The sequence below is a fragment of the Primulina tabacum genome, chromosome 13 (genome assembly GCF_025594145.1).
Source record: "Primulina tabacum isolate GXHZ01 chromosome 13, ASM2559414v2, whole genome shotgun sequence".
NCBI lineage: Eukaryota > Viridiplantae > Streptophyta > Magnoliopsida > Lamiales > Gesneriaceae > Primulina > Primulina tabacum.
Genome location: NC_134562.1, coordinates 34655593 through 34756732, shown reverse-complemented (window position 1 = coordinate 34756732; position 101140 = coordinate 34655593). Strand labels below are relative to the sequence as shown.

Here is a 101140-nt window from a genome sequence, read left to right as displayed (position 1 = left end):
CACAAACATTATTATTACAAGTGACCCTATCAATTCAATGCATTCACGTTCTTGTGCATTTTCTCATAAATGCATGTCTCCTTTTATTTATTATTATTATTTTTAATTAAAAAATATATATAATATATTTACACATATATATATATTAACATGTATGTGTCGACATATGTGTCTATATATATATAATATTATTTTGAATATTTGAATATAAATTTGATATCATATATCACATCAAATATTCAACAAATGCAATATTTAAAAATAATGATAATTTTTTATTCGATTTTTCGTGCTATCTTATAATCACTATTATAAGACTTGAAATTTAATCATATTAAATTTCTGATTATTAAACTCAACTCTTTGAATTTAATTATTAAACTCAACTCCTTGAATTTAATAATTATATTCGGGTAAATAACAATCAGTATTTGTGTGACCCTCAATGGTTCAGGGATACAGCTAGTTGTGGGTTTACAACTTCTTTGTGATTCAGAACAACATTTGTTCTTATTCGAGCTTACCCTAATTAGCTCCATTCTTTTCATCAACCCTTTGATCAAGAATGTCAGAACTCAATTCTGATTGCACCAATCGGATCATGGTAAGAGCGTCTAGTAGCATCGCCCCATGATCCCCTAGGTATCACTGATAGTGCCTGCAAGAACCTTATGCTATGGTTAATGTACAGTACGGTCCCTTCAACCAAGTATATCCCGATCGAATCTGCAACCATTGGTATATCGAGAGTTGCTAATTAATTCGATAACAATGTGATGTATCTTTGAGTAATAATAATGGCATCTGATGTGCAACTAGAGAACCACCTTCCCTAAAGCACATTTCATGCTCTGGCCAGAGACTTCTTGCACTATTAATTCATCAGATCACATATGATATCTTCACCTGTAGGTGAGCGGTGAATTCCCGACTACAATATATTGGCTCCTACGTATTTCGAAACTACACCCAACCTCGCCACCTTATGACCCTCAGTGGAATCGGTAAACGAGTCAAAGTGCAGGCTAGTACGCAGAGCCTCCATGTTGTCCCGGGTCAAAGGACTAATGGTGTACAACCATAACCACGGACTATTCCACTCGATAAATGAAAACCACTTGGAAAGTACGAGGGAGGGTTGTTCAGTCCATCATCATATGATCAACCATCTGTATGAATGGACCTCTCCATGCTCTTGTCAATGAAACATGACGTTTTCATCACAGATGCTAGTCTCAAGCTCGAGCGACCTTTATCCTTATTTTAGGCGGCTGAATCGACTAGGAACCAATTTAGAATATACAGTACACTTCCTAATGAGTTTCATGATCTTACGTTGAAAGGCAGACCTCATGGTACTTATTGTATATTCAAGGACTTTATCTATGCAGCTTGCATGAGTATACAGATAAAGTAAATGCCATAATATGATCATAAAATATTATTCAAATAAAGATTGTTTTACATTAGAGTCAATAAAACCCTAGCCACAAGTTGGCTTGCCGGGCACCTACTCTAACAAGGCAGCCATGGTTTTTCATAATTTAGCTGAAATTCGGTTATGTGCAACATAGTGTTCTAAAAAGCAATAAATGAACAGTTAGTTACTTACAACGTAACGCCTAGACACCTAGGCGTTTTTCTTTTTAAAGTATGGTCAGCAGCCTAATTCCATGTGATGGAGATATATATGGATCGTTTTGTGAATGGCTGATATATTATTACCCGTACTTTATCCACGTGGAGCATTGGTAGACATGTGTGAGACATCATATATATATATATATATATATATATATATGTATGTATTGATAATTTGAAATGGTTTTCAAATTAAAGTAAATGGAATCTTACAAAATTGTAGCTTTTATCCTCTTGGATCAGTTCTCCGGTTGGCTAAACGAAAAAAAAATCTTTATTCAAAAACACTATATTAGCTCTTCATTCGAGGAGGATAGGAGACAGGGGCGGTCCTAAGAAAAAAGAAGTCCTGGGCGAAACTTATAATATGGTCCTCTTGTATTGATTCGAAATTCAAATGTATATTAAAAAAATTGAATAGCAAAATCAAAGTATACTCGTTTCTTTCAAAACAAACTTATCCATAGAGCCTTTCATTGATTGGGTCATCTTCTTTTCTGTTTGCTTTTTTTTCTTTTTTGAACTTCCAGATGGGTATTTTCTAGGCATCCTATTTCTTCAAGTGATACTACACCAAGAACAACCACAAAAAAATAATTGAACTATAAAGAATTATCCTTCACATTCATAATTATAAAATTATCCAAAAAAATTCACAAAAATGCATGTGCTAATTTAATTTAACACCAGTTAATTTAGCAATTCAAAATCAAATTCAACAAAAGTCCCAAATTTCAAAATTAGGTTTTGAAAATTCATACCTCTAATCTTCGACGATAAAAAATTTACTAAGGGATGACGAGGAGCAACGATGAGTACTGAAACAAAATTGAGATGATAGAAGACAATTGGAATGGAGGTTAGAGATTGGTCAGATCGTATAGCTTCATCCGCCGAAATCGAAAATTGAGTCTTACGATTTGAGTATTGAAAATGCTGCTGTTATAATTTTTTTATCATATTTAGGTCTTATTATATATATAATATAATTAAAGTAATTATTTGGGTCCCAATACTATTATATATATATATATATATATATTAAAAAAATTTGGGGCCCCCATCAAAATGGGGCCCTGAGCATGGGCCCAGTTTGCCCTTGGAAAGGGCCGGCCCTGATAGGAGAGAAATGTCAATTTCATCAAACATCAACTATTCCTAGTTCGGGGTCTCATTGCTCTTCCTTGTTGTGCTTTCAGGCATACATCTGGTTCTGGCTGGAGGACGTGAATGGCAGGAGCGTGAGCGGCCGACGGCGACATTCAAGAGGCGGTGGCGAGAGAAGCCCAAGTCAATTTTTCTTGTTGCTACTCTTTTCTTCTTTGGTGCTGCAATTCTTTTCTGAATTTAAGAACTAGAAATTAAAACCTAGGTTTTTATTTTTTTCAATAAAAAATTCGTCTAGGCGGCCAATTAATGTGCTGATGCTAGAGGCGCCATCTACCCAAATGTTGAAGCGGTGCGCTGTCAGCTTTTGTGATCATTCCAAGTATGATTTCCCGTCGAGTTCCTGAGCGAAAAGTACCTTGAAATGATCTTAAAAGCTGATTCGTTTGAATTTCGCGAGCGTTTCTGCGGCAACAAGGCTAGGAGCTGGACCTAATTAAGCCACCTTACATTTTTTGTCTTAGAAATGTAACCACGAACAACCTCTCTTGCTTCGTTTTCACTACTGCTCGGTGCTCAATGCTTCGGTATGTGCCATTCGTTACAATCTGCAAAGAAATTAATTCAAAAGTTGATTCAAGCAAGAACTCCTCAACTCGAACTTTAAACATACATCCCCGATGGAAGGCATGATATGCACATGCTGTATACCTCCAAAATATCTCCAATGTTGACGACAAACGTGTCCAGAAGTGGGACAACGGGGATCCAAACCCCATCTTTTTTGATCTGTAGGCCTTCGCATTTTAATAGAAATTGATATCATGTGTTAATGATCCAATAACTAAAATTTCACAAAATTATATGAAAAAAAACATTCCAACTATAATCTAGAAAAATCTATTTCAGCGCATGAGATGCCCGAAAGTTTGGTTCTACCACTTAGATGTTACTGGATTCCAAGATAGAATACAGAAATTCAACGGAAGGGACAAGGGAAGATCGAAATAATTTGTTTTCATGTATTTATGTTGCATTTGGTTGACGTGATAGAATTACATTATTTGGTTTGAAGGACCAAAATTATGAAATATATTATGCATGGTTTTAGAAAAATCGGTATCTTTTTACCATTTAGCAACTCTTTGTTTATGATGATATTTATCGAACACCTCACGTTCTTCGTTAAGTTTTTTTCATAAATTAGATATATCTCACATCGTTAATGAGAATTTTTGTAATTTTTTTTTAAAATCATTTTTTAACGATTTTCTATAATAGTGAGAAATAGAAAGGTCTTTGTCTTTGTTACCATCCTTTAAGATGGTCTTTGTTACCAAGTCGTTAATTTAGAAAGGGCCGGGTTAAAATCGTACTTTCACCAAACCAAATCAATCAAATGCCGTAGTGCCTCAGCGTGACAAGACACAAGAGAGCAAAAAAAATTTGGAAAAAAAATGGTACAGGAAACACAGAAAATGGTCACCAAGGAGGAACCAGAGAATTCATCGACAAACAACGTAGGAGGGGAGGAATATGAGGCTGAAGAAGGGGAAATCGTTGCCGGAAATTCGGACGACGCGGAGGCCTTGAAGGCCATGGCGCCGCCGCCTCCGATGCATCCATTAGAACACGCATGGACCTTTTGGTTCGATAACCCTTCTGCTAAGCAGAAACAGGCTGCTTGGGGAAGCTCGATGCGACCCATTTACACCTTCTCCACTGTTGAAGACTTCTGGAGGTTCTTTCATTTTTGGATCTAATTGTATTGAAACAGTACCTTGTTTTTCAGCTATTCGTTGATTTACTTTTGATTTGTATATGTGGCTGTTATCTTTTGTGCGTTTATATGTTTATTAGATTTGTGTACTTTTGACCTTCGAATTTACCTAATTTTCTACGAGGCATATCAAGTGAGTTAGGGTTCAGAAGATGCGAAGCTTGTTGTGTCTCTGTGGGTATCTATAGATTTATTTTTATGCTCTATTAGGTGCGAAAGGAAAAAATGGATCTCTCTTTACCATGCACCAAAAATAAAAGAAAAAAATTTAGGGTGTAAAAGATGCTGTAGTTTGTTTTCGAATTCATCAACTGACGCATCAAAAATATAATTTTGTAATTCCTGATTCATATGCACAGGAAGAGTCTAACAGTGGAATAGCTATTAAGTGTTACCCATGGTTGATAGTGAACCCTATAACTTGTAAAGAAGATGTGTGGGAAAATGAGTTTCCTGCCCCATAGCTTGGGATGTAGCCATCTTGGATTTTAACGCTCAGATACTAAATCTTCTGGAAACGGTACCTGTGTGTGTGTGTCCTTGTGTGTTTTCTCCCTTTTGGGTTGTAGGGATCGTTAAGGGGAAATCTGTACTCTATTTCCTGGAGTTTTAGGGTCAGCTTTGCTACAAAAATTAGGAACTGCTGCAGTGACCACCTTTGTTGTGGCATCGCCTCTGTGTCTGTGTTCTTTTTTTATTTATTTATTTTTAATACGGCACTGACTGTTTTTTCTATTATTGCCAGAAAAATGGTATTGTTTTCCATGCTTCTGATGTGGCAAAATTTTATTTATTTTATTTCTTCTCTAATTTTATGCTAATGAGTTGTGGCTTTCTTACCATAGACTGATGCGGATTTTGAATTCCAAGTTGTCGAACTTCTGTTTTCATTGCATGTTCTGTCACGTGTATACGGCATTAATTTACTTTGTTTGGCTTTCAGCGTCTACAACAATATACATCATCCTAGTAAGTTGGTGGTTGGAGCGGACTTTTATTGTTTCAAAAATAAAATTGAGCCAAAATGGGAGGATCCAGTTTGTGCCAACGGGGGAAAGTGGACTGCGAGCTTTTCCAGGGGTAAATCTGACACGCCTTGGCTCTATACAGTACGTTCTAGTCTCTTTTGATTTATGGTATTTGTTTCTTTAACTCATATGCAATATTTTGTTTTCTCTCTTTTTCAAATTGTTTTGAATATGTCTGTCTAGTTGCTAGCAATGATTGGTGAGCAATTTGATTATGGAGATGAGATATGTGGAGCAGTTGTCAATGTCCGAATTAGGCAGGAGAAAATTTCTGTGTGGACAAAGAATGCTGCAAATGAAGCTGCTCAGGTTTGTTCGAGCACATAGAGTTTTCCATTATATCTTATCCGAGATATTATCGCCTTTCTTGTTCCTAAACTAATTTAGTGGAACCATCGCACAGAAGCCACATAAAAAAGTATTTGACTGTAATATTCTAATTTTTCAAAAATGCAATCTTCCTAGTGAGTAAGGTATTTTGTTGAATCTTTTGACTTTTTATGATCATTAACTTCAATATGATTCCTCGTGATATTATTATTTGGGGGCTACAAATGAAATCCTTGTTAGAATGTATAAAAGCTGCCAGATTTTGAGTTACAAAGTATATACAGAAAACTGAAAGTTGAAACGAAATAGATCTCTCTCTGCATGTTTTCCCATACTTTAGTGTGATGGATATAGGTGGAGCATTATACTTTTCATTGTCTATGCATTTCTTGTACGCTGTAATCCACTGCGTGTTTCTGAAATTTTTCCAGCTGAGCATCGGAAAACAATGGAAGGAGTTTCTGGATTATAACGATTCAATCGGTTTCATATTCCATGTAAGTTTTCCTTCTTTTTCGTGGGCCAGGACTTGTTCGGTAATTTTTTTATCTTATTATGTTTTCCTCTGGATCGATAAGCAAATAGTTTTTTTAATGCAGGAGGAGGCGAAGAGGCTTGACCGAGCTGCCAAGAATCGTTATACTGTGTAGCTGTTACCTGCCGTACAAGCATCAAGAAGATGAAAAAGGTTGGTTAGATTTAGCGCTTAACGTGACCAGGGTCAGACCTTTTGTCCCTTCTGTCTTTAAATAGATAATATTTTGCATAAGGATTTGGTATTATTGCTTATTTGTTGACCTAAGAGGATGTTCTTATTGAACAAGTCTTAGCTTCCTTCTTTCTCAAGCATTGTATCATGTCAAACAAAAAGTGTTCACGAGAAGTCACAAATGCCCCAACAACCTGTAGTTTAAAGTCAAACTAAACATCAAAGTACCCGCTCACATAATTTCGAGAAACTTGAGGGGTGGAGTGTGGAAAAGTTTTGTATTCTTACACAAGTTTAAAAACTGCCGTGAAGATCAGTTCTTGATGATATACGGGAAGCTATATCTCAAATATCTTAAGAGGAAACATTAGTCTGATCGCCCAAATTGCTGGAGCAAATGAGACAGTGTGAATGAGATTTGAACTTACCAATTGAAGCTGCTTGAGCAGAAGCACTTGTAGTGCTGCAACTCCATTTCTGCTACCACGTGAAAATTCGGTTGCTGTGGTAACAGTTGATTGATTGTGAGTTGCTTCATATATAATTTCTACTCCTAAAAGGCAATGCATTTATATCCTGGAGAAGGCCAAATCGCGTAATAATTGGTCTGCCACACAAATCCGGAGCCAAAGGTGTAAGGAAAGGGTGTGCGAAACTAAAATTTGAACATTTTTAATACCAGAGGTGGTGAATTACTTTTTTCCTTTTTTAAAAGGAAGAATATACAAATTCAATAAAAAAAACAACTTTAAAAGGGAGGGGGCGGTACCCACTCTTCCACTACCATTTTCCTGGTGAGGAACATATTCTCTCACGCAATGCATTTTGATACCTTGATCCATATTGCCCCCTTTTTCCAATCGATATGTTCCTTGATATGGGTGGCTTATCCTTGATACACCCAGCAGGCGTCAGAAAGTTTGACTTGCCTTAGATGAGAGCCAGAGGTAAAAAAAAAAAAATCAGAGGAAAAATTCCGATGTTGATGCATTGAGTGCCACCAATAATATGTTAAATTCTTTTGAAAAAGAAAGCATTATATACATCTGAACTAGGACCTTGTCGTCCATCAATGCAAAACAACACATCTCATGAATCTCGATTCAGACACTTGGTCTTAGGTGCATAAAAAGATGTTTCTAAATTCTACTTCACTCGTTAAATTCTTCTTCGCCGAGAAAGTTATAACTATTATTAGAGATATATGACTTTATTTTCTTATATCTATGACATCATAAAATCTCATACTAAACGACATAGAGACATGAGGGATTTTCTTAGTAGCAAATAACTTTTTTATCTAGAATTTTTTAAGAAATATCACATTATTATAGCAGCCTAATGTATGTGTATCCACTATTATATGCGGAAATTGGAATATATCGACTCAAATTCTATGTAGCATCCCATTACAAACATGAGACTATTGCTTCCAATCATTATTAGATTTTGATATATGATATTAAAAAAAAAAATGCATGTAAGGCCTTTTCAAAAATGGAAAAGAAGACAACAGAATTGTTATTATATAATTAACATAAATTATTTTAAAAACTCCCATTTGTCATTTTACTATTTTTGTCAAAATTTTAAACTTTTAAAAAATTCTATTGAAGTTAATGTTTCCTATTACCAAAAATTAAATGTGAAATTACAAAAAAATATAATTGTAGAACAATAAATTATCTAGTACTCGTTGTGTGCAAGGGCAATGGTGCTGCCCGAGTGTGAGGGTTGGGATGCGAAGGGGCTGTATGTGAGGTGAAGATGCTCGGGCTCGGGCTTTCCGTGAGCTTGAGTGCAGGTGCTGAACTCGTTAGTGTGTGTGATGGCTCAAGCATGACCCTATCTTGGTTGCGACTACGACTCCTGAATCAAACCCACGTCGAGGTGCTAAAGTTGTACAAGTTTTTTTGAAAATTAGATGCATCGGATAGCACGTGCGTGGAATAGTGGAAGGAATACATATTAAAGTTTTTTTTAAGTGCCCTTGCGCGAGTCCTTGAAGACAATTTGTTTTGTTTGCGAAAATCTATGATTGATTGTTGTTTTCGTTCCATCAGTTTGGTCTTGAAATCTCCAATTTGCTTAGATAACATTCGATTTAGTCTAACTGAAATAAAATAAAATGTCCTAAATTGAATTTTCTATTAAGCGATTTTGACGGTTTGTCTTATACATTATCGAGCTGTGATATATCATCAAAAAACTGAAGCTAGCCATATTTTTGGTTTGACTAAATTCGAGTTTCAGTTTTCAACTTGAGCTATCAGCTATACATTTGAGTAAATATGGTAGAACTACAATAACAAGTTTTGTAACTTGTCAACATTTCTCGGTTTCATGTTAAAATTTTTCGGTATTATGTCAACATTCCGGCGAAATAGGATTTAAAGTGAAAAAATTAGTGTATCAAAAGATTCAAAACCAACTTTGAAAAATTAATGTATCAAAATCTAAAATAAGACAAGTTAGTAAATAAAAAAGTTGTTTTCCTTCTTTATTATTATAAAAAAACACCTTCTGCCAATATTTTGTTTCAATTTTTTCTGAAACAAAAAAAAAAAAAAAAAAAAAGAATGGCCCTTCCGCTGCCTTGCTTGGATTGGAGGATTAACAAAGCAAAATCTTTTATTTTCTTTTTTTAAATACTTAAAAAAATTCTTATAAATGAAAATAAAGACCAAGTTACTTGTCTAAAACAGAACTTGGAAAACAAATTAGGACTAAAAATAGAAAATGGACAAATTACAGGATTAAATTGTAATCTCTCAATTAAATAATTGTATTGAACTCCTAATAAATTTATCAAGACCAGGCAATTAAATTCATTCATTCATTCATTCATTGTACTAGGATGAATCGATATTCTGGGTCCATTTAACTTCACAGGTGTGCCGGAATTATTTACTCAGCTGGTGTCCACTCTTTTACATAGACGACGTACTCATTCATCATTCCGCCGTTGTAAAGGGGGTAATTTTTTCCCCAAAGGCGTAAATTATGCATCAAGAGCAGCTGGAATCCTTGGCATGGTCGTAATAAAGTCGTGTTTGCAAATGCTTTAGTCTGTATAATTGTTTCTTTGTGATTTTGATCTTTTATATTATTGAATTTCAATCTTAGTTCTGTTTTTTCAATTTTTGATAATTTTGGTCTTGACGTGTTACTTACTATACACGTCAACAACACATCAATGTCGCATATGTGTCACATTAGCGTCACGTCGAAAAAATGATTAAAACTGTTTAATAAATAAATAAAGTAGGTTAAAACTGAAATTTGACAATATAGAGTACCAAAATCGCAAACAAACATTGAAGAACAATTAAGATTACAATTTACCAATTCTTTTATTTGGTAGCTATCCCTTTCTCTAGCTCAACCAACTTTTCCAAGACTATATTTATTAACATACGTACGTACAATAGGCTCTCTTTCTCTAGCTTCCTGCTTTAACGATGAAATAAGGAGATGTACAAGTGTTATTCACTATATATAGAATCCGCTGCTTTCGAGTTATCCATGCATGCTTCAAATGATTTCAGCTGGTGTTACAAAATATTGGAGTCTCACAATGTTTTTATTGTTCATATTTTTTATCAAGTCATTGTTCCTAATCGAGGGGAAACCTCAAGTTCCTTGCTTGTTTTTCTTTGGAGACTCGCTGTTTGATAATGGCAACAACAATAACCTAGTCACACTAGCGAAGGTGGATTATCCTCCTTATGGCATTGATTATCCGGAGGGCCCAACCGGTAGATTCTGTAATGGACGAAATATACCGGATTTTATTGGTAAATTTGTCGCCTTTTGGTTTTCGAATTGATTCGCATATGCCTGAGTTTCATTAGAAACCGTGGCGTTTTCTTGTAGTGTAAATATTAGTTATTTAAACCAGCTTGTTGTTTATATCAAAATATTGTATATGTCTGGATCAAATCGACCGACGTCCATTTCTTGGTTAATAATGCAGCTGAATACTTAGATTTTGAAGAATCTGTTCCACCTTTTGCAAATGCGACAGAGGCAGACTATCTCACTGGTGTAAATTATGCGTCGGGAGGAGGAGGGATCCTGGACTACACCAACTATTTTTTGGTAACTAAAAGATAACACAAAAACAATGTACACAATAGTTGCATGCATTAATTGTCGGCCAAGAATTTCCAAAGATATACATACCATACAGTAAAACATGGATATTTTGAGTTAATTTGGCTAGATGATTAATGCTTAAATCCCATTTCAAATTCAATGATCCATATGCATCCAACTTAACATTGATTAATTACATGAGCGATTACTTAATTGGAGCATGCACCACATTTTTTAGAAATTTACTTTGTCCATATAATTAATTTCTTGCAGGGTCAGCGATATGACTTGAAGATGCAGATTGAGCATCATGCGTACACAGTCTCACAAGTCGAGCGTATACTTGGGAATGCACATAAGTCGAAAGAGCTTCTAAATAAATGCATGTACATAAGTAACATCGGCAACAACGATTTCCTCGACTACTTCTTAGAGCCGATACTTAGCCCAGCTACAAAATTATATACCCTAGATCAGTATGCAGGAGTTTTGGTTCAAGCATACTCCAAACAACTTAAGGTAATTGGTACAGGTTCACGATATAGTGAGAATATTTACACTGCTTATTTCTCCTGCAAATTCATACTTCTTATTAATTATCAACATCAATCACATTGGATTTATAACCCTACAATGATTATATGTTTTAAAAAAACACTCCCACAAATTGTCACAAGTACAAATTAGTACTATTTGACGTGCCGTCGGACACATCATGTATATAAAAATATTTTCTTGGATCCAGATACTGTACAGCTATGGAGCACGGAAAATAGCTGTTTTCGGAACCGCCCCACTAGGCTGCATTCCTCAAGTATTACACAAATATCAGACGGACGGAAAACCATGTGTGGAATGGATCAACAAAGATACGCAGCTATTCAATACAAGACTGCTGTCTCTCGTTGACCAGCTCAACACCAATATGCCTGACGCACAGTTTATCTTCATAAACTATACAGCCATTTCATATACAGATATTATAAAATTTGGTATGTTGATAAAATTAACAATGCTGCATTTATTTTTAATTAGTTAGAAATTAAGCACAGTTGTTTACAGTTAAATAGTTTTACATCAAAAATGGAATTTAAAATTTCTGTACATTTCTGACATGAGTTCCACTTACAGCTCTTTCAGGTTTTAAAGTTATTAATATTGCATGTTGTGATTCAAAGAGTACAACCGGCCTATGTTATCGTGATTCGACTCCCTGTCCTGACAGAGCAAAATTTTCCTTCTGGGATAATTATCATCCTACGGAGATTTTAAACATGGCCGCGGCTAAGAGAATGTACAATGCATCATCGCCACTTGATACCTATCCAATGGATCTGCAACAACTCGCTCTGAAGTAACACTTGATTTAGTACTCATTTGAATAAGATGATCCAATCCCTTAATTTCCATCAATCGTGTTTGGTTTCACATGTTTTTTACTTCGAACTTCTGCTTTGTATCTGTAATCAAGACCGATAAGTCACTTTCGATTCAATTTTAAGCTCATTAAAATAACACATCTTCTCCCACAGGCAAACTACATACAACACCTATGCTTATTTTGAAAGAAAGCGAAAATCTCCTTCGATAAATATAATGTGCAAATGTTCCTTGTATTTTCAAAGTCATGGATAAATAATAGGACAAATCTTTGACTAGCCTTTAGATCATCATCATTTATTGACATATCTTTGATTATGTATCTCATATGATAGGAGAAAGAAATAGCAAGAACGTCTCTTTCTGTTTTCATGAATTCGAAGGAGAGATTTATTTGTAATAGGACAAATCTTTGACTAGCCTTTAGATCATCATCACTCATTGACATATATTTGATTATGTATCTCATATGATATCAAGTGCCAATAAATCCAACAAGGAGATTTAACAATAGCATAATTATTTCCGTCTCTTTGTCATTCTTTTCAAATTCATCTCGTGAATGTTTTCATTCACTTTGTATATCCTTTTCAACGATATCTATCTATCTATCCTAAAAGTTAATTCACAATAAAAACATTGATAACAAAATAACAAAACAATTATCCACATTGGACGAAATATGCAACATTATTATTTGAATCTGAAAATTTCTATGATAATTTGATTATGCATTAGAGACTGAACAAAGATGATAAATGTCAGTGGCATGGAGCGACTTGGTCACATGCAGATGGGGATCCTTTTGTTTCTTGCGTATTACACTGCATCTTGCACATAGATTATAGCATCAAGTTGCATGCACAAAGGCAATCCTAACCTCATACGCTTGCCCACTAAATCCAATTTGTGCAATTCGAAATCAAACACTATTTTTCAATACGGAATCACTGAGTCCAACCGTTGACTGTGGAAGTAGAACATGCATGACAGATTAGAAAAGATCAAGTCAGAGTGTCGAGCCAAGTTCAACACACAAGTTTTGTTTTTGCCATGTCATTGCTATGAGCCTATGAGTGTTTATGAGTTGGTTACTCTGTTATTATACCATATTTTGGTTTTTCTACATTTTGAGGTAGCATCAATAAAACAAAGAACCTAGATACCAAGTCACAAATAACAAAATAACTTGTGGAGGATACCATACAAATATTCTCTGACAATGGGAGGAAACGACACATATTGGGGGATCGAAAACATATTTACACATGATAATGTTAGATATATTCATCGAATTTCACGAAATATGAGACAAAATCAATCTTTGTACTATATATATAACAATCCACCTACTAGCTACTACAAACAAAAACCTTCCCGAAGAAACAAGAAAAGAAACTAGTAATGGTCATAGATTTCCTGTCATTTTCGAAATACTCTAAGCATTAAGTAAAAAAATTGTATCACAATTTCTAATAACCAAAAACACAATCTAAAACATGAAATTATTGCCAAATGAAGTCTCATAATCATTATCCATATCAGATAATTATTCTTATTTTAAACTGTTACAATTGACTTGGCCTAGGAATCAAAGATGCCGAAGCAATGATCTCGTATGGCTGGCATTCGACATGGAAGAGATCTTTAGCACATATGTAATATCCCTAAGAAGAACTGTTGAACAAAAATACAACTTCGATACACCGAGATTACTCCATGTGTTTACCAACACTCGTTCCCAAAACCCCACAAATAGTTGTCTCATTATGTATAGAGTAATAACATCACAAACCTGAGCAACGTGGTGGTTCTATTTACAGCCTACGTGAGTTTGAGTCCTTGGTAGTTGGTAGAGCATCCTCCTTTCCACATTGGGCTGGGAAGGAGATGGAATGACCAAGCAGCAAGTTTTGTCTGCTTGAAAACTTTAAATAGACTGCCCTTGTTCTACAACCTGCTTATTTGCTTCCAAATTCTCGTTCAGAAATTCTTTCATGGTCATGACCATCATTTTTCCCATCTCCTCAAACTACTCTTTAATTATTTCATCTAAATGATGTATCACGTTCTAGACTCATCCTTCAACATTTTCTCCATCATCCTATTGCCTTGACTGTAATCCTCCAACATGTGGAGCACCAGTATCATTCCTTTCTGTCGGCAAGAGTTTTTCAAAATGGGGCCAGTCAAAACGTGTATTAAATATGGGTAAAAGGAAATTTCCACTGGCGGAAATTTCGTGGGAAGATGGAAGACGTGTTTTATATGCGTCTTCACACTGACAAGGGGCTCTATAAATAAAGCTCCCCCTTCATTCTGAAATCATCCCTTCTTCGAGTTTTCTCTCATCTTATAAGCATTTGAGTACTTAGTTCTATAATATTTGTGAGGTGTTTTGTTCTCCTGTATTAAGAGAGTGTGTGTTCTCTTTGGAAACACAATGAGTGGTTGTACACCGTAAAATATTATAGTGGAATTCTTTTCATCTTGCCCGTGGTTTTTACCCTAATAATTTTTAGGGGTTTTCCACGTAAATCTCGGTGACCATTTTATTCTTTATTTTCGGGTTTTATTATCTCAAATTTCGCACGTGGGACCAACAAGTGGTATCAGAGCCTTGGTTTAAAATTTATTAAAATTCTAAGTATGCTCTGTGGTTGCAGCCTAGACTAATCTTCCACATCAGAAAAGATTTTTTTATTAAGGCGGAAAAAGTTGCTGCAAATCTGTATGTACTTTTGGGAGAAACACACAAAGAGACAGAACTAGATGTTGCATCAATTGGTTCAGGAGAAGAATTAACAGTGTTATGGCATAGAAAGCTCGGGCAAATGTCAGAACGAGGGTTGAAAATTCTCTTAGAACGGAAGCTGCTGCCGGGACTTACAAAAGTGTCACTACCCTTTTGTAAGCACTGTGTTACCAGTAAACAACACAGATTAAAGTTTGGCACTTCTACTGCCAAGAGCAAAAGCATATTAGAGTTGATTCATTCGGATGTTTGGCAAGCACCGGTTGTATCCCTAGGAGGAGCGAGATACTTTGTCTCGTTCATTGACGATTTCTCTAGGAGATGTTGGGCGTATCTAATCAAGAAGAAATCAGATGTTTTTCAGATCTTCAAAGATTTCAAAGCGCGGGTTGAACTTGATTCAGAAAAGAAAATCAAGTGTCTGAGGACTGACAATGGAGTAGAATATACCAGTGACGAATTTGATGCATATTGTCAACATGATGACATCAAAAGACAGTTTACGACGGCTTACACACCTAAACAGAATGGAGTGGCGGAGCGGATGAAAAGAACCTTGTTGGACAGAACAAGAGCTATGTTGAGGACTGTAGGTCTAGAAAATCATTTTGGGCAGAAGCAGTCAAAACCGCTTGTTATATTATCAATCGTTCTTCTTCAGTGGCGATTGATCTGAAGACTCCGATGGAGATGTGGACCGGGAAGCCGACATATTATTCTCATTTGCATACATTTGGATGTCTTGTGTACGTTCTGTACAATGAGCAAGAAAGATCGAAGTTGGATTCGAAATCCAAAAAATGTATCTTCTTGGGTTATGCTGATGGAGTAAAGGGGTTTCGCTTGTGGGATCCTACTGTTCACAAGCTTGTCATCAGCAGAGATGTTATCTTCGAGGAAGATAAAGTAAAGGGAGACAAAAGCACACCAAATTCAGAAACTACTATTTTTCAGGTGGAAAATAAGATAGATGAAGGTCAAGTTTCTTGTGAAGCAGTACCAGAGCACGAAGAACAAGAACATGTCGAGTCTGAAGTTTCCAATGTAAGGCAGTCAACTCGAAACAGAAGACCACCAGTTTGGCTTTCAGATTATGTCACTGAAAGCAACATTGCATATTGTCTATTATCAGAGGATGGTGAGCCGTCGAGTTTCCACGAGGCTACTCAAAGCTCGGATATATCCTTGTGGATGATAGCAATGCAAGAAGAATTGGAGGCATTAGACAAGAATAAAACTTGGGATCTTGTTACACTACCACAAGGAAGGAAAGTCATTGGAAATAGATGGGTCTATAAGATCAAGCGTGATGGTAATAACCAAGTGGAGCGGTATCGTGCTAGGTTGGTGGTAAAAGGGTATGCTCAGAAAGAAGGTTTTGACTTCAATGAGATATTTTCTCCTGTGGTTCGGCTTACAACAGTCAGAGTAGTGTTGGCATTGTGTGCGGTGTTTGACCTATATCTAGAACAGCTAGATGTGAAAACGGAATTTTTTCATGGAGATCTTGAAGAAGAAATCTATATGCTCCAGCCAGAAGGTTTTGCGGAAATAGGCAAAGAGAACTTGGTTTGCAGGTTGAAGAAATCTCTGTACGATCTCAAACAGGCGCCGAGGTGTTGGTACAAGAGATTTGATTCCTATATCATGAGCCTTAGATACAACAGATTGAATGCAGACCCTTGTACGTATTTCAAGAGGTCTGGTGATGATTATATCATTTTGTTGTTGTATGTGAACGACATGTTGGTAGCAGGCCCCAACAAAGATCATGTCCAAGGATTGAAGGCACAGTTGGCTAGGGAATTTGATATGAAGGACTTGGGTCCAGCAAACAAGATTCTAGGGATGCAAGTTCACCGAGACAGAAGTAACAGAAAGATTTGGTTTTCCCAGAAAAATTATTTGAAGAAAGTCTTGCAACGCTTCAACATGCAAGATAGTAAGCCAATCTCGACCCCTCTTCCTGTTAACTTCAAGTTATCCTCCGAGATGTGTCCTAGCAGTGAAGCAGAGAGGATAGAGATGTCTTGATTACCATATGCATCAGCAGTGGGAAGTTTGATGTTCGCCATGATCTGTACAAGACCGGACATTGCTCAAGCAGTGGGAGCAGTTAGTCGGTATATGGTGAATCCTGGACGAGAGTATTGGAGCACTATTAAGAGGATCCTTAGATACATTAAGGGTACCTCGAATGCTGCATTATGTTATGGAGGATCAGATTTTACACTCAGGGGCTATATCGATTCAGATTATGCAGGTGATCCTGATAAAAGGAAATCTACTACTGGTTATGTGTTTACACTTGCAGGGGGAGCAGTAAGCTGGGTTTCAAAACTGCAGACAGTTATGACGTTATCTACAACAGAGGCAGAATACATGGCAGCTACTCAAGCTTGCAAGGAGGCAATATGGATTAAAAGGTTATTGAAGGAGATCGGACACAAACAAGAGAATGTTCCTTTGTTTTGTGACAGTCAGAGTGCCGTGCACATCGTAAGGAATCCAGCCTTTCATTCCAGGACGAAACACATTGGAGTACAATTTCACTTTGTGCGGGAAGTAGTAGAAGAAGGAAGCGTGGATATGCAGAAGATCCATACGAAGGACAACATAGCTGATTTTCTGACCAAACCAGTAAACACTGATAAGTTTGAGTGGTGTAGATCCTCAAGTGGTCTAGCAGAAACGTAAGCAGCAGGGAATGATAAGATTGAAAGGATGTGTGGAGATGTGTTTGATTCGCAATCAAATCTCCAAATGGGAGAAATGTCGGCAAGAGTTTTTCAAAATGGGATCAGTCAAAACGTGTATTAAATGTGGACAGAAGGAAATTTCCACTGGCGGAAATTTTGTGGGAAGATGGAAGACGCGTTTTATACGCGTCTTCACACTGACAAGGGGCTCTATTAATAAAGCTCCCCCTTCATTCTGAAATCATATCTTCTTCGAGTTTTCTATCATCTTATAAGCATTTGAGTGCTTAGTTCTATAATATTTGTGAGGTGTTTTGTTCTCATGTATTAAGAGAGTGTGTGTTCTCTTTGGAAACACAGTGAGTGGTTGTACACCGTAAAATATTATAGTGGAATTCTTTTCATCTTGCCCGTGGTTTTTCCCTAATAATTTTTAGGGGTTTTCCACGTAGATCTCGGTGTCCATTTTATTCTTTATTTTCGGGTTTTATTATCTCAAATTCCGTACGTGGGACCAACACTTTCCACATTAAAGCTGACAATGCCGAATCGGCACCTATTGAAAAGGAGAAAAAATCTGACTTCTATCTAAACTATGTGAATCCTGACTTGGTTGTTGGTTCTAACCTCCCCAGATTCTAACAGCTAATGAAATGAAATATTTAAGCAAAGGAAACGACGTGAAACTTGATTATTCTTTTTCGAACTATAATAAACATATTTACAAACTGAAAATGAGCAAAACAAAGTTTAAGGATCGCTAAAACTTAGAAATGTTGGATCAATTTATTTATATGGGCTTATATGTGAATAATTATGTATTGTGGGTTGTCTATTAAGTTAAGCCCAAAATAAAGTGATCAATTAATGTTTCGGGTTATTGGGCTTTAATGTATCTAATGGGCTGTGGGCCTTTAATGTGTAGAGACATAAGTGTAATTTCTGTTTTTATGATGGGCTAAAACAGAAATATCAGAAGATATTGATGAACATTATCTATAAATATGGGTCATGGTCCCCAGATCTCGCGTTATCACTTTCACTATTTCTGCCCCATTAAGAAAATAGTTCTGAAGAGAAATTAAAGGACTCTCTCAAGGAAAGAGCGCGTAGATTTGGAAGATCAAGACACGTTCTAAACAATTCATGATTATGGCTTCATGTACGCTTCCACTTAAATTTTCAGTCAAATTCTTGATGATTTATCATGACGGATTCTGCGGTTTATGGGTTTTCCCCAACAAGAAAAACTAATAGAACAAGCTATTGTACAAGAAAACATGAAATTAAAGCGTATATCTTGATGAAATTTGAGTAAAATTAAGGACATTTCTCTCTCCCCTCCTTGTATTTATTCAAATTCCTTGGTCATGGGTCGGTTATCAACAAATGGGTTAAAATTGTGTGTTTCAATTTTTTATGGGTTGAGCTTGTATTCATTTAAATTTCATCTCCAACGTATATTTTTGTAGCGGAAAACAATATTTTTCATGGGTTTGAGTCGTGTGGGGAGATCTATTTCACAAAACTGACCTATAAGATGTCTTACCGGAGATTTGTGTATTTATTAATCGATCATCCTTGCAGTTAATTACTTCTTATTACTATTAACAATAACACCAATTAAATAATTTATTTTTATTGTTTATTATTATTCTTACAATTCAAATTATCAATAAAACAAACTAAAAATATGAATTAGGCAATCGAGGAGCTGATTTAAAATATTTATAGAAAAATCCCCGTTTAGGAAGACGAAGCAACAAAATTATATACACTGTACTCATTATGAACATTAGGTTGATCCCATTATTTGGGTCCATTGGTGTCCGTTTAGCCCATGGGTGTGCCGCAATTATTAATTTATTCAGCCGATATACTAGTATTATTGGTGAGTTCATTGTTATATTAGGTTAATTAAATCCATAAATATTAATTATATCATGATAAACCAATTCCTCCTTTAATTAGCTACTGCCAGGGGCTACTAAATTTATAAAGCTGTAAAAGGATCCCGCAGCTGGAATCCTTAATTGGCAGCAGAAAATTATTGATTAGGAGTTTGGAATTTGTAGCTGTCCCTTTTCTAGCTTTAACTATTAAAACTTTTATTTGACAAGTTTTTATTTAATTAAAGAAAGAATGAATGCATGATAGCCTTTTGTACGTAGCTTCATTTAACCATCAAGTTGATCAAAATGGCCAGTGAGGAGTGTTTTTGTTTTGCTGTATATATATGTGTATCATAATAGTTCGACTTCGAACCGATCGATTTCAAAATGTTTTTGTTGTTTATATTTTTTATCAAGTCATCGTTCTTGATCGAGGGGAAACCTCAAGTTCCTTGCTTGTTTATCTTTGGAGACTCACTGTTTGATAATGGCAACAATAATGATATTGCCACAGTAGCAAAGGTGGATTTTTCTCCTTACGGCATTGATTATCCGGGGAGCCCCACTGGTAGATTCTGTAATGGACGAATTATCCCGGATTTTATCGGTAAATTCTTATATTAAAATAGTCGGATTTTGGTTCTCAAATTGATTGATTTGTATGTATGTCCGAGTAGTTTGATCTTATTATTCCAACCAGCTTCGTTTATATCCAAATTAGTAACCCACCTCTTGATCAGTTTCTTGGTTCATGGTGCAGCTGAATACTTGGGTTTTGAAGAATATACTCCACCTTTTGCAAGTGCGACAGATTCGGACTATCTCACAGGAGTAAACTACGCATCGGGAGGCGGGGGGATCCTGAACTACACCAACTATTTTGTGGTAACAATTTGCACAGTTGTTGCATGCATATATCATCTGCCCACAATTTGCAAGTTTGGCTTAATGTTAGATTCATATACACATGCATAGATGAAATTTAACTATTTTTAATACGGGTTTGTTGAGAAGATTGCTCAGATTCCATTTCGAATTCAATGATCAATATACATCAACTTCACATTTTTAGAACCTGCATGTATTCATTATTTCTTGTAGGGTCATCAATACGACCTGGAAATGCAGATTGAGCATCATGCGTACACGGTCTCACAAGTTGAGCGTATACTTGGGAGTGCAACTCAGGCGGAAGAGCTTCTAAATAAGTGCATATACGCGAGTAACATTGGCAACAACGATATTCTCAACTACGTCTTAAACCCGATACTTAGCCCAGCTAGGAGATTATATACTCCAGATCAGCTTGCAGAAGTTCTGGTTCAAGCATACTCCCAACAACTTGAGGTTTCGCAACTAATGTCTCGAAATTCCAACTTGAGTTAAAATTTAATCCTCGATTTAATTCACAATCTTAATTCAAGTTTTTATTGGAAAGAGAGTACATATACATATATTCTAGCATATACCTTTAAGACATGTTAATACATTTTCTTGGATCCAGAAACTGTACAGCTATGGTGCAAGGAAAATAGCCGTTTTCGGAACCGCTCCGCTAGGCTGCATTCCTCAAGTATTACACCGTTATCCGACAGACGGAAAAATATGTGTGGAATGGATCAACAATGACGCGGAGCTATTCAATATAAGGCTGATATCTCTCATTGACCAGCTAAACACCAATCTACCTGATGCACAATTTATCTTCATAAACTACAATGCCATTTCATATGCAGATATTATAGAGTCCGGTATGTAATTAATAAAATTAAATTAAGTGTTTATAATTTTAAGAGAACTCAACAAAATCAAATGTCAAAAATTAAACATCCCAACTTTCGAAATGGTTCTTGTTTTTCTGTTTGAGAAAATGGTCCCCCACCCCCATCCCCACCAGGAAAACATGTTTGGCTGGATTGTTTTAATTTTGAAATAGTTTTGTAATCTGAAATGAAAAAGGTTAACAAAAATCTGATTTTAAAACTTAAATACAAACCTATTCCTGTATTCTTTTATCCAAAAAGGAATGTAGAATGTTCATACGTTCTGACATGAGTTTCACTTACAGTTGTTTCAGGTTTTGTAGTTGGTAATATTCCATGCTGTGTTACAGCGAGCACAAACGGGCTATGTTTTCGTGATTCGATTCCGTGTCCTGACAGAACAAAATTTTTCTTCTGGGATAATTATCACCCTACGGAGATATTAAACATGGCCGCGGCTAAGAGATTGTACAATGCATCATCACCACTTTACACCTATCCAATGGATCTGCAACAACTCGCTCTGAAATAACACTTGATAAACTAACTCGAATAAGATGATGCAATCCCTTGATCTCCATAAAAAAATTTTGTGTTTCAAATGTTATTTACTTGAATATTCTGCTTTGCAATTGTAATCGAGATCAACAAGTCGTTTTTGAAATATGAAGAAAATCTCATCAAAGTCATGGATAAATAATAGAACAAATTGTTTTATATATGCCTCCCGTTGTCCAGCAAATAGCCATATTACTCAATGAAAACATGATTGAAAGCAGTGAATACGATAATTTATCAATGCTCCTGGCATTGAAGTCAAAACCAGCTCCAAGAAACAATGTGTCTCTGGCAATGGGGTCGAGTGTCTTTCTTTTTATTTATCTCCTAAGGGATATTTGTGACACACTCACAACTAAGACAACCATGGTGAATGAAAACAACACAAAACATGCATACTCAAAACCGCACAAACAGGTGAAATAATTCAAAGCTGAGAGGTTTTAGCATTGATTTTCAACATATTTTGAATTATATTTGGGTACTGGATGCAACACATCTAGTCATTCACCAACTCTATAGAAAAGATTGTGTACTAACTTCTATAAAATTGGATGTATTAATCTTAAAATGAAGTAACAAAGAAGACACAGGATTATTACTAGTCGGCGGCTTCTTCATAGTTTGCTCCATCCTCAAAAAGGCCAACTGCGATAAACTTAACAAGTCCTGAGCTCACATTCAGCCACCTTCTCCCATGATTTGCAACTTTTATCCTCCGTGTCAGTTTTGTATAATGCTAAATGTGTTATCTTGAAGCTTAGACTGCCAATGTTTTCATCGAGAACGTAAGCTTTCTCACAAGCTGTTTTCTTTTCCTCTCCGGTTATATTACCGTAGAGGAGGCTCAAGTGTGGCATATAAGCTGCAAACATCATGATGTGTCGGTTGGAAGCTAACACAGTCTGCACTCAAACAGCACATACATCACATTAAGTTTCTTAAAATAAATCAAGTTTTGCTACTTCAATTTTAAAAAAAACTGAATTAAAATACTTTTGTTCTGCCCTGTTCTGGAATCACGTAGAGTTGTAAGTCGAGAACAATGCACTTCCTCCCATCATTTCATTCAATGATGAATAATATTCGAGGTCTCATTCGAGGGTTCTACATCATATCGTTTCTCCATTTTTCTGCCTTCATCTTCTTTTGTTTATGCAATTCATGACCTTAATCTTAGTGTCTGGCGTTATGTTAGTGATTTACATTCATAGGGAAGGAATCAAAGGTTTAAATCCGAATTTCGAGAATCAGAAGTAGTGGCATGACTTACGCGTCGAGTTCTTGTAATCAAAACAACCACAGCAATGTGCACTAGCACCCACCACCTGTTTCAGAGGAGTTTCATAAAAGCAACATTAGACCAATAAAATACTACAGTGTCATGTACACTCCCAGAAAGAGAGTGAGCTTTTAAATTCCATTCTTAACTTTTTGTCGTAGTCGTCAGATAAAATCAGAGAAATACTCATTGTTTTCCCTTGATTCTCCTCTCTCTTTCAATCAAACTTCAAAAGCACAGTTCTTTTCAATACGAAAGGCAGCAAAACATTCTAAAGAATCTGCTGACATTCTAACATTGTATACCATCACAAGCTAAAAAGAATTTAATAATTTCTAAGCGTTCAAAAACAAAAACTCAAAAATATTTAAGAATGTTCAAAGTACCAAACAACCCAAAATTTTCAAAACAAATAACATAATGAATACGATATCTTCTATCTCCCAATCAACAGAGTTTTCTCCCCCATCTTGTTTGATCAGACCCTCAGCCCACTAGCTCCAACTCTCAATTCCATGAACCAAAGCATAGTCTATACTCAAAGATTTAATTTTGATTCAAATAAACGAGATTCCAATCTCAGCACGTATAAACAAATCATTTCAAAAGATCACCTGAGGTGTTGGATGAAGCAGAAGAAAAACACACTGGTAAAACAAAGTTCCCGTGGAAACTCTATCCACGCGGGCATCGTATGACTCGAGTCTCTCCACAAGCCTTGGTGAAACGGTCAGGTGCCTCGCTCTCCGTCAAACTAACGGCCCCATTCCCAACAACTGTCACGTGCGGCTCGAACTGGGGCCCACCGAACTCCGATCTGAGACCCTCCATGAGCTTCTTCAGTCTCGGCCTTGAGCTGCCGAAATATGAGTAGTACATATTAAATCTTTTAAGCCATCTTCAACTGTGCAGTCCATTACATTGAACAGTCTCGGAATCCCTCTCGTTCCGGTGTTGGATCGGTTCATTCATGTTCCCTCCACCTAGAAGCCTGTCAGGAGCCGCTCATTGTCCGTGCAACCTCATGGCACCGGCGATCACCCCCCGCCCTTTTCGGCCCCGGGCCTCACATGCTCACCAGCTTCCGCTTGGTTCGTCCCCGAACCACACCATACTAAGAGAGGTCGGCTCTGATACCACTTAAATGTTACGCCCCGAAACTCGGGATTGACACCGGCTATGTTTAACAATCACACAATCGAAACAACAAGCATTTATAGTATAGTGTAAACCGAAACCAATTTATAACTCATAATTTCAATGAAATAAACATTGTCTTTACAAAACCGAAATCTCAAAAAGACGACAGAATTAAATGCGGACACGTAAAACTGAATTAAAAATCAACTTAATCTAAAATCTTGAAGTCTCGCATTCACCAGCCCCAAAACTGGTCTGATTCCTCCTCCTCGATTTCCTCCTCGGATTTCTCTGGGACAGGTTGTAAGGGGGGTGAGTATTTTGGGAAATACTCAGCAAGTGGGGGAATATCGAGCACAATAAAACAAAATGCATAAATTTCGAAACACATGACTTGCATACATACTTCATAAACATGCATAACATTTACCAGCCACTATGATTTATCTAACTTTCTATGGTTTACTGACGTCAGTCCCTAATTTTTACTCCTCTAAGGGGGCGAGGCCGTATAGCGGTTATATCCCCCACCGCATAAGGGTACGTCATGGTTGGGATTCCCACCCATATACAATCGACTTCTCACAGTGTTTAAAACCGAATGACAACAACACAAGAAGGAGTAGGAAAAGAATTGTACTCGACCGAAGTTTTTATCCAAAAACCGAAAAATCACATACGCATTAACTGAATTTTAAGATTTTAAAACATCCCACTTACAGTATCTTTAGCTGCGAAAAACGTAGGTGCTCGGCTTCGGGAAGTGGATCGTTCCTTGTTCTTCACTCGGCGGCACTACGGCTCGCTTTTCTTGGAAGATTTTCGGCATAGTGTGGCTAGGGAGTTGCTGAAATTTTCGGACCTTTTAGTTCTGAATTTTCGAGAATTTGGGTGAGTTGAGGAGTGGGGGTGATGTCATATTTATAGGTGAAGGGAGAGGAGCCAAATTTGGTACTCAAATCATACCAAAATCATGCCAAATCTCATAGATTGACTCCAATATTCCTTGCTATTTTTCGAAAATTCAGCTACTAAAGTTGTGAGATTCATTCTTGATCTCATTACCCTCCAAAATTTCGAAAATATGATGGCTAGGGTAAGGATTTTTTTCTTTGTGCACAAGTTTGATGATTATTTCCAATTTATCTTGTATGCTTCCTTGTATCCATGCCTCACAATATCTAGGCATATATTCTAGGAGGATTTTCGAAAATCCTATTCAATATTATGTCTAAATTCTTAAGTCTTGCACAAATCTTCCATAATCTTGTATTATTTCCCACAAATTTCGAAATTTGCATGCACAAGTCTAGATTTTATTGTCTTGATAATAAAATTTGCCAATCAACCAAATTTCCAATATTTATATCTTATTCTAGTACAAGGTTCCAAAGTCGTAATTTCCTTGCAAATAATTAATTATACCGGGAAAATCCGGTTTTTACATCTCTTGACTTCCATGGAGATTGGGAACTCGAACAGAGACCCGATAATTTCAAGAAAGGAGAGGGATCGACTGAAGTGAATTTACTGGGAGATTCAAGAGCGCTCCATGTTTCCAAAATTGGATTTTGATCATCCGCAGTTTTCTTAAATAATTATTTTTCTTCATTGTACGCGAATGGATAACACTAATATTCCAAATAGGCTGCAAGGCGATGTACTAAATTGGGCTACGGGTCCAAATTCTCATAAATTATAATATTTGTAGTTTGAGTTTAGAGTTTCAAATTAAACAATTGGCTCGATGTATATCAGAAATAAAAATTTGTACTTTATCCTGCGTTTTCATTTGTGCAAGGCTGTTGTCTTTTCTACCTGTATTTCCTTTCCAATCCACCTTCCCTTCAACAAATTCAACTTTATCCTGCGTTTTCATGTGAGCGATTAACATAAGACGTGAATATGGCAAAAGTGCTCAGTTGAAAGATTACAAATTGATGGATTATTTGTTTGAACAGACCGAATGTACCATTAGCAATAGGTGTTTCTTGAACCCTTTTGTAGAGTAATACAGGTAGCAAGAATGGAAAAGGCTGGCACTTCTGATCAAGCTATAAATATGTTGTGTTATCATGGAGCAGTGATCACCGAATTTTTATGAACATTTGCATTTTGTCTCAATATCCTTGTACAGGATGTTGGAATTTTGCCGGTTTTGGAAGGTAGATTCCGCTAACAGTGTCGACCAGTGGCGACGATGATGGGAAAAAGGCGGCAACGGACTCATTCTCTTTCGGCTGTGAAATTCCTGAAATATACAAAAGCCCTTTGGATTTGACATTTTGGCCATTTTCTGGTAACCAGAAATTTTACATCAACATCAGCGCTGTTCAGCACAATCTCCTCGTGAAAATAATTTGATAATTTTAAAATTCCATAACAGTGAAAGTTATATTTTTTTCTCAAATAATTTGCATTTTTTTAAATTTGTGTTCCTTATGTCAATCAATTTATCTTCTCAGTCCATTAATTTACGATTTTTACCTTAATTTTAGTCATTTTTTCATAGGATTATTGACGTAACGCCAAAAAATGATCGTATCCAAAAAAAATGTTGATTTAACACCACATATTGTTGATATGTCCGATATCACTTCAATAATTAGAAGAAAAAGGAGTAAAACTGAAAAAAAAAATACAAGTTCCACAATAAATATAAAGGCTATACAAAATAAAATATTGTCTTTATTCATTCAGTAATACCATTTGTCACTTTATTTATCAATGAGGTTTGCGATAATGCAATTTTCTAAATGTACATGTCTTGAGTCTTCTGGCAAGAAGGAACAATCATCGAAGTGTTGCATTTCTAAGTCTAAAGCAATCAAAAAACCTGCTGCACAAAAGATCTAGTGAAACCATATTCGCCAACCTTCCCTTGCGAATGAAGATCAGGGACATTTTCTGGCACTAGCATTTTCTTCGGTCACATTTGAATGAACAAGGGCCACAGATGCACTCGAATCGTTGTACTCGAATTTTTCTCTAAGTTCGTTAAGCTTCAATTCACTACTATAAATGGATGGATCCATGTTAAACTCCTGAATGCTGACGTTACCTTGTAACATGCTAACTACCTCAGACATTGTAGGCCTGAGTGCTGGAGATGGACTAGTGCATAAGAGTGCAATCCTGATCAACTTCTCTGCTTCTTCCACATCAAGGTCTGGAAGCAATCTTGGATCCACTAACTCCATAAGCTTTCCTCTTTTCTGTAGAACAAGAGCCTGACAATACAAGTAACAGCAGAAGCATTCAAGAAATATGTTCGAACTTTACATTCTTAGAACATATGATTTATTCTTACCCGGTCGAGAAGACAAAAGTAACCATCACTGGGACGAAATCTGGTATTGTTCATTCCAGCAACAAGTTCCAGTGTGACAATACCAAAACTGTGTACATCTGCTTTGTAGGTTAGATGACCCCATAGTGCATATTCAGGAGCCATGTATCCCATGCAAATATAAAAAACAAAAAGTTTTCAGCATCATGAAAAATTGCAGAATCGAGTATTTACTATTGTACCAAAAGCTGTAGTAAAATGATATTTGCAACTCAAATCTTCAAAATTATGAAGCATCCCACATTTTGATTACATGCATGCAAATACACATTATAGAGGTAATTATTGCTTCCTAAGAAAGCATTTCTGTTAGTAACCAAATACAAATGCATTAGTTCAATGATCCTGAATAGAATAAAATCATAGGCATTGAATTATATTTAGACGTGCAGTTTTCACAGGAAAAGTACTTGATATTCATGCCAAGTTTCTGTTCCAAGGGAAGAAATAGATACTTCTCATGATAGCAGGTTAGTAAGAGATGCTATTTGCCAAATAATGGACAAAATAACATTGGCACAAATAAAATGAAGGAAGCTCACATAGTTCCAGCGACTTTAGTGATGATGTGAGTGTTATCATCTTCTTCAAGTTTGGCTAATCCGAAATCTGAAATTTTAGGATTGAGATCTTTGTCCAGAAGAACATTGTTTGCTTTAATATCTCTATGGACAACTTTCAAAGTTGATTCTTCATGCAAAAAGGCCAAGCCTTTTGCTAGGCCAATGCATATTTTTCGCCTCGTCAACAAATTCATATCCAACTGCCATTCTTCTGGTCCTGTACCGGACAACATAGATGCCATTATTACATGCTTCCATCAAATGATACATGGTAATTCTGGAACGATTCCAGCAGTTGGCAAGGGAGGCAATCGTTCTGGCTGAAACAAAAAAAATGAATTTAATGCGTCTTTTTCCTACAAGTGGAAATTTCACCGCCTAAACTTTATTTTATCTGCTTCACCTTGCCCTCCAACTCCTAAATTCCTGGATCCACCATGGTATCAAGTATCAACACTTGAAGATTTCCTTTTACCAAATAGAGCACGAGCAAGGCTGTTGTTCTCCATGTATTCATACACCAGTAGTAATTGGTTTCCATCAACGCAGCATCCATACAGTTTCACAAGATTTGGATGATGTAAACCAGATATTATCCCCACTTCATTTACAAATTCGTGGTTCCCTTGCTTTGACTTGGAAGAAAGCTGCTTTACAGCAATTACTGTACCATCCAATAATGTGCCCTGAAGAAGAGAGTTAGGTTATATAACCTATTTGTTCCACCTTAAATCCAACTTTGGCATCCCATACCTTGTAGACAGATCCAAAACCACCTTCCCCAATTTTGTTTTCAGAATTGAAGTTGTTGGTGGCTGCTTTGATTTGCCTAAAAGTAAAAAATCCAGTACACAAATCTAATCCTCTTAGCTCTGCAAAAGAGAAGGTTTTATATGGAGCGTCAAAAACCTTTTATGTTTGACATCTCCGTCCAAACAATACTGTAAGAAAGATTTAACAGAGGCAGTCACATGACCTTGTTCCCTTGATATCTTGTTGCTACGGTGTTTCCACCAAAAGAAACAGGTAACTGCGAGAATTAGAAATAAGGCCAGAAGAGCTGCTCCGGTTCCGATTAATATATTTTTTCTTTTATTAGATGGGGGTTTGAAATCTACATCACAGGAATACAGAATGACACATACTGAAATCTTGTAGTTTCTTATTTGTACTAGAAAATTCACATGATAGAAATTACCGGATTTCACAGAAATAGCAGATATCAGAGGGCCATAAGTTCCTCGATTTGGTACTGCTGTTGATCCCTTCCCAGCATAATGAAACCTAATCTCCTGAGTTTTATTTATTACCGTCGTCTTAAATGTTTGTATCACAGTTTTGTCAACTCCATTTGCCTCTCTCTATATCAAAATCCTTCAGTTTTTGTTCACCCTGCACCAAATTACAGAGTTGAGACAATCACCTAAAAAGCCCAACCGAAATTGCAAATTATTCATGCAGCACCTGAATACACATCAAACATCCGTCTACCCAAACTTTGAAATGAACGGTTATCCCTGAAAACTATCTCTGCAAAGTGAAGTTTAACAGTGTAGTTTCCATTTGCTAAGCAACGTCCATAATAAGGGAGAGATATAGGAGAAAGGCGAGCAGTCATGTACAATCCTGAGTCATTTACTCTGAGAGTGGATATATTATTTGCTACATATTCACTCATGCTTGAATTACGGCCCCAAAAGTCTCCTGTATTACTCGCTCCCCAGTTTTCTCTAGAGTGAACGAATTTCGCAGGACCTGATGATTCTTCATCTCCTTCAAAAAAGGTGTCTCCAATCTTAATCCCTCCACCACCACAGTTAACATGAAATGAGTACCAATCTGTGAAAAAGAATTTGACTACCAGTTACAATATGGGATAAGATTAATCACTTTAAATAAAAACATTAGTAAAAGAGTTTATTACCCTTTGAACAAGGAGAACTTCTCAGGCATTTGTCAAGCTCTCTGAAGTGGGGTTACAGAGAGTCAAAATAAAGTTACAAGTGATTATTATGACAAACATCAAAACTCACAAAGTTTTTCCTTCGTTATAGCCTTTGAACAAATTCCTGATTATTTAGAGCACGAGAAAATAAAATAAGCATAAGGAAACCTTAATGATATCTTAAAGCAATGAAAAGTATGAGAGCAAATGGCTCACAAAGTTTCCCGACAAGTTGAGGGCACAGAGGTCTCCGTGAAATTATTGTAAGAAAGATCAAACTGGCTGCATACAATGATATAAATGAATGCTACTGATCATCTCAATCAAATTTATACAGTTGTTTGACCTTGCATAATGCAGATAAATGTCAATCACACAGATCAAAAAGCACAAATTCAACGTACTATACGAGTCTCTGTTCTTCATCCACTCAGGAACCGACACCGTAAGAAAGTTTTGCGTCAGATACCTAGCCAATAACACCAAATCAAACTTTATTTAATCTGTACATTTATTTCATAAATGTTAAAGCAGAACTATCAATAATGATAATACAAATATGCCAGATGAATTTCTTTAATAAAATGTTGCTGATCCAGTGAAAGCAACACATATTCCATAGCAAACTGGACATCCATCAATTTAGTTCGGAGTGCCCCGGCTTTGTTATTTCAAAATTACAAGAACTAATTGACATGCTTTCCCACCGCTTGGTTTTTTGACAACAAAGTTTTGAAACAAAGTGTCTTAAAATTTTAAAGAAGAGATGGCATAGCGTCCAGTTACGTGTTCTGTAGGTTGTTGAGGCCTTCAAGATCTGGAATCTGTCCTGTCAAGCTGTTAAAACTTAGATCCCTGCCATCAAAGTTACAGGAGTTTCATAATTAATGTTGATGTGAAATTTGTAATGAACGAAAAAGATTAGCTCAATGTTAATGTAACAGGAACAGAAAGGGGAGTTCAAGAATTTAAGAAGAATGCATCAGAAACAATAATATTGAAAAACTTTAATTTTAATTTTTCCCCTCAACATGTTTAGATGAACAATGTGTCAATCGTCTTTAAGTACAAGGAAAATTAAGCGAGTGAGTCATGGAAAAATGTGTAACAATTCAGTCAGAATAAAAACATATAGACAGATATCAGACAGGAACTAGGATGAAAGGTTACAATATTTTCAATGCTGGCATATTTTTCAAGTATCCCGGAATTTCCCCAGATAAATTGCAGCTCCTTAACATCCTGTAGCCAAAATACTTGTCTTTGAATTGATATTTATTAGGAATGAAAGCTATCAAAATGTCCAGATGGTTTTGGCATAATTATTGGTGCTCACAATTTGTTCATTTTTGTCATGTCTCTCAGCAATGGAAACTTCGAAGCTCCTCCACTCAAGTCACTGATTCTTCTGCATAGGTAATCGTAGTAATAATAATCACAATCATGTTCAATAGTAAACATGAACAGATAAATATGTAAAGAACGTGTGTTTGATAAGATTTTGCATTATTGTGTTTTGATTATTTTTGTTATTGATATTTTAGGATACAATTTACTTCATTGACTTGTTAAATAACATAGTTTTTCATTTCTTCACTGATATTGATTTTGTAAACTCGATTTTTTTTCTAATGATTATTTTGTCATGAGACATCTCACAACTTGAATAATTATCTCTGTGTTATTTTTAATTAAGTTTATTTGTGTATTATATTATTCTGCTTCATGTTGTCACAAGACAACATTTATATATGAGACACAATCTTTAATGTTATGTTAAACAAAGTTCTTGAAACAATATTTAGACAGAACTGGAAAAGATATGCACAAGATTTTTACTCACAGTTCAGTTAAATTCTTCAAAACCGAAATACTAGAATGAATCGGTCCTTCAAAACCACTGGCCTGCATCTCTCTTTTAGAGACATAAATCTATTAAGGAAATCACTTTAAATATGGCATCACATATTATTTCTGTTTGGACAGAACTTACAACATCTGGAGTTGTGTCCAACTTAGAAAACTCGGTATGTTTCCAGAGAAGCGATTGCTGCTTAGCCTACTGCATTAAAAAAAAATGATATAACATAATGATTTTCTCTCATTGCGCAGAAATTTAACTACGATACTCACAGTTCTGTCAAGTTCGTTAGATTATTTAGCTCCTTTGGCAACTCACCAGTTAAATTATTGTCACTTCGGATTCTGCGTTAGCCAAAAATAAGAAAGGTGTTATAGCACCATCTATTTGAAAATAAATTCAACTTTTAATCCCACATAAAATGCCTCACAGGTTCTCCAAGTTGATCAGTTTCCCTAGCTCTGCCGGAACGGTCCCATTAAATTGGTTGCTCTCCAGACTCCTGAAAACTCAATAGGCTTCATAACTAAACAGGGACGTGATCTTAAACAAAACATATATGCAGTGATACACAAAATATCCTTGTGTATATCGCGAGATAGAGTTTCTCACATATATACAAGTGTAGTAATGTTTCCCAAGTATTTCGGTATGGGGCCGGATAAGCGGTTTACAATGACAGACCTGCAGAAACACCACTCATGATGAAATACGAAGATTAATTATCATCAGAGGGTGTGATAAAATTAAGCTTTCGTTGAATCTCACAGGTATTCTAAGTTAGTAGATGCCCATTCTGGAGGGATCGTTCCACTAAGGAAATTGCGAGTAAGATCACTGCAACCATCGGATGAAGTCCTCATCAGCGATACAATTACTTAATTGTTTTGTGGAATAAAACACATTGAAGTTCTAGATACATTGTATTTAGATAGGGTAGCTTTGCCAGGGAAGGCGGGAGGACACCAGCTAAATCCTGTCCTTTAAGAAATCTGTTGGCAAAGAACCAAAGACTTAACTCAGTGAACGGCATGCCAAATTGAAATCTATAACTATGTTTAGGTGGATGATTTTAAGTATTCCACAAACATATGGTACACAATTTGCATGGCTTGAGGATATTATTTAAGCCTAAGTTCATAAATATTCCAACAGATGCGAGATATGATTATCTAATAGTTGTCAAGCAAACAACATATCAGAAAGTACATTCTATGAGATTTGCACAGAGTTCAACAGCCGAAAACGACTAATTCAAGGTCATAAGTCAGAACAGCACTGATAAAAAAAAAATGAAAGAAACTTTCCTTCAGCCGGAAAAAACCTACATTTTTTGCACATGGCATGCTCCATCGGTGTAAGAACAATCACAGATGACAGAATTGTTGTACCACGGCATATCAGCTCTTTTAGACGTATTCCAGTTTGAGTTTCCGTCACATGGGATTAAGCTTGAAGTCCCAGTCCTTTTTTCCCAATTGATCAGCTATTTCAAGAAGAGCATTCTCTGCTAAGATCATGCTATTAAATATAAATCTACACAACCTTTAAATAAGGAGGCTATGAAAAAAGTGCTTCAAATGTAAGAAAGGGGATCTTACTTTCTTCCTCAGGGAGATTATTACTCTGACCCGAAACGAATCTTGCTTCCAAGCACAGAAAAATGATCAGCGTGTACCTGAACGAAAGTAGGAATTCAAGAACAGCCGACATCTCCTGTGACTTTAAAACTCATAAATTATATGCATGCAAGCGACATTATATACTGAAGATGAATCAGAAAGTTTAATATTATCTTATAAAGTTAAAATCAGGTAGTGGTGAATTTTCAGGGCCATAAATGTAATTATATATGTTTATATGTCATCAATAAAATAAGTTATAAATTTATGTGATCTAATTTAGAATAAGAATTGACTTAAGGACTTAAATGTCATGATATTATTGTGTGGATATCATATATAATATTTTTGGTTTATCGAGAAACCAAATTAAAAATAATAAAACTTGTTTAATTATAAAACAATGATTATGGTTCCAATCTGCATATAATTTTTCAAGTTTGTATCTCATCAACAAAATTCTCTGGCTTAAAAGGAAATCTGCAGATTGAAGATATCACCAAACATTGACTACAAATCATGGATTCTGGTATGTTTCCACAATTCTGATTATTTTGTTTGATGATTTCTTAAAAATTGGATAGAAATCATGGATTAAATTTTTTTTTTTTGTGTGTGTGTTGAGATATAGAAGCCATGACTCTATTTTCTAATATATCAGATGTTAAATATACTGCACTATCAAACAACAGTAAGATCAGACTCACCTGTATTGAATAGCATCGATACCAACCCTGAAATTCAAAGCCACGCCAGGTTGAGGGCCCCTCTCTCACTTTTCTCATGCATTGAAAAATCAACAAAAAGAAGACAATAAATGCAATTTTCACTAGTACGAACGAACAGAGTTTTGGAACGCGTATTACCTATCCCTGGGACTCACACGTGTGAAAGAATTATCTCAAAATTATGGAAAAAAAAAATCATTTTGTGTGTTTGTACCGACGATATTTTTATATATAAAAATATATATTTCTAGTTTCATCATTGTTTGTAATTAGTTTGTGAGACACGAGTAAATTCATAATAAAAATTGGTAATATAGCGTTTGTGTTTGTTATCAAAAAGAGGTAATAATTTCACAATCATGAAAAGAGGGGTGATCAATTTCGGATTATCAGGAATTGTCATATAAAACCTACCAAAATTTTGTTAGAAATTCAATATAGTAATTGATATAAATATATTGTCTACAACCAAAAAAATTTAAGTATAAGATAAGGCCAATTTAAGTGAAATATCTTGGTTGTTGGCTACAAGTCATTTAATGCAAAAACTCTCAAAAGTCGCCATTAACAGTGTTTTGATAGGAAGACCAAGCGAATGGAGGAGAATGAAAGAATGATCGAATTCTTTTCAATATTTTCTCCACTTCTACTGGTGTAATAATGGAACACCTCATGACTTCTTTTATCTTAATATTTGGAATGGAAAGTAATTATTCTAATCTATTTTGTTTATCTTTTCCTTTAAAAAAAAAAAAAAAACACATCTTACCGAATATTAAATGAAATTTTGATGTCCAAAAATATCAATATATTCTAGATAAAATTAATAAAACGTGTTCTTATTATGATTTCTTGATTCACCTATGGTTGAAGTTAAGGATGTAAACGAACCAAATCGTTCGTGAGCTATTCGGAGCTCGGCTCGATAAAAAGTTCGTTTGATTTCGTTTCTTAATCGTATCAAGCCAAGCTCGAGCTGGATTTCGAGCTCGACAATTTAATCAAACCAAGCTCGAACCTAAGGATATTCGACTCGTGACCTCGCAAAAATGTTCGTTAATAGGCTCGCGAGCTCGAGCTCGACTCATTTATATATTTTTAGTTGTTATGTTTGTCGTTTTGATTATCTATGAATGAATTTAAACTTTTATATCAAATTTAAAATTAGTCAAAGATATATTTAATTTTTAATAAGCTCAAACAAGAGCTCAATAGTATGCTTTACGAGCTCGAAAACGAGCCGAGCTGAAGTCGGACTTGTTAAAGAGATAAACGAGTTATTAATGAACCAAGCTCGAACCCGATTTGATTAACATGATAAACGAGTTTTTAACGAGCCAAGTTCGAGCTTTTCGCGAGCTTAGTAATTTCAAGACAAATCGAGCTCGAGCCGATCTCAAGCCTTTATCAATCTTAAATGAATCAAGCTCAAACCTAGTATTATTTGAGTTGATTTGAATAGTTTACATCCCTAGTTGATATGGTTTCTTGACTGTATCTTCAATATATTTTAAAGTCAAATAGGAAATTCCTAATTTGACTTCATTTTTCTAATTGATGATGAATCGCTATTTGTCTTCTAAAAATTGTAAATCAAGGGCAAACTTAGTGAAATCTCAAACCCCATCTTCATTGTAGGCGTGTCAATATCAACTTCACATCAATGTAAAAATAACACATCATCCTTAATTCCCTTTCTAAAAAGAAATTCAACTTGAGAAATAATGTGTCATCATTTGGCTCCTGAAATATAACACAGATAAATTTGGTGAGCTCTCAAAATGGGAAATAAATAATGCTGCCCAACATGTTACTATGCCCTTCAAAATGTAATGTTATTTACAACAATGCTCTAATGTGTAAACTGTACATCAATCCTCTTCTGAACTAGAGTGAGAAGCAGTAGGGAGGAGAGTTCCCATAAAACCAATTCTTCACGACCTCTAAAATATATAAGTTACAAAATACACAACGCGAAATAATAACATAGCTCATTGATGTAATCGGGTATCTCTAGTGGTTTCATAGACACTAGAGCTAGAAGAAGTGAAACTTGCATCTGTTCGTATAATAGTTGAATTCTGCTTTTGGATTGCACCAGAACTTTGGCTTCGCCTCTCATGGTTGAAGTCTTTAATGGCTTTAAACCGGACATCATTGGTATATGTGCTTCCTTCTGGTAGCAAATCTGGAATGGCCATTTTACCTTCAAGCATTTGGACAACCTCAGACATTGTAGGCCTGATAGATGGTGTGGAATTTGTGCACAGGAGTGCTATTTTCACCACCCTTTCCATTTCCTCTTTGTTCGCTTGAGAATCCAGGCTCGAGTCCACTAGTTCTTCAATGTTTTTGTTCTCTTGTAAGTGATTAGCCTGCAAAATTATGACAGTCGTACAGATATTTTGAGTGGAAAGCAACGGTTTTGAAGAATTTTTCACATGTAAATGGAAGATGGGAGCTACAATTGCTCCTACTGGTTTTGTGTGGCTGCCTAAGTGATATAGCAATCAAAACTTGAATTTAGGTTGATGTATGGTATAAAAGATATGTGTTCTACTATTCAATCAACCTGAATCTGATTTCAATTATTTTTAGCGTACCCAGTCTAGAAGGCAAATGAAGTTATGACTGGGCATGTAATTGTTGTTGCTTTTGCCACTGACTATTTCCAAGATGACAACTCCAAAGCTGTAAACATCGGCTTTGTCTGTCAGATAACCCCATAATGCATATTCAGGTGCCATGTATCCTCTGCACAAGATGAAAGAATATATCAAGTTAATGGGAAGAAAAATTCAAACTGATACGCCGTCAATGGGATGAACTCACATTGTTCCAGCAACTTTGGTGCTTATATGTGTATTCTCGTCTTCGTTAAGCCTAGCCAACCCGAAATCTGAGATTTTCGGATTTAGATCTTTATCTAGAAGCACATTTGTAGCTTTGATGTCTCGGTGAACAATTTTCAGTCTTGATTCATCGTGAAGAAAAGCTAATCCTCTAGCAATTCCAATACAGATCGAAAACCGAGTTGGCCAGTTCAGCATCAACTTGCTTTCCTTTGACCCTGGAAAGTATCATCCAACTATAGTTAATGGCTAATGAAGGCAAAAGATGCATAAGACGTATGGAATTTTATTGAATCATTAAATTACTACCAAACAGAACTTGGGCGAGGCTGTTGTTTTCCATGTACTCGTATACCACCAGCAATTGATCTCCTTCAATACAGCATCCATACAACTTAACAAGATTCGGATGTTGTAAACAAGAAATCATGCCAATCTCATTCAAAAATTCACGGTTTCCTTGTCTTGATCTAGAGGAGAGCTGCTTCACGGCAATTACTGTCCCATCGGATAGTAGACCCTGCAACAGTTTCTCCATCAGATGATAGGAATTACAGAAGTAGGAATAAAGAACAAGAAATTTGTTGTAAAAAACCACTACCTTGTACACAGGACCAAAACCCCCTTCTCCAATCTTGTTTGCAGCATCAAAGTTGTTGGTAGCAGTTCTAATTTGTTTCAGCGTAAAAGCAATAGTTTGCAATTCTAGACCTTTCAAATCTGTCAGTGAGAAGTATAAATGAGCCTTTATATTTGACTCTTGAAAATAATAATATATACAATAGGCCTCTTTAAATTCCACGTGTTCGAACATGTGTATATATATACCCTCAGTTGCAAGAAATGTATATGGTATATGTCCATGAATAAATTAAAAAGTTCTGATTGTTTATAAATCAAGAAATGTTCTATCAAATTTAAAGGATTCGGCACATTACCTATCCCTGATTGTCTCCTGCTTGTTAGATAACCTTTCCACCAAAGGATGCCTAAAATTGCCAATATAACACACACTGAAAGTACTGCAGCAACAACGTAAGCAGTAACATTCTTATGTTTACCATATGAACAAACTTTGAAATCTGCAAAGAAAAGTAGACAGATATAAGAATACTTACGAAACTAAATTTTTCATAAAACATCACTCAACTGGATTCAAATTTATTTGATACTAGCATGTTAGCCATTCCTATTGGTATTATAAGGTAATAAAACTGTTTTTGGTGTTTCTAGGGTATTAACAAATCTACCAAAAGACATCTTCCAATTTCACCCACTTTCAACAATTAAAGAACCAAATAAACAAAACGAGCATGTAAACGAAGGTATCACAACCTTTGCACAGAGAAACAAAGGATAAGTAAGACGAGATTTGACTCCGACTACAACTTTTAGTACATTGCAACTCCTGAAGTAAAGGCTCTTAAGTACTTACCCAAACTTTGGCTAGCGTAAGATAACGGGGTAAAGCAACTATAAAAAACCCATTCACTGCTTTATGGAAAATATTGTCATGTTCTCGCTCTTCTTCCTATGGGTGAGAGGCATTTAACAAGTAATGCAAATAACAAATTCTCACACTTAAATCTTGAAATAAATTTAAATTTATTAATAAAATAAGGTTTTTGGTCTGGTACCTCAGGACTGGACGTAAAGAGTAATATTAGATTCTCAGGTTGGTCAAGTTATAAAGTCATTACATTAGATTTGTGTGAACCTACTCCAACCAAGGAAGAAAACATTTCTCAGTTCTCTGGAACAGATGCAGTTTAATGACTTAAGAAGACTATGAGAGCCAGAACATGACAACATTCAATATCAGAGCTTGCAACTACCACTAAATTATTGCGTATCTAGTCTCATGCCGTAGAAGCCATCGACATCGGCATTATTGTCAGTAAGTAAAGTAACATTAAGGAAAGGACAACAAAGAAAATGATAGGAAGAACTAACTAGGATTGACCGAAATAGCTGATACAAGTGGACCATAATCTCCTCTGTTAGGAATACGTATAGTCCCTTTGCTTGCCCAGTAAAATCTAATCTCCAAGGTACCATCTTCCACCGTGGCATTAAAATCTCTAATCACAGGCCTTCGAGCTCCATGAGCCTCATCTTCGATATTAAAATCTTCCCTAACTAGTTTTCCCTGTCGCAGTAATGGTATATCAGTAAAATAGTACAAGTCATGGTGCAGATAGTGTGTCATTTTTTCAAACAAACAACCTGGATGTATATATTGAACATCCGCCGGCCAAGACTGTTATATGTATCATCATTTGTGAAAAGAATTTCAGCAAAGTACAGGGTCACATTGTAACTCCCATTTTCCAGGCAGTAGTGAAAATATGTCATCGAAAGAGGACTAAGGCGTGCTGTGACATACAAGTCAGACAGATTTGAAACGGATGTGTCTTTGATAAAACGTGAATTTTGATAAGTAGGTTCATCCATGAAATCTCCAGTGCTAGTAAAGCCCCAATAGTTAGCACTTAAATATTTTGTGGAATCACCTCCTACGTCTCCTTCATAAGTAACTTTTCTATTGCCTTCGTTGATGGTTAAATCTTCCCCACCACAATTAACATATAAAGAGCACCTATCTGTCATAAACAAACAAAGAGCTCTAGATTACAACTTTTAATAATTCTCAGGTTTGCACAAACGAAAGAAAGTTATTGAGAAGCTCTATACACTGAAACCAAACAAAAATAATAAAGGATAATCAAAATCCAAAGTACGAAAATGATAGAATCAAATTTTGGTCACTTCAAAAACATACTACTTTTTCGAAGGGAGAAATGGATAGCATACTTACAACTAGGACAGAATAAATCCTTGGTACATGGAAGGATTCGTCCTCTGTTGAAGAGCAAGTATGGGAAGAGTTAGCATCAGAGGAGAACTCAAGTTACCAACTTGCTATCTTTCAGACTAGTCCATATTACTGATCATTAATGAGGCAAAAAACAATACGAGGCCAAAATGCATCTTACGGTGTATTCACTGTCGATGAGCCTTTGAACAAGTTAACCACTCGATTCCTAATACAGAAAAAAAAAACAGCAAGAAACAACTAAATATATTGGAAAAGTGAAAGTCAGATCAACTTAATAAGGTAAAATACTGATGAATTTACGTGTTTTGCTGACAAGCGGGATCATCGGGGCCTTGCAAAGTAAAGTTGTTGTAAGACAGGTCACTACATCAAAACAGAAAGCTAGTTGTTGTTTTCGGGATAGTAATGTGATAAGGATGCAATAATGCAATAATAATCATCTAACAATCAATTTTATGATGTAAACATTTGTCAATTTTTCAGGGTCAAGTAAGCCCCTTTAACTTTATAATTTCCATTTTGAAAATCCAACAGAAAACTTTTAGGATTAAAAAAAAGAAAAAGAAACCCACGGTTCTGTCAAGTGTCCATAAATGATGACCTTAGGTGGAGAATTTGAATTAAAACTGTTCATGTGAAATATCGAGCATAAAAAGCAAGAACTGTTAATTTTATGCCAAGAATTTGAAAGGGAGTATATTGTTTAGTGTAAGAAATAAAATGAACCAGAACATTGTCTCGTGATTATTAAAATACAAAACATACATGTTGCCTCCATCCTTCAAGATTGTTCCAGGTATATTTCCACTCAGCATGTTGCCAGTCAAAAAACTACATAAGTGAGATCATGTGGTTAGAAAACCTAGCCAAGGATAACATTTCTGGCTGAGAAAATGCACCAGAAAAGAAGTGAACCAGGGTAAGTAAGAAGAGAAAAGCATGATTTGTAACATATTATCATATTTCCATCAGGCTACATTCTTTCTCTAAAATGATAGTTCATCAAAGAAAACAAAGCAGAACATTATATTAACACTCACACAAATTTCAGATTTCTGGCAATGTTATTTTGAATCCCTCCCATTAGCTTATTGAAACTGACATCCCTGTCGATGAGCATGAATGAAAAATACAGTCAATACCGATTTAGAATGTCATTTTTCATTAATGCTCGGATAAATAGTTTTTTATTTTTCCAAAAAAGAGGAAGTGCACTCTGGTACGAGAAAATGTGATTGAAAGAGTAACATGATCACGCCAGTCAGTTTAATATCTGAACGATACAATAGCATGAGGATAACTAATGAGATGAAATTTTAAATCATTCAAAGGAGAGCTCAAGGATCAAAATGGATTGAATTGCGAACACAATGTAGGTTATCATACTACCAATCTCCATAAAATAGGTATTCAATATCAACACCAGTAAATTCCAGTACTGTCATTTTTCCCCCAGAGGATATGGGTCCTCATGTCTTCCAACTCAGCATACACTAAGTTCACAGAATTAAAAACATTTACAAATCAAATTGTTAAGACAGAAGCATTTACTTTCATTAAGGAACATTTGTTTTACTTAGTTTACCGTATTGACTTAAGGAACACCATTGGTTCTACTTTTCTTTTCACATCATCTTAAGGAAATTCAGGTTCCCTTGAGTGGTAACATTTCTCTGTTCTACAGAAGTCAGAAAAGAACTTGAAAAATCCATCAAACTCAATTCGTTGATGTTTGATGGTCACCAGTGGACAGATTTTGTATGTATCTGAACCAAATAGCTGGCTAAGAGAGTAAAAATACAGGAGAAAAGATTACAAGTCCCAAGAAAAAATATTATAGATTCAAACCTTCTGCAAAAGGGAAAAAAGAAAAAAAAAATATGGTCAAATGTGGCCTCCAAAACCAAGTGACAATCTAGAGATTCCATGAATGAGAGAAAAAGGCATGGAAAGAGGGCTGCTTTTGACTAGAGTGAAGGAAAAGGAGGTCGAAAAGCCAACATAAAACATATAGCTATCAGCATATCCATTCTAATATATAGTAATGTCACTCACAACATTTGCAGAAGTCTGAATTTCCAGACATATGCAGGAATCTCGGCGGTAATGTTACAATTTCTCAACACCCTACAACAAAAGGAGCCATTAGATAGATAATAATAATAATGAAGAACCCTCTTGATGAGATATTTTGATTTTGTTATACAATGTTTCCAAGCGTGTCGAGCTCCGTAACAATGGAAATTCCTGAGGTGGCCCTTTTAAATCACTAATTCTCCTGTAAAAGATAATTTATCAGAAGTTTTTTTGACAGGTATGCAAGAGCCAGACGAGGCGAGTAAAAGGCTGGCGTCAAACTTAGTATTGTAAAATACTTACAGGTCGGTTAATGCATTCAGATAAGATATGTTAAAGGGGATAGGCCCTTCCAGTCCACTAGCTTGCATTTCTCTTTATTAAACATTTAAACATTCAATAACCATAACAGGTACACAAAAAGAAATTTCCATAAATATTCAAAACAGGAAACATGATGATATCTTACAATTTGGTGAGAAGTCTCCAGTTGTGAATGAAGTCCGGAATTCTCCCACTTAAGTTGAGATCATTTATCCTACTGCAATGCAATAGAAATACTATTCAACAAAACAGGGAATTCCAAAAAAAATAAAAACTAAATTAGATTATGGATGATAATAGAATGTACTTACAAATCGTTTAAGTTAATTAATCTTGAAAAAGACATTGGTAACTGCCCTGTTAGTTGGTTGGAGGACAACATCCTGCGATTCAATCAACGCCTTAGATAATGAAACTGCTGGTCATAGGCCTATATTATAACTATGATTTAAAGATTAAAATTACACATAAGCAGTTCTTACAGAGTATTCAAATTAATCAGCCTTCCAAGCTCAGAAGGGATAGTCCCAGAAAATTGGTTAGCTTCAAGGTTCCTGGTCAAATGTCAACAATTACATTTTTAATATAAGGCACGGTCATTTTTCCTTTCTTTAAGCCAAACATGGACAGTACTCTGCAACAGCATTCTTCAAATATAAATCACACATTTGACCTAGTGACTTCATCCTTTGGAATTTGTAACTAGCCTTCCGAGAAAAATGAAAACATGATTAAAAAACAACATTTTAATTGCCTTTGAAAAGTATATATGGCCTAACTTCCATTTTTCAGTCATGAATTATGTCAGAAAACAACCAAGGGGGGATTAGGTTAAGGCATACAGGTAAGTGAGGCTTGTAATGTTTCCCAACAACTTAGGAATTTCCCCTGATAAGCGGTTCACAAGAACAGATCTGCATAAACATTTGAAATCATTAAAGTTTATCAAAGAAACAATAAACAAACAATATGCATTAAAAACCAACATGTATAAGATAAAGCCTACATAAAGTTCAATCGTGTTAAAGCCCATTCTTTTGGAATTGTTCCAGTAAGGAGATTGTAGGCAAAATCACTGAAATAAACCAAAAGTCAGATTACGTTGAGCCAAACTAAGCATGAAAGTCGGATAGAATGTATAATCTAGAAATCATTTTGGTCTTCAGAACTTACACATCTTGGAGGTAGGGAAGCTTCAAAATAGAAGGCGGAAGAGTCCCCGGAAGATTGAAGCTCTTAATGACACTGCAGTAAAGCAGAAAACATAAATCTTTAAGGTCGTAGCCAGTGCGAGGGAAAATCATGAGGTATTTGTCTTATACTACAAATAAAAGGGGACAAAAAAAGAAAAAAGAAACCCCATCGTGTCAAAAATGAATCCGTTAGAATTTATGTAGATAAATGTCATTCATTTCTCATTGAATGCTGGCACGCACTTTTAAGAGCTAATGCTATTAAAATTAACATAATCTCCATTCAGAAAATGAAGAACGTCCCACTTATGTTGATACTGTTCTTGGATTCGCAGGAAAGCTTAGACATGATCAGACTGCACATATCTAAACATGCCCAGTTACACCAATTTGAGAATTGCAAAAAAATGCACCTAAGATTTCATGCACAGGTATATTTACTCCTGGGAACCACATAACAAAATCTTATCCGAAATGGAGTGCCCCGGCTTTGTTATTTCAAAATTACAAGAACTAATTGACATGCTTTCCCACCGCTTGGTTTTTTGACAACAAAGTTTTGAAACAAAGTGTCTTAAAATTTTAAAGAAGAGATGGCATAGCGTCCAGTTACGTGTTCTGTAGGTTGTTGAGGCCTTCAAGATCTGGAATCTGTCCTGTCAAGCTGTTAAAACTTAGATCCCTGCCATCAAAGTTACAGGAGTTTCATAATTAATGTTGATGTGAAATTTGTAATGAACGAAAAAGATTAGCTCAATGTTAATGTAACAGGAACAGAAAGGGGAGTTCAAGAATTTAAGAAGAATGCATCAGAAACAATAATATTGAAAAACTTTAATTTTAATTTTTCCCCTCAACATGTTTAGATGAACAATGTGTCAATCGTCTTTAAGTACAAGGAAAATTAAGCGAGTGAGTCATGGAAAAATGTGTAACAATTCAGTCAGAATAAAAACATATAGACAGATATCAGACAGGAACTAGGATGAAAGGTTACAATATTTTCAATGCTGGCATATTTTTCAAGTATCCCGGAATTTCCCCAGATAAATTGCAGCTCCTTAACATCCTGTAGCCAAAATACTTGTCTTTGAATTGATATTTATTAGGAATGAAAGCTATCAAAATGTCCAGATGGTTTTGGCATAATTATTGGTGCTCACAATTTGTTCATTTTTGTCATGTCTCTCAGCAATGGAAACTTCGAAGCTCCTCCACTCAAGTCACTGATTCTTCTGCATAGGTAATCGTAGTAATAATAATCACAATCATGTTCAATAGTAAACATGAACAGATAAATATGTAAAGAACGTGTGTTTGATAAGATTTTGCATTATTGTGTTTTGATTATTTTTGTTATTGATATTTTAGGATACAATTTACTTCATTGACTTGTTAAATAACATAGTTTTTCATTTCTTCACTGATATTGATTTTGTAAACTCGATTTTTTTTCTAATGATTATTTTGTCATGAGACATCTCACAACTTGAATAATTATCTCTGTGTTATTTTTAATTAAGTTTATTTGTGTATTATATTATTCTGCTTCATGTTGTCACAAGACAACATTTATATATGAGACACAATCTTTAATGTTATGTTAAACAAAGTTCTTGAAACAATATTTAGACAGAACTGGAAAAGATATGCACAAGATTTTTACTCACAGTTCAGTTAAATTCTTCAAAACCGAAATACTAGAATGAATCGGTCCTTCAAAACCACTGGCCTGCATCTCTCTTTTAGAGACATAAATCTATTAAGGAAATCACTTTAAATATGGCATCACATATTATTTCTGTTTGGACAGAACTTACAACATCTGGAGTTGTGTCCAACTTAGAAAACTCGGTATGTTTCCAGAGAAGCGATTGCTGCTTAGCCTACTGCATTAAAAAAAAATGATATAACATAATGATTTTCTCTCATTGCGCAGAAATTTAACTACGATACTCACAGTTCTGTCAAGTTCGTTAGATTATTTAGCTCCTTTGGCAACTCACCAGTTAAATTATTGTCACTTCGGATTCTGCGTTAGCCAAAAATAAGAAAGGTGTTATAGCACCATCTATTTGAAAATAAATTCAACTTTTAATCCCACATAAAATGCCTCACAGGTTCTCCAAGTTGATCAGTTTCCCTAGCTCTGCCGGAACGGTCCCATTAAATTGGTTGCTCTCCAGACTCCTGAAAACTCAATAGGCTTCATAACTAAACAGGGACGTGATCTTAAACAAAACATATATGCAGTGATACACAAAATATCCTTGTGTATATCGCGAGATAGAGTTTCTCACATATATACAAGTGTAGTAATGTTTCCCAAGTATTTCGGTATGGGGCCGGATAAGCGGTTTACAATGACAGACCTGCAGAAACACCACTCATGATGAAATACGAAGATTAATTATCATCAGAGGGTGTGATAAAATTAAGCTTTCGTTGAATCTCACAGGTATTCTAAGTTAGTAGATGCCCATTCTGGAGGGATCGTTCCACTAAGGAAATTGCGAGTAAGATCACTGCAACCATCGGATGAAGTCCTCATCAGCGATACAATTACTTAATTGTTTTGTGGAATAAAACACATTGAAGTTCTAGATACATTGTATTTAGATAGGGTAGCTTTGCCAGGGAAGGCGGGAGGACACCAGCTAAATCCTGTCCTTTAAGAAATCTGTTGGCAAAGAACCAAAGACTTAACTCAGTGAACGGCATGCCAAATTGAAATCTATAACTATGTTTAGGTGGATGATTTTAAGTATTCCACAAACATATGGTACACAATTTGCATGGCTTGAGGATATTATTTAAGCCTAAGTTCATAAATATTCCAATAGATGCGAGATATGATTATCTAATAGTTGTCAAGCAAACAACATATCAGAAAGTACATTCTATGAGATTTGCACAGAGTTCAACAGCCGAAAACGACTAATTCAAGGTCATTAGTCAGAACAGCACTGATAAAAAAAAAATGAAAGAAACTTTCCTTCAGCCGGAAAAAACCTACATTTTTTGCACATGGCATGCTCCATCGGTGTAAGAACAATCACAGATGACAGAATTGTTGTACCACGGCATATCAGCTCTTTTAGACGTATTCCAGTTTGAGTTTCCGTCACATGGGATTAAGCTTGAAGTCCCAGTCCTTTTTTCCCAATTGATCAGCTATTTCAAGAAGAGCATTCTCTGCTAAGATCATGCTATTAAATATAAATCTACACAACCTTTAAATAAGGAGGCTATGAAAAAAGTGCTTCAAATGTAAGAAAGGGGATCTTACTTTCTTCCTCAGGGAGATTATTACTCTGACCCGAAACGAATCTTGCTTCCAAGCACAGAAAAATGATCAGCGTGTACCTGAACGAAAGTAGGAATTCAAGAACAGCCGACATCTCCTGTGACTTTAAAACTCATAAATTATATGCATGCAAGCGACATTATATACTGAAGATGAATCAGAAAGTTTAATATTATCTTATAAAGTTAAAATCAGGTAGTGGTGAATTTTCAGGGCCATAAATGTAATTATATATGTTTATATGTCATCAATAAAATAAGTTATAAATTTATGTGATCTAATTTAGAATAAGAATTGACTTAAGACTTAAATGTCATGATATTATTGTGTGGATATCATATATAATATTTTTGGTTTATCGAGAAACCAAATTAAAAATAATAAAACTTGTTTAATTATAAAACAATGGTTATGGTTCCAATCTGCATATAATTTTTCAAGTTTGTATCTCATCAACAAAATTCTCTGGCTTAAAAGGAAATCTGCAGATTGAAGATATCACCAAACATTGACTACAAATCATGGATTCTGGTATGTTTCCACAATTCTGATTATTTTGTTTGATGATTTCTTAAAAATTGGATAGAAATCATGGATTAAATTTTTTTTTTTGTGTGTGTTGAGATATAGAAGCCATGACTCTATTTTCTAATATATCAGATGTTAAATATACTGCACCTGTATTGAATAGCATCGATACCAACCCTGAAATTCAAAGCCACGCCAGGTTGAGGGCCCCTCTCTCACTTTTCTCATGCATTGAAAAATCAACAAAAAGAAGACAATAAATGCAATTTTCACTAGTACGAACGAACAGAGTTTTGGAACGCGTATTACCTATCCCTGGGACTCACACGTGTGAAAGAATTATCTCAAAATTATGGAAAAAAAAAATCATTTTGTGTGTTTGTACCGACGATATTTTTATATATAAAAATATATATTTCTAGTTTCATCATTGTTTGTAATTAGTTTGTGAGACACGAGTAAATTCATAATAAAAATTGGTAATATAGCGTTTGTTATCAAAAAGAGGTAATAATTTCACAATCATGAAAAGAGGGGTGATCAATTTCGGATTATCAGGAATTGTCATATAAAACCTACCAAAATTTTGTTAGAAATTCAATATAGTAATTGATATAAATATATTGTCTACAACCAAAAAAATTTAAGTATAAGATAAGGCCAATTTAAGTGAAATATCTTGGTTGTTGGCTACAAGTCATTTAATGCAAAAACTCTCAAAAGTCGCCATTAACAGTGTTTTGATAGGAAGACCAAGCGAATGGAGGAGAATGAAAGAATGATCGAATTCTTTTCAAGATTTTCTCCACTTCTACTGGTGTAATAATGGAACACCTCATGTCTTCTTTTATCTTAATATTTGGAATGGAAAGTAATTATTCTAATCTATTTTGTTTATCTTTTCCTTTAAAAAAAAAAAAAAAACACATCTTACCGAATATTAAATGAAATTTTGATGTCCAAAAATATCAATATATTCTAGATAAAATTAATAAAACGTGTTCTTATTATGATTTCTTGATTCACCTATGGTTGAAGTTAAGGATGTAAACGAACCAAATCGTTCGCGAGCTATTCGGAGCTCGGCTCGATAAAAAGTTCGTTTGATTTCGTTTCTTAATCGTATCAAGCCAAGCTCGAGCTGGATTTCGAGCTCGACAATTTAATCAAACCAAGCTCGAACCTAAGGATATTCGACTCGTGAGCTCGCAAAAATGTTCGTTAATAGGCTCGCGAGCTCGAGCTCGACTCATTTATATATTTTTAGTTGTTATGTTTGTCGTTTTGATTATCTATGAATGAATTTAAACTTTTATATCAAATTTAAAATTAGTCAAAGATATATTTAATTTTTAATAAGCTCAAACAAGAGCTCAATAGTATGCTTTACGAGCTCGAAAACGAGCCGAGCTGAAGTCGGACTTGTTAAAGAGATAAACGAGTTATTAATGAACCAAGCTCGAACCCGATTTGATTAACATGATAAACGAGTTTTTAACGAGCCAAGTTCGAGCTTTTCGCGAGCTTAGTAATTTCAAGACAAATCGAGCTCGAGCCGATCTCAAGCCTTTATCAATCTTAAATGAATCAAGCTCAAACCTAGTATTATTTGAGTTGATTTGAATAGTTTACATCCCTAGTTGATATGGTTTCTTGACTGTATCTTCAATATATTTTAAAGTCAAATAGGAAATTCCTAATTTGACCTCATTGTTGTAATTGATGATGAATCGCTATTTGTCTTCTAAAAATTGTAAATCAAGGGCAAACTTAGTGAAATCTCAAACCCCATCTTCATTGTAGGCGTGTCAATATCAACTTCACATCAATGTAAAAATAACACATCATCCTTAATTCCCTTTCTAAAAAGAAATTCAACTTGAGAAATAATGTGTCATCATTTGGCTCCTGAAATATAACACAGATAAATTTGGTGAGCTCTCAAAATGGGAAATAAATAATGCTGCCCAACATGTTACTATGCCCTTCAAAATGTAATGTTATTTACAACAATGCTCTAATGTGTAAACTGTACATCAATCCTCTTCTGAACTAGAGTGAGAAGCAGTAGGGAGGAGAGTTCCCATAAAACCAATTCTTCACGACCTCTAAAATATATAAGTTACAAAATACACAACGCGAAATAATAACATAGCTCATTGATGTAATCGGGTATCTCTAGTGGTTTCATAGACACTAGAGCTAGAAGAAGTGAAACTTGCATCTGTTCGTATAATAGTTGAATTCTGCTTTTGGATTGCACCAGAACTTTGGCTTCGCCTCTCATGGTTGAAGTCTTTAATGGCTTTAAACCGGACATCATTGGTATATGTGCTTCCTTCTGGTAGCAAATCTGGAATGGCCATTTTACCTTCAAGCATTTGGACAACCTCAGACATTGTAGGCCTGATAGATGGTGTGGAATTTGTGCACAGGAGTGCTATTTTCACCACCCTTTCCATTTCCTCTTTGTTCGCTTGAGAATCCAGGCTCGAGTCCACTAGTTCTTCAATGTTTTTGTTCTCTTGTAAGTGATTAGCCTGCAAAATTATGACAGTCGTACAGATATTTTGAGTGGAAAGCAACGGTTTTGAAGAATTTTTCACATGTAAATGGAAGATGGGAGCTACAATTGCTCCTACTGGTTTTGTGTGGCTGCCTAAGTGATATAGCAATCAAAACTTGAATTTAGGTTGATGTATGGTATAAAAGATATGTGTTCTACTATTCAATCAACCTGAATCTGATTTCAATTATTTTTAGCGTACCCAGTCTAGAAGGCAAATGAAGTTATGACTGGGCATGTAATTGTTGTTGCTTTTGCCACTGACTATTTCCAAGATGACAACTCCAAAGCTGTAAACATCGGCTTTGTCTGTCAGATAACCCCATAATGCATATTCAGGTGCCATGTATCCTCTGCACAAGATGAAAGAATATATCAAGTTAATGGGAAGAAAAATTCAAACTGATACGCCGTCAATGGGATGAACTCACATTGTTCCAGCAACTTTGGTGCTTATATGTGTATTCTCGTCTTCGTTAAGCCTAGCCAACCCGAAATCTGAGATTTTCGGATTTAGATCTTTATCTAGAAGCACATTTGTAGCTTTGATGTCTCGGTGAACAATTTTCAGTCTTGATTCATCGTGAAGAAAAGCTAATCCTCTAGCAATTCCAATACAGATCGAAAACCGAGTTGGCCAGTTCAGCATCAACTTGCTTTCCTTTGACCCTGGAAAGTATCATCCAACTATAGTTAATGGCTAATGAAGGCAAAAGATGCATAAGACGTATGGAATTTTATTGAATCATTAAATTACTACCAAACAGAACTTGGGCGAGGCTGTTGTTTTCCATGTACTCGTATACCACCAGCAATTGATCTCCTTCAATACAGCATCCATACAACTTAACAAGATTCGGATGTTGTAAACAAGAAATCATGCCAATCTCATTCAAAAATTCACGGTTTCCTTGTCTTGATCTAGAGGAGAGCTGCTTCACGGCAATTACTGTCCCATCGGATAGTAGACCCTGCAACAGTTTCTCCATCAGATGATAGGAATTACAGAAGTAGGAATAAAGAACAAGAAATTTGTTGTAAAAAACCACTACCTTGTACACAGGACCAAAACCCCCTTCTCCAATCTTGTTTGCAGCATCAAAGTTGTTGGTAGCAGTTCTAATTTGTTTCAGCGTAAAAGCAATAGTTTGCAATTCTAGACCTTTCAAATCTGTCAGTGAGAAGTATAAATGAGCCTTTATATTTGACTCTTGAAAATAATAATATATACAATAGGCCTCTTTAAATTCCACGTGTTCGAACATGTGTATATATATACCCTCAGTTGCAAGAAATGTATATGGTATATGTCCATGAATAAATTAAAAAGTTCTGATTGTTTATAAATCAAGAAATGTTCTATCAAATTTAAAGGATTCGGCACATTACCTATCCCTGATTGTCTCCTGCTTGTTAGATAACCTTTCCACCAAAGGATGCCTAAAATTGCCAATATAACACACACTGAAAGTACTGCAGCAACAACGTAAGCAGTAACATTCTTATGTTTACCATATGAACAAACTTTGAAATCTGCAAAGAAAAGTAGACAGATATAAGAATACTTACGAAACTAAATTTTTCATAAAACATCACTCAACTGGATTCAAATTTATTTGATACTAGCATGTTAGCCATTCCTATTGGTATTATAAGGTAATAAAACTGTTTTTGGTGTTTCTAGGGTATTAACAAATCTACCAAAAGACATCTTCCAATTTCACCCACTTTCAACAATTAAAGAACCAAATAAACAAAACGAGCATGTAAACGAAGGTATCACAACCTTTGCACAGAGAAACAAAGGATAAGTAAGACGAGATTTGACTCCGACTACAACTTTTAGTACATTGCAACTCCTGAAGTAAAGGCTCTTAAGTACTTACCCAAACTTTGGCTAGCGTAAGATAACGGGGTAAAGCAACTATAAAAAACCCATTCACTGCTTTATGGAAAATATTGTCATGTTCTCGCTCTTCTTCCTATGGGTGAGAGGCATTTAACAAGTAATGCAAATAACAAATTCTCACACTTAAATCTTGAAATAAATTTAAATTTATTAATAAAATAAGGTTTTTGGTCTGGTACCTCAGGACTGGACGTAAAGAGTAATATTAGATTCTCAGGTTGGTCAAGTTATAAAGTCATTACATTAGATTTGTGTGAACCTACTCCAACCAAGGAAGAAAACATTTCTCAGTTCTCTGGAACAGATGCAGTTTAATGACTTAAGAAGACTATGAGAGCCAGAACATGACAACATTCAATATCAGAGCTTGCAACTACCACTAAATTATTGCGTATCTAGTCTCATGCCGTAGAAGCCATCGACATCGGCATTATTGTCAGTAAGTAAAGTAACATTAAGGAAAGGACAACAAAGAAAATGATAGGAAGAACTAACTAGGATTGACCGAAATAGCTGATACAAGTGGACCATAATCTCCTCTGTTAGGAATACGTATAGTCCCTTTGCTTGCCCAGTAAAATCTAATCTCCAAGGTACCATCTTCCACCGTGGCATTAAAATCTCTAATCACAGGCCTTCGAGCTCCATGAGCCTCATCTTCGATATTAAAATCTTCCCTAACTAGTTTTCCCTGTCGCAGTAATGGTATATCAGTAAAATAGTACAAGTCATGGTGCAGATAGTGTGTCATTTTTTCAAACAAACAACCTGGATGTATATATTGAACATCCGCCGGCCAAGACTGTTATATGTATCATCATTTGTGAAAAGAATTTCAGCAAAGTACAGGGTCACATTGTAACTCCCATTTTCCAGGCAGTAGTGAAAATATGTCATCGAAAGAGGACTAAGGCGTGCTGTGACATACAAGTCAGACAGATTTGAAACGGATGTGTCTTTGATAAAACGTGAATTTTGATAAGTAGGTTCATCCATGAAATCTCCAGTGCTAGTAAAGCCCCAATAGTTAGCACTTAAATATTTTGTGGAATCACCTCCTACGTCTCCTTCATAAGTAACTTTTCTATTGCCTTCGTTGATGGTTAAATCTTCCCCACCACAATTAACATATAAAGAGCACCTATCTGTCATAAACAAACAAAGAGCTCTAGATTACAACTTTTAATAATTCTCAGGTTTGCACAAACGAAAGAAAGTTATTGAGAAGCTCTATACACTGAAACCAAACAAAAATAATAAAGGATAATCAAAATCCAAAGTACGAAAATGATAGAATCAAATTTTGGTCACTTCAAAAACATACTACTTTTTCGAAGGGAGAAATGGATAGCATACTTACAACTAGGACAGAATAAATCCTTGGTACATGGAAGGATTCGTCCTCTGTTGAAGAGCAAGTATGGGAAGAGTTAGCATCAGAGGAGAACTCAAGTTACCAACTTGCTATCTTTCAGACTAGTCCATATTACTGATCATTAATGAGGCAAAAAACAATACGAGGCCAAAATGCATCTTACGGTGTATTCACTGTCGATGAGCCTTTGAACAAGTTAACCACTCGATTCCTAATACAGAAAAAAAAAACAGCAAGAAACAACTAAATATATTGGAAAAGTGAAAGTCAGATCAACTTAATAAGGTAAAATACTGATGAATTTACGTGTTTTGCTGACAAGCGGGATCATCGGGGCCTTGCAAAGTAAAGTTGTTGTAAGACAGGTCACTACATCAAAACAGAAAGCTAGTTGTTGTTTTCGGTATAGTAATGTGATAAGGATGCAATAATGCAATAATAATCATCTAACAATCAATTTTATGATGTAAACATTTGTCAATTTTTCAGGGTCAAGTAAGCCCCTTTAACTTTATAATTTCCATTTTGAAAATCCAACAGAAAACTTTTAGGATTAAAAAAAAGAAAAAGAAACCCACGGTTCTGTCAAGTGTCCATAAATGATGACCTTAGGTGGAGAATTTGAATTAAAACTGTTCATGTGAAATATCGAGCATAAAAAGCAAGAACTGTTAATTTTATGCCAAGAATTTGAAAGGGAGTATATTGTTTAGTGTAAGAAATAAAATGAACCAGAACATTGTCTCGTGATTATTAAAATACAAAACATACATGTTGCCTCCATCCTTCAAGATTGTTCCAGGTATATTTCCACTCAGCATGTTGCCAGTCAAAAAACTACATAAGTGAGATCATGTGGTTAGAAAACCTAGCCAAGGATAACATTTCTGGCTGAGAAAATGCACCAGAAAAGAAGTGAACCAGGGTAAGTAAGAAGAGAAAAGCATGATTTGTAACATATTATCATATTTCCATCAGGCTACATTCTTTCTCTAAAATGATAGTTCATCAAAGAAAACAAAGCAGAACATTATATTAACACTCACACAAATTTCAGATTTCTGGCAATGTTATTTTGAATCCCTCCCATTAGCTTATTGAAACTGACATCCCTGTCGATGAGCATGAATGAAAAATACAGTCAATACCGATTTAGAATGTCATTTTTCATTAATGCTCGGATAAATAGTTTTTTATTTTTCCAAAAAAGAGGAAGTGCACTCTGGTACGAGAAAATGTGATTGAAAGAGTAACATGATCACGCCAGTCAGTTTAATATCTGAACGATACAATAGCATGAGGATAACTAATGAGATGAAATTTTAAATCATTCAAAGGAGAGCTCAAGGATCAAAATGGATTGAATTGCGAACACAATGTAGGTTATCATACTACCAATCTCCATAAAATAGGTATTCAATATCAACACCAGTAAATTCCAGTACTGTCATTTTTCCCCCAGAGGATATGGGTCCTCATGTCTTCCAACTCAGCATACACTAAGTTCACAGAATTAAAAACATTTACAAATCAAATTGTTAAGACAGAAGCATTTACTTTCATTAAGGAACATTTGTTTTACTTAGTTTACCGTATTGACTTAAGGAACACCATTGGTTCTACTTTTCTTTTCACATCATCTTAAGGAAATTCAGGTTCCCTTGAGTGGTAACATTTCTCTGTTCTACAGAAGTCAGAAAAGAACTTGAAAAATCCATCAAACTCAATTCGTTGATGTTTGATGGTCACCAGTGGACAGATTTTGTATGTATCTGAACCAAATAGCTGGCTAAGAGAGTAAAAATACAGGAGAAAAGATTACAAGTCCCAAGAAAAAATATTATAGATTCAAACCTTCTGCAAAAGGGAAAAAAGAAAAAAAAAATATGGTCAAATGTGGCCTCCAAAACCAAGTGACAATCTAGAGATTCCATGAATGAGAGAAAAAGGCATGGAAAGAGGGCTGCTTTTGACTAGAGTGAAGGAAAAGGAGGTCGAAAAGCCAACATAAAACATATAGCTATCAGCATATCCATTCTAATATATAGTAATGTCACTCACAACATTTGCAGAAGTCTGAATTTCCAGACATATGCAGGAATCTCGGCGGTAATGTTACAATTTCTCAACACCCTACAACAAAAGGAGCCATTAGATAGATAATAATAATAATGAAGAACCCTCTTGATGAGATATTTTGATTTTGTTATACAATGTTTCCAAGCGTGTCGAGCTCCGTAACAATGGAAATTCCTGAGGTGGCCCTTTTAAATCACTAATTCTCCTGTAAAAGATAATTTATCAGAAGTTTTTTTGACAGGTATGCAAGAGCCAGACGAGGCGAGTAAAAGGCTGGCGTCAAACTTAGTATTGTAAAATACTTACAGGTCGGTTAATGCATTCAGATAAGATATGTTAAAGGGGATAGGCCCTTCCAGTCCACTAGCTTGCATTTCTCTTTATTAAACATTTAAACATTCAATAACCATAACAGGTACACAAAAAGAAATTTCCATAAATATTCAAAACAGGAAACATGATGATATCTTACAATTTGGTGAGAAGTCTCCAGTTGTGAATGAAGTCCGGAATTCTCCCACTTAAGTTGAGATCATTTATCCTACTGCAATGCAATAGAAATACTATTCAACAAAACAGAGAATTCCAAAAAAAATAAAAACTAAATTAGATTATGGATGATAATAGAATGTACTTACAAATCGTTTAAGTTAATTAATCTTGAAAAAGACATTGGTAACTGCCCTGTTAGTTGGTTGGAGGACAACATCCTGCGATTCAATCAACGCCTTAGATAATGAAACTGCTGGTCATAGGCCTATATCATAACTATGATTTAAAGATTAAAATTACACATAAGCAGTTCTTACAGAGTATTCAAATTAATCAGCCTTCCAAGCTCAGAAGGGATAGTCCCAGAAAATTGGTTAGCTTCAAGGTTCCTGGTCAAATGTCAACAATTACATTTTTAATATAAGGCACGGTCATTTTTCCTTTCTTTAAGCCAAACATGGACAGTACTCTGCAACAGCATTCTTCAAATATAAATCACACATTTGACCTAGTGACTTCATCCTTTGGAATTTGTAACTAGCCTTCCGAGAAAAATGAAAACATGATTAAAAAACAACATTTTAATTGCCTTTGAAAAGTATATATGGCCTAACTTCCATTTTTCAGTCATGAATTATGTCAGAAAACAACCAAGGGGGGATTAGGTTAAGGCATACAGGTAAGTGAGGCTTGTAATGTTTCCCAACAACTTAGGAATTTCCCCTGATAAGCGGTTCACAAGAACAGATCTGCATAAACATTTGAAATCATTAAAGTTTATCAAAGAAACAATAAACAAACAATATGCATTAAAAACCAACATGTATAAGATAAAGCCTACATAAAGTTCAATCGTGTTAAAGCCCATTCTTTTGGAATTGTTCCAGTAAGGAGATTGTAGGCAAAATCACTGAAATAAACCAAAAGTCAGATTACGTTGAGCCAAACTAAGCATGAAAGTCGGATAGAATGTATAATCTAGAAATCATTTTGGTCTTCAGAACTTACACATCTTGGAGGTAGGGAAGCTTCAAAATAGAAGGCGGAAGAGTCCCCGGAAGATTGAAGCTCTTAATGACACTGCAGTAAAGCAGAAAACATAAATCTTTAAGGTCGTAGCCAGTGCGAGGGAAAATCATGAGGTATTTGTCTTATACTACAAATAAAAGGGGACAAAAAAAGAAAAAAGAAACCCCATCGTGTCAAAAATGAATCCGTTAGAATTTATGTAGATAAATGTCATTCATTTCTCATTGAATGCTGGCACGCACTTTTAAGAGCTAATGCTATTAAAATTAACATAATCTCCATTCAGAAAATGAAGAACGTCCCACTTATGTTGATACTGTTCTTGGATTCGCAGGAAAGCTTAGACATGATCAGACTGCACATATCTAAACATGCCCAGTTACACCAATTTGAGAATTGCAAAAAAATGCACCTAAGATTTCATGCACAGGTATATTTACTCCTGGGAACCACATAACAAAATCTTATCCGAAATGGAAAAATCCAAAGACTACAAATATAATTCAGAATGGTATGATGCCAACCTGCTGCAAATAACACATCATAACTTGTACTGAGTGCTTTTTTAAAAAAATGTAAGGCTATATGAAAATCACATTCACAGACGTACATCAAATTAAGATAATAATTGCAAACATTTAAATCAACATAGCTGCTGAGAAAATTGAATATTTGAGCATCATACATTCTTGTGACATGGCAGACAGTGTTGTTGGCAAAACTGCAATCACAATCAACATAACCATCGGAGCCACTGGGAGCAGTTTGTGAAATTCCAACCATCTCAACTTCACATAAATCAGCATTGAATCTCCAAAATTTTGCGCCAAGTTCATTGGCTATTTGTTGTAGGGCATCCACTAATCACAAAATAAATTTTTAAAAGCATGAGATAAGTTGAAAGACTAGTAGCCAAAACTTGAGAGATTGCAAAACAACATTGTACTTGATGTGAAAGTACCAAAATATGTGCTTACTAAAAAATTTCTCCTTTCCTTATACATTAAATACAATTAAGTCCAAGATTTAATCCCATCAATTTTAACCTTAAAAATTCCCGATCAAGTTACCATAGGGATATCCTAGAATATGGCAATTTATCTTCAGCCGCTTTGCTGAAAATCATCCAACTGGCATGAGAAACATGCTTTCCTCAGTCACGATTTCTCAAAATCTCATTCTCACAATCAACATAAAGGAACACGTGAACTAAAAAAGATGATGAATTCCATTTTAACTTGTCGTCAAGTTTCTTTCTCAATTCCACACCCAACTCCTCAGTATTTACTAAATATTTAATCTCTTTCTTCACCAAAAGATTTATCAGCTTTCACTACAATCTCATATGTTCCTTAATCTTCTTTCATTCAATATTGGTATCAAGAAAACCAATCTTTTATACAATCCAGTTTCAGGGCATCCGCCAGAAAAGTGTCGTACTTTTTCGAAAGGAGAAATAATTCAGCCGCTTACCTTCGTCTTTTGGCACCTGTGACTCAGATAATTTCAGTAGCCCGAAACAACAAACTGCAAAAACACAAGAAACAGCGACAGAGTTCCCAAACACCATCGTCAAGCATCAAGATTCAAGATTTATTTACATAAGAGACAATTTGACTACTGCCGTGCTAATTTAGATACCCACGTGAATCATTTATAAACAGTGGGTAGATTTTAGTGGGTTTAAATAAATAATTTGTTACTTGAAAGGAAAAGGACAACAAATATATGAGCGAGACCCAAAACTATTATTTCAAGTTGAAGAATTCTTTAGTTTTTGCACTCTTTCTCACAAATTTTTTTAAACTATAGATTTTCAAAGTATATAATCATTAATGCAAAGTTGGCAGCTTTGAATTTTCGAGTCCAATGGAAGATTAACTTTGAATATTTTTGAGTCGACGGCCCTCAAAATAATGGGATGGGGAAAGACCAGTGATAGTCAAGAGATGGACTCGGTCCACTCTTGAAAGCCCGAGAGAAGTCATGCTCAATCTAGTTAGTTCCGAGAGATATCTTAATGATTCGAATTCACGAAAAGGTCATTTCATTTACCCAAATCCATCAGGATAGCTAGGAACTCACCTTGTGTCACATTTACTTAGATTTGTTAGAAGGTCGTCTCAGTGCTCATCGCAACCGATCTCTCATATATATGTATCTATCGATTCTTCAAGGACTTCACGGACCTCCCAATGAAGGTCATAGCTACCTCCCAATACATATTATCACAGCGATTGACCAAGGGGTTTGCCGACCTCCTTAGCTGGGCCTCCATAAAAACTTGAACGAGCTCAATACAACACGTGGGAAATTACATACAATGCCCACCACGATGAGAATATAGTATCCAAAAATTATGGAATAAAATAATCAACAAGAACACAAAGATTTACGTATAGGCTACGTACACGGAACACAGCAACTTTTATAACTGGAAGAAATATTACAACAAGTTATACACTAATACACTCAATATTTATCACTCCCAACCCGATTTCTCTAACTCACACAAGAGAATTCTGCACTCAAAAAAAATACACTCTTTTTTCTATCCACTCTTTTTTTTATTAAAGTTGAAAAGTTTTTAATTTTGGGATACAATAACTGAACTAATTCTCTCGTTCAGTTTTTATAAAATTTTCGACGTGGGATATATGATTTTTATTATTTTATTTAATGTGGACCTCACACCATTAAATGTCAACTAACACAACAGACAAGTCCATGCCTCAAATGAGCTCCAAGTTAGATATATCAATATGTCATCCACAAAGATAAGGCTCATAGAGATATAATCTAACATTATCTAATATTATGAGAATCTAGAGTCAACAGGGGGAAGGATTCCAACGGTTTTAGTCATCAAAAAATTCTATTCACGTAGGGATTCTCCTTCTATAAATATCATGTTCCATTTATTGTTTTTTAATTAATCTACTTACTCACTCTGAACACATACAGTATTCTCTCTATTTTCCTATTATCTGATTTGAGTGTTGGAAGAGCTACTTCTGAACAACCTTCCGGCTCCTTTTTTACGTTCATGTTTGTGCTTTCAGATTCGAAAATACAACACGGACTTCCAAAATAAAATCCGACCTCTCTACCGGCCTCACGATTTTCATCAACATCAAGTACGTCTCTTCATTAATTAATTTAATGAATAAGAAATTTATCTGCAACAAAAGGTTGAGTTTATGGAATTATAATTGGTAAAAATTAAGTATCAGAAAAAGAATAACTCATTGACCAAGGAAAAAAAATCTTGTGTGGTCCAATAGTCCAAACATATATACGCAAATGAGACTATGACGTACTTGATTATAATTGAAGGCTCTCCATAATTAGGGGGAAAATTATATACAAACAATTAAGAATTTAATTTAATTCATTGACTTTTTTATGTCAAGAAAATAAATTACGTTATCCGATCGAATTTGTCCATGTTTAATTACGTTATCCGATCGAATTTGTGCATGTAAACATGGCAATAAAAAAAAAAAAAAAAACTTTAAGAGAGTGCAGTTTTAAAAATACGATCGAGATTCAACAAATCAAATAATATTTGTAAAAATTAAAAGTTCAAATTAATTATATTCAAGCTCGATTTAAAGATTATAAATATTAAGAGTAGGTCTTTTGTGAGACGATCTCACGAATCTTTATCTGTGAGACGGATCAACCCTACCGATATTCACAATAAAAAGTAATATTATTAGCATAAAAAGTAATACTTTTTCATGAATAACCCAAATAAAATATCTGTTTCACAAAATACGACTCGTGAGACCATCTCACATAAGTTTTTGCCAAATATTAATTATGAATTCATACTTTTAAAACACCAGCACATGACTAAAGATCTATTTGGCAAAAACAGAATGGAAAATATTATTACCAAATTAGTGTTAAATTTAATTACGTCAAGCAATGTTTCTTTTAATTCACGCATTGTTTGTGCTGCTCAATTTTGATTAGCTAGCTTTTAAAAATATATGGAAAAAAACTTCGATCGACCAATTTCATCACCAAATTAATTGTTATCTAGTTATATATCAAAGCCCTGCCTGCTGCTGCTTTGGACGACCCCTTTTCTTCTTCGTTCTCTCTAATTATTTATTGTTGGAAACGTAATTTATTTTTTCCCATGTCAAATAATGCATGCACGTGGAAATTAAATAAAAATGGTCTAAAATGTTGTACTGGTTTATCCGTAACCTCAATCTTCGAGTCCAAATTAAGAACCATAGAGTATTTCAATAATTTAAAATCCAATTATTTATTGGATGGTTCTGAACCCAAGCATTTTGTACTCTGTGAAGAAAAAAGAACTATTTTAAATAATTTAAATAAAAAACTCGATACGATGTTAAAATTACGGCTGACCACCTCAATCTAGGAGCTTTTACAGTCTATTGTTTTAAATTGGCTCAATCTTATTTAGCAGGATTAGGTCTTTCATGTCGACTGCAGACCCAGTGTTTATAGTTGATAGATTATTTGGAATGTCAACAATATCAAATACAATATAATGTTAGAGTGAGATGCTGGGTGTGTGTGTGAATAATTATATTTTTATATATGGATTAAAAAAATGAACATATTATTTATAAACTTTAAAATACACACCAAGAGTCACGTAAGATTAATTGAGCTCAAATATAGAAAGAGACAAAGGTCTCCAAATGTAGGAAAGTTAAAAAATAATTTCACAATCATGAGCCACAACTGACTCAAAAATATAAAAAATTAAAAGACATTGTCACATTCGTTAACTATAATTTGAATTAAAATTTTAAATTTTAATTCAAATTCTAACATATTAAATAATCATACCTTATTTTTTCACCGTGAGTTTTCTAGCATGTCGTTGGTGAAACGTATCTTCATTAATCCCAGTCTAAAAGTTGTCAGAAACTAGATGAGTGCCAACAAATAATATTAATATTAATAATAATCTAAAGATTTTTTTTGGAAATATAATCTAAATATTTACTACCCCAACAAAAGCATATAATATTTCATGTCATTATTCTTGGTGTCAAGAACATAAGTATCCTAATTGGTGGCTCGTTAAGATCATAACAAAAACAAGAAGCTAAGAAACTAAGACGAGAAAAAAATACAAAAGACACCCACAATTTTGATGCTAACGGAGTGTCCATGAAAAATTATTAGAAAAAAAACCCCATGATATCCGAATGAGAATCATGAATGGGCATCTGGTTATGCTTTCGGAGAAATTTGTGATAATTGATTAGATATCACGTACTAAACACGCATACAAACATACATATATATAAAGATGTAAACGAATCAAGTCGTTCGCGAGCTATTCGGAGCTCAATTATGTAAAAGCTTGCTCGATATCATTTGTTAAGTTTATAGAGCCGAGCTCGATCTCGATAATTTTATTGAGCAGAGCTCGAGTTTAAGGATATTCGACTTATAAGCTTACGAGCTTGTTCACGAGCTCGAACTCAACTAGTTTGTTGGACTATCAGCTCGATATCGCTCATATGCTGGACTGGAGGAAATCGACTAGTGCAGGTGGTTCATTGGGAGTTTATGAAGCATCTGTGTAGAGGGTTGGACATACTTTTAAACAGTTCCCAAATGTTGAGCCTGATAACTGAAATAGGAAGTGTGCGATCCTAATCACAGATTATGAAATTCCTTGCTCATCTTCTGTACAACTCTTCTTCAATGGCTCCAAATTTTGGCCTGAAATTGGAATCTACGTGAATAAATTTTTTGAGCAAGACAGTATAAACAGACTAATAACCAGTTTTGGCCTTGTAGAAAACCAGCCTCTGCTGAATACTAATCGAGTCAAGACCAGCAATATATTGAATGGATCAAGAAATGCGAAATCCTTTGTTGGAATGAGATATTGAGATTGAGAAGGTCAAAAATTTGCACTTCAGCCTGGGATAAACAGGTAGAATTTGCAACGAACACCAACAACAAAATTCACACGGTTCTGGGGTAGCATGAACATCGGACAAACTGAGAAAATCACTGCATATCATTCCCTCAACATGGCTGTTCCTCCTTAATGTCAAGGTAAAATATATGTATTCGGCAAATGTAACACAACAACAACATATACTAGCGACTAATAGGAAGTTTGTCTCCCATTATTGCCTTGCACGAACAATTTCTAACGAAAATGACCTCCTCAGATAATGAGTGATGAATCCATAGAAAGCTAATAAAGCACACACCACTGTACTAGAAAACATGAGGATGAATTATCAATTACACTGCAATATATCGTTAAGCATTAAAAGATCAGGGGTGTAACAGATGCAATAAAATCTATTTCATCATCAATCCTATCCCGTGTTCACAATTTTTTTTGCTTATCATTGAATAGATATCTTTAATTGTATGACTTAAATGTCTTGTAGTTCTTGAAGTAGTGTTTTGATCAGTGGGGGATTTGGTATGAGATAGATGACATCGATAAGATTGATATTTCTCACTTAGTCTCTTTCTGTAATATTTGTATGTTCCAAATAAAGCAATGACGAGCTAAGCTTAATGAATAACTCACACCCTGTTAACGGTTTGGGGGGCTGAAGCAACACGCAGTAACACCAGGTATCAAAATCGTTGAGAGTTGCTATCAAAGAAAGCCCCCTTTTCACCATTGAAGGGAATCCATGGCACATTGTTAAAGTAATAAGCTGAAGGGTGGTAGGACAGAAAGCTCAATGAACATGTGGCAAGAAAATGTAGTTAACTAAAGTGCGTATGAATTGAGTTATGAAATCACATCCATAATTTTAACCCACTTAACTTAATGGGATGATTTCGATTTTGGTAATTTCAAATTCAAATATTTGCAATTTATACTCATGACTATTAATCTTTTAAATAATATATCGCCTAAAACTAAAGGTATCAATCCTCTTAGAAGTCAGTTCCTCAAAAAAATATGATCAAATTTTGATATATGACATAAAACCAGTGATATGTACTTTCGAAAAACTTGCAATTTCAAAAGTAAAAAAATCATCTGCAAATCCACAAAGCACAGTAATCCACACCCAAATTTTGATATTAATTCCTCTGATGGCTAAAAATTTCCAATCTTGTCAAATAAAAGAGAAAATGAAAAACGAAAAAAAAAAACAAATAAATGTTACAGTTCACAGAACACACTTGGAGACAGCACAACCTTGAACAATACATCCTCAGAATACAATAAAGTGCCGAAACACAAAACATAGTTTAGCCGATCAAGAATCACAATAGAAGACCTGGGAGGGCAAACGCCAAGCTTCGGGTTTAGAAAAGCACGTGTCATCAACGGCGTCGCTTCGACACCACCGGCACTTCGGACTCTGAACGCATTCGGATCTTGTGTTCATTTCGCTGCAGTCACGAACTGGATCGACCCGATTGTAGTTTTTCAAATTCTTGTCGGTCGCTAATGTGGATAGTTTTGGCCCGCGAATCTGATTCCGACCAGCACCGTTTGCAAAAACAGAGGCGTCGGATAAGTCAGGTAAGGAAGTTAACAACAGGATTAACAGTGAAGAAAAAGTGAAGATTGCCATAGCTTATGAAAACTACGCACAGATCATACAAAAGTAGGAGTTTGGACGGAGAAAAATGTGAGAGCGAGGAAGATTAACGAAGTTTACACAGAAAACGAGCACTTTTTTATTTAAATAAAAAAGAACGTACCATCGGAAAAGATAAATGGCCCATGCAGGTCTCGAACCTGCGACCTTCGCGTTATTAGCACGACGCTCTAACCAACTGAGCTAATGGGCCTTCATTTACTAATTGTCTTATTTAGAATTAATAATCTATTTATTTTAAAGAGAAAAAATCATTACATTTGAATTTTAAATATTTAAAAAGTATAGGTACGCACATCATCCGATAATTGCATATAAATGAAAACACTAGCATTCCATATTTTATGATTCTATTTGAAATTTCGATTTCATAACAAATTTTATAAAGACAATAATTTTGTCACTTATCAATAACTGGGGTTGTGAAATATGATGAACTTTTTGGTGTTGATCAAAATATGTCCACCCGGTTTCATTCTGCCGACTTTCTTTCTTTCCTTCATGTTCAAAATAAATTTGTTGTCGATACTCTATAGTATGATTTTCATATTTCAATTTATGCTCCTCCATCTTATCATAAAAATGTAGATACAACTTAAACGAAAACATCCCATTAAAACTAAAGTAGTTGGCATAAAGAAATTCACATTTTTATATATAAACATAGAGCCCGTTTGGTATAAGAAGCTACAATTAAAAACATATTTTTTTAAAAAAAAATGCTTTTTTTAATTTTTAACTTGTTTTGGTGGGCTTCTAGTGCTTAAAAAAAGCACTTATTTAAGTTGAAATTAGAGCTTTTTTAAAAGCCATATTTTATAGTTTTTTTCACTAGCTTTTTAATAACCTTAAAAATAACATCCACCAGTAGCCTCCTCTCAATCTTTTCTCTATTCTTCTACAAGGTACAATTTTTTTTTTTCCGTCGAGGTTTTTGTTCGTTCATTTTTTTCTGCTTTCTTTTTGCTGCAGAATCTACACTCTCTATTCATTTACGTCTGTATTACGTATTGTGAATTAGATAATTATGTTACAATTCGGTCAATGATCCGATAAATCCAAGAAGTCAGGAAGGAGAAAATATTTGCTTATTCCATTTTTTTGCAACTACGTACATAATATTCATCAATTCTTGTGTATTACGTATATAATATTATATTAATTAAAATATGTTATATACCATAATATTATTGTAATATTATTTCAACATTTTATTGTTTTGGTATGAATTTAATTATTTATATTTATACATCACACTTATTTAAAAATCCGTTATAAAATATATATATATAAATTAATGAGTTAAAAAAGCACTTTAATGATATGTATCCAAACACATTTATTAATTTAAAAAATGCTTTTTATCTATTCATCCAAACACAATATTAACATAACTTTTACTTAAAAAAGCACTTTTAAAAGCCAACTTAAAAAGCATTTTTTTAATCAAAGAACTTTTGATACCAAACGGGCTCATAATTCAGATGCACTTTTTTAGCCTAGGCAGCAAAAAGAATATAAAAGAATGTTTCTAATTAATTAAGTAAAAACTCGGAGATTATTTTATCTAAGAGCGGAAAACACATTGTATTTTTTTTAAAAAAAAATGTTCGTTAAAAAAGAAGTCAAGTAACTAAACATGGATACGAACTCTCACTTACTGACCCTTTTTGCATATAAGGTACATTAAATTACAACAATCATTGAGCATAGAAACAGAATTTATGAAAGCATCACAAAGAACAACGAATCAAAAATTGGCTATGAAAAATTTTTCGGGTTGGAAAATTTTGATAAATAAAGGTGAGAACCTCAACTACATAAGCTATTCATACCCTTAACTTTTGGTTCTACGAAGACCAACGACAGCTTGTGCGATGATCCTGTGATGCATGGTAGTAAGAATCCAGTGCCTTGGTTCTTTGATAATGAATATGCGTAATCCGAACGTAACTTCTTTCATACACAGACGAGCAAAGACAAGGAACATATCTAGAAGGTTCGTTATCTTCGACATTGCAAGTACATTACAAGGATCAAAACAAGTAAGCTTATACTGGTTTCATAAATGGTTGCAGACAGCATAATCTTAAGGAACACGCGAATCTTTTTGGCAATTCCTCCACCACTTCAATTGAGATTTCATCAAATCATAATTTACCTAGCATTTAACTATGTTTCCTCTCTTTCCCCCCTTCAACAGGTAAGTCGGAAATCGAATTAAAAGATTACAGTTTATGTATCACCTCACCTGGTACCAGCATTACCAAGAGTAAGTTCAAGATCATCAGGAACACATTCATCGTGAATTCTTTCTCCTTCCCATGCTTTCACCACTCCTATGGTATTATTGCTTCCAAATGCAAACTCAGCAGAAACATCAGACATTGGAACATCAGCTGTCCGGTCAATCCCTTGTGCAACAATAGGAGAACAAGTTCCACTTTGTCCAGGAGTCCACATACAAGACCCCCCATTCGACAACGGTTCCTTGAACGTGAAAGGATTAGGTGAGACAAGGCTGAATGTTAGAGATGAGGGCCCGTTTTGAGGAGTTTGGACACCAGAAAGCCATCCTGAATCAGGTGGAGTGTGAGTACCAGAAGTTTGTGTTGTAGAATATGGTAGGAAGGGGTGGTGCAGCCCAGGCCAGAAAGAACCAGATGTTGGATCATCCTTCAATCTAGGAGTACGAACAGTTGGTGAGCTTAATGGAGGAGAGACTGGTGCACTTATCGAACCACCGGATATGTAAAGATGATGGGGAAACTTAGATGGAACAGCACGAGAGCCAGATGATAAATTTTTTAGCCATGGGATAAGGGAATTAGGATCAACGGTGTTACTGCCATTGTAGTTACAATGGTTCGAGACTGGGCTAGCAAAGGCAGACAATACAGGGCTTGGATTAACAGAGGTTCTGGGGCTTGGTTGATTTGACGTGCAAGCGCTCACCACTGCTGAGCCAATGGGCTTGCAACCCTGCAAGAGATAGAAACAGTTCAGTGGAAGTAGAAGAATACGGACATCACACCCATGTTATAATCATGATTATCTGGGAGTTTATTCCCAACATCTTATGGCAGCACTCGCCAATAAAATTTCATTCAAAATCATCTTCCTTCGCATGTCCTTATGCTGGCCCTACAGCATTGAGTTTAAAAGACAGCATTGTTATGTCAAGCTCGCAGTTGGAATGATGTTACCTTGAGAAACTAGCTGGTTCTCGATTCTTATCATGCCAAGGGAAAAAAATTTAGTATCGCGGCTCATCACTTTAAATTTGTTATTGTAATTTGTAGCTATAATGAGGACTTCAAGTATGATTCCAACTTTTCCCCTTCTCCCTGGCTAGTACGCGTAGATATTCAATCCAAATGAAAGAGATATACAGATCAACACCTAATCGCAATTCTTTATCTAACAAGGATGATCAAACACAGTCATAATTAGCTACAGAGCAACTTCCTGTTTCAATACTTGCACTTTAGATCGAACTCCTTACGAGTAGGAAAGCCATCGCAAATCGAAACTTTCGAATATATACAACAAACCCAGCTGAAAGAACGCGCCGTGCAAAAGAAAATCAGATATATAGAGATTGTTTGCATATTTGTTTGTTTGTATTTGGGAGAACATAATTTTTTTCGTAGATACTAAATAATATCATAAATTGATTTAAAATATATTTTAAGTCATTAAAATTAATAAATAGATTTTTTATATATGCAATTTAGAAAAAAAGAGATTGAAAATTGCTATAATATTATATCTATTTTTTCCCCAAAAAATGAGAAAAGATAACGATAAAAGTATCGAATTTTATTTACAAAACTAAAAAATTCCAAAAATAAAAAAAACAACCAAGGGCCAAAGGGGGGAAATTTAGGGAAAAGGGAGTGGATCATGAAGTATTTAAAAAAAAGAATCCATAAGTCAATTTACTTAAATGTCCTTGTGTTTTAAGTGTAAATATATTTTTAAATTTGATTACATAGTCTACCCACGCTTGATCTATCTAAAGTCCAAAATCGACCAAAGCTTGGATCGACCAAACAATGGTCGACCATTATTTGGTCGACCATTGATTTGGTCAAAGACCAAAGCTTTGTTGGTCGACCAAAACAATGGTCGACTATTGTTGATGGTCGACCAATGGCTGACAAAAATCTGATATATTAACGTTTATTACTTCTGTTTCTTCGACTCACTTGAAGAAGAAAAGTCGACCTACAAACCGTAGACCAAAATTTTGATCTACCCAACATTTTACTTGAGTCGACCAAAATTTGATCTTGGTCGATCAAAATGTTGGGTTGACCAAAGCTTGGTCGACCAACTCTTGGTCTTGGTCGATCAAGAGCTTGGGCTCTTGGTCGACCAACTCTTGGCCTTGCTTGACCAAGCTTTGGACTTGGTCGACGCAAACAAGGCTTGGTCGATCCAAGCAAGCTTTGGACTTGGTCGACCAAATTTTGGTCTACTCATTTAATTTATGGTCTACCCAAAATGGGTAGACCAAAGCAAGCTTTTGGTCGACCAAGCTTTGGTCTACCCAAAATAAGTAGATCAAAGTTTGGTCGACCAAAATTTTTGCTTGGCAGCTTAGATTAATCCAGTGCTTGTTTTTGTATGGTGATTTTGGGTCGACCAGGTTATTTCTGGGTCGACCTTGTTGATATTTGAGTCGATCATGTTGATCTCTGGGTCGACCCACGTTGATTTTGGGTCGATCAAGGTTGCTTTTGGGTCGACCATTTTTCTAACATATGAATCCATATATTTGAAAAATAGGACCGATGATTACTTAATTTTGACGGATAATTACATAATTTTGACCAATGTTGCATGTTTTTAACATATGAATCACATAATTTCACAAGTATGTTCTATAATGTTACATGTTATGACATATGAGTCACAATTTCACAACTATGTACATGTGTTTTGACATATGAGCCACAATTTCACAATTATGTTATATGTTTTAACGTATGAATCACAATTTCATAACTATGTTACATATTTTAACATATGAATCACAATTTCACGATTATGTTATATGTTTTAACATACAAATCATAATTTCACAATTATGTTATATGTTTTAATATATGAATCACAATTTCACAACTATGCTACATGTTTTAACATATGAATCACAATTTCACAACCAACTATATTACATGTTGTTTTAACATATTAATCACAATTTCACAATTATGTTACATGTTTGAATATATAAATCACAATTACATAATCACAAGTATGTTCTATAATATTATATGTTTTAACTTATTATGTTACATGTTTTGATATATAAATCACATAATTTCACATGTATGTTTTATAATGTTACATGTTTTAACATACCATGTTACATGTTTTGGCATATGAATCACAATTTCACAAGTATGTTACATGTTTTAACATATGAATCACAATTTCACAATTATGTTACATCTTTGAATATATAAATCACAATTACATAATCATAAGTATGTTCTATAATGTTATATGTTTTAACTTATTATGTTATAGTTTTGACATATAAATCACATAATTTCACATGTATGTTTTATAATGTTACATGTTTTAACATATGAATCACAATTTCACAAGTATGCTACATGTTTTAACATATGAATTACATGTTTTAACATATGAATCACAATTTCACAATTATGTCACATGTTTGAATATATAAATCACAATTACATAATCACAAGTATGTTCTATAATGTTATATGTTTTAACTTATTATGTTACATGTTTTGACATATAAATCACAATTTCACAACTATGTTACATGTTTTAACATATGAATCACAATTTCAATTGAATTACATGTTTTAACATAAAAATCACAATTATATTTTTTTAACATATGGATCATAATTTCACAACTATATTACATGTTTTAACATATGAATCACAATTTCATTACATAATATTACATGATTTAACATATGAAATGCATATTTAACTTGGGTCGACAAAGTAACATTTATGTATCAACTTGGGTCGACCCAAAGTTTCAGTCTTTTGAGTAGACCCAAAATTCCAGTCTTTTGGTCGACCCAAAATTTTATTGGTCGACCAAGAAGAATTCTTCTTGGTCGACCCAAAATTTTGTTGGTCGACCAAGAAGAAATTTCTTCTTGGTGGACCAACATTTTGGTGGACCAATATTTTGTTGGTCCACCAAGAAGAAATCACCAAGATGAAATTTCTTCTTGGTCGACCAAGAAATGTCTTCTTGGTCGACTAACTTAATTTTGATCGATCAATTTTTTTGTGAATTTTAATTGGAGAATACGTATGTCGACCGGAAAAGAAAAAGAAGATGACAATTAATTGATTAAGTTAAAAGTTTAATTACGGTTAATATAATAATCAGGAGTCAACTCCTTGTTTCTTAAAAAAAAAGTTAGAGTCCTTGTTGTTTAAATACTTTCTATCTCACTCCTATTTTTAAATTAGCCAGGCCAAAGGGCGTAGAGATCCATTGTTTTTCACCGCAGGCAGAATTAAAAGTGAGAAGGGAGATTATTCAGATCAAAATGGCCTTAAAAAAGATAAATAAAAATAAAAATTATTTGGCAGAAGTAATGGAATGAACTGCGACGATTAGCGAGGGGCCGGATGAAATAGATATAATATTATACGGCTCATTTTAGCAATGCGCACTGGAATGAGCGGTCCCGCAAGTCCTGTAGAGGCACCGTGACACCGTATAACTCTAACCTATCAACGTGATAAAATGGCTCAAATGCAATATGCGCATCTTAGCAGCCAGCAGCGTGAACCAAGGAAACTCAACTGCAACCTTGAGAAGTTTATTACAGCTCAAAGAGATGAATAAATTACCGCAAATCAATTAGCTCAAGCCCTAAGATCCACAGCACCGACTGTTGCAACTTAATCGTACCTTTCTGTAAGTGGTACCATCTTCTCCAACGATCCAGCCAGCTTCGTGGCAGAGTGCTTTCAAGACCTCGTTGTTGTCGCAGTGCTTGGGTAGCTTGTAATTCCCGTACATCCTCAATCCGGCAAAGATCTTGGCGGCGATGGCACGGCGGCGCCTCTCCCTGCGCTTGTTATTATCTCTCTCCTTCCACGACGACATCCGGCTTCCCGACGTCATCGATCCACTGAGCTTCGGCTGTTTAGACGGAACGGTCGTGAATCAGGACCGGGTTGCGTGGAGAGGAAAGATTATGAATTATATTATATGATTTCAAATGAAGTGGTTGGTTCTTTGGTTCCGCTCGCCGATGAAGTTCGGCAATAATACTAATAATAATAATAATATTTAATTATTATATTTAATAAACAGAAAAAGTGGAAGGGTCGATAATAGTTTCGGACATGGGAGGTAACATGTGGGATGTGGACGTATAACCCATCCCTCTCTCCCTTATTGGGCTATGAACTTGGGCTCAATACTATTAAATTCCTTACGGCCCTTAAATTATTGGTGCATTGATGGGGGTACATATATATACACGCACTAATGCTTGTCTTATATGCTATGTTGTGTAATTATAAATTACTCTGTTATGCCAAGATGATATATCTGACAGCCAGTTAGTTCCCTTGCTTTGTAAGGGGTGCATGAATCAACCATTGATATATCATAACTACACAGCTGTAGAAGGGCGGCCTAATAAAGCTTTTCTCAAGGGAAGATTTTACGGCTCGTGGGAATTGGATGCCGATCAGAGCTAAGAAATGGAAGGAAATATTTCTTATCATTTTGTTACTTGGATGAAGAAACTTGGAGAAGGGAGTTGGATCTTTCACCATGTTTTGAGGACCTCAGTGAAGTATCCATGGTTGATGCTTTACCTGAGAGCAGATGCTACAGTTGGATTTTCTGGTGGATACCACTATCCCACAAAAGGGATGTTAAAACTTGTGAGTAAATATCTAAGCGTGATGGACTCGGCGGGTCAAGGGTATGATTGTCCTTCAAACCATGTTCTTTTTCAAATTGATTCATACTTTTTCCAGAAAAAAAAAAGTATATACCGATCCTAGGATCCAATATATCACTCCTTCTGACCCGTCTTTATGCGTCTCGAACAAAATCCTGGATCAAACACCGATCTCAGTGGATTTTGATTCAATCCGTTTTTGGAACTATTATTTCAAATTGAATCACTGCATCCAAGTTCAAGAAAGCACACTCGTTTCCAGATTCCAAGAAAATCTGCTTACTTTTCTTGGACAAAAACACCTGTCTTGCCTTTACTCCTTTTCATGAAACCTAAATTCCTTGATGCAGATACCAGAATCACCAAATTTCAAGGTGATGTTCAGCTTGAATGTAATAAAAGCCGGTGGCCCGAGCAGCCAGTTCTATCTAATGGACATAGGAAGCTGCTGGAAAAAAGAATCCCCAGCCTTGTGATGGCGACGTAACTTCAGACCTCTCACATTACAGCGAAATGATACGGAATCCAGAAACACCATCATGGTGCCATTCATATGACTTCACTATGCTCTCCATACCACACATTCTTCCCAAGTATTTCAAGACTAGGGTTTTCTCAAGCTTCGTTTATCAGCTCAATAAATATGTAAGTACGCCAATCTCTTTCTCTCCGCATGCATGCCTTGTGTTAACTTTCTCTCCGATGTGGTCTGGTGGTTGTTATGTAGGGATTCAGAAAGATCCGCCGCAATAGATATGAATACGCGAATCTGTGGAAAAAGAATGGCTAAAGAACATTAAAAGACTGAACGAGAAATTTCAAGTGACAAAAAAGAGAGGATGATGAATGCTGCTGCAGAGCAAGAACTGCAGATTTTGATGACATCAAAATAACATGAAAGAGAGAATTCAGAAGCTCAAACAGAGTCTAGGAAACATGGAACATCAAATTACCAGCATAAAAAGTAACGCGAGGTTTCCTGAACTTAGTGAGGACGAAGGGAGCTTAACATTCTTTTTAAAGCATCTGAAAGAAACAAAAGATCCCGCAAGCAAAAATGACGTGAAAAAGCCAAGAGTGACTAGACTAAAGATTACAGAAAGTAAAGTGAACAAGGAAGATAAGATAGAAATTTCCACACCAAAAGTTTCCTCAGCGGACAATTCGGGAAACTCCATTCAGGCAACTAAAGAAAATGCTGAAAGTTACGGATTATTGAAAAGAATACTAGAGGATGATACATGGTTCAGTATAGAAGGGGAGGGAGACATGCAAATGAACCATTCCAAAGCTATTGTTGAACTTGGTAAGATGGTGGAATCATACAGAGCTATGGACGGGGTGAACCTCGAGGAAAAAGCCTCAGATCAGGAAGTGGATGATAATATTCCTATAGACTTCTGGGTATGATATGAACTGTACGGCAGTCAATTCTAACCATCATCTCATTCTATTTCTACTCGTCTGCTGATATCCCACAATGTTTTGGCATTGACTATATGTATATATTATGTCACAGCATACTTCAAACGACAGTCTGTTTTTAACCAATTACCCTATAAAGATTTGATTTCCAAATTTCCTACTAATATCACACTGCTCCAGAAACCTTTATGAATAAACATGTCAAGATTAGCAGCATCACATACAACAAAGTTAACCTCCAAGCTTGAAATAGATCTTTAAAGATATAACTTTGTATTTCCTTTTCATAAGTGAAATAAGCAATATAGATGGATGATAAATGGACGACAGCAGTTGAAATATGTGCTCAAAATTAGAGAGAGAGAGAGAGAGAGAGAGAGAGAGAGTAATGAATGGGGTAAACATAACCATGAATGTTCATATAACCACTATAATACAGGTGCCGAAATGGACACTGCCATCGTAGCATCACCAGCAAAATTTGTATCTTGTGCAGCTGAGTTTCCAGCAAATGCATACCCAACACCCAATCCGCCAAAATGGAAGGAGGCATTTTCAGACCTCTGGAAGACTCTAGCAAGTGATGCTGCTTTTCTCCTGGCACGCTTTGTCCCTGTAAAGAGCAAACTCTGCAGTAAGCCAACCAATGCTGGAGCCTTCACCACCTTCTCTGTGGTGGCTGACCCACCACTTCTACATAATTCAAGCAAAGTCGCTACAGCGTTTTCTTTCCCCTTCGAAGTGCCAAAACGCATCATTCCAATCAGACCAGGAACTGCATTTTCCTCATTTCCGACTGCTTCAGCCCCTATTGGCTGCCGTACAATCAGGACCAATGCACCTGCAGCTTCTTCAGACACGCCGTCACATTCTAGAGCATCAACTAGTGCTGTTACAGTCCCTGACTCTATCATTCTAGCACAATTCTCGATGTGGGTTGCTAAATTAAACAATGCTGTCACAGCATCTTTTTTACCTCTAGCTGTCCCCTCTTTCAACAGTTCTGCCAAAGCTTTGATCGCTCCATCTTCTTGAGCTATCTGTTTCTTATAGTTGTGAACAGCAGAGAGACTGAACAACGTGGCCGCTGCATTTTCCCTGGCCTCGGTTGTGATCCCATATTTTAGAACTCCGACAATATCGCCTAAACACCCTTCTACATCCATGATTATGCTTTTGTTCTTATCGTAGATAGACAAATTCAACATTGCAGTCACTGCATTCTCCTGTGCTAAGGCGTCTGAAGAGGAAAGAATCATTTTCAAAAGCGGTATAGCATCAGCCTCAGCAATGCAAGCCTGATTCTCCCTTCCTCTTTTTGCTAACAATCTAATCTCCCTGGCAGCCACAGTCTTCGATCTCGCTCTACCATTTGATAGCTGTTCAATAAGCAGACGCGTTGTGGCTTTAGTGGCTTCAAGTGCTGCCTTGCTTGGTGAGGCAAACACTGCATTTTCGGATAAATAATCTGCATTTTCGGGTAGATCGTATGGAATCCCATTAGCTAGACACCATTGCATAATAAAATTTCTCAAAGCCCGATTTGGCACCAAACGAGTATGGAGGAGCATCTGCCCCGTCTTTGGGCAAGTACTATGGCCCTCCCCCATCCATCTGATAATTGATGCACGATCGTACGTCTGCCCTGTTGATACTATGACAGGATCCTTCATCAAATCCAGTGATATTGGGCAACAAAAATCCTTGGGGATGGCCATAAAAGTATCAGCAATCTTCTGAGTGATTAACCCCTTCTTGGGCTTCTTACGCTTCCAGTTTCCTAATTCGCCTTCTTCATCCTCAAATCGAAACAGCAAGAACCTACAGTACCGTATTAAAGCCACAAATCCATTTAGAACCGATGTTGTTGGATGTTGGTTCAACATCCCCATCATGATTCACAATCTGCTCCTCTAAGAACACAATCTCGACTCTACAACTTTTCACGTCGCAAATACTCAACTTTTCCACCAGAAATGCGGACAATTCATTCTTCCCAGGAACCCTTCCATTCTCAAATTCATTCAAGAAATAATAAAACTTCAACCTCAACAAATCGTCATGCTTGTTAATGGACAATTTTGAATTCCTTGTTTGTTCTCTCAACAATACAACCAGTTCTTTAACATCTTCGGACAAGTTAGTGTCACTCAAAGGGAAAATATCCAAAAGGGTGGAAATATCCAGGTTCAAATCATGGAAATGGCCAGAAATTGAGTGGTTTTGAAGCAACAGCCATAACTTACTGGACCCTCTTACAAAATCAATCAAAATTTTCGCTCTATAAAGCAGGAGGTACAACTCCTTGAAGCATAAAAACACGGTGAAAGACACTTTCGAGAATCTCACATCACCGAAAGCATCCAAGAGAACGGAAATATCCTGAACTTTCCGAATCAAAGATCTTGTATTCCTGCCATGGAAAATGGCGTAAAGCCACAGTCACCTGAAAACGATGAGACCAGCTCTGTACAAATAGCGCGTAAATCCTTTATAACAGAGGCATCCGATAGATCCACCGGCGCCAGAAACGCGTGCATAGACGGCAACGTCCGCCTCCTCAAAGACGAAAACATAGCCGCTGAAGCCATTTATCACCAAAACTATATGCAAACACTAGACGGGTGATCCATAATTACACGATTTACAAGAATTCGATGCTTGTTCCATGCTCTAGACAACTAAAAAAGATAAGCTAGATGATTTACAAGAATTCGATGCTTGTTCCATGCTCTAGACAACTAAAAAAGATAAGCTAGATGTACCTGTTACTGTGAATTTACATAAATATTTTTATTTTCATTTAATAATAATCATGTTTTTTTTTTTCATATATTCTTTTAATAATAATCATTAATATATTTTTATTTTTTTTCGTATATTTTTTTAATAATAATCATTAATACATTTTTATTTTTAAATTACTTTCATTTAATAATAATCATTAATACATGTTTTCTTTTTTATATATTCTTTTAATAATAATCATTAATACATTTTTATTTTTTTTCATATATTTTTTTAATAATAATCATTAATACATTTTTATTTTTAAATTACTTTCATTTAATAATAATCATTAATACATGTTTCTTTTTTATATATTCTTTTAATAATAATCATTAATACATTTTTATTTTTTTTCGTATATTTTTTTAATAATAATCATTAATACATTTTTATTTTTAAATTTAAAATTTACTTTTTTCATATATTCTTTTAATAATATTCTATATCTATATCTCTATTATCCTTACTTTCATTTAATAATAACCATTAATACATGTTTTCTTTTTCATATATTCTTTTAATAATAATCATTAATACATTTTTATTTTTAAATTTAAAATTTACATAAATTAATACATGTTTTCTTTTTCATATATTCTTTTAATAATAATCTATATCTATATAAATATATGAATGTGAATTGTGAATCTAAAAATATCTACAATTCACATTCGAGATCAAATTCACAAAAATCACTATCATAATGTTATAAATTCTATATATATATCTCTATTATCCTTACCTTCATTTAATAATAACCATTAATACATGTTTTCTTTTTCATATATTCTTTTAATAATAATCATTAATACATTTTTATTTTTAAATTTAAAATTTACATAAATTAATACATGTTTTCTTTTTCATATATTCTTTTAATAATAATCTATGTCTATATAAATATATGAATGTGAATTGTGAATCTAAATATATCTACAATTCACATTCGAGATTAAATTCACAAAAAATCACTATCATAATGTTATAAATTGTTAGTATTACGAACATTAAGATAATAATGAGAAGACGAATAGAGATGAGTGTGATTAAATAAAATTAAATTATTAATAAATATTAAGGTCATATAACACATTTTTTTCCATTTAGAATGTAGATATATTTAGATTACTTATGTATCAACAAAAATATGTGATTGATAGAAAATATTTGTATGTAAGTGATTTCGTTGCAAACATTTAAGTTATTTAATCAATTTTCAATATATGATGCTAAATACATATTACTAAATAATATATTATCTATTAATCTATTAAATATATGACTTTCATTTGTGAGCTTACTATTATATTATTTTTTTTTTTACAATTTGTCATGTTAATGGTGTTATTTAATTCATTTTTTATCTTAGTTTAATAAGATCATTAATAGTGTATTTAACTCAATCAAACTAATTATTATTTTAATTTACTTTTAAATTTAATTTTAATTACTTAAATTTATACATTGCCGTCAAATAATAATAGGAAGACAAAGGGAGATGAGTCGGATTGAATAAAAATAAATTATTAATAAATATTTAGTCAATTTTTTTATAAATGATGCTAAATAAATATTACTAAATAATATGCTCCATTTGATCATTTTGTATTCTTGCAATGAGAGGAGTTTTTTTATCATAGCGTTAACATGTTTGATTGTTATATGTCATTTGTATTGATCATGTAATTGTGTTTGGATTGTTTATGTGATTTATTTAGTTTGCACAAAGAAAAGAGAGAACAAAATCAAATATCCAACAAAAATGGTTATTTTTCAATTTTTTATTGTTGAGATATTTTGTTAATTTTTAAACACATAATGCATGTTTTCTGTTTGCTTAGATTACTTGGTTTGAAGTGACTTAGAAAATATTAAAAAAATTGAAATATTTCTTCGTTTTTACCTTATGTATCAGAATATCAAGAGATAATATTTTGTATTTATTGGGGCAATTGCAATTAGATGAGTTTTTTTACCCTAGCATTAACATGTTTGATTGTTATATGTCATTTGTATTGATCATGTAATTGTGTTTGGATTGTTTATGTGATTTGTTTGTTTGCACAAAGAAAAGAGAAACAAAATCAAATATCCAACAAAAATGGTTATTTTTCAATTTTTTATTGTTGAGATATTTTGTTAATTTTTAAACACATAATGCATGTTTTCTGTTTGCTTAGATTACTTGGTTTAAAGTGACTTAGAAAATATTAAAAAAATTGAAATATTTCTCCGTTTTTACCTTATGTCTCAGAATATCAAGAGATAATATTTTTTATTTATTGGGGCAAATGTATTTTCAAACTTCTGTCTATAAATCAATATTTAAAATTTTTTACGACATTATTATATTCTCTAACCAATTTGTTTTACTTAGATTGATAGAAGGCATTTTAACTTGAGTTTTTATGTATTTGCTTATATTATTTTTGTAATATTATTTATTATGAAAATAATAGGTGAACTACAAAATTTGGTAGGTCTAAGAGTCCTCTGGTGAACGACAAATATGGATAAATTATTAAAATATATAATATCCAGTAGATTTTTGGCATGCGATTTTGTTCTAATTCAATGATTATGCATGATTATAAATTTTTATTATATCACAAGTTAACACATGCCTAATATTTTTCTATGGTTTAAGAAAAATTGTGTGACTTCCTCCAATATTATCTCGATATATTTCGAGGTGACAACAAGATTGTTTTTGTCTCTTTTTTTAGTCAAAGTGTCTAACCAGCTAATTCATAACATATATGATGGTAGCATAGAAAACCCCTCGTCAAATAAATTCACTTAGCCAAATATTGAAATTCAAATAAAATTCTACAATATTTCATCAAATTAATTTTGACTATCATAAAATGCTCATGAAATCTAAATGGTTGTATTATTAGATGAGAATCATGAGATATTGAATGAGACAAATACTTTGACATATATTTGAATGATATCTCATATGCATATCTTAATTACATTATTCGTATCTATTCTCAAGATTTTTAAAATACAATAATTAATTTTGTATATCGTTCCACAAGATATAAAATATTATAAAACAAAATATAAACTCGATAGAAGAAAATTTGTTTAGTTTCAATGAATAATATAATATTATGTTCTAAACGCAACAAATGAGATTGAAACTATATCATCCTCATGACATGATGCACGCAATCATTATTTCAAAGCTTCTAAAAAATGACGATCAAGATGACTTTCTTCAATTGCGTCAAATTAAATGAGGACACAATTCTAAGATATAGTCATTTGAAGAGATTTCAAGTATTTTTCTCACAGTGATTGGGAAATAATTGTTAAAAATTTATTAACCTTATAGCTATATGTTGATAATATTGATACTAAATATAGAAAAATGATATCACAAATATCACAATATTTGAAGAAGGTGCAACATCATTCATTGATTACGTTGTTGAAGAATATATAAGTTATACATATTTTTAATCACAAGTGAAAACTTATCACGAGTAAAAGCATTTTTTCTTAAGAGTATAGTTGATGATTGTCAAAAGCGGAAAAATCATTTAACAATAAAAAAATAGTCGGGAAAATAAGATTATCAGATAAAAACAATGTAGAAAACAGAAAAAATGGCGTGATAAAGAAGCAAACTACGAGCATGTCAGATCCCCGATAAAGATTGTAAATAACATAATAGATGTTAAATACGATCAGATACTTGCTGAACATACCAAAATAGTTATATGCATATTATAACAAACTACGACAAAGAGTTGTTGAGTTGTCAAAATCAACCAAGAAGCATATTGGAAAGTGTGTCAAGTGGATAAGATAATTTATCTGATTCATTACCGTCTATGGTCATGATTTTTTATTTTTTATGGCTTAGTTTGTTTCAGTTGATAAATGTTATTAACCATGTTTTAATTCATTTAAATATTATCAAAATTTCGTACATATATTTTCAACCGTTTACATTTTTCTAGTATATATATATATATATATATGTATATGTATATTAAAAGTTACGGATTCCGAATCCGTGTGCCAAAAATGAAAACAGGAGACAATGAACAAAAAAAAGAGCGATCTTGGATGGGATTGGGGAAATTGATCATGTCAACATTTTTTTTATTAAAAAATAAAATAGCCCATCTTTGGGTCACTTTGATTGATGAAGGGTTGACCGAATCTTAGATGGGTATATTCTTGGTTTCTTGCTGGAGGAAATTCAATGCAGGCTGCTTGAAAGCAACAGCTGCCTAAAGCCTAAAGCAATGGCCTTTTCAACGGGGGCAGGAGCAGAGGCAGAGGAGAGGGTGTTGGCCTTGGGGTTATCCAAGTGTTATCCAGATTTGTCGTTTTCGTCCATTCATCCTCTGCAATCATTCCACTTGCGTTATACAATTATCTAAAAAAAAAATCATATTTATAATAAAAAATAATTTTTTTAAAAAAAATCAGTTAAGATAAAAAAATCTATCTACCAAAATTGATATGTACCGCTTTCTCATTTATGAATTTTTGTGAAATAATTAATATTAATTATGAGTAAATCTCTTGTGAGACGGTCTCACGAATCTTTATCTATGAGGCGGGTCAACCCTACCGATATTCACAAAAAAAATAATATTCTTAACATAAAAAGTAATATTTTATCATGGATGACCCAAATAAGAGATCCGTCTCACAAATACGACCCGCGAGATCGTCTCACACAAGTTTTTTTATTTATATTTTTTAATTTTTAGATAATTATACAAGAAAAATCAGTTCTATGTATGTTTGTCGTACATAGAACAAGTAATACAATTGACATAGTCCAATAACCCCTTATACTTTTATCAAAATTGGACTAGCATGGAATTACTTGGAATTTGGGACTACTATGTTTTTTTTTTAAAAAAAATTATAATAATTGAGATAATGGGTGGTTGGTGAATCTACCTGACTTATTTTTTGGGACATATACAAGAGTAACAAGACCAAGAGACCCGTGTCTTGTTGTTTACCGGAAATAATAATTATAATAAACTTTTTAATGAATGAATACTAACGAAATCCTGTCTTTTCTCAGCGCTAATATTTTTAATCGATAAATTATAATTAGCGACAAATTTTTAAAATAAATTTAATCAATTATTTTTAGTTTTTTTTTAAGAACATGATCTTCTCGGGTTTATTTCAAATACACATTCTCGAATACATTTAATGATAATAATAATCTTATTTAATTATCATTTTTGAAAGATTATTTAAGTATTTGAACATAGACTTTTTCTTTTCCTGAAACCAAATAAGAATTTTAAAGTGATTTTTGTAATATAAAAAAACAAAATCAAATGACATAATAATGTTACTTAAAATAAATAAAAAATTCTGATCGAATTATCATCATTTGTATAAAAATTCAAGGTGCTCAATTATTTTCAGCGTGGAATTGTATATGGTTTTAGTCTATATCTTCCCATTAGACTAGGCAGACTGAGTACATGTTATTTTTATATATTATTATTGTAATATAAATGATAATCAAAATGTTATTAAAAATTTGAATGTTTGGAAAAAATATGCTTTCAAAACTTAATTTTTAATAAAATGATAATAATATCGTTAATATACACGTCTTTAATATTTTTAATTATTTAAATTTTGATACTTATATCATTGACAATATATTTATATAATTATTATTATATTTTGAATATTTTGTATCAAAATCAATTTATTTTTTTATAACATGAATGATTGAAAATTTGTATAAGATTAATTAAAAAACACTTGAAAAATTTTATATAATTATAGAGGTAAAAAAATATTCTGGAAATGCAAATTATAAAAAAAATACAAAATATTTTTTTTAAAAAAAAATGTTTGCAATAATATATGATTGAAATTTTATGAGTTACATTCAAAACTCTTAAAAACTTATATATAAATAAAATTTAGCATTTTACAAAATCTTCAAAAATATTTATAAAAATTAAGAGCAATTGTGTAATATAATCGATTGTCTGCCCTATATAACACCTAATAAATAAATTAGGAGGTGTGTTATTTTTGCTTAAATTTTTTTCGAAAAACAATAAAAAAAACTATCAAAGCACGGAAAATGTTTCGCACGGAAACTGGTGTAGGAACTTTTATGCAAAAGGGAAAAATAAACCACGATAACCACGAAAAGAGGTTTGGTAATTAGAAAGCATATCAATACAGGAGACAATAAGCTTATGAACCTAAGAAGAACCAAAAAAATGGGCAAAATACGTTCTTTATTCATACTGAGGAAAAATCTGAATCTTGATGTTCATCACGGTCTCCCAGATTATCTATTCTAAGCTATTCCAAATAACAAGGATTTATCAAACATAAGCCGTAAAAGACTGGTGCATGAATGAATCTAACTAAAAACACCGATAACGAGTCCTAAACATTTTACCTTCGAGACCTACTGGTGAGACACCTTCCGCAGGAGATAAATTTTAGAAATGTACGTGGCTTCCTTGTTCTGATTCTCAATCTTGAAAGCTGCACGAGTGATATATAGTAAATATGAGTAATTCGTACAAGCACGTTGCAGAAATAAATCATCTGAGTGTTGGTTTGCATGGAAGCATCACAATTCAAGCGAAAATTATGCATATCTCCAGATGAAACACAATATATTGGATTGCATTAACAGGATCATGTCTCAACGTACTAGATATGCAAGCATATCCCATCCTCCGATCAATATTGACTAAATCAAGAAATTAGAAGGTAAGGTTGGAAGAAGACTTGATAATATTTTTATAACTTGACAAGTGACCAAATGCATGAAAACTAGTTCATCTAACTTCACCATACTAACCAACCTGTTTTATGCCATGAACACTATTGGTCATCGAATTATCAAAATAATAACAATTTCTTAAAAAAAAACACGAACTTCTTTATTTTCTACATTTACCTTTCGACGTGAAACTGTTGGACTCCAGCATAGCAATCTCCTTGATCTTGGTTCTAATCTCCTGCAACGAAATCATTATATCCATATGGTATCATTGATAAAACTGCCATAATTTATTGTTCAAACCAAGACAAAAGACCATTAGAAAATTATTGTGGTCGCCATTTACCAAGCTTTCTGAAGTTGTATAGGAGTGTTTATTAAAATTTATATTTACAGACACAAACACACATATGCACAAGTTCTCCTAGTCAACTCCTACTTGCAAACTGACTACAAAAACAGATAGCAGTAAGCATCCAACCAGAAAGTAATAAAAACTGGTAGCAATAATTATCTGTCACCCAATTAAAGAGCAATACATACAGATTTTCTTGTTCAAGCTTTTCAGCAATGGAAACAGCCTTGTGCTTTGACCATCCATTTTGTTGTGAACAAGCCTCTGTGTGCCGAATTACATTGGCAAGAGATAACCGGCTTCTGACAAGGCCAAGACTCTGATTTCTATCTCCCAAATTTCTTTGACCTGGAAATGAAGTATAAGCAGACGTCTTCTGTGATGTTGCTCCAGCTAAAGCACTCTCACTTTTTTGCCTGCCTAAGTCTGCCTTTTCATCACTGTGTTGAACTCCATTATACTTTCCAGGAGAAGCTTCGATTTCAACAATTTCATTCCTACCCAATCTAGCAGAAGAAGCAACTCTATCTTGGTGCCTTCTGGTATCACTATGATTTACCGAATTACTCCCATTACGAGTGAGAAGAATGGGGTCCAAATCTAAATGGGATGGAGCCTGAGATGCTTGTAATAGAATTGGTACAGCGCCAATATCTTTTCTTGTGTTGTATCTGATCTCTATGTTCACAGGAGATCCAAGGACTGACTCAAATGCTTGTAAGATGTGCGGACTAAATTTTTCGAACTTGGATACTGTCAACTGTGAATTAAACAGCAATTGCACAGTCGGAGCTGCCAAGAAAGGCCGTCTGTTAAGACAAAAAACCTGAACATGTACGATTTATTTAACAGATTCACAAAACTATTCTGATATAAATTATGCCTTTGTTCTATGCAAGTATTAGAGACAAATCTGATATAAATATATCATTACCCCATGATATGTTAATATACAAAAAACAACTACTTTTAAAATATCTCTACAACATTGATGAAGTATGGCATAAGACAGAACATAGCAATATGATAGTACCTGCATCATAACTAAGAGAGATCAGCTTTCCCTCCTGATACATGAACTCTTTTATGCCACTAACTGGGATCTTTTCAAGCACTTCCAACCAAATTTCTTCGAGTTCATGATGAAACTTACCTTGTACTTGAACCTTGTTTATATTATTTTTATCATTGGAGGTGGTGTCCATCTGTTGTGAAACCATCCCAGTTCCGATATGGCCCTTCACATTCATACTAACACCCTTGGCACTTTGATAAACATCCCCTGAACTTCCAGATCGAACAGCTGGCATTTCAGCTTTGCTTTTCCTTGGTCTCTCTTTTAAATAATCAGTATTCAAGAGTAGGGGACTGTGATTAATACTGGTATCTGGGGAGGAACTTAGTACCATGTACTGTTGATCAGGAGCCAGTTGCAGCAATGCAGCAGTCAGCCAAGTCATCTTGTCATTTGATACCCTCAACTGTTTTTCTGCTTCAGACAATGTTTTCAGGGCTTGACGCAATTTTTCCATGTCTTCTTTGGTCACTGTCGTGCAAAGGCAGAACAACGAATAAAGGTTTGGCTTACCCAAAGTTTTGAATAATGAAAACTTAAAAGTTGAGCACATTTTGTAATTCAAAATTGAAGGAAAAGAAACAGCAAGGTCACAATATTTAACTACAGCATGCAGGATGGAGCAGGTTCAAGAAAACATTTATCACAATGAACATGTGAAGCTCAAGAGATACTGGATCATGGGACTCACATATTTGTCGCCGAAAAAACTTTCTTTTAGGTCTTCGTTTATGAAAATCATAGTTTCCAGCAAGAATATCAGTTATGACTGTAGCAAGCTGTGACATTAATGCCAATGGCTCTACACCAGATTCCATAATCTCTCTAAGATTTTTCACTGTACTGACAGTGTCTGCAGATAGCGCCAAATCAAGTAGATCTACCAACTTCTCATCTGAAATAAGCCCAACCTATAATAAAACAATAAAAGAGTTTTTTTATACATTTCATGCATCTGAATTACATGAATCCGAATAGAAGAAAGGTGATATGTTACTAATGAGTAAGGTAAAGCAAGTAACTGAAAGCAAATACTATGAGACGAGATGTCGAGAACACAAGATCACATTTAGGACCCCTACCAGTTCTTGTACCAGGCAAAGAGAAATTCTTTGTCCAAGCAAACTTAATTGCTCCAAAGTCATCTCAGCATCCCTCAAAGATCCATCTGACCTTGATGCGATAAGCTTCAGAGCATCCTTATCAATTTCTATCTCTTCTTTGGTTGCTATCCATTGCAGAGTATATATTATGTCTGCATCCTTCAACTTTGGGAAAAAAAATTTCTGGCACCTGGATATTATTATATGAGGCAACACATCAAAACTTGAGCAAACAAGTATGAAAACGACACGCCTAGGGGATCGATCAATGACCTTCAATATTGCACCCCAACAATCAGAAGACAAAGTATCACATTCGTCGAATATGATGACTCTGTATTGAGATTGATGCTGCGAAACAACCATATTGTCAAGAACTTCTATAATGCCTTGAAAGTCAATATTACTAACCGGGCCAATTTCCTTAATATTTTGACTTCTTCCAGTATTACGTTCAGCACAAGAATTGCAAAATCCACAAGGTTTTGAATGCTCTAAAGACTGGCAATTTAAAGCTCTAGCAAATATACGCGCACATGAGGTTTTACCAGTTCCATGGGGACCATAAAACACATAGAGCAAACCAATCTTTCTTTTTGCAATAGCATTTGAAAGAGCCTGCACCACCAGGTTCTGACCAACCAGATCTTTGAATGTTCTTGGCATGTATTTTTGAGTGAGATTTTGATGCATATCATTGTGTTGCCTTCGAAATTTATGTTGCTCATGAGATCTACCTTCTGATGCAAGATCAGAGTCGATCTCCTGCTTAAGCAGATTGTCTGCAAAAAAGCCCAACTCTCCTGAGTAATCATGATGCCAAGGAGCACGATCGATGCTTCCTTGAGATCCAGGTGCATCAAGCAGCAGAGGCAATGCTTCCCCCTCAGATTTTGTAGACGAACTTGAATGCTCTGATATGACGGGCATGTCTGGGATATCTCTTCCTTGGGGAATAAAACCACCTTTCTTTAACCTTGTATCAGATAACCCGCAAGAAAGGCTCCGGCCAGCCATGTCAAGAAATGATTTCCCTCTGTGGTGAATGCTTGACCAGTTCCAAGGAATGCTACACCCATTCCTATGAATGCCAGCAACATCTTGACCATCGTGCTCTTGTGCTCCCTCTTCCCCATAATATTTCTGGGGAGCTCTGCCTTGAGCAAATGAATTAGAGGCCACAGACATTTCATTTTGAGTCTCAGCTTCTCGGGCAGCAATGTAAGGCTGTTTTCTTCTTGCCCCTCGAAACCTGCGTCTTTTTTCCCTATTCATACTATTACCATGACTGCGAATGCTTGCTCCTGCTTCTTCAGATATTTTTCCAACCTGGTTCTGCCTTACATTGTCAATATTTCGAGACGAAGCTGCATCATCGCATTCATCTGTAATATTTTTTAACTGGTCAGAAAGGGTCTCGAGGTGTCTATCTTGTCTGTGGCCGTGTTTCTTTTTGACAGCCTTGTCTCGCAATTCAGAGTTTCCAGAAACACCACCAGGGACCAAACTATTTCCATGTTGTGGACCATCATCATGCCAAAACATTGTATCATTTCCCCAAGACTTTCTACTTGATTCTTTTCTCTTGACTCTTCTTTGTTCATGAATCCCATCCTTGACACTACGGTTGCTCACAAGTGTGGCTGGTCCCTCAATATGCCTGTTAACCTGGCCAGAGACTGCTTTTGATATTGGCTGAGTAACAACTGGAGGGGAGCTACCAGACATTCTTCCACTATCTTTAGGCCGCTCACTACCAACGGACCGTCTTGAATTGGCCAAGACATCCTTTTCCCCTCTCTTGTGGCGTGCATCAAATACAGAAGGAGAGTGCCATGAAGGAGGACTCGCAGAAGGATCTCTTAAAGACTTTGACCTCTGAAGCACAACAAGGTCCCGCATAAGGGCCCTATCAGCCAAGATGGGACTATTCTTATGCATGTGATTCTTCAAATGAATGCAATTTGTTAGATGAATGTGATTGCGTAGATGGTCGCTAATATTATCATTCACATCCTTGAGTATCCGGTCACGAACAGCCCTGGTCATGATCAGAACATAAATCGATCCACAGGATATGTTCTTTGATTATGCAAAGAAAACATGCTCATGATTTACAACAGTTCAAGGCCTCCCGACTAATTCGCTCGCAGACGTCTTATGATATTAACCCAATCCCTGGCAATCAAAAGCTCCATCCACCATCATTACGTCTATAAAAATTCACTCTTTACGATTAAAACACCTGCAGTCTAATAATTACAACCCAAGATCCCTAGTAATAAGATGCAAAAGCTTTCGCCATTTGGGGCATCACAAATGTACAGAGCGAGAACCAAAACACATCTAAGTGACAAAAAGAAAAGGTAAACGAGCTTTTCAAACACGAAGCTCGAAAGAAAAATTATAACTTGAAATACTCTTGCAGTGCCTGCAGTTCGAGGAAGAAAAGGACCGTCCTTTATTCAATGTCTCACTCTTATTGTGGGGTCAAGCATTTCAACAAACAGGGGCAAGAAACTTCAAAAGGGGCTGAGAATCTGGAAAATTGGTGGCCAAAATCTTAGCCACAAGGACAAAATGAGAGATATCACCTGAATCTCGGAGTTGGAGGCAACCGCCCACTACCGCTATACTAGCAAGCTACCCGTTGCAGTCATTAAGTGTTCGCATCCTCCCACAACAATCTTTCTCAGATCTCGTTCTCCTCCACTTGCAACATAGACTTCACGAGGGATTCTTTCGAGAAAACGATGGAAGAAGCCTCTAATACCTCTCCCGCACTAAGTTAAAAGAACAACGAACACATGCAGTTTGTGAGTGTTGTTAGATAGTCGAAGAATGGGATTTGACTCGAGAGAGATTATATGTATATATAGTGTCTGCATATATGTTGCGGCCATGGGGGTGCGGGGCGGCGTGCTGACAGATGCTGCGTCATGCCCATTTTGTTTTTGAGATGATTGAATTGATTCCTTTTAATCAGACAGTCGGATTAAAATAATATTATAATATATTTAAATTCTAAATATAAATACATATATAAATAGTAACAATATATATTCATCAAAATTAAAAAAAATCAATTAAGTTTTAATATTAATTTTTACTCGAACTCTAATATTATTAAAAAATTCTTTTACAAAAATTTAAAATATATAAAATCATATTTATATTATCAAAAGTAATTTTTTAAAAAATAAATTAAAAATTGAATCGGTCGAACTGGTTGGACCGGTTCAATATCGGTCCTACATATTCTTGACCGGTTTGGACGATAAAAAGATTTTTAGAAGTTGTATGAATCAGACATGTGATCTATTTTTGTTCGAATCGCCCGGTCCAATACGGTCATGAAAACATTGATTATAAAATATTGGAAATTTAAATATATATATATATATATATATATATATATATATATATATATATATATATAAAAGGCTCATTCTAAAATTCATATTGATGTGAGATAAACTTGTTAGATTAACATTATAATTATTATTGATATTATTAAACAATTGCTCAAATTGTCATTTTGTGAAATTCTTTATTTATTTATTCATTTTCTTCTGTCCACATTAAATTTCGTAACACAATTTTTTCATCCTTTTCAATGTAAAATGATTAAATAATTTATTTTTTAAGGAGTAAATAAAATATTTGGGTTTTTTTTTTTTTTTTTTGCCACGAGGTAATGTATCTTGTTTCATTTTATTAATTTATTTTCACCAAATTGGGTGTGAGGCATATAAAGTGTTATAGCATGTATCCCTTGCTTTAGATGACCAAGTCTATGTGTACATGTCTCGATGATGATGACATGTGGTAACGGATACTTACACTGAGAATTGGCCTCGATTTTTTAAAGTTTATTTTAAGAATATTACACGTGAATATTTTATAAAAATTAATTTGAAGTTTAAATATTTCTAAATTGTGAAAAACGATCCCACCTCGTTAATTGTAATAAAAATTAAGTTTAGAGTAACCTAAATATATCGTTTGCATGGAAAAAAATAGGCAAAAACTTATGTGAGACGGTCTCATCAGGTCGTATTTTATGAGACCGGTCTCTTATTTGGGTCGTCATGAAAAAATATTACTTTTTATGCTAAGAGTATTACTTTTTATCGTGAATATCGGTTGGATTGACCGTCTCACAGATAAATATTCGTGAGACCGTCTAACAAAAGACCTATTCTATAGTTGTATATAGCAAAGGCGGGCCAGCCGTGTCTAAAAAAGGGCAAATTCGCTCTATCATCCTGAAAGTTTTGGCCTAGGCCTTAGCCATGTGATGTGAGTACGGGTAAATGGCCCTTTTCAACTTTTTAGTTATAAAGTTGATAATAGTAGACTTGTGGTTTCAATTACCATTTTTGTTATTCAATCTTGTTTGAATAGCAAATGCTTAAATATATGCCAATTAATATTTATCATGAAGAATTAGCTTGTGATTCAATCTTGTTTATACAATAAAAATTATTTGTATCTTGAGAATAGTTTGTCGCTAAAATTCATTACAGCAAACTCTGAGAAGTGGTAGCGAATAAAACCCTGAGTTCTATACGTCGTAAACCCATTTCAATTTTTCAATATTTATTTACTTCCACATAGAATCATCAAAAAGGTATGGGGTTCGTTGAAGGAAGGGCTACACAAATCATCATCATCAACTACGTAAAAATCTCTGTAATTTTTTGAAATTTTTATCATTTGTTCGCTTAATTCCAATTTCGTGATAAACAATTTAAAACGTTCAGTGGGAGCCAATGCCACCAAGGAGGAAAGGAAATGTTGAGAATGATGAAGGGAAACATCAACTATCTAGAGAAGAAATCAACGAGACAGAAGAACGTAAGAAAATTCGTAAATTTTTTTTAAAGATTTACACCGTCCTGACCAGTTAAAATATAAATATATACCCGATGACCTGATCTATGCCGGAAGTTAACGGATTGAACCCTTTTAGACCCGTCATACCCATCAAAAAATTATATTAACACTATATATAATTTGACATATAGTCTTTAGTTAACGCAATCATAACAAAGAATAAACAAGTATTTCAAATTAAAACTCTTGTTACAAAACTAACTTAATCAAAATATTTTTCTTAATGTTTTCCTTATCACCAAACATCGTAAAATATATTGATAATTTTTTACGCTTAAATATTTAATTGTAAATAAAATATAATGATAAGATATACTTTGTTAAATAATATAGTTCATTATATTATTATTAGAATATAATTAAAAAATATTATCTTTTACATATTTAATCACACATATATACATTACTAAATATTATATATGTATAGTATTAAAACTAACGGATCGGGTACGAGTACATATATGAGTATGAGTCGAGTTTTATAAGACTCGTCACCCGATCCGTACTTTTTAGGTCCTAATATTTAATTCTCGCACCTGTTTTAAAATAAGGATGAAGGGATCACACCATTTTAAAGTAAGAGAGAATAATGGTTTTGGACAGCTAAATTTTTTATATTTTGAGTTTTAGTCTACTAAATTTAAAATTTTTGTTTTAGTACACTAAATTTGAATCTTTTTTACTTTCAATTTTATTTTATCAGAGTCTTAATGTGGTACGAGAAAATAAGCACATGACATTGAAAATCGATGACTTAGCCAATGTCATGTTTAAAGATGGCAATGGGTCAAGTTCAGGGCGAGTTCGACCAAACTCAAGACCCGATCCGCCGATCATTGAACTCGCCCCGCCCTGTCCGTAAACCTAATTCGGGTTGGACCCATAGACCTACCAAATTTATTTTTGCTATATTTTTTTCAAATAATTTTTAAAAATTAATTAATCATTAAAGTTATTTTCAAAATTTATATTAATAATATTTTTAAAAAATAGTATCACAAATTAAAATTTATCCATTTTTATTTAACTAAACTCGAGGCCTTCTCGGGATTCGTTTAGGATGGTCTAAACCCACACTGCTGGGACGGGTTTATTACGGAACCGGGCTTCGAGCCAACCCATTATCATTTTTAGTCATGTTAACAGATTGACCAAAATAGGAAAAAATAAACAAAAGTTAGTGTATAAAAAAAATTTGAAAATTTAATGGATCGTAAGTTAAAATTGGAATGAACCAAAATCCAAAATTGAAGATACTATTTTTAAAAAAAAAAAAAAAAAACCGACGTGCAAATGTGATCAACGCACAAAATTGGAACATTGCCGACTAAAAAGTCCTGGAATTAGAAGGTTAGGTAGACATCCTAATTTAAATGCAATGATGTCCCATAAGCAAAGAAAAACGAGTGTCCACTTTTTCAGAATTCCACGAATTCTTAACACACACACACACACACATATAAATATGTTAGACATTTGATCAAACATTGTAAGACATTCACGTTTCCTCGTTTCACGAATACTATGTCGTCGAGATTTTCAAACAAAGAGGGGATAAGGTCATGGTTTGTTATCGGAATTATGCTCATATATTTGATGGTCGGAAGCACTAAATCTTTGGGGCGGAGCCACCCTGTTGCCACCACACATGGCGGTTCGACTGCAGGGCTGAGCGTGGCGTCTGGATTTCTAGGGATGAGGAATTATCCGGTGTTGGTGAAACGACGTGTACCTCCTTCGGGACCGAGCAAGAAAGGCCACCAAACCCCGTATTTTGTTAGACATTAATTATTGAAAGAATAATTGAATTCGAGGGAGATGTATAATTGTGTTAGTTTTGGAATTTATAGCGTTTTTTTTGTTCCATATTGAATTTGTAGCGTTTTGATTTGTTTAAAGTGGAAATTGAGTTTGTAAAAGTCGGGATGATGTACCTCATTAAGACATTAAATTAATTATGTTTTTTTATAGATTATTATTTATCACATGAAATAAATGCGTTTGATTAATTACGGGATTTCTTGAAGACCAAAAGCACGCAACGAGTGTACTTTTATTCGATTTTAATTAATTTTAATGATTTTTTTAAAGAAAAACAATTGGGTTTCAACAATAAAGTATACACTAAATATAAACACATGAAAATGTTGAAATATTGAATGCAATATGTTTGACAGTAATAGTTTGTGCATATTATGTTAAAATACAGCACTTGTCGGTTGTTAAATAAATTTATTTAATTAATTAATTCTTCAGTTATTAGACAAAGGTCAAAGTGTGTAGTTAATTCATAGTTAGTGGTAATTATGATTATTGCACTACGTATGATAAATTCTAATTACAAATTCTACTAATAAACAGGACAAGAAAGGACGAGAGATTCCACTTACGAAGAATTCCATCACCTTGTATCATATATTTATTGATTACACGTGTGTGTATATATAGTTTTGATATGCTATACACCTATTGTGCATACTTATTTAAGTCATAGAAAATTGTGATAACGTCTTTATAATGGCAACATTAACCAACCCAATCTCCAAGAAATTCTTTTCATTTCACCATCAAATTATTCGGGATAGCGAAAGTTGGTGATGAAATATCTCATTAGAGACCATTGTTTATCTAATTACTTTTCATTATTTCTACAAGTGATCGGTGCTCTACTTTTTTTTTAAGAATAAATAAATATTTGAGTCATCTTGGAATTGAAGGGAAGTCAAAACTTCAAATTTCTTCAACTTTGAAAATTTACAATTCTACACGAAGACTGCCTATGCCGGTGCTTTCACGTTCTACATAAATTTGGGCCTAGCTAGCCTTTGCGGGTCAAATCTTTGTGCAAGTATATGTCTATGGTCAGCAGCTAAGTGCATTGAACAAATCGTGTGACGGAACTTAGCTGACTTCTACGACTCTATATTAGTCTTCCATGACTTTGTCTTATGATCCTTCCAAGACATTTAATCTTCCCTCTTTGATGATAATGCAGATTGAATCAAATTTTATTTGTTTAACCAAGAATCGTTAACAAATTCATTCGAATGTGATTTTTTATCTTCCGTCAGAGAACTTTTTCTTTATTAGTTCTTTGAATCTAATTGTTTCTGAAAGGACGAATGATCATAAACGTGTATGAATTAATATATTCTGAGCATAAAAAAAAAAAAAAGTTTCAATCTTGTGTGGGCTTACTATGGCCCTTGTTCACATGCACTAAATACTACAAAGTTTGGATCAAAACCAATCTTTTTCAAAAAAGAGAAACCGACAACATAGAGGTGGGAAAAAGTCCATTTAAAACGCGTTACTTCACCTTTACTTTCTTCACTTTACATTTTACTCACATACGTACGTACATAGATACATGTATACTTATTAATCATCACATATATTTTTCACCGAGTACTCGTATAATTAAAGTATTCGAAAGAAAAAAAAACATTTATAAAAATATATTAGAGAAAAAAAAAACATTTTTTTTATATATATAAGAGGAAAAACACGTGAGATTTAAGATAAAATAAAGAGAAAATGGAGATAGTCATGAAATAACCAAAATTATGTAAACTGGAAATAAATTTTGGTATCCCATTGTCACACTTACGTGGTTTGTATCAGATGCTCGAGTATTATATAATATATATATATAATATTTTTATGAATTGAAAGTTAATTTTTCGAAGATTTAGAAAACATAAACGTGAAATTATATAATCTATTTACTATATGATGTTATCTCAAAATAGGCAGCACAACCACACATCGATCGTATTCGAAAATACCCACAAAATTAATAAAGAAAAGACAGCAAACAACGTTAATTGTAGATTTAAATATAGACAAATTAAAAATATCCTATAATTAGTTAAACTTCCAGTATAAATAATCTTGTACCAATGAGAAAATGAGTGCAACTTATGAATATTGACCAATCCCTTTTTTACATTTGTTATGTAATATCGGGTTCAATTTTTCCCCCCGAATCATACATAATCCTATAATTAAAGAATAAACAAACACGGATCGAAGATCCCAATTAAATTAAAAACCTAGACGTGTATAACTCTCCCATGCTGTACACGTACTTACATCTCTAACCTATCGACTTAGCAAAAGAATCCATCCAAAATTGTACTCCTGTAACACTAGTGGCCAACGCCGGGGCTGGGAACCGAGTGTAGAATCCGATCGATGGCGGCGAGGTGCCGGGCAATGAGCTTTTCGTCGATCGTGGTGGCGTGGCCTTTCTTGCTCGGCGTAGAAGCTGGCACGGTGCCTTTAGGAAGCGACGTCAAGTACAGCCTAGCATCCGCGGCTGGAACTTCACTGAGTTCCATGTCCACTAACAACTTTCTTCCATTGATGGATGATACCAAAGTAAATAACATAATCAAGAAAATGGAGAATACCAGAGTTTTTCGAGCCATTCAAGGTTTGGAGAACTAGGGGGGAGATGGGCGATCGATTTTTTTTTTGTGGGTTGTTTTTCGGTGGGTGAGAGGAAATTAATTAACGGGGAGTGATTTTGTAGCGTGGACGTTGTATATATACGTGAAGTGGAAAGGGAAATGCAAGAAATTACGGGGAATTGGAACGCGTGACGGCTAGAAAGAAGTTTGTTTGGGCCAAACCAAGTTTGAAGGTTTCTTCTCGCTATTTGTTCAAATTTGATGTGAGCAAATAAAATTTCATAGCTGCAGTTAATGAGTTAAAACATGACAATAGTTTTCTTTTTAATCAAGACAAAAATTTGTGTGAGACGGTCTCACGGATCGTATTTTGTGAGACGGATCTCTTATTTGGGTCATCCATTAAAAAGTATTACTTTTTATGCTAAGAGTACTATTTTTTATTGTGAATATCGGTAAAGTTGACCCGTCTCACAGACAAAGATTCATGAGACCGTCTCACAAGAGACCTACTTTTTAATTAATTCTTCGTTAGATAGCTTTAACGTGAGTGACTTATTAACCACAAGTCTCTTGCTCCACTGACATAATCATCTCTTAATAAATTTTAAATTTTTAACTCTGAATTAATAGATATGATATTTATTTTGTAAATGAAAATTATATATTTCTAATAAATGTTTGTATTAATTAAATGGATCATTAATCGGAAACTAGGGTTTGAAGACTCAAAGGGTGGATGGTAGTAGTTTTGGTGAATGATCGCCGCGTGGAAGTTGAATTAGGTGGGGGATGAGCTATAAGCCGCCGGCTAAATTTCTTAGTCATTTCGTGGTCGCCAGGCCACCATCGTTATTTCACGTTAATAAAGACTGATTTTTTTTTTTAGCCTAATTGAGAACGATTGATAGTAGCAAGGTACTTATGCCACACATTGATTAGTTCAAACTTTTAATTAATTTTAAAAAGAGTATAAATTGATAAAAGTTATCAAGATCACATTTGGTCAAAACTTGCGTGAGACGGTCTCACGGGTCGTATTTTGTTAGACAGATCTCTTATTTGGGTCATCCATAAAAAAAATATTACTTTTTATGCTAAAAGTATTATTTTTTATTGTGAATATCGGTGAAGTTGACCCGTCTCACAAGAGACCTACTCGATCACATTATTATTTTGTCTATTTTGACATGTAACACTAAAGAAAGTAAGTTTAGCGGCTGTTTTTCGGTGGTTTATAAACAATGTCGTCCTAATTTTACAAATTGCATATACTGATATATCTATTTTTTTCCAGCAATATATTAATTTGATATATGTTTCTTACTTTTAAAATACTCCTTTATCTAATAAAAATAAAGTATTATTGTACTATTATAGTCAAAGTTTAAATTTACATACATTAATGTTATATATATATATGTGTGTGTGTGTGTGTGTGTGTGTGTATGTGGAAGAATTTTATAATATAAGATACTTCACTAAAGCGTTTCAATGGAAACAAATATATTGCTGACGTTTGGTTATTAGACTCGGGGGTTTTTTTTTAAATAATATAAATCTAAAAAAAGTTTATTAAAATGTTGCAATACAGAAAGTTTTATGGAAATAGTACAATCCGTTGAACACTGTTCCGGATTCTACCTTTTTATATAAAAAAAATTAAAATAATAAAAAATGTCACGGAATCCGTGACCTTAAAAACAGTTGTCACGGATTCTTAGAATCCCTGATCTTTTCTCTCATTTATAAATTGCGCGCCTCTTAGAATGAATTCGGAGAAATGTGCTAAGTATCAGAAATCGATTCGAGGGAATTGGGTCTAATACCAGACTTCAGAATTTTATTTTGGAGAATTGTGCTGAGTATCAGAATCTAGGACAATTGCGTCGAGTTCAGTTGATACTCTGTTATTTCTTTTTATATTGTTTTTTATAATAATATTTCTGATAATAGTTTGTCATTTATTACAGATATTAACATCGTTCGATTCAATTACAAATTTCGCCCAACCAATTTGAAAAGGTAGTTTAAGTAATTTGTTGTATTTTAATTGTATTATTTATATTATATTAATATAATTATAATTTTGTTCTGTTGCATTATAATAATAAATATAATTTTGATATATTTTATATTTTTTATTTAATCATATTTTAAAATTAATAATAAGAGTACTAATAAGAAAGTAATAATAAATATAAATTGTTGATATTTGAAAATAATTTTCAACGTTCGTATTTTAAATATAATTATAGTATTTAAATATGAGAGTGAGTTAATATTAGTGTAGTTAATATACTGATAGAATTATAATGTATTTTATTACATTTGTTAACAAAATTTATAAGTGTTTTAATATAAAATAGTGTATAGTTATGAGATAACTTTGATATCATTAATATAATATTTAATATTTTAATTATGCTTATGTTAATGCAAAATAATATAAGAATTTATAATTCTAATTAACATATTTTTATTTGATGATATAATTCTAATTATTTTTCTTAAAACTTTTATTTAATTAATTAAATTAAAAATTTGAGGTCAAATTTTATCACGTATTTATGTAGAAAACAATTTTTAAAAATATAACTTTATATTGTGAAATTGAATTTTTTATCTGTTTATTATGTTTTATTTTCTTTTAGAATTTATTGATACTCTTAATTGTTAAAATTGTTAATATTAAACATTAATATTTGCAAAAATTATAATTACACGATTTTAAAATTTAAATTTTTTATTATAAGTTTTAGCATTTTTTTATTATTATAAAAAATTAAATTTGTTTTCTAATTAAATTGATCTGACAATATATATTTTAATAGTAATTTTAATTCCGTCACTCAAATTTTTAACTATATGTATTAGATAATAATATATTAAAATTATAGAAAACTATATTTAATTTTGTTTATTCCAAATTATGATTAACAAATATGGTAAAAGCCATTTTTTTAAATGATTATTATATCTTATCTAAATATAATATTCTAAAATTATTATTGTTTGTTAAATATTTCACAGTTTAAGTGCTCGCAAAAGTTTTAAAAATGCTTATGTATTTTCTCTTATTAAATAAAATTTAAATTTTTTTAAAAAAACATTGAAAACATGATTATGAATTTAGAAGTTAGGGCATTTTTATTGTTGGGAAGAGAATAATTCTAAATTGATCATATATAATTTGTTATATTTAAAATTTTAATCGTCTAATTGATGTTAGTGTAATAAATTATTTGTCAACACTCGGTTCTATTTATTGCTATAGTTCCCGATTGTATATGTCACCAGTGTTCGAAGGATTGTACTATTTCCATAAAACTTTCTGTATTGCAATATTTTAATAAACTTTTTTTAAATTTATATTATTTTTAAAAAAAACCCACTCTGTTTATGTTTAATTAGAGTCAATTTTAAAGTTTTTGAAAAAGGCGTTTGTAATTCATTTGAAACATTATTTGTGTTTAAATATTGAAAAATCTAATTACCAGATATTTAATAAAATAATGGTATGCAATGACCCAAGTAAAATATATTTTTTCCCAAGATCGGTGAGAGATTAAAGTATATTATCGTATAATTACGATATATTGCAATAGGTGATATTTAAAAAAAAAAAAATTGATCGCAAAGTCAAACCAAAGGGTCCTACGAAATGTCAACAAATCGTTCATTTTAAGATTTCCAAGATCTATTATATATACTAGTTATTCTGTTGTGCAGATGCGTGTGTATACAATCTTTTTTTTTATTATTATCCGATGAATAAAGTGAAATTTGACAAATTATGAAGGGACTAAATTGATATTTGAATGGTTGAAAAAAAAGTGTTTGTTGAAATTAAAAACAAAAACAAAAAACAAAGAACAAAAGTGTAATATTAGTATCATATTATAGTAAAATTGGAAAGAAAAAAATTGGTGTCCTCTCTAGGTAGTTATTATCATATCCTCATATTTAATAATATAGTATATATATATATATATATATATAATAATTATGCAATTAAACATTTTCAAGCATTCGTAACCACGTGGGCTTGTCCAGGGTAGCATTCATCCGCATGACATATATGCAATTTCAAATTTCAGTGGAATATATGGTCCCGATCGAGCCACAAATCACATGCGATCAACTTGGTTTTTGAAACATTAATCGATGTAATAAACTATGTCATATCTATCGTCAAATGAAAAATATAAGAAATTTAGAAATTCGGGCAAATAAAATTCACACACATCCTTGTCTGATCCAGAACCAACAAAAACCAAATGAATTATTAATAATCAATTAAATGCAATTTTTGTTTTTTTATTTCTTAACCTTATCTTCTACATACGTAATTGTCCTTTATTAAAATTTTAAATTTTAAAAAAATATATATAAATAAATTAGAAAACAATTTGACATTACACTTGTTGTTAACAAACATGTTTTCATGAGACTCTCAGTCGGTTAATTTTGTTATAAGATCTCCGACTTAATTCGATTCATTAAAAAATATTATTTTTTATGTCAAAAATATTTCTTTTAATTACATACATGGATAAGGTTGATCAGCTTCACGGATTAGATCCGTAAGATCGTTTCTCAAGAGATCTACTCGTTAACAGTAAATTTGTTGTTTTTTTTTTAAAAAAAATTAATTAATCTGAATTGACTTAATTTAATGCTCATTTATGGGTTGTAACTTATTGTATATATTTTTGGAAAACTGCCGATTGGAGCAGATTCGATATGTTTGGATGTGTCGGGCATTTGTCCGTGTGTTTGGTTGAGACACAATTAATTAATAAAATTTAAACGGATCAATTCAGCAGAGACTAATTAATTAATAAGACAATAGAAGAAATTATAACACAATAGAAGAAAATGACGTTCTTAATTTTTGATATTATCTTTAATTTGTTCAAGTTAAAAATTTATCAAAATTTGTGGAGGACATAGTAAGAATTTAAGAAAATATGCAACAAAAATTATCGAACAAATTTTAAAAGTTTACGAGCTCTACCAAAACATGAAAACCTTCGATAAGAACAAGCAGTTGCGAGTACAGGATGCTAATATCGAGAGCCGTTGTTGAATTAATTTAAATAAAAAAAGTTAAAAAATATATCCTTGTTTGTTAAAAAATTATAATTTCCCGTAGTCAAATTAGGGTGATCATGAAAACTGTATATTTTTTCAATAATATATAATTATAATAATCATGTATATGCAAGGTCTGATGAACACTATTTCCTCCCTTTAAAAATTAGTAGTGTTGTCTGACGTCCAATCTTGGATATATTTGAAATTTACAGCAATTATTATTCATAAGTAGGGATGACAATGGGCCGATGAGACAAATGTAGGTTTGTCATCTACATCCTCTCTCTCCAATTATGTCATTGTCATCATCTTGGCCTTGATCCCCGCTTATAGCTATCGAGAAATCATCAACTCAAATTTCGCGAGGATTAAATCTTTGTCCATGTTTCCATCTCCGGTTCAAATACCTATTCAGTTTATCAATGGATATTATTTTTTTTATTATTATTTATCAAATAATTATTATTATTTATTATCATTATCAGGAAATATTCGGGGATGCAGATAACATTCTCATATCTGTCTCGATTTGTTATGGTAATTAAAAAACTCTCCGAACTCATACCCGATAACACTCCCCCAAAGCCGTCCATTTCGAATTTTCCCCATGATCTCAAACCCCTGGGGAAATTATCATCTTGAATCACAAGCTCATTTCATTAAACAAACGATAATTAGGTTTTAATTTGCTCTCGTCAATATTAATGACCCGACACCATTCACCCACAATCATTACTCATAGCACTTCTCCAGTCCAGATACTAGAGCTTTTACCTTCCCATGATTCGAACCCAAGACCTCCTAAGCATATAGGTCTTGGCAAACTAGGTATGGAGAGTTCTATGAGTAATGATGCATGAGAAAGCCCGTGAGGGAAAAGG

The 101140-nt window shown here is 34.1% G+C and overlaps 7 protein-coding genes, 1 long non-coding RNA gene, 1 other non-coding gene and 3 pseudogenes across 11 annotated transcripts; 3 read left to right on the top strand and 9 right to left on the bottom strand.

Moving 5' to 3' along the window:
* Window positions 1–4148: 4148 nt before the first annotated feature.
* On the top strand, window positions 4149–6720 carry LOC142523004 (eukaryotic translation initiation factor 4E-2-like). The gene is made up of 5 exons (XM_075626634.1): window positions 4149–4489; window positions 5472–5637; window positions 5740–5865; window positions 6318–6383; window positions 6486–6720. Exons 1-5 carry the CDS (start codon window positions 4206–4208, stop codon window positions 6534–6536), a joined length of 693 nt encoding a protein of 230 aa, XP_075482749.1. The 5' UTR covers window positions 4149–4205; the 3' UTR covers window positions 6537–6720.
* A 3412-nt stretch (window positions 6721–10132) lies between these two features.
* Window positions 10133–12200, top strand: LOC142522721 (GDSL esterase/lipase At1g29670-like). Of its 2 annotated transcripts, none has more exons than XM_075626258.1 (5): window positions 10133–10392; window positions 10572–10696; window positions 10967–11212; window positions 11439–11685; window positions 11834–12200. In XM_075626258.1, the coding sequence occupies exons 1-5, from the start codon at window positions 10134–10136 to the stop codon at window positions 12049–12051; spliced, it is 1095 nt and encodes a 364-aa protein (XP_075482373.1). In that variant the 5' UTR covers window position 10133; the 3' UTR covers window positions 12052–12200. The 2 variants fall into 2 exon arrangements, with proteins under 2 accessions (XP_075482373.1, XP_075482372.1); XM_075626257.1 differs by having other exon boundaries at window positions 11825–12200.
* A 7584-nt stretch (window positions 12201–19784) lies between these two features.
* On the top strand, window positions 19785–21722 carry LOC142522722 (GDSL esterase/lipase At1g29670-like). Its single transcript, XM_075626259.1, has 5 exons — window positions 19785–20026; window positions 20180–20304; window positions 20521–20766; window positions 20924–21170; window positions 21488–21722. The coding sequence occupies exons 1-5, from the start codon at window positions 19807–19809 to the stop codon at window positions 21712–21714; spliced, it is 1065 nt and encodes a 354-aa protein (XP_075482374.1). The 5' UTR covers window positions 19785–19806; the 3' UTR covers window positions 21715–21722.
* Window positions 21723–22379: 657 nt separating this feature from the next.
* Window positions 22380–23901, bottom strand: LOC142522062 (cyclic phosphodiesterase-like; annotated as a pseudogene).
* Window positions 23902–25765: 1864 nt separating this feature from the next.
* Window positions 25766–26504, bottom strand: LOC142522979 (uncharacterized). Its single transcript, XR_012814557.1, has 2 exons — window positions 26135–26504; window positions 25766–26029 (listed from the first exon to the last, which is right to left on the bottom strand). It is a non-coding gene; the product is annotated as an uncharacterized LOC142522979 (long non-coding RNA).
* A 311-nt stretch (window positions 26505–26815) lies between these two features.
* Window positions 26816–33628, bottom strand: LOC142522723 (putative LRR receptor-like serine/threonine-protein kinase At1g07650; annotated as a pseudogene).
* A 2386-nt stretch (window positions 33629–36014) lies between these two features.
* LOC142522060 (uncharacterized) lies at window positions 36015–58592 on the bottom strand. The gene is made up of 46 exons (XM_075625228.1): window positions 58273–58592; window positions 57485–57659; window positions 56779–56850; window positions 56612–56680; window positions 56448–56519; window positions 56088–56159; window positions 55917–55988; window positions 55751–55822; window positions 55585–55656; window positions 55412–55483; window positions 55261–55332; window positions 54246–54311; window positions 53971–54036; window positions 53506–53568; window positions 53363–53410; window positions 53185–53228; window positions 52593–52969; window positions 52320–52515; window positions 51305–51448; window positions 50968–51086; window positions 50676–50886; window positions 50347–50584; window positions 50118–50268; window positions 49509–49889; window positions 43495–43637; window positions 43328–43396; window positions 43164–43235; window positions 42804–42875; window positions 42633–42704; window positions 42467–42538; window positions 42301–42372; window positions 42128–42199; window positions 41977–42048; window positions 40962–41027; window positions 40687–40752; window positions 40222–40284; window positions 40079–40126; window positions 39901–39944; window positions 39309–39685; window positions 39036–39231; window positions 38021–38164; window positions 37684–37802; window positions 37392–37602; window positions 37063–37300; window positions 36834–36984; window positions 36015–36605 (listed from the first exon to the last, which is right to left on the bottom strand). Exons 1-46 carry the CDS (start codon window positions 58367–58369, stop codon window positions 36222–36224), a joined length of 5844 nt encoding a protein of 1947 aa, XP_075481343.1. The 5' UTR covers window positions 58370–58592; the 3' UTR covers window positions 36015–36221.
* Window positions 43997–46987, bottom strand: LOC142523017 (putative LRR receptor-like serine/threonine-protein kinase At1g53440; annotated as a pseudogene).
* A 5924-nt stretch (window positions 58593–64516) lies between the features above and the next one.
* Window positions 64517–64590, bottom strand: TRNAI-AAU (transfer RNA isoleucine (anticodon AAU)). Its single transcript has one exon. It is a non-coding gene; the product is annotated as a tRNA-Ile (tRNA).
* A 1447-nt stretch (window positions 64591–66037) lies between these two features.
* Window positions 66038–71684, bottom strand: LOC142521710 (BES1/BZR1 homolog protein 4-like). Its single transcript, XM_075624856.1, has 2 exons — window positions 71329–71684; window positions 66038–67379 (listed from the first exon to the last, which is right to left on the bottom strand). The coding sequence occupies exons 1-2, from the start codon at window positions 71542–71544 to the stop codon at window positions 66645–66647; spliced, it is 951 nt and encodes a 316-aa protein (XP_075480971.1). The 5' UTR covers window positions 71545–71684; the 3' UTR covers window positions 66038–66644.
* A 2467-nt stretch (window positions 71685–74151) lies between these two features.
* On the bottom strand, window positions 74152–76475 carry LOC142521709 (U-box domain-containing protein 17-like). The gene is given in 3 exon segments (XM_075624855.1): window positions 74152–75630; window positions 75632–76204; window positions 76207–76475. Coding segments are annotated over 3 exon segments (2160 nt in total). The 5' UTR covers window positions 76354–76475; the 3' UTR covers window positions 74152–74190.
* Window positions 76476–82725: 6250 nt separating this feature from the next.
* LOC142521708 (protein STICHEL-like 4) lies at window positions 82726–88778 on the bottom strand. Of its 2 annotated transcripts, XM_075624853.1 has the most exons (7): window positions 88440–88777; window positions 85825–88191; window positions 85434–85653; window positions 84701–85213; window positions 83856–84459; window positions 83490–83550; window positions 82726–83068 (listed from the first exon to the last, which is right to left on the bottom strand). In XM_075624853.1, exons 2-7 carry the CDS (start codon window positions 87892–87894, stop codon window positions 82976–82978), a joined length of 3561 nt encoding a protein of 1186 aa, XP_075480968.1. In that variant the 5' UTR covers window positions 87895–88191; window positions 88440–88777; the 3' UTR covers window positions 82726–82975. The 2 variants fall into 2 exon arrangements, with proteins under 2 accessions (XP_075480968.1, XP_075480969.1); XM_075624854.1 differs by lacking the exons at window positions 82726–83068; window positions 83490–83550 and having other exon boundaries at window positions 84204–84476; window positions 85825–88778.
* Between the last annotated feature and the right edge of the window lie 12362 nt (window positions 88779–101140).

What these genes read in the sequence shown, in the direction of transcription:
- LOC142523004 (XM_075626634.1), top strand. Translation starts at nt 4,206, where the DNA reads ATGGTACAGGAAACACAGAAAATGGTCACCAAGGAGGAACCAGAGAAT. An exon ending in ACTGTTGAAGACTTCTGGAG is followed by an intron (nt 4,490 to 5,471) that starts GTTCTTTCATTT and finishes TTTGGCTTTCAG; the next exon opens with CGTCTACAACAATATACATC. An exon ending in CAATCGGTTTCATATTCCAT is followed by an intron (nt 6,384 to 6,485) that starts GTAAGTTTTCCT and finishes TTTTTAATGCAG; the next exon opens with GAGGAGGCGAAGAGGCTTGA.
- LOC142522721 (XM_075626257.1), top strand. Translation starts at nt 10,134, where the DNA reads ATGATTTCAGCTGGTGTTACAAAATATTGGAGTCTCACAATGTTTTTA. An exon ending in AAATATACCGGATTTTATTG is followed by an intron (nt 10,393 to 10,571) that starts GTAAATTTGTCG and finishes TTAATAATGCAG; the next exon opens with CTGAATACTTAGATTTTGAA. An exon ending in CATACTCCAAACAACTTAAG is followed by an intron (nt 11,213 to 11,438) that starts GTAATTGGTACA and finishes TCTTGGATCCAG; the next exon opens with ATACTGTACAGCTATGGAGC.
- LOC142522722 (XM_075626259.1), top strand. Translation starts at nt 19,807, where the DNA reads ATGTTTTTGTTGTTTATATTTTTTATCAAGTCATCGTTCTTGATCGAG. An exon ending in CATACTCCCAACAACTTGAG is followed by an intron (nt 20,767 to 20,923) that starts GTTTCGCAACTA and finishes TCTTGGATCCAG; the next exon opens with AAACTGTACAGCTATGGTGC. An exon ending in TGCAGATATTATAGAGTCCG is followed by an intron (nt 21,171 to 21,487) that starts GTATGTAATTAA and finishes TTTCACTTACAG; the next exon opens with TTGTTTCAGGTTTTGTAGTT.
- LOC142522060 (XM_075625228.1), bottom strand. Translation starts at nt 58,369, where the DNA reads ATGGTGTTTGGGAACTCTGTCGCTGTTTCTTGTGTTTTTGCAGTTTGT. An exon ending in AGCTATTTCGGTCAATCCTA is followed by an intron (nt 38,165 to 39,035) that starts GTTAGTTCTTCC and finishes TTTTCTTTGCAG; the next exon opens with ATTTCAAAGTTTGTTCATAT. An exon ending in GTTTTGGTCCTGTGTACAAG is followed by an intron (nt 37,603 to 37,683) that starts GTAGTGGTTTTT and finishes AAACTGTTGCAG; the next exon opens with GGTCTACTATCCGATGGGAC.
- LOC142521710 (XM_075624856.1), bottom strand. Translation starts at nt 71,544, where the DNA reads ATGACGTCGGGAAGCCGGATGTCGTCGTGGAAGGAGAGAGATAATAAC. An exon ending in ATGGTACCACTTACAGAAAG is followed by an intron (nt 67,380 to 71,328) that starts GTACGATTAAGT and finishes TATCTCTTGCAG; the next exon opens with GGTTGCAAGCCCATTGGCTC.
- LOC142521708 (XM_075624853.1), bottom strand. Translation starts at nt 87,894, where the DNA reads ATGACCAGGGCTGTTCGTGACCGGATACTCAAGGATGTGAATGATAAT. An exon ending in TTTGCCTGGTACAAGAACTG is followed by an intron (nt 85,654 to 85,824) that starts GTAGGGGTCCTA and finishes GTTTTATTATAG; the next exon opens with GTTGGGCTTATTTCAGATGA. An exon ending in AAGCTTGAACAAGAAAATCT is followed by an intron (nt 83,551 to 83,855) that starts GTATGTATTGCT and finishes ATTTCGTTGCAG; the next exon opens with GAGATTAGAACCAAGATCAA.